The 144,179-nt window shown below is 40.0% G+C and overlaps 4 protein-coding genes across 12 annotated transcripts; 3 read left to right on the plus strand and 1 right to left on the minus strand.

Moving 5' to 3' along the window:
- Window positions 1-8,227: 8,227 nt before the first annotated feature.
- Window positions 8,228-24,798, plus strand: rufy3 (RUN and FYVE domain containing 3). Of its 6 annotated transcripts, none has more exons than XM_077600128.1 (17): window positions 8,228-8,733; window positions 14,258-14,431; window positions 14,574-14,691; window positions 15,949-16,050; window positions 16,126-16,314; window positions 16,385-16,450; window positions 17,567-17,636; window positions 18,509-18,601; window positions 18,672-18,752; window positions 18,820-18,987; window positions 21,153-21,250; window positions 22,611-22,730; window positions 22,797-22,869; window positions 22,950-23,026; window positions 23,102-23,129; window positions 23,827-23,904; window positions 23,988-24,798. In XM_077600128.1, exons 1-17 carry the CDS (start codon window positions 8,481-8,483, stop codon window positions 24,156-24,158), a joined length of 1,959 nt encoding a protein of 652 aa, XP_077456254.1. In that variant the 5' UTR covers window positions 8,228-8,480; the 3' UTR covers window positions 24,159-24,798. The 6 variants fall into 6 exon arrangements, with proteins under 6 accessions (XP_077456254.1, XP_077456255.1, XP_077456258.1 ...); XM_077600129.1 differs by having other exon boundaries at window positions 8,229-8,733; window positions 24,007-24,798; XM_077600131.1 differs by lacking the exon at window positions 8,228-8,733 and adding an exon at window positions 11,156-11,651.
- Window positions 24,799-24,895: 97 nt separating this feature from the next.
- On the minus strand, window positions 24,896-34,255 carry grsf1 (G-rich RNA sequence binding factor 1). The gene is made up of 10 exons (XM_077600135.1): window positions 33,845-34,255; window positions 30,915-31,053; window positions 30,555-30,710; window positions 30,334-30,468; window positions 27,682-27,820; window positions 27,508-27,611; window positions 25,400-25,485; window positions 25,198-25,333; window positions 25,040-25,109; window positions 24,896-24,953 (listed from the first exon to the last, which is right to left on the minus strand). Exons 1-9 carry the CDS (start codon window positions 34,055-34,057, stop codon window positions 25,057-25,059), a joined length of 1,161 nt encoding a protein of 386 aa, XP_077456261.1. The 5' UTR covers window positions 34,058-34,255; the 3' UTR covers window positions 24,896-24,953; window positions 25,040-25,056.
- Window positions 34,256-34,986: 731 nt separating this feature from the next.
- Window positions 34,987-48,411, plus strand: ckap2l (cytoskeleton associated protein 2-like). Of its 2 annotated transcripts, none has more exons than XM_077601636.1 (10): window positions 34,987-35,366; window positions 35,876-35,933; window positions 36,503-36,563; window positions 38,498-39,312; window positions 39,454-39,649; window positions 41,603-41,773; window positions 41,858-41,915; window positions 45,276-45,423; window positions 45,502-45,782; window positions 48,097-48,411. In XM_077601636.1, exons 1-9 carry the CDS (start codon window positions 35,327-35,329, stop codon window positions 45,773-45,775), a joined length of 1,821 nt encoding a protein of 606 aa, XP_077457762.1. In that variant the 5' UTR covers window positions 34,987-35,326; the 3' UTR covers window positions 45,776-45,782; window positions 48,097-48,411. The 2 variants fall into 2 exon arrangements, with proteins under 2 accessions (XP_077457762.1, XP_077457761.1); XM_077601635.1 differs by having other exon boundaries at window positions 35,003-35,366; window positions 45,499-45,782.
- Window positions 48,412-50,070: 1,659 nt separating this feature from the next.
- On the plus strand, window positions 50,071-104,575 carry pdlim5a (PDZ and LIM domain 5a). Of its 3 annotated transcripts, XM_077601669.1 has the most exons (15): window positions 50,071-50,159; window positions 50,949-51,073; window positions 57,627-57,778; window positions 70,719-70,758; window positions 73,817-74,091; window positions 81,244-81,264; window positions 81,349-81,366; window positions 83,743-83,915; window positions 84,930-84,966; window positions 92,899-92,975; window positions 98,508-98,703; window positions 98,789-98,969; window positions 103,386-103,506; window positions 103,672-103,787; window positions 103,861-104,575. In XM_077601669.1, exons 2-15 carry the CDS (start codon window positions 50,975-50,977, stop codon window positions 103,948-103,950), a joined length of 1,596 nt encoding a protein of 531 aa, XP_077457795.1. In that variant the 5' UTR covers window positions 50,071-50,159; window positions 50,949-50,974; the 3' UTR covers window positions 103,951-104,575. The 3 variants fall into 3 exon arrangements, with proteins under 3 accessions (XP_077457795.1, XP_077457796.1, XP_077457797.1); XM_077601670.1 differs by lacking the exon at window positions 81,349-81,366; XM_077601671.1 differs by lacking the exons at window positions 81,244-81,264; window positions 81,349-81,366.
- Window positions 104,576-144,179: the final 39,604 nt, after the last annotated feature.

The following is a 144,179-nucleotide window of genomic DNA, read 5'->3' on the forward strand; positions in this document are numbered from 1 at the left end:
ATTTGTTGGCAGTTCCATGAATGAGTGGTTAGAGCGTAGGCCTCACAATTCTGGAGTTGAGTGTTCAACCCCAGGTTCGGACCTTCCTGTGTGGAGTTTGCATGTTCCCCTGTGCTTGCCTGGGTTTTCTCTGGGTACTCCTGTTGCCTCCCTCATCCCCAAAACATGCATGGTAGACTTGCTGATGTTAGGGTTAGTTGGGGTTTTGGTTGGTTTGTATGCTTTTTGCCTATTGTGTCCCTCATGGTTTCCCTTCCCTTATGTGATCAGGTGTGTGTACTTTGTAATCAACCCTTGTCTGTCTATTTAAACCCTGTGTGGTTTTTAGTCTTGGTGGGATCGTCTGCCTTGTTTGTTTCATGCCAAGTTTCCATGCCAGGTTCCAAGTTCCTCGTTCCCCCACGTCTTTCCACGTCAGGTTTGATTTTGTTTTTTATTTCTACATCCTTGATATTTTCTTGATTCCCTTCATCCTCATCCCTTAAATGCTTCCCTGCATTTGGGTCCGACTCCACGTTCCAAAATTGCCCTTTGGTATGAGTGTGCATGAATGGTTGTCCATCTCCTTGAGCCCAGTGATTGGCTTCAGTGTCCCCCACCTGGTGCCCATAGTTGGGTGGAATAGACTCCAGCACCCCCATAACCCTTGTGTGGATAAGCAGTCCAGAAAACTAGAGAATGAATGAATGTTGATTTGTTGAATGCAAAGAGAAATCAGACCAATACCACTCCAAAATTGATTTTTTTTATTTGTACACGCACACACACACAGGAGGACAAGAAGCGATGTTCATTTTCTGCAAACCTTCCCTATTCAAATAGATTGAATGTATACGAGAGACAAATTCATTTAGAGTCTTGAATTATTATTATTTTGAGTCACATGACTGCTCTCTTTTATGGCATTGAAAGAGCTCGAACTTTTCAGCTATCCCACCCAGAATGCAAAATTCAAATCTCACTGACAACCATCTACTGTATGTATTTGTAAATTACAGCACCATCAGGTGGTCGAACGTGCTGTGGTGCACAAAGTAGTACTCAGCAAACCACACAGACTACTCACCAAGAAAAAAAATAATAGAAAAATAGAATAATTACTTTTTCCTTCATTAAACTAAACATGTTGTGTAAATTTATTAAGAAAATATTCATGGGTTTTGTGATTTTTAGGAAGATCTTGTAAAGACAAGTAAAAAAATGTTTCACTATGAATTCTTAGCAACTGTAGAGGAATGAGGCCACCTGATGGTGTAGTGCAGGGGTAGGGAACCTATGGCTCGGGAGCCACATATGGCTCTTTTGATGGGTGCATATGGCTCTCCACTAACCTGTGAGGTAAACTATGGAAACTGCTGGTGAGAAAGCGCAGGAATAGGAGCGGTACGTTGGTATTATGGCATTGACACTACCCCAGCGCCTTATAATCATTTTTTTTCCATTACACTCTTTTGCATGGATTTTCTCATTGATACTCATTGATTAGCAACAACATAACAATGTTGTCAAAAGAATTCAGAGACTTTTTGTACTTTAAAAGTGGTGAAGTGACTAAAAAGGCACGCATTTTCATGTATGTTGACTTTTAAATTCGGAGCATGGCTCTCAAGGATTAACATTTAAAAAATATAAATTGTGTATGGCCCTTTCCATCAAAAAGGTTCCCGACCCCTGGTGTAGTGGTTCACTCGCCTGTCTTTGGTGTGGGCAAGGGTGGCATCAATTCCAGCTTGGTGATGGCTGACTGGTGACCAGTCTAGGGTCTACTATCCCTTTCACCCCAAATCTGCTGGGATAGGCTTCCGCAACCGCCGCAACTCGCCAAGGATGTGCGGGACGGATGACGGACAAATGATGAGGAATGTCTACATTCATTAGTCAGTGTTCAGCAAGTCTAGTTACTTTTAAAACAACGGACCGTGGATCACCATTGCAATCAGTTCAAACTGATGGTTTTGAATAAAAAGGGATGAATTCTTGTTTCTTCTCATTTTGAGACAGGGATTTTTGCATACGGGTGTACTGGACTGCCTTTAACCTTAAATACTACTTGGCTGACAGTGAACCAAGCAAAAGTGTTTCTGATCATTCTTCACTGGCGCAAATGTGATATTTTGATTCACAACACATAATATTGTACTTTATAACATCGGGATGGCATATACGTGAGACAAATTAGCGTTGGCGGGGATCGTCCCACATCCAGAAATGTGTAAGGCAAAACAGACGGAGCGCCGGTCAATGCAGGAGAAGAAAAGTGCGCAATAAAGTTCAGGGATGAGCTGCAGCGCAGTGGCTTTATTTCCAATACCTCTTCAAAGGTCTGCAAAACCGCAGCCACCTCCATGCTTTTCCTGTTTCCCGTCTCTATTTACGCAACATTTGGAGTCTGGCTGGCTTTCGCCACGCTCTGGGGAAAGAAATGATTCCTGGAAACAGCATTCCATTTTCCCCGAAGTTGTTCATATTGACATACGACACCTGAAAAGCGGCTCCCTTTATTACTCCTAGAAAGATTTTCTACTTTGCCCCCAAACTATTTTAGGATATTGAGTGAACTGGACTGCATTGGAATGTACTTCACTGGAATCGACTTCACTTGATTTGACGGCACTGGATTGCGCTGAACTCCGCTAGAGTGCATTCACATGGACCGCAGTGCACTGGACTTATATGGAATTGAACTGTGCTGTACTGGATTACTCTGGACTTCACTTGAATGGACTAGACCAGGGGTGGACAAACTATTGCAGAAAGGGCCGCAGTAGGTGCGGGTTTTCATTCCAACCTATAAGAGGAAACTTTTCCACCAATCTGGTTTCTTAGAAGTGCAATCAGTGGATTGCAGTCAGGTGCTTCTTGTTTCAGCCGGAACTTTATTGGTTGGATGATCGGTTGGAACAAAAACCTGAACCCACAGCGGCCCTTGAGGACCGGTTTGGACAAGACCAAGGGTGGACATTTTTTTTATTCGGGAGCCACATGGGGTTTTAATATTTGAATGACGGCACCGTTTGTAAAACACCATAGTTGATGATAACAGCAATAGTTCGTCACATTTAGCACCAAACAATCTTTAACATGTTGTGAAAGAATTTTTTTTTTTCACATTTACAACAATATTTAGAAACTTAAATATTTATTTCTAAATCAGTGTTTAATCCAGAACTAAATATGATTTCATTTGAATCTCATATCAAAATATTAACTCTAAGTCAGAAACAGTAAATGTAAATAAGATTTTTGTAAATAAAGTATTATCAAAATCATCATTACATTTCTATATCTGAATTTTGAATTACTAGGTCATCTATACATATTACTTACTGAGAATGTATGTGTGTGTGCGCATTAGTGTCTTTGCCCATTAACATCGAACGAAATGGAGACAACACCGTACATCCGATTTGAATGCGATTTTGAACAAAAAATTACAAATGTATGGTTCTAGGATGTTACCGCGCTCGATTTTTGACTTTGGGCCCCAGTTTTTCAAAAAATCAATTTTTCTAACTGGAGTCGCATTTTTACGGTCAAAAAGTGCAACTTTTGGCTCATTTTTTTGGTACATGCAAAACTTTAGACAAAAATTACTTTGTAAATTTAAAGCACCACGAAGACGCAAACATTTTAAGGCTAAATAAATGCAAATGGAATCAGCCATTCAATGGTGCAGTGGTTCTTTCGCCTGACTACGGTGCAGGCAGTGTGGGATGGATTCCAACTCGGTGGCAGTGTGACTGTGGGTGCAAATGGTTATCGGTCTCTAGCTGTGCCCTATGTATGACTAGCGACGAGTATATGATGTATACTAATGTATGTCAGCCAGAGAGGTTTTTGTTCCAATTGATCCAGCACGGACTGTTTAACAAATGAGACTTCTGAAACAAGGAGAACCTGATATTGGTTGGAATGAAAACGTGCACCCATGCCCTCGCTCTGAATTGACCCTGTGCGTGAGTGTGAGCGTGAATGGTTGTTCGTTTCCTTGTGCCCTGTGATTGGCTACCCACCAATTTAGGGTGCCCCTGGCCTGCTGCCCATAGTTGTCTGGGACAGGCATCAGCCCCCTCCGTGACACTTGTGAGGATGAACAGTACAGAAAATGAATGAATGAAACATAAAAATTATTATTGTCATAATTATTTCAAGTGTATTTTGTGTTTTTCTCGTCACTTCAACTTATGGAGAAGAAACGTCCAAATGAGCCCCATCAAGGCTTGTCATTATACGTAATTTACAGGCCATAACTTTTGTGTTCGCAGGCCGTAGTTTGCCATGTCTGGACTAGTATTCACTGTACTCGAATTCCCTGGACCAGACTGTGTTTGAGAGGAATTGACTGCAATGCAATGGACTGGACTGCGTTGTACAGAACTAGACTAGACCGCATTTGCCTGCATTGGAATGGGCTGAACTGCACTAGAATAAAACTATGTACACATTACCATTCTCTATTTCCCCAGAAACACCTCTCCACTCTGTTCTTTCCCAACAAGCAGTTGGTCATGCCAGTGAAATCCCTGCCACTCTTACGCGTCTCTCATTTCACAGACCGGGTTCTCGTCAGGAGTAGGTGACTTTTCTTAAACAACGGAGTCATCTTGATGTGCCAAGACGAGGTTACCTTGACACCACCCCTCTCACATAGTCCTTTATATAGATATACAAGCATGGGGGCCCGGCTTCGCCAGTCCCAACTGCTTGTTTAGAAGCAAAAGACAATTGTTGCGCTATTAAAAAAAATCTCTTTTGAAAAATGGGTGTTTAACAAATAAAAGATTGAGTTTACACACTTAGAGAAGGTGAAGAAATGCAATCACTTGTCCATTAGGATCCGACAGCCGTTTCTGGCAACCATAAAAAAAATTCAACTCTCTACGTTGCACGGTTTGGACAAATGTAGCGAGAGAATCTCAGCATACACACACACACACACACACACACATCCATAAATCATGCTTTATAAGGATTATAGATGACCACTGAGGTCGAAGCCTCGCCACCACTTTGGAAGGCAGAAGATTGTGCTGCTATCTTGGTGCGCTTCAATTATTTACTCGATATTTTTTGGCATAATTGGGCGGCCCAGTGCCGCGAGTGGTTAGCGCGTCAGCCTCACAGCTCTGGGGTCATGGGTTAAAATCCAGGTCACGTCCACCTGTGTGGAGTTTGCATGTTCTCCCCGGGCCTGCCTGGGTTTCCTCCGGGTACTCCGGTTCCCTCCCACATTCCAAAAAACATGCGTGGTAGCGTTTAGGGCACATCATGTAAAAACAACGATTCATACATCAACTCCGCTTTCAGCTTTAACAATTAAAAGTTGAGTTTACACACTAGGAGATGGTGAAGAAAATCAATCACTCGTCTATTAGGATCCGACAGCCGTTTCTGGGCACCATAAAAAAATTTCAACTCTACATTGCACGGTTTGGACAAACGTAGCGAGAGAATCTTAACATACACACACTCTCACACACCCATAAGTCATGCTTTATAAGGATCATCGATTACAGCAAAATGTTAGTCCTCACTGTGTGGAGTTTGCATGTTCTCCCGGGCTTGCATGGGTTTTCTCCAGGTACTCCGGTTTCCTCCCACGTCCCAAAAACACGCATAACCTACCATGCGTGTTTTTGAGTTGAACACTCTAAATTGCCCCTAGGTGTGAGTGTGACTGCGAAGGGTTGTCCGTCTCCTTGTGCCCTCCGATTGGCTGGCCGCCAATTCAGAAGGGCCCCCGCCTGGTGCCCATAGTTAGCTAGGAGAGACTCCAGCACCCCCACCGACCCTTGTGAGGTTCAGAAAATGAATGAATGTTACATAAAATTATTTTGGTAGGGAATCACAAAACTGGTTTGCTCACTGATTTGGTCCAGGATGTGAACTCAGTTGTGAAAGATCAATATACGATCTCTGCCAGTAACTTATGATGTCAGCCAAGTGATTGAATTTTTTACCTTCTCTACGTGTGTAAACTCAAGCTTTGGGCATTTGCCAGGATTATCGATGAGTATGCCTGACCACCTCTTGTGGTAGTTTTAAGCATTGCACTCTGCAGATTCGAAAAACCATACCTTCTTCAGTGCACACTGCAGTGCTTCCGCTTAGTCCATTTCCGCTTGAAGTTAGTTGCATGAACTACGCAACAGCACCGTTATTTTGTGAGTTATTATTTTTGTCATATTTTCACTTTGGTTTACAATGTTTTAACAAAAATAACACCCAAACATTGCTTAAATAGTTAAAATTCCTCATCCTTTCTTTTGAAATTGACCGTCAGTTTTCCTTACTTTTCCGAAAAGGCATACTACTCCTGCTTTTGTATACCTGTAGGTAATTGTATACACGTTTGCTGTGCTATGCGTGTAACTGACTTTCCTTTCTCATCTAACCCCTTTTTCAAAAGAGATTTTTTTTTATAGTGCAACAACTGTATTTTGGTTCTAAACAAGCAAGCCCTGCTTGTTATGAATAAAACTATGACTAAAACTGTGTCCAGCCAATGAAATGATGCGGTTCACGCCACCTGTGTTTACCTCTGCGGCATGGGTAAATGTTAAGGACATTGATTGGCTGCGTTAGTTACGCGTTATGCCTGTGTTTTGCAGGTTAGCATATAGCTAGCGGTTCGATAGAGCTTCTGCCAATCCTTTATCTGAGTAAAAAAGCGGTTCTTATAAGATGGAATGGCTGTCGGAGTATGTGCAAAGAAAAGAACAAGCGGTGAAATTGGGTGAGAAAGTTCTCTGCAAAACATGCAGCGAAAGCTAAAGTTGTAAGCAAGTTTTCCGATGAAAAAATATTGCATATAAACGGAAGCCTAGCTATTTCAAGTGACATATTCAGCAGAAAAGTCATTTGAATGAGAAGTGAGAAGGACAGACGTGAGAAATAAGGTAAAAAAAAAGTCAGATTTGTGCATATTCTGGAAGCGTTTATTAAGATGTTTTATTCATAGATATTAATCATTGAATTTAGTTTGACTAGAACATTTATGGGCAGTAGACCAGTGTAGTCTGCCTTTCGCCCGAAGACAGTTGGCTCCACGAACCCCCGCAACCCTTTCGAGCATGAGCGGTATGGAAGATGGATGGATGGACACATACCCGTCAACCTCGGCCAATTGCTCCCTTTATTAATGATTGCAATTCCCCTTATTAAGCGATAAAACAAACCATACAAATGCAACGCGGCACATATTTACTCACATATGGCGCACTTCAAAGTCCCAAATTTTCTCCAAAGTGGACCGGGTGCCTAATCAGTATGCACTAAATTCAAGATTCTGTAGATGTCGCTGTATGACGCTGACATTTTGACTGTCTAGGTACATTGGTTGTTGACGTGCTACATTTATACAGTGAAAAGGGTGGAAGTGTGAAATGGGAATGCACGTGCACATATCATGCTTAAAGCATCACAATATTAGCAGTCGATGATGACGATTTCATCTGCTACCAGTGACCAAGACGATCCGGAATAGAGCCAAAATGGGTAAGATCGGTTCTACAAAAAACATACTTAAAAAATCCTGTACAAAAGTTGTGATACGGTGTACACAATTTGAAATGATCAAAAAATGTATGAAATACAAGAAAAACATATAAGTTGACAGGTATGCAGACATGCTTATGACAGGTGTGTGCCCGTAGCAAGCAATTATGATATTACTCACACTGGTCCTCAGTGTGCTCAGGGAGGTTGTCTGTATGCCCAGACATATAAAAAATTAGAGGGAACATTGTTTAACACCTGCCCTTAATAGTCCATATATGACACGCAATGTGTTTGGACGGAGTGTGTGTGTGACGTGCACTTGTGCAGCTGCAGCACCAACGTCACATGTGTAAAGTGCATTATTGGACACAGGAGAGCGGACAGAGTTTGAGTTTGATTTATTTAATAAAAAGGACAATACATATTAATGAACATATACATGTTCATGTAAATTAACATATATATGTAAATATGTAAGATTATAGCCAAAGGCTAATTTCCATCTTTAGTCCCTTGTCCAGGTTGAAGATAAAATCAATTAGGCAATACAAGACAAAACATCGTGTGTGTACGTACGTCCATGGAGACAATGCAGGGTTGGCCTGATTAAATGTCTGGCCTGAAAAGGTCTTCCAGCACCGCCCTGGTTTAGTGCAAAATCAACCGCCAATGCGTCACACACACACAAAAAACATAAATAAATAAAAATCCCCCGACGCAAGATGGCCGCACGTTCTTTACGTCGACGTCTACTTTACGCATCTAGCATTATATGTGTACCGTCTACACGCGGCTCCAACGAAAAGGAGTGTAGATGATTGAATATCGGTGACCGGATTTTGTTTGACATCGGCTTTGTATTGGACTGCCATCGATGGCCACCGTTATGCAGGACCGAAGCTAGCCACGACCTTGCTGGATCATATCGCAGCGTCACATGTAGTGAGTCGGACCTGAGAAGATCGCTTCTATTAACGAGGATGGCGGACAAGAATTTACCCCGTCCTCGGTCAGCCTTGTCCGAGAGCCACGGCGATTCCTCGGACGAGAACGGCCACCGACAACGCGACGACAGCCCGGATGAGACGCTGTCGCCCACATCGGTGATTTACTTTAAAGAAGCGTTGAGTACCGCTAACGTGAGGTTCGGGAAGCATACGAACTCGTCGCTGTCCCCCACGCCGACGCGCAAATATGACTTCCACATAGAGAGGGTCGACTCCAAACGGAAAAGTGAGTACTTTGTCGGTGTTTTTCCAAAAAATGCACTTTTTTTAAATTGCACGTCGGCTTCACTTGCGGTCACCTGATTGGGAGTGGCTAAAATATTAAGTAGCTAAACCACCAAACATTTGATATGCTTGTCAATTTAAAACAAAATAAAAAGTCTGCTTTTATTTGCGTGTGCGTTTCACTTAAATTATTGTTATTATTCATAATTTGGAGAAAACGATACTGCTAATACCGCTACAAGCTAATGTCAACAAGTTTGGTGTATCACGTGAGCGTGTCCTGTGGTTGACTTCCTGTTTTTTTTTAACATTTGCCTAATTAAACCGTGATAATCTACGTCAGGATTATAAAACAAACAAAAAATGTTTTATATCTTTCCACTTTTCGAAATTGTACAATTTGATCTGATTCTAATTTGGAAAACATTTTGCTTGTTTATCATAGGGGTTCAAAAGTATCAATGCTGATATTTTGTGTCTGGATACGGTATTGGAGTTACCTGATTGCACTACCACATGCCGCAGATTTTTTTTATTGTCATGGAGTAAATTTGATTTTGCACTACTCTTAATAATATTGGTAATAGAGAATGTTTTTGCATTTTCCTTTTCTATATCAATACTCCGAAGAATACTTGCTACCATCTTAGATAGTACATAAACAGAAATGTTAAAAAAGAAACATACACAGTCAGTGTTTTTCCATGGGTGGCCATGTTTTTTTACTAAAACATAAATATGCCAAATCCTTGAATTGTGACAAAATTAACAGCAAATGACTTAGGAATGCCCCCATGATGAGAACGTGTCCCATAATAAACAGGAGATACCCTAAAATCAATAGCAAATGTTAAAAAATGTAAAGTACCGTATTTTCCGCACTATAAGGGGCACCCAAAAGCCTCCAATTTTTTCAATAGCTGACTATGTGCTTTATATATGGAATTTTTTTTTAAATAAACCATTCATTGAGGATGCGCCTTATAATGCGGTGCGCCTTATAGTGCGAAAAATACGGTAAGTGAACTAGGAAAGCCCAGAATGTACCAGAAGTGACCTAAAGGCAACAGGAACTTAGCTGTATGTAGCCAAAACTAACAAGGTGGTGGTGGACTTTGGGCTTATTCCCTTGGGTCGCCACGGTGAGCGTAGAATCGGCCGTTACATTTGACCAAAGTTTTACGTCGCATGCCCTTTCTGATGTAACCTACACATGCAGGAATTGAACCAGGCCACAACGGCAGCAGCGTGCATAGACCACTTTGTCACCATTGGGTTCGCCAAAACTAACGAGGTAGTGACCGAAAACCCAGAAATGGCCCAGAATCATCAATGAACAGAAATGACCCAGAAATTCCCTAAATTCAATAATGAAAGATCTAAAATATACAAGTAGCGACTGCAATTCCCCAAAATGAACAAGAAATTGGTGAAAATCAACAAGTGAACTGTAAGTACTCAGAATTAACTAGGAAGTAACCCAAAATTGGGCTCGGCGGCTGAGTGGTTAGCGCATCAACCTCACGTTGGGAGACCTCGGTTCAAATCCAGGTCGGTCCACCTGTGTAGAATTTGCATGTTCTCCCCAGGCCTGCGAGGGTTTTCTCCGGGTACTCCGGTTTCCTCCCACATTCCAAAGATGTGCATGGTTGGCTGTTTGGACACTCTAAATTGCCCCTAGGTATGGGTGTGAGCGTGAATGGTTGTTTGTCTCCTTGTGCCCTGCGATTGGCTGGTCACCAATTCAAGGTGTCCCCCGCCTCTGGCCTGAAGTCAACTGGGATAGGCTCCAGCACCCACCGCAACCCTAGTGAGGATAAAGCGGTTCAGAAAATGAGATGAGTAACCCAAAATTAACTAATAATTTGCCATAAACAACGATGTTATTTCAATTAGGAGGACTGACTTTCAATGCTCCTCCTTCAGTGCCATTGGTGGAAATAGATGTCATTCGCCCTCTATAAACATCAAGCTGTTGGAACGCATCAGTCTGACATCACATCCACTACCGCTTGATCGGCCTATCATTTCGTCCTTTTTGGGATTTTCCCACGTCTCCATTAGACATGGGGTGAGAAGCTCAGTCATCCGGGAGGGGGCACTGTGTAGAGCTGCTGTTCCTTCATATCAAGACTAGCCAGATGAGGTGGCTCGGGCATTTGATTAGGATATCTCCTGGATGTGTCCTTTGTGGGGTGTTCCAGGCAGGTCCACCTGGGAGGATCCACTTGAAAGAGCTGGGTGAAGTGGCTGCGGAGAGCATGGGGAGCTGGGGAGCATTTCCGCTGAAGCTGCTGCCCTCATGACCTGACCTCGGGATAGAAAGAAACAGTACTTTGGTAATGAGTGGGAAGAACCATTCTCCCTTACCCCTCCCTTCTTCCCTCTCCCTCTCTCTCTCGCTCTCTCACACCATCTGGTCACGTGACGCCGCGCTGTCTGCTACGACTGCTACAACGGTCGGCCATCTTGGTCAACACCCAGTGTGCATCCAGGCACCAACAGTTTGAGAATAGGGTGCAGGGAAATGCTTTTTTATTCTTCTCTGCCTTAAAATCCCTCCACTGCACAAAAGGGAAGACGAGGGTGGGAAAGGTGGTGGAGGAGCGAGCAAGCACATTGCAGCGTGACGGGGAGGAGGACAGACACCTGCTCCAGGCATCCTTTTTGTCCCCTGCTCGGGAATTTCGGGGTAGGAACCCTTTGCTGGTTTTTCTTTTTGCCAAGTCATCTTAGTCATCATGTCGGATTTGACGCCCCAGAGTGAGACACCAACACCCACCACCGACAAGATCACGCAGGCTGCCCGGGAAACCATCTATCTGTGTAACTTCCGTGTGTCAGTGGATGGCGAGTGGCTGTGCCTACGCGAGCTCAATGACATCTCCCTCACGCCGGATCCCGAACCGGCCCACGAAGGTAGGACAGTGAGCGGCCTCTGGATGCCGTTGTCAAAAACGGCCATGAGTCTGCAGTTGAGGATGCGCTGCTTGTTGACGCTGGCCACGCCTTCCCAATAATCACCTAAATTAAAGTGTTTTTTAACCACTTTGCCATGGCACACTGTCGTAATGCAGTAGTGTCTGCAAATGTCACAATCCACCAGAAACAGGATTTCGCTTTAGAAAATTCATTTACGATGGCAAAAATACAAATTTGCAAATTTTCTAAATGCTACTCATCCTACAGTTTTTGTCCCATTCACATAATGCACACATTATAGAATACAGGCGTACAAAGGTTATCAGCCAGTTTTTGGCAAAAAAATGTACAAACTCACCAAAATTTGACAAATATTTCTCAATAAATTTTTAATGGCACCATCAACACCAATGAAAAAAAAAAAGTATTTACTCCTTTTGATTGTCAACTTGGACAAAATAATCTCCATGGGTGATGAGAAAATGCCCTCAAATCATCAGTGAGTGACTCAAAATAAACAGGAAGTTAGTCGGAGTGGCCCCAAAATCAATAGAAAGCAGCGGTGGTCCGTGAATTTTCTAGCGACGCCTTCAGCTGTCAGAATCAATCCAACCCTCAAAAACTATTTTATGGCTATAAAACCTCTACTGCAGCTACAGCTTGCAACACATAAAAAATCATGAATAATAACCTCATACAATTGAAATATTTAGGAATATAGCCATATTTTACTCACCAAAAATCCTTTTTACCCCATCCTCCTTTTCTATAGCCATCGAAGCTAATGCTGAGAGTCGAGCCTATCCTGTCCTATCCTGGCAAATGTATTTATTTGTTTTAGCGCTGAAAATGTTCGTTCCCGGTTGTAACAGGCTTGCTTGCTTTGGAGTTGTCCGACCTTTCTTAATGATGTCCAGCTTTTTTTCTTGAAAAGTCCGTCTTGAAAATGGCTTTGACAGTAAATGTGCAAAAAAATCTATTTCTTCTCCTCCTTCAGCCATTGCGGGTTGACAAAACCGCTATTAAATCAACACAACAATATATTTGCTTGTGCAGCTCGCTCCAGATACAGTTTGGTAGCTCTGGCTAGTCCACTCTATCACTAGCCAATCATAGTTGGTGAAAGCGATGACGTATCCCTACGCCTGTGAGAAGGCAATGACGTATCCCTACGCCTGCGAGAAGGCCTTGGTGTCACCAAATCGAATTCTGATTGGTTCAAGCCACAGTCTTATCGATGCTTGTTTAATACAGAAAAGCCTGCAGATCTGATTGTGAAGGCCTTGAGGCAGATTTCTGACCCTGGCAACAAATAATGGCTGAAATGTGATTCCTTAAATGCTTCAATATGAAAACACACATCTGGAAGCAGTGCAACCAGGGGGAAAAGCAATGAAAGGAAGCTAACAGACAATTTGGAATTATTTAATAAGTATTCATGGATATAATCATCTATATAATTAACATCAGTCTGTGATTCAGATATTTCTTAGGACAGCAGAGAAAGCCTTGAAGGCCCTGATGGGACACCACTGATAGAAAGTGACCACAGAATCCCCTAAAATATGGCTGAAGGAAAACAATATTTACATGGAAGTGACCCTAAAGTTACCAGATAGTGATCTATAGCAAGTGACCTTGGAATGCTCCAAAATCATCAGAAAGTTACCCAAAATCAACAGGAAGTCTACCAGAAATGTCCCCAAATCATTCGTATTTATATCGTAATTATCCATCTAATTTTTTGGGGGGACCGCTTTATCCTCATTAGGATCGCGGGGCGTGCTGGAGCCTATTCCAGCTGGAAATAAGTGTTTGGGTCCTTCTACGTCAGTTTTACAGTCAGTTTCTATGTGCATTTTACAGTCAGTAATTCCACCATGTGCCATGCTGAAGTCGCACATGCATTATGTGCAAATGTCGGTCCTTTTGGAGACCGCTTCAACATGGGATATTTCGTTGAATACAAACAAATAAACTTCTGCGAGTGTTGGTTATCTTATTAGAAGTTTCATCCAAATTTTTGCGCTTAACCCTAACAGGCATATTGATAAGACTTACCAGTGCTGTGTACGCCTAATTCCTTTAGAACAACCCCGGGAATGATCGAATTTGTTTCAAAACAAAAGACTGGTGGATTATTCAGCCTTAATTATACTCACTTCCCTTATGAAAAAAACAAAATGAACGTCGCACAAGACGAGTCACTTGTCAGAACTTGTAACTCGGCTGATTCACAATGTACTCGTGTTACCGAATTCATCCGGTTTACAGTGCAGTTGAATCAAACGCGGAAGTAAGATGCGGAAGCCGAAGCGATGGTGTGAATTTCGAGGCATTTAAATTGGAAATGTAGGACTTTTCCGAAATGGTTGCTTCAAAAAAATTCAAATGCCAATTTTTTTTCCCGGAGTTTAGGGAAGTTGTCCGGAGTCCCTGATTTTGCGTTGCTTTTCCGGGTAAACTCCGGAAATTCCGGAGTAGTTGGCAGCTCTGTGTTAATGATGGACATGGTGAAGGTCAATAGAAAGTTTTATATTGATTTGCCAATGTATACCCTCATTGTACCGCACTAATCAGCAGATTTGCATTGTCCTGTATAGATCCCAAGGACCCCATCACCATTGAGAGGCTGAACCTAATGAACATGGCGAAGCTGAGCATCAAGGGCCTTATCGAGTCAGCGCTCAATCTGGGTCGCACGCTAGACTCAGACTACGCCCCTCTACAGCAGTTTTTCGTGGTCATGGAGCACTGCCTCAAGCATGGCTTGAAAGGTAACACGACTACGTTTGTCATTTTTTCCCATCCATTTGGACCGGGAAGGGCCGGCAGGCATCGAACAATCCAAATGGAGGGGATGTCTATCGCATGTATGGAAGATGCTTTTGAGAGAAAATTATTCTTATCCTTTTTCAGCGAAGAAGACCTTCCTGGGGCAGAACAAGTCATTCTGGGGAGCCTTGGAGCTGGTGGAGAAATTGACGCCCGAAGCCGGCGAGATCACAGCCAGCGTCAAAGACCTGCCTGGTCTCAAGTCAGTCCAAATTCCACTATTCCCAAATATTGCAGTTTGCAAGTTCTATATTTTTTAATCATCTTTGATTTAAAAATAAAAATTATAATAACCCGACGTGATTTAACGTGTAAATGCATCTATCGCCTAGGCCTACTGTACGTTTGACAATAATCCCTTTGTTCGTTTGAGTTATCTTGAGCGCAAACAAGTGAATTCAATTTTTGGCCATGTAACCTCCTGGCACCAAAATTTAATCACCTCCTGTGTTTTTTATTACAACCATATTAATCTGCTTTTTCATTCTTGAGTTTTTTTTAAAACATATAGACAAATAAAATAACACATTTGCAGACTGTGTTAAGACATTCAATGTCATTGGCAATGAGGGACATCCAATCATTAAATTAGCTTTTATTTTTAATAATTTGCGATTTAAAAAATTGTGAATTTGAATATAAAAGTAAAAAATAAATAAATACTAAATCATTTTATTGGATAGACCTTCTGCACATTTGATAATAATCTGGTTATTTGCTCTTGAACTATCAAGAATGCAAACACAAATTTTGGCCCAGTGACCTTTGACCTCATGGCGAACAAATTTAATTACCGCTTCCATTTCATATTAAAACACTTTACTCGTTATCTTAAACATACCAACAGGTTAGAGCAGGGATCGGGAACCATTTTGATGGAAAGAGCCATAAACAATTCATATTTTTTTAAATGTTAATCCTTGAGAGCCATGTCAACATACATGAAAATGTGTGCCTTTTTTAGTGTGCCCCTTTTAAGTATAAAAAGTCCCTGAATTATTTTGACAACATTTTTACGTTGTTGCGAATCAATGAGTATCAATTAGAATATCCATGCAGAAGAGTGTAATGAAAAAAAATTATGATCATAAGGCGCTGGAGGTAGTGTCAATGCCAATCATACCAACGTAACGCTCATATTCCTGCGCTTTCTCACCAACAGTTTCCATAGTTTACCTCACAGGTTAGCGAAGAGCCATATGCACCCTTCAAAAGAGCCATATGTGGCTCCCGAGCCATAGGTTCCCTACCCCTTGGTTAGAGGATTGTTAACTCAGCGCCCTGACGACACTAGATGTACAATCATGTAATTTATGAATTTGAAAAAAAATGTTTTTTTTTATTCGGAATGAAGAATACTCAAATGAATACATAAACTCCATATAACACCTAGACCTATGATGAATATTTCCATTTTCTTGTTTGACTTCACTGAATAATCTTGAATTCTGAACGGCAGGACGCCTTTAGGACGAGGCCGTGCTTGGTTACGTCTGGCTTTGATGCAAAAGAAGTTGTCCGACTACATGAAAACCATAATCAACAGGAAAGACCTTCTGAGGTTCGGACCATGCAACCGAGTCACCTTCTTCTCACCAAAACACGGCACATAAGTCACTTTTGTACATTTTTGCAGTGAATTCTATGAGCCCAACGCGCTAATGATGGAGGAGGAGGGCGCTGTCATCGCCGGCCTGCTGGTGGGGCTCAACGTCATCGACGCCAACCTATGCATGAAAGGAGAAGACCTGGACTCGCAGGTCGGCGTCATCGATTTCTCAATGTACCTCAAAGATGGCGGCCCCAGTAGCAAGAGTGCGGAAGGGTGAGCTCGCGCGTCAACCCATCAAAAATGTAAAACTCCGAAAGCGTCACATTACTTCTTCATCCGTCAGCGACGGTCAGATCACCGCCATACTTGATCAGAAGAATTACGTAGAGGAGCTCAACAGACATTTGAGGTTTGTCACACTGTGTTAACTCGCTCACTGCTAGTCCAGATTGTATTTTTGTACTTAGTGAAAGAACACATTCATTAAAAACAGATAATGACAGTTACAGTTATACCTTGAGATACGAGCTTAATGCGTTCCGGGACTGAGCTCGTACGTCAATTTACTCGTATCTCAAATCAAGGTTTCCCATAGAAATGAACTAAATACAAATTAATTCGTTCCCACCCTCTGAAAAAACACACCAAAAAACAGGATATTACAATGGAAAAACATATTTTAATTGGTTGTAATTCACCACCTACTAACAGAGTAACAAATAACTAGTGGTTATGATGTTTAATAATAAAATGCTACAATACAACGCTGAATTTGCGGATGAGAGAGAGAGAGACTTGACGGATGCGCTCGTAACGTAACATAAACTTTAAATTTAACTTAAATGAACTTAGATTCCTATACACACACACTTAAAAAAAGTTTTAATCTTACGTTACACTAAATATAAACCTTCTTGTGCAATAACCAAGGCAAAGAGGCTTTTGAGGCGAACTTCCTGCTTCTTCAGCCGTATTGGCGAGCCAGCTCAGTCACGCGTAACTTACTCATGATTTTCGATTATTTCGTGCTTAATATCGATTGTCATCATACACCTTTTCTTCGCACTACCCTTCATTGCAGCGGCTTGCTTTGGACCCCTTGTGTTCCCCTTAATTTTGCACTTCACACAAAAAAAACACGGAAAAAATGCAACGTTCCGCCCAGGGCTCATAGAGATCTTCACACGAGGGAGATGGGGCGAAAAAGACAGTGGGCTGAAATCACAAGTAGCCTCTCGCTGTCTCGTATGCTTGTATCTCAAAAAATTTTCTTATCTCAAGGTAAATATTTGATCGGAATTTTACCCGTATCTCAAATTCTTCGTATGTCGGGGAACTCGTATGTCAAGGTATTACTGTATTAATAAATGTTTTATTTCACTAACAACTCTCGACTCCAATCAATTTGGACAGGGAGTCCTGACGGAGTCCCAGTCCAAACAGATTGGACGTTTGTCACCATCAATGGCAGCCAAAGAGTTGCATCAAAAGGGGTACAAATAATGAAGTGTGTTTCCCCGTGTAGCGCTTCAGTAAATAATCTCCAGGCCAAAGTGGACGCGTTGGAGAAGTCCAACACGAAGCTCACGGAAGAGGTGAGAATGGAAAAAATGCTTCAGTCTAATAATGGAGCGAGTGTCACATCCTGTTTATTTTTTGGTAATTTTCCATGGGTTTTGGTTGAAATCCATGTCACTTCCTGTTATTTAATTTTGGATTATTTCTGGGTTGTTTGCTCTTTATTTTGGTTTGGTTCCTTGTCAATTCTTGAGTTTAGGTCACTTTCAATTGACTTTGTTCAGTTCCATTTCACTTCCTTTCTTTATAGTCATTTCCAGGTCACTTCCCATTGAGGTCACCTTCTCTTGGTTTTTTGGCATTTTGTGGTCACTTTCTGCTTATTTTGGTTAAATTCCATGTGATTGCTTATTGATTTTGTGTCTCTTCCGGATCCCTTCCCCATGTGATTTTGGGGGATTTTAAGAAAATTTAATTCTTGTTCTGGCTCCTAACAATTTGATTTTTTGGGGGAAATTACTGGTATTGAATTGAGTGCCCTATCAAAGTATAACTGTAATATTCAATAAGGTGCTCAAGGCACACATTCATCAAACCAATAAGTAAAATAATATATAAAAGTCTCATCTCTTCTCAATTTCGGAACCGCTTTATCCTCGCTAGGATCGCGGGTGGTGCTGGAGCCTATCCCAACTGACTTCGGGCCAGAGGAGGAGGGCACCCTGAATTGGTGGCCAGCCAATCGCAGGGCACAAGGAGACAAACAACCATTCATGCTCACACTCATACCTAGGGCCAATTAGCCTGGATTTATAAATAAAATCTATGATGAACAAATATCTGGTGCTCGCCTATTGAAGGCGTGCCTTCTCATTCGTAAAATGTTACTGTGACATCATCATACAAGGACCAAATACATGGCAATTGTGCTATTTCTTTATTTGCTCAGCTGGCGGTGGCCAACAACCGGATCATCACCCTCCAAGAAGATGTGGAGCGGGTGAAAGAGGAGAGTTCCTATCAGCTGGAGTCCAACAGGAAGGTGAATAAAAGTCTGGTACTCTGTGATCATCCTGCTGCACTGCATTCATTGCCCTTTTCCAACCTCTAAGGCTCTCAGAAGCGAATCAGGGGAAGGGCCGGCGCTGGGCGAAACGCGCAAGCAGCTCAAGGAGGAGACGCTGCTCCGACTGGTGATCTGCTCGCTGTAAGCCAAGGCGGGGAGAAAAAAGTAAAGGATATCATTTTTTCCTCTTTTAGGACGTGGAGAAGGAGTTGGAGGTACAGATTGGCATGAAGCAGGAGATGGAGCTGTCCATGAAGATGCTAGAGAAGGATGTGTGCGAGAAGCAGGACGCGCTGGCCGAATTGCGGCAGCAGCTGGACGACCTGCGTCTCATCAACCAGCAGCTCAGCCACAAGTCGCAGGTAACACAAAATACGCAAATTGTCAAATTAAATATATACAATTTTTTTCTTATTAATTAAAAAAAAATACATTTTCAGGTTTCCCCCAGTGCTTTGTAAATCTAGCAGACTGAATTACTAGATAAACCCGTGTTAGAAAGGAATCATATCAAAAGTATACCAAAACAAATCTCCATTTGGAAAAGAATAGAGGACAATGATTTTTTTTCCACTGGACCATCGAGAATATATTGAGAAATGTTTGTCAGAGTTTGGCTCGATAGTGCTCTTTGACATTTAATGGCCACTGTGTTTTCATGTGCGTGCCTATGCCACTAGGGGGAGGTAAAATGCATAATATTGACAGTTGTTAAAGATGTACAGTGGTACCTCGACATACGAGTGGCCTGACATACGAGCAATTCGAGTAAAATTTCGGGCAAATATTTATCTTGAGATACAAGACAAATTTTGATATACGAGCAGACAGTGGACGCGAGATGCTGCTCATAAGAACATCATGGGCACTGTCTCTCTCCCCGCAACTCCCTTGTGTAATGTCTCTGTGGTCGCAACTCCCTCTTTGTAATGTCTCTGTGGTCGCAACTCCCTCTTTGTAATGTCTCTGTGGTCGCAACTCCCTCTTTGTAATGTCTCTGTGAGCACTGGGCGGAGCATTGCATTTTTTCTGTGTTTTTTGCGTTAGTCATTGCGAGGCGATCGCTAATACGAGAGTTATATATGCTACTTCTCGTTGGCAAGTGGTCGTGCGTTATCCTATTGTGAGGACATTTGTGTGCATCATTTTGGGAATATTTTGAAGGGAATACAAACTCAAACAACCCTCGATATTGACTGAAAGTCAGTGTGGAGGCGGGGCAAAAAGAGCCAACCCGGGAGAAGAAAGGTATCAAAATGCCAAACAAAATTAGAATTAAGTTTAGTGTTAGATTTGATTAAACTCATTTTTGAGTGTCTGCATCGTAATCCAAGTTCATTTAAATTGGTTTGTTATTTTACCAGTGCGTTGCCGTGCAAAAATTACCCTATCGAGGGTTGTTTGCTTTTGTTTTCCCTTCAAAATATTCCAAAAATGATGCAAACAAATGTCCTCACAAAAGGATAACGCACAACCACTTCTCGTATTAGCGAACAAGCTGCGTCATTCGCACTGACTGACAGGATCTTTTTCGTAACTCAAGTCACCCATTTGCACCTGAACCTGAAACGTTCATACCTAGATGCATTCGTAAGTAGAGGTATGACTGTATTATTTGTTGTGTTTCACACAAAGAATATTGCAGTAGAGGATTTGGGCCACTGAAGAAAAAAAGCCGGTGCAATGAAGGGATAAAGGGTAGTGCAAAGAAAAGGCGTATGATGACAATCGATATTAAGCACGAAATAATTGAAAAACATGAGTAATGTACGCGTGACTGAACTAACTCGCCAATACGTATGGAGAAGCAGGAAGTTCGCCTCAAAAGCCGCGGTGGAATATCTTAACCTCCTTGGCTTGGTTATTACACAAGAAGGTTTAAATTTAGTGTATCGTAAGATTAAAACTTTTTTTAAGTGTGTGTATAGGAATACGTTGTTTTAAGTTCAATTTAAAGTTTATGTTATGCTATGAGTGCATCCGTCAAATCTCTCTCTTTCTCTCCCTCCCATCCGCGAACTCCGCGTTGTATTTAATAATTCCTCATTTTATTATTGAACATCATAACCACTAGTTATTTGTTACCCTGTTAGTGGATGGTGAATTACAAACAAAAAAAATGTTTTTCCATTGTAATATCCTGTTTTTGGTGTTTTTTTCACAAATTAATTTGTATTTAGTTCATTTCTATGGGAAACGTTGATTTGAGATACAATTAAATCGACATACGAGCTCAGTCCCGGAACGCATTAAGCTCGTATCTCAAGGTATGACTGTACCAATTTTTAGTCACAAATTATGCGTGCGCATTATACATGGGTGCACGTTATACTCTAATAAATATGGTATATGTCAGGGTTTTATTTCTGGCTGCTGCCATCTTAACTAATTGCCTGCCATTGACAAGTATAGGTGGAAAGAGTGGCTGTGAAGCTGTATTTTTCAGTGCCATTGACGCCACTGGACCAATCCATTTTGTACGCAGGAACACTGCAAAGTGTTAACAAGTGTGTCTCTTTTTTGTCAGAGCGCTGACAGCAGCTCCAAGCAGAAGAGCGAGGCCGTGGCTCGCCTGGAGGACAAAATCAGCCAAATGTCCAGTACCATCAGACAGCTGGAGAACAGGTGAGCCCCTATCAACCATACCTTTGCAATGCCAGTGTAATATCTTTTCATTCAAAAATCTGATTGTTTTTTTCTCCGACATCTCTTTTTCTTCATCAACTTTAATTTTTTGGGGGGTTTGGGGGACTTGCATTTTTGACCGATGCGTTTAGCGAGAAACATTTGGCGAAGCAGGCTAGAAACCTCAACTCGGCTGCGGGGAAACTCCTCCAGCTGCAGCAGTAACGCGCTAATTTAACCCCCCCACCCTTTCCCCTGCCTTCGAGTAGAGCTGACTCACTGCGGGAAATACTTCGTGCTTCTGGTCATCATTGCCCCCCCTATGTCGGAGAGGCACTCCGAATTTGGGGATTTAAAGCTGTATGTCAACATTCGTCCTTGTAAGTGTTAGGCTAATAAAAACAGCGACTGAAAACGGCTTTTGGTGAGTTTTGACAATCTGATTTAAAAAAAAAAACAAACACCCGAAAAAAATTAACTCATTCAGTGCCATTGACAATGATTGACGTCCATTCATGTAGTTTCAAATTCTTTGAATGAGTTTATTACAAGGGGGCGTCCAATATTTTCAAAGCGGGAGGTTGGCAGCAAATAAATGTTAAACCCTCCCTCTTCAGTGCTGTCAATGGCAGGCAATCAGTTAACCTTTTTTTTTTGCAACTCATTGAAATATTCGGAAATTTCTAAATAAAACTACTTTAGATAGTCTTCAATTCAACAAATCTATAGGATGTGGCCCAAAATCAACAGGAATGACAATGTCAACAGAATGTGATGTAGAAATGACAAAATGAATAGGATGTTTCAAAATATCAATTGGAAGTGGCTAATGTCAACAGGAAGTGATGAAGAAATGCCTTCAAAAATCAATAGTGACTAGAAAGCAACAGGTAGTGAATAATAAATGTTCAGATATTAATAGCCAATGTGAACAGGAACTAACCGAAAAATTCCTCAAAACCATCAAGTGACCAGATATCAATACAAAGTGACCTAAAATGCTCCCAAAACGATAGGTCACCCACAAATGCCCCATAATTTAGTGTCCCAGACTCTACTGGAAATGGCCCATAAATGCCCCAAAATTATTAGGAAGTGACCTGTTAATTCCCTGCCAGATCATCGCATTTCACATCGATTATTACATTTAATGCCGTCAGTGGCAGCCAATGAGAGCCTCATAAACGAAAGAATACTTTTTTTAAGTTCCCAAACACGTGTCCACACTACATATCCATTTCAATTTTCTGTTTCTTCACTTCAGTCCGCATTCGTTTTCATTTATTTATTTATTTTTTATTTCAAAGTTGTTTTTGCATCCTTCCATTGCAATTTTCCACCCCTACCACAAAAAACTCAGATGTAAGCAGGCTGAACGGGAAAAAGAGGTGGCGTTGGAGGCCAACCGCCTCTTTAAGCGTGAATTTGGGGACAAGATTGAGAGTCTGGAGGTCGAGCTGGAGCGACTGAGGAAACCCAGGTGAGCACCCATAGTTTAAAATGAGAACATTAAAAAACAAGTTAATGCTACCTCAACCACAACCAGGACCGAGGCTGTGGCAGAGCAGCGAATGGATCGCCACCTTGCCGCCGTTGAGCCACAGCAAGACCTCCCCCAAGTACAGCGAGGGCTTGCACTCAAATAGGCTGGACGGTGATCCGTCCGGCGCGGGTTGTTAATGAGGCTTTCGTGTCGTAGCCTCGCCCGGGATCACCGGTGACCACCCGAGAGCGGCAAGCAATGGCGGAGGACCAAAGTGGCCTCGATTCCAGCTTGTATGTACTTTGAATAGTGTGGTAGACATTTGGAACTATTCTAAATCGAGGAATTCTTGTTTGTCTCCTTTTAAGGTCCCTTGGCAACTCTGACGATGGAGAGGTAAGAAACCTTTGGTTTTCTGTATAAAATTTATATATTTCAGTCCAGTTTTTACAGAAATCAAGGCGCACAAAAGAAATGTACTCCACTAAAATTTGACAAAACCACATTTTCAATGGCCCCATTATTTTCTAACTCCCATAAAACAACGTCCATTCACTCTGATTGACTTTTCCTCCTCGACCTGCATTGGCGGTCAATTGTTAATAAATATATAAAAAGTGACCTGTGAATTCCCCAAAATCATCACCAAGTGACCCCTTTAAGTGCCTTAAAATCAACAGGAAGTGGCCTGTAAATTCCCCATAATCAACTGGAAAAGATACAAAATGTGATTCTGTAATACCACACAATCATCAGAAAGTGAACTGTCAGTGCCCCAAAACCAAAAGAAAGTGACCCAAAATCAAACAGGAAGTGACAATTGAACAGAAAGTAACCCTGACCTGTCTTTAAATCAAAAGGATGTGATCCAAAATGTAGAAGTGACCCGTGAGTATACTAAACGTTTCAAGGAAGTCACACAAAATTAACTCATTGCAACGATAGACGTCCAATTTATTTAAACCGTTAATCATCATGTTTCAGCGCCCATGGATGCTTGTTCATTAGACGCCCTCTTAGTCAAAATAGATTGAACATCCAGCAGCATCAATGAGTTGGTATAAAATGGCATGTAAACTTTGTTTATGCCCAGGACGAGTCTCTTGAGAACATCAGTGAAGCTTCCCTATGCAGCATGTGCGAGCAGGAAGCCTCTCTCGTCAAGATAAAGGTACCACTTGGATTAAAGCAAAAAATGTCCAATCCACCCATCTAAACCAGCGAGGTCATCGGAGCATATTGGAAAAAGCGTAGCCTTTTGTTCCTTTTTCAGAGACAGTGCAAGAAGTGCAGCGGTGTCTTCTGCGAGGCCTGCGTCGCCAACGAGCTGCCGCTGCCGTCGTCCATCTTGCCGGCAGCTGTCTGTGCTGCCTGTTACACGCTCCTGCTACAGCAATATGCATCCACGTCACCGGTGTAGACTGAAGCAAGTGACGAAATGTTTTCCTGACACAACTGGAACTCGAGCGGGACTTTTTTTGACGGATCTTCGTGTCACGATACGGAAAATGTAGTATAAACAACAGAAGAATCGAAGTGACCGGCTTCTAATTAACTAGCCCAACTTGACAAAACCTTTTGTCAAAAAATACATTCATTTTCAACACCCACAAAAGTTTCCATTCACTCCTTTTGATTTTCAACATACACCCGCAAAACAAAAACTGTTGGAATTATTGTAAATAAGTTATCCTGATTTTAGTTTAGACTGTCGAAATGTTAGTTAATAGAATTGGAGTGTCTTGAGCCCTGGGGGAGTTTCACCTTATTCAACAAAGAGGAACTACCCCAGGGGGCTGGAGCCTGTTTGAACCATTGTGTGAAGATTGCGGGAGGTAGGGAAAGATACTGTAAAGGTGTTACCTTGAAGGAGCATATGGTCATGATCAAAGAACCTTTTGTAACTGAGAGATATCCCTCTCTTTCCTTTGATCAGCTTGAAACTTCCTGTAACTTGGACAATAAGAGACTTGGCGAGAGGAGACATCTTCAGAGTGTGTCGGAGGATTGAGACGCGAACAGTCCCGAGACCCTCTCATTTTTAAATAAAATAACCTCAATTCTTTGTGTTCTTACTTCTTTCAGATTGGTGATACAAATGTCTGGTGTTTAAACCTAACAAAAACCTTGATTAGTTGTTAAGAATTCACTCCTTGGGCAGATTCAAACCAGGATTGCTTTATTTTGGGATGCAGTACTTGGGGTAGACAAAACTGCATTCTGTGTCAGCCAACATGTAGAAAAAAATATTTTGGTATTAGGACGGAAGTGCAACATTGGGGTGTGAGGGGCCGGGGCAGTCTTACCGCGTTTGGAATCTCTTTCACCTTTGGTTTTCAGGCACTGAATTCAGGAAGAGCTCAAGATATCTTTCACCTAAAATGGGAACATCCATGCATTAAGTTGCTTTCAATATACCAGGTAGAAATCCAAAAAGCGCTTGATTGACTGTACAAAGACTCACCTATGAACATTCGGTCTTTGGACATGGCTGCTACGGCATCCTGATGGTTGGCAAAGTAGATGTCAGCCTCGCCGCTAGGCCGGCCGTCAGGTCCCAGCTCCAGGTGGATCTTGGACACTGCCAGCGGGTTGAAAAACTGCCACCCCAATGAAACTGTTTTCCACAAAACGGGAGAAAGCAATAGGCTGCATAAATCGATTACCTTGATGATGTCCTCTCCAGAGACGTGGAAAGGAAGTCCTCTCACATGGACGTGGTGGGAAACGTCGCAGAGTTTGGGGTTTGAAACTGAACCACCAGCAAAAATACATGGAGCACAACATTCTTATGTCAATGGGAGTTTGTTGAACCTTTCATTAAGCATTTCAAACCTTTCAATTGGTGCCACCCTCCCATGTCATTGGGCTGGCAATTAACTCATTTAAATTCACATTAGAATCCAAAATAAGATCCTATTAACCATTTGAGTACTGAAGTGGCAAAAAAGCAAGTCAGAATTTACAACATGGTGCATTATGTACAGTAATCCCTCCCTTATCGCGACTTTACTTATCGTGAATTCACCATTTCGCGATTTTTTTCTGCTAGGATTAAAAATATATATATTATTTTACTGCAGTGCTGAGTCTTAGTAGCAAGGGTGACTTCCGCTTACGAGTTTCAGCGTAGATTCTCACATTTCTATGAACTTAAAAAAAAATCCCTTAGAGGCATTTTGTAACCTGAATATAGTATAGTAGTCTTCCCTCGATTATCGCAACTTCACTTTACTTATTTACAAAATTTGCAGATTTTGTTCTGCTAATAATTGTTAAAAAAATGTATATTTATTTATTTTATGTTCATAAAAATAAATCCACGCTGAAACTTGTAAGCGGAAGCTACTCTTGCTACTAGGACTCCGTACTGAATATTTTTATATATATATATATATTTTTTTAGGTTCATAAAAATGTGAAAATCCACATTGAAACTCATAAGCGGAAGCCACTCTTGCTACTAGGACTCAGGACTAAAGTAAAAAAATATATATACATATATTTTTTAATAGGGGTGACCCTACTTTGCGATTATCGTGGCCATATCGTCTTCATTAACTGCGATATTCGAGTGATTACTGTAGTTGCTACTTATAAGTGAAAGCCATCTGTCCGCATTGTTGCTTTCTTGCTTTTGGTATTTTGGTGCTTAATGGGTTAACTCATTTGCTCATGGCGCTAGATGTCCAATCCATTTGAAAATTGAATTTTTTTTTAATGAACACTTTCAGCGTCATTGATGATGGACATCCCGTGTCCTTAAAAGCTACTAAATCTAAGTGAATTCATTACTATAGAAGACATCTCATGCATGCCAACCCTCCCGCTTCAAATGAATGGATTGAATTGAACGCCAACTCGTGATAAACCAATTTAAAGAATTTATTTTTCCAATGCCACGTGATTAACATCAACATCCTAATTGACTTTTTGTTATGACCTGTTATGAACAGTCATTCGCTGCCACCATCCCACAGTTCAAATGAATTGGACGTCCACTACTACTAATAATAAACTAATTTAAGTTCACACCAGAAAGAAGAAATAGCTGATAATAACCCATTGATGGTGCTAGAAATCCAATTCATTTTAACTGTGGTTGGCCTCTATCAGCATGCAAATTTTTGGTTAAAACCTGTAAATACAATACACAAACGTCTAAAATGTAGTACAAAGTCGACGGCTTTCGGCTCTGGTAGAACGGACTCTTGCCGCCATCCGGCGGACAAACACGGGCATTACGTCGTTCATAATGACGGCCCTGGAGGGAACTATTTCAGCGGTGCAGGGCACATTTTCGTATGCTTTATTTATTTAAAGACATTAATAAATCATTTCCTTATACGTTTCTCTCATTTTTGTGTGTTTCCTCACATCTTTCATACAAAATTGGGACACTGACCACCTTTAAAGGGTTTAGTTGGTAGTTGTGTGAGGACCGTGGAACGAATTAGAGAATTTACCTATAGAGTACACCCCTACTTACAAAATTTTCAAGTTACAAAAAAATTTCTGGAACCAATTAATTTTGTAAGTAGAGGTACAACTGTACATAACTGCTGAGCTTTGTCAGGGGCCCGGAAAAAATGGTAGATCGCGCGCGCAAAGTTGGTACCTTGAAAAGTACATCCTTGAGCAAAAAAGTTTGAGCACCCCAAGATCTAGTGCTTTCAATGGCAGGTTTGTCATCGTGGAAATCTCATTCACTTGAAGCCAGTACAATGACCATGAAAAAAAGAAAAAGTTCCCCCTCAAAGAATTAAAGTCTCACCAGGGCTGCTTCTCTTCACGCTTGTTGAGTCGTTTTCGCGTTGGGAAGAATTCCTCCAGTTGGAATCAATCTCTCGACTGCTGCTGGGAAATACTTCAATGTATCTGGCACGGTAGAAAAAAATTGACGTTAAATCAATGTTTATGTTGCAGGTGTATAAAAATGATGTCTGACCTGTTTCCTATGAGATCTCTGTCTCGGCGCAAAGCTTCATCAGCTGCTTCCTGTGAGGAAAACCACACAAAACCCTCCCCGGTTCTTCTCCCTCTGTTATTGAGCACGATGGTGATGCCTTTCTCCACAATCTCCAGACCTGATAAACATACACAAATAGTTACTGGCAATGTTCACTCTAAGACGCACGCGTGTGCGATTGCGCACTACTCCCGTGTTCTCCGCGCACAAAATAAAATCCAACCTGAATTGTAAAAAAAGAAATAAACATTACAATTTTCTTCCGTGCCATTTTGCAACGCAACTCAGAGTGGCAGCCTGTCACTGATAAACGACAAGAAACGGTAATTACAGTGTGACAAACACTATGTCCAGCCAATGATATGATGCGGTTCACGTCACAAGTGCAAAATATCGATGTAGAATACATTTTTTAAATATTTTTCTTGCGTCTATCACGCCGTTCCGTTTTTTGGGTGGCTTATTGTCCTTGTAGTTCGGTTAGCGGAAATCACTGTTAGCGGAAAGCACAATAAAACTACAGACGTGAAGCGGAAGTGTGTAGCACGTCACGGGATAATGGCGCGAGGCGCAAATGGTCGTCGAGTAATGCAAGACGAATGGCAGTTGGACAAAATATAAGCAATGGGTAAATGCAGATTTAATGATTGCTGGTTCAAACGACAGGATTTTGCGAGCAAGTGGTTAGTGCGTCGGCCTCACAGCTCTGGGGTCCTGGGTTCAAATCCAGGTTACGTGGAGTTTGCATGTTCTCCCTGGGCCTACGTGGGTTTCCTCCGGGTACTCCAGTTTCCTCCCACATTCCAAAAACATGCATGGTAGGCTGATTGGACACTCTTAATTACCCCTAGGTTTGTCTGTCTCCTTGTGCCCTGCGATTGGCTGGCCACCGATTCAGGGTGTCGCCTGCCTCTGGCCCGGATTCAGCTGGGATAGGCTCCAGCACCCCCCACGACCCTAATGAGGATAAAGCGGTTCAGAAAATGAGATGAGATATTTTCTTCTTTCTTTTTAGTTATCTTATTTGATTTTTGTCACTCTCATTTATGTTTTATATATTTCTCCCAAATATTTTCTACCCTAATAAATGACTTTAATTTTAAATATTTTCTATAGGTATAGTCGTACCTCTACTAAGAATGCCTCTCGGTACGGAATGTTCAGGTTACAACGCCCTTTGATATCCACCTGAACATAAATGCATTTCCTGTATCGTTTATTTTATTTCAAAATTGTTCTGGTAACATTGTTGCGGCTAGGTTCACTTCCGGTTTGAGCGTCTCAGAACAACAACTCTCTTTTGACTGCCGTTTGTCGTCACGGAGTTCTTTATTTAAAATTATTGGTGCGAATGAAATGAATAAGCGGGCCCCATTATTCATCAAGAAAACGGAAGAGAAGAAAGTGGCATGTGGTTGACGGATATTGAAAGGCAATATGACTGGCCGTAACCTACCAAGCATCAATCGTTACGTTATTGAAGCAGAAGGTCGCATTAAAAGCGACGAATCCTTGGCATGGTCTTTCTGTATTGAACGGCGAGATGGAGACTTTTATGCCTTTGGAGTTGTATTTAATGCTAAGTTGTTTTGAATTCATAATTTTTTTAGGTGTGTTTATGTGCATGTGTTGGTGTGCTAACGTTAGCTTCTTCCTTACTGTGCTGTACTACTGCACGAAGATAATAGTTTTTTGGATGCTTGTTATTCATTTAATTACTTTAATAAATCATATTCTTTCATTTCTGTCTGTTTCTCACATATTTCATACAAAAGTGGAACATTGATCATTTAGTTGGTATTTTTTGAGGACTGTGAAACGAATTAAATAATTTACATTTAAAGTACTGCTCTACTTACGAAATATTCAAGTTACAAAAAAGTTATGGAACCAATTCCTTTTGTAAGAAGAGGTACGACTGTATTTATTTTTTTAAAATGTTTTTTCCTATGAACTCACGGTGGACGAGTAGGTAGTACGCACACCTCACAGTTCAGAGTTCGAGGGCACCTGGTGGGTTAGGACTTTACTGTGTGGAGTTTGCATGTTCTACCCAGGCCTGCGTGGGTTTTCTCTGTGAACTCTGGTTTCCTCCCACATCCCAAAACCACGCAGGGTAGGGTGGTTGAACTCGCTACATTGTCCCTAGTTATTTGTATGAGCATGACTGGTTGTCCGTCTCCTTGTGCCCTGCGATTGGCTGGCCACCAAGTCAGGTTGTACCCTGCCTGCTGCCCATAGTTGGCTGGGATAGTGTCCAGCACCCCTGCAACCCTTGTGAGGATAAGCGGAATAGAAAATGAGTGAATAGTTTGGTAGAATGTTTTTTGGGGGGGGTTTAGGACTTTTCAGTTTTTAATTGCATTTTTTCAATTTAATTCCTATGTCTCTTAATTAAAATTGTTTTCATATACTTATATGGTCCTTCAATGGTTCTTTATGTATATATTTTTTAAAAGTAAATTCATGTTATGTTTTTGTAGGACAGGTCTCTATCTTTGATCATTGGAAAAAAAAAACACCCTTTCATAAACCTGGCATCTGAATTGACCACAATAAAATAAAATGCAAAATTACAAAACTTGTTACCATTTCTTGCATTGGCCTTCAATTGGACAACAATATCATTACCAGAAAAGAAGCGCACAATGTCGTCCTCGGTGCATGTGAAGGGGAGACCGCGGATTCGGACCACCCTGGTGTCGGCGGGGTACAATGCCGCTTTCTTCAGGATGCCCTCAGCGTCGCTGTTTGTCACCTCATACACTGAAATGGAAGAAGAGAAGAAGCGTGAGGCAAAAAGCCTTTAAAAAAAATTAAAATTATTTTTAAAAAAACCACTTTCTCCAAACCTTCCACGTAGCGAGGTCCGAGGTACTGCCGATGCTTCTCCAGCGCTTTGCCGACATCCTCCTCGTGCTCCATTTCCATAAAAGCGCGTCCGGACGGCCTTCCCTGGTGGTCGGTCGTCAGATGCACGCCTGACACGCCGTCGCGGATGCGACAATCTAGAGACACGGGGGTTAAGCGGCTGAACGAATGTATGCTCCGCTAGGTGTTAATAAAGCTGTTTTTAAAAATGTATTTAGCGATATATTGCGATATTACATTGCACGTTGCTCACACTGGTCCTCTGTGTGTATCGAATCATGACCTGTTAATCTTGATACGAATTGTATCGCCAGATATGAAGCAATGCATGTTACTCTCACCTGAGAAGAAGTGCAGCAGGTCCTGAGCCGTGCACGACCACGGGAGGCCTTTCACCTGTACAATGTACACCTCCTTCTTTTGGGCAGTCGGTGTCTCAGGTTGGTAGGCTGGGAGAGGAGGATATTCCTCACATGACGCCTTCAAGACAATGAGTAACAGAATGAAAAATAAATCCAGCAACACATTTCAAACTAAAATTTGATTTGGAATAATAAAACAAAAACAGAGCTTTCATGTTCGTGAGCAAAATGACATGAACTAAGCAAAAACCTTAAAATAGAGCTTAGAGACCTTAAAAAGTAATTAAAGTTCCTTTGATTTTCCCATTGTAGTGTTTGCATCCAATGAGCCCTATATAAGTGGTGTTATCCTATTGTGAGGACATTTGTGTGCATCATTTTCGGAATATTTTGAAGGGAATACAACAGCAAACAGCCCATCGATAGCGACCGTGAGGGTGGAGGCGTGGCAAACAGCTAACCCGGCCAGAACGAAGGTAAAAAAATAAATAAATTCAGTTTTGTGTAAATTTACATTAATCATATGTTTGAGTGTGTCTGTATATATTAATCTAAGTTAATTTAAATGTGTTTGTTCGGTTACAAGTGCGTTGCCGTGGATAAAGTACCCCCGAACCGCCCCTCCTCCCACACCCCCCGCCTGCTTCTATGTCCCCCTGTGTATCCTCCGCGAAATGCGTCTAATTTTAGTTATATTAAAAACATTTTATCATTATTAAACCACTAGTTATTTGTTACTTTGTTGATAGATGGCGAATTAGAAGAAATTAACAAAAATTCCAATCCAATATCCGGTTTTTGGTGTTTTTTCAGAGGGTTGGAACGAATTAATTAGTTTTTAGTTCATTTCAATGGGAAACGTTCGCTCGAGTTACGAGAAGATCGACATAAGAGCTCAGTCTCGGAACGAATTAAGATCGTATGTAGAGGTACCACTGTATATACATACATAAATATACATATATACAGAAATACATACACATACATATATATATACATATACACATAAATATATATATATATATATATATATATATACATACATATATATATATATATATATATATATATACACACATACATATATATACATACATACATACATACATACATACATACATACATACATACATACATACATACATACATACATACATACATACATACATACATACATACATACATACATACATACATACATACATACATACATACATACATACATACATACATACATACATACATACATACATACATACATACATACATACATACATACATACATACATACATACATACATACATACATACATACATACATACATACATACATACATACATACATACATACATACATACATACATACATACATACATACATACATACATACATACATACATATATACAAATATATATTTAAATTGCCCATAGGAATATACATTCCACACCATTATACTTTGATGTTAAAAAGGTCCCACAAAATATTTTTTTGATTGATTGAAGACCCACAAATACATGTACACCACACTTTTTTTTTAAATTATACAAAGATATTTATCAGGGGAGGCCCAGCTGGCTGAGTGCTCGGCGCGTCGGCCTCTGTGGAGTTTGCATCTTCTCTCCGGGGCTGCGTGGGTTTTCTCCCACATTCCAAAGACATACATGGTAGGCTGATTGGACACTAATTTGCCCCGAGGTATGAGTGTGAGCATGAATGGTTGTTTCTTTCCTTGTGCCCTGTGATTGGCTGGCCACCAATTCAGGGTGTCCCCCACTGTTAGGTTTATCATTATTATAGATGTGTATCAATATTATTATATTATATGTGCTTGCAACGAAGAGTTATTGACATTAATACAAAGGGCATTTTAATACATCTCTTGCAAAAGTAATAACTGTGGTTCGCATCAAGAGGACTGTGAATTGCTTTGGACATCAAGATGGTTCACATCGAAATGTGGATTATTTTGGAAAACATGAAGATGGTACACAACAAGCGCTCTTGGGAACGGTGGATTGCTTTGGGAAGCATCATCTTCTCAGGATGGTTCACATCAAAACTCTCTTGGGAAGATTCGACAGACCTACAATTGTTTTGAGAACTGAGATAAATTGTTATGAGACTCTAAAAATGTTTAGACTTCTGTGGGGCATGGTGTGAAAATCTTATGAATAAGTTAGCGAGAGAGACATTGAGTTATTAGAATGATCTTGACCGGAGACGCAGGTGGATGTATTCTCTTCTTGCAAGAATTAAAAGATATGACTTCAGATGCCTCTTTTATCGAAAGGTGAATTTGGAAATACCTAAGGATAAACCTATCACCCACCACTGGCCCAAAGTCAGCTGGGATGAGCTCCAGCACCCCCCACAACCCTGGTGAGGATAAAGTGGTTCAGAAAATGAGATGAGATATTTATTAGATACTTTTTGGAAGACACTAGTTAAAAATAATAAAAAATGACCGATTTAAATATTAAAAACGACTTACTCTGAAATGAACTTAAGCAAGAATGCAGTGGCGGTCCGTGAATTTCCTAGCGGCGCCTTCAGCTGATGGAATCAATCCAACCCTCAAAAACTATTTTATGGCTATAAAACCTCTACTGCAGCTACAGCTGCGACACATAAAAAATCATCAATAATAAACTCATACAATTGAAATATTATTTAAGAATATAGCCATATTTTACTCACCAAAAATCCCTTTTAGCTTAGGTGGTCCAAAAAAATTATAATGCCGTTAAGCAGCCCCTCAGTCTAAATGGATTTTATGTCTATCACCATCAATGGCACTAAGACAAGATGTTCTAAAAATCGATCCATCTAACGTCTACAGTTGTCTATTTCAGTAAATAAATTAACTACTGACTGAAAACAGGTGATGCTTACGCTGTAGTAACTCACCTTACTGCACAGGCTACGCTCGCTAGTTGTAGAAAGGGCAGAGTACCGTAGACGACAGAATGCCTGAGGAACTTGACCGACAGTTGTCCCGGTCGCAGTGAAGATCCACGAGGGTCGTGATAAGAGAACACACTTGGTGCTCATGCGGGTTTGGTGACTAAGCGCCAGGCATCGTTGGAAGAACGCCATCACTGACCTACTGCTAGCACACATTCTAGCTATGCTCGACTCAACAAAGCTCGTTTCGGGATTTGAAATCGACTCGGGTGTCAAAATTAAACCCGAGTTTTTGACGTCCTACGCAACAAGGACTCAAAAAATAGGAAACCGAAACTCTTCGTGTGGGTCAAACAATCAAGGACGATATGCGCACGCGACGATTCTCGGGTGGGTAGTTGATAAATACTTTGATTTCCGGTTTAGGATTCAAAATAAGACACATTTTATCCTAATGTTAAAATTTATGTAGGTTTTATTACTCATATTCCATTGCTTAAATATGTTTTTATATTTATGCTATTTGCATTGTTTTATGTCCTGTATACTCTTTTCAAAAGATAAGATTAATAATAGACTTTGCTTTTATTGTGTACTTGAACCACACAGAGAAGTGATGAACTACTCAAACTCAAATGTTTGATAATGTCTCGGGTATAAATATCATATTATGTAGCTAGATGTCTTATTCTTGCTATTAGTCAGCAAAGGACAATAATTGAAATTTAGTAGCCATTTTACGCCAAAGACATTCGACAATGATCAAATTCTAATCAACTGAACGTGCACTTTGACATAACTTTAGATTTCCAAGTGTTTTTTTTGTTTTTCATGTATTTTAGAGAAAAAAACATTAATTTCACAACCATCTCACTTTTATGATAAACCAGAATTTGTGATGCCTTCACCTGTGCATAGTAAAAATAAAAATATATTTCAATATATAATGGCAATGTGCCAAAATTCATAAACCCAAATGTGTATGGAAGAAGCCATAATAAAATACTGTTTAGATAGCAAAGCCCCGGAATGCACTTTGAATATTGGCAGTTATTTCTCTACAGTAACTTCTATTAACAAAAATGCATTTCGATGTTAAAATGTTAACAATTGCGCGAATCGAAACGAGAATATTAAAGTAGTTTCAAGAGGAACTTCAACTCCCATGTTGCTTATCGGCGAAACCGCAATGATTCCATTAAAATTGTTGATTTGCTTTTTTCACCTTGGTTGTTATATCTAAATATAGATTGAGTGCTATAAGGCAAGCATATTAGATCAAACGTTAGGTTGAAATTGGGGTGTGTTTTTACTGAACTTGTTGGAGTTTGAGTTACGTTAGGGCTGGACACTTTCTCATCTGGCAACCCGAGGAGCGACACAAGGCGGGACATTCAAAACTCCTGCGACTGACGCCTCGATTTTATTGTTTTCCTCTTTCCATGTTAACGTAATAGAAGTGTACGTTCTCTCAATTTAAGAAATATGGGCGACGGGGACCCTGCCACCGTAAAAATCAGAAAAGGTCAGAAACTTGCTTTAATTTTAAGAAAACATCATTTTGAGGATTTATTAAGATTGTATGCTAAGTATGCTAACCCGGAACACGGTAGTACTGAACGATACAACTTCGAAGAAAAGTCTCATATCCATGGATTATACTATTCACTCTGATAAAATTAACCACCAATTTTAGTAAAAAAAAGAAACACTCATGCTTAAAATTGATCATTTATATCTGTTAAAACTGACTTAGTAGTAGCACTAACTACATAATGGGTGTGTATATGTACGTATGTCAAATTGACAATGTATGAGGTAGTTGATAAATACTACCTTATGTCCGTTTTAACAGATAGAAATGATCAATTTTAAGCGCGATTGTTTCGTACCTACAGACATTCTTAAGTAGAGGTACGACTGCAAATGTTGCTATTTTCATTTATCTAGCACGCATTCCGCAGTACGAATGGTAGAGGAAACGTATTAAACAATGTGATGAAAGACTAAAATGCCATTGACATTTTTACACAGAGCTACGCAAGGAGAAGTTGATGGAATACTTGACAAATAAAGCCAAAAACGTCTCCAAGTACGATGCTACATAATTTTGTGGTTGGAAGGTACCGTGTTGATTCGAATATAAGACGATGTTTTTTGCTTTGAAATTAGAATGAAAAAGTGTTGGTCGCCTTGAAAGCGGGGTCTAGAAATTGCACCTATTCACAACACTAGATGACGCCAGATACTTTTAAAGGTCTTGAACACTTTGATGGTTAATTGAATTGAATGCCTTCATTGTCATTATACAAGTATAATTAGATCTAAATCTTCATTAAGTGCACACATAAATAATCAATAAGTAAGTAATAAATAAATAGCCATTCATTTACAAATGTGATTGCACTTTAGTTTGCAATAAAATGCTCTTTCTGTCGAATTTATTGTTATAATCATTTGTTTCAAATATACTTTCATTATTTTGTGTATAAAAATAGAATTTGGTGTTTGAAAAGTCTTTTTTCAAACTTGAGTCTTGAAAAAGAGGCGGTCGTCTTATATTCTGACCAATACGGTATTTTTGTTGGAAAATGAAATATTACTCCACAGGGGCTGCTCTCTGGCTACTCTTGTTGAAATTAAGACATTTTTACTCCACAGGCCAAATGTCAGCGAGCATCCAAGGAGGAAACCAGAAACTACAAGGCCTTCTGCACTCCAGGTGTGTCTTACAAATGAAAAAAAAAATCTTATTTGGATTATTTCATTCACATTTGGAAGTGGTCAGACTCTTATCTGTGGAAATAAGATTCCATGTAGTATTTAAAAACAATCGTCCTGTTATGTTGTTGGATAATTTCCGTATTTTACTCACTTTAAGACGCACCTTAAATAGTTGGCCTATTTTAAAATTGTTTCCATATACAGTAAGTTCAATAAGTATTTGCACACCCTGCTATATTGCAAGTTCTCTCACGAAGAAATCATGGAGGGGTCTGAAATTTTCATCATAGGTTCATGTCTGCTGTGAGAGAGATAATCCCCCCCCAAAATCCAGAAATCACAATGTATGATCTATCAACTATGTTTTTGTGTGAAACAGTTGCAAATAAGTAGTATTTGAATACCCGTCTATCAGATAGAATTCTGACCCTCAAAGACCTGATTGCAATCAACTGATTACATAGTAAAAGGTATCCTCTTTTTCGTTTTGAATGAAAACCTTTAGCCCCGCGGTTCTTAACCCTTTTGGATCTGCCGAACCCCACCAGTTTCAAATGTGCATTACCTGAACTCCACCAGTTTTATATGCGCATTCACCGAACCCTACTTTAGTCTCATGTCATTTTCTGAACCGCTTTATCCTCATTAGGGTTGCGGGGGGTGCTGGAGCCTATCCCAGTTGAATCCGAGCCAGTGGCGGGGGACACCCTGAATCGGCTGCCAACCGATCGCAGGGCACAAGGGAGACGAACAATCATGCACACTCACACCCATACCTAGGGGCAATTTAGAGTGTCCATTCAGCCTACCATGGATGTTTTTGGAATGTGGGAAGAAACCAGAGTACCCGAAGGAAAGCCACACAGGCCTGGAAAGAACATGCAAACTCCACACAGGTGGACGGACCCTGGATTTGAACCCAGGACCCCAGAGCTGTGAGGCTAACTCCACCAAACCCGTGAGACTGACTCAACGAACCCCTCGGGTTCGATCGATTTGATTTCTAAGTGGGGCAACTTGCAGTATAGCAGGGTGTTCAAATACTTATTAAATGGACTGTATAAGATGCTCCACATTATAAGGTGCAGGAGATGTAGTAGTAGTGGTTGGAGTGGGGGGTTGTTTGGGTTATCCATCCACTATGTGTCAAACTCATTCCAGAAAAGGCCGAGTGGGTGCAGGTTTTCGTTCCAACACACCAATATGACACCTTTTCACCAATCTCTTCTCTTACAACTGTAACAAGCAGGTGGGCCCGGCAAACCAAAAGACAGTTGTTGTGCTATAAAAATGTCTTTTGAAAAATGGGTTAGATTAGATTACGTTGCACGGTTTGGACAAATGTAGCGAGAGAATCTTAACATACACACATCCATCCATAAATCACGCTTTTTAAGGATTATAGATCAGTTGATTGCAGTCAGCTGCTGCTTCGTTCAGCAGACTTCCTCATTGGCCTAACAGTCTGCACTGTTTCAGTAGAGAGGAAAACCTGCACCCTCTTGGCCATTTCTGGAATCAGTTTGACACCTGTGCACTAGATGGAGCTGCGCTAAAGGGAATGTTATACCATTATTAATCGATATTGATCCATATAGAAGTCTTTCGCGTGCGCCTTATAGTGTGGAAAATACGGTGTTTAAAAAAAATATATCTTGAGCAATGCTTACTGGGCTACATCTGCTGGCCAAAATTTACATTGCAGGAACTGGTCTATTTATGGCAATGATAATAGACTTATAAAATGTTTCCTATTGTTTTGGCCATATATATGTTACAGCACTAGCCCAAAAATGTTTTGTCATATTTCAGCGTCATATATGGCGCTGGACGTCTAATCCACTTCAACATACAAAGAATGATCGCAATCACAGTCAACAAGTAAAATAGGTGCCCTATAAAGATTTACTTAAATAACTTGTTTTCTTGCAGACTGTCAAAGGCAAAGAAAATATAGCTCCTGTCATCAGGTTTCGTCAGGAAACTAAAAAAGTCAAACCCTTGGATCCTCTCAACAACAAAAATCCCTACCGAAAGGTGCTTTCTGTTGCGAACAAAGAGAAGTTACAATCGGACTGTTGTCGGCCCGCGCAGGTGAAAAAGTCAACTTTGACCGCAACTTACACAGTTTCTTCTTTGAAGGCGACCAGTCTTTTGAAAAAGCCGCCAAATGTCTCTACCCAACCTGTTGGAAAAACGGTTTCTGTTGCAAAGTCCTCAAAGGTCACATTTAATCCACCGCAGGTTAAGACATATTCAGCCAGGCTGAGTCTAGGTCCTGTGGTCACCACTAGGACTGGGCTCATTCCTGCCATGATCCGACCGAGGGTCACCAGACCTCTCCCGGCAGCAGATGCCAGAGTCGCTCCTTCGAGAGCTACCGTCCTGTCTTCCAATGCCACATTGAAGAAAATTCCACCACAGAGACCGCCTGTAGCGCGAGTGCCGCAACCTGTCCTTGTTAAACAGCCACTTCGTAAAGGCCGTTCCGAATCAACTGTGACTGCCACGTCGCTTCCCGACAAAGCGGACAACCGGCCGTTGAAGCCAACTGTACAGAACTCTCGAGTTGTTATGAGTAGGATGCAAAAAACAGCCAGGCCTAAGATTGTTGATACTCTTACAAAAAAAACCAGCGTCCCCATAGGGAAGCAGGCGCCATCAAGGACTGCGGTCACTGTCAAAGGTCAAGCTAGGTTAAAGACCAACCTGCCAACAGCGAGGACTGCTGAGCAAGAAGAGCGAATGTAAGCTTTGATCATTGAACTTATTTTTTTGCTCTTGATGCCTCTATCAATTGAAACATAATGGACGTCTAGCCTGTTAATGGCAACCAATAAATTCTGTTATATATAAGCGCATCAATTTTGGTTCAAATTTATCCTTAGGAAAAAACTGCAGGAATGGCGGGAAGCTAAGGGCATTTCCTACAAACGTCCTTCCACGCTGGTGAAACCTACAGGCCGACACACAGCCCCTGAACCGGAACCATCCTGTGCGACCCTGAGGTCCAAGAATGACTCTCGGTCGTTCATCTGTGATGTGGACAGCTGTCTGGCTGACTGCATCAAGCTGCTCACTAAGGTATAATACATGTACAGTCTTTCCTCGATTATCGCGACTTCCCTTATTGCGAATTCACCTCTTGGCGATTTTTTTCTTCTATCAATTATTTAATAATAATTATATATATATATATATACAGTGGTACCTCGTCATAAGACCGCTCGTCATACAAAATTCTCGTCTTACGGCGGAAATTCCGATCGAATAATTCGCCCGTCATGCGATCAAAATTTCGTGATGCGACCAAGCCAGGGGGCCATGGCACTGTCTTTTTGCATATCTTTCGTGTATAACAATATCTACGAGCACGGAACGATTAATTCAGACGAGTTTCTCCGACCAGGAAACGCACAACGCGCATGCGCGGGCAAAAAGAGGGCTTTCTGGGTAATGAAGTATACTCGTGCACACAACACCCATAGGCAATGGCAACCTTTCTCAGAATAAAACTTCATTACCCACAATCAATACGTGGGTAAGCTCAACTATTGTATTTCCTGTTATTCTTTCTAAGGAAAGAAGCTCCTGCGATCGTTCTTTAAAGACTATTTCTCGTTGGCAAGTGGTCGTGCGTTATCCTATTGTGAGGACAATTGTGTGCATCATTTTGGGAATATTTTGAAGGCAACACAACAGCAAAGAGTCCATCGATAGCGAACGTGAGGGTGGAGGCGTGGCAAACCGCCAACCCGGAAAACGAAGGTAACAAAAGATTACAACAAAATTAGAATTCAGTTTTGTGTAAAGTTACATTAAACGTATGTTTGCGTGTCTGTATATATTAATCCAAGTTAATTTACATTTGTTTGTCCCGTTTACGAGTGCGTTGTCGTGTTGTGTGCACGATTGTACTTCATTACCCAGAAAGCCCTCTTTTTGCATGCGCGTTTCCTTGTCTTAGGAGAAACTCGTCTGAATTAATCGTTCCGTGCTCGTAAATATTGTTATACACGAAAAATATGCAAAAAAGACCTGGCTTGGTCGCATCACGAAATTTTGATCGCATGCCGGGCGAATTATTCGATCGAAATTTCCGCCGTAAGACGAGAATTTTGTATGACGAGCAGTCGTATGACGAGGTACCACTGTATGTATGTATGTATATATATATATATATATATATATATATATATATATATATATATATATATATATATATCTATATCTATATCTATATCTATATCTATATCTATATCTATATCTATATATCTATATATATATATATATATATATATATATATATCTATCTATATATCTATATATCTATATATCTATATATCTATATATCTATATATCTATATATCTATATATCTATATATCTATATATCTATATATCTATATATCTATATATCTATATATCTATATATCTATATATCTATATATCTATATATCTATATATCTATATATATATATATATATATATATATATATATATATATATATATATATATATATATATATATATATATATATATATATATATATATATATATATATATATATATATATATATATATATATATATATATATATATATATATATATATATATATATATATATGTAGCTATAATGCTCAAAGTAGAGTTTTTTGTAGGCGACTATTCATATTGTATTTTTTTACCAATTTCCATTTTCTCCAAATAAATGTTATTTTGCATTCTCTATCGGCATATCATACAGCACTACCTTGCAGTACACTAAAGAACAAGTCCGTCCGTGCCTTTTAATTTGAATGAGCCATTTTAACTCATTGGCTGCCATTAACGGCAATAGATGTCCGATCCATTTGAGCTGGTATGGCAGTGAATAAACGAGCGGTCTTTCGCTGCCAGTACTTACAGTTCAAATGGGTCTATGCGTGATGAACAAATTTGAAGTTTTAATTTGGTTTTCTGAAACCACATTATTTGATGTCTATTAGCCTCAATGGCACTGAAAGAATTAAGGACTAATCTGAAAAAATGTCAAAGGCACATCATCAGGGTTGTCAAGCAGCGGAGGTGAGGACCATCCTATCTCGTTTGCCGCCCATCTCCCAGAAATTTGCCAAATTCTGGGTTTGTCAGCTTCGCCTGATGGAGCTTGAGGGCAACCTGGATGTTCTGCCCATCTTTGAGAAGGCTGTGCGTGTCACGGTGGAGGTCAGTGTTAATCATTAGTGAAAGTGAGAAGTGTATATTTGTTTGTACTTTGCTAAAAAAAAGTGCTTCTGCTTACTTATGCAGCCAGTGGATGAGATTCGTGCGTTGGTCTTTGAAATCCTGAAGAAAAAAGACACACAAGGTAGCCTATATGTTCAAATTTATGAACTAAACATTCTTTTCTTTAATTTGAGTTTAATGTATGATAAGGGACAGCACATATTAATGAACATTTTTACAGTCATGCCTCTACTTACGAATGCCTCTAGGTAAGAAATTTTCAGGTTACGAGTTTTTTTATATGCAAATGAGTGACTCGAGATACGAAAAATACCCAAGTTTCAAAATCCCCCCAAAAGTAAATGCATTTCCTTCTTTGTTATTTTATTTTGAAAATATTGTCGCGGATGCATTGTTGCTTTAGAGACCTGCTACCCTCTAGTGCAGGGGTCTCGAACTCAATTTACCTGGGGGCCGCTAGAGGCCGAGTCTGGGTGAGACTGGGCCGCATCAGGATTTCCACAAGAAAAGCACTGATAAAACTTTCCAACGTTATCAAATATCTTTATTTTTTAACAAAAAATAATGAATTAAATAAATTAACTTAAAGATGAATAAAAAATAAATCAATCAGTAATATAAAACCAAATAATACTAATGAGCATACAGTAGATATACACTGGCTGGCTAAGTAGAGAAAATGAATTATTTTTATTCCGTTTCAAATGTCTGTATTAACAGCTCTTTAACCTTTAACTTTCTGAACTTGAATGGAACATTGAACATGAAATATTCTGAACACGGCTTCTTTTGCCTACTCCTTGCTGCTAGAGACCTGGCAGCGCTTCTTCTCACATAGTCACATTTGGCTTGAGGGAGGAAGCAGTGGAGACCCTCAGTAGAGCTTGAAGATGCTCATCAGTAAGTCTGGACCTGTACTTGGACTTATTGAAGTTCAAGGTGGAGAAGAGCTTCTCACACAAGTATGTGCTCCCAAAAAGGCACATGGTCCGCTTGAACCTTCGGGAAAGTTCAGGGAAGCTGGGGGTCAACTCTCTCAAAAATTGCCCAAGCTTGTCTGCTTCTCCACTCACCTCCCTGAACTTGGCTTTGAGTGCAGAGTTGCACTGCAGGTCAATGAGCTCCATTTGAAGCTCAGGAGGGGCATCTTGCACATCAAAGGAGAAGGGGTCCGCAAAAATTTGAAATGTGGCTTTGTGTGTCTTGAAGTCTGCAAATCTGTGATCAAATTCCTTCTGTAGCTTCGAAATGGCCTCAACATACTTCTCACCACTGAATGGTGTGCCTGCATCCACGAGAGCCTTGCATGCTGGGAAATGGCAAAGGTTTGTCTGAGAGAGCTGGGCTTTCCATAACACAAGTTTAGTGCAGAATGCTCTCACGTTGTCATAGGCAGCACTGACAAGTTGCCCCTGGCCTTGTAGCTTCTTGTTCAGTACATTAAGCTCATGTGTGATATCAACAAGAAAAGCCAAGTCCATGAGCCATTTGGGATCACTTAGCACAGGATCAATCAACTCACAAACGGCGTAGCTAGCTTTGACTGCTGCATTACTGTCTTTGGTAGCCTTCTTGAAGAGATCCTGTTGCCTCAGAAGACGTGTTTTAAGACTGGCAACCTGGTTGGCTCTCTAATCTCCCTGGTATTTTTCGTACTCCTCAGCATGTCTCATAGTACAATTACGTTTCAAATTGTATTCCTTGTGCACCGCAACTTTTTCAGTGTAAATGAGACACGTCGGGGTGCCCCTGTGTTCAACAAAGAAATATTGCACTCCCCACTTTTCTTGAAACTGTCTGTGCTCATCACCGACCTTTCTCTTCACTGCAGGCTTTGAAAGAGACATCTCTGGGGCTCTGTAATATGTTTTTCCACTTGGAATGAGTCTCGGGTTGATCTTTCACATTCAGTCGCGCGGGTTTGTGGCGCATGTGCACTTTCGCTCTCCGTTTCAATCGCGGAGATGGCTACAGACACTGACACAGGCTGGATCACGGATCATAGCGCCTCATTCAGTTCTATGCTGAGAGCAGCGGAGGAGTGTGCGCGCCGAGCGGAGTGATCGGCCTCACGGCTTCCCCTCCGCCCAGCTGATTGGAGGAATGAATGAGTGAGTGAGCGAGGCACTGGACAGCCCGGCCGATGTCCCGCCCTCCAGAGCCGTATACCTCACCGTGATTGGTTCATTCAGCTCCGAACCAAAGTTCCCTCTAATTTTTTGTTGGTCTGAGCAGAAAGACAACCTCCCTGAGCGCACTGAGTACCAGTGTGAGCGACATCATCGGTACTCGGATGATTCGCCTAAAGACGTTTCGCCGACGGACGTTTGACAGACGGGCAGTTCGCCGAATGGACGTTCCACCGAACGTTCATTCGGCCGAACGGAGGTTTCGCCGAAACGGGATTCGAACGCTCGCCCCGCCGGATCGTGTGTGTACAAGTTTTTCAACCTCGGCCCGCGGGCCATATACGGCCCGTTAGGATTTTTAATCCGGCCCGCCGCCGGTGTTGTCCAAATTATAGTAAAAATCAATGTTCGTCTACCATCAATGGCAGTCCGGGAATAAGCACTCTTGGGCAGGCAGATGTAGCAGAACCGAGCCGTAAAATGACAGCAATCGGGTCAAATCCATCCTAAAACAGCATTTAATGATTAAATACAAATACTGGATGATATCGCGATGGAGGCAAAAAAACGTCTATAGACGTCCATTCGCCAAACGGCTCAAAATGCTCTCAAATTCGGTCAAATCCAGCTGAAAACAGCGTTTAATGATTAAATACAAATACTAGTATTTGTATTTAATCATTAAACTAACAAATACTAGTACGACCTGTCCGTCTGTCAAACGTCCGTCGGCGAAACGTCTTTAGGCGAATCATCCGGTCACGACATCATCATTGCTCGCTATCGGCACACCAGTATCACACCTGCCACAAGCAGGTGCATGTCAATGTTCCCTCTAATTTTTCATGTAAAACATGCTGTAAAACAAGAAAAACATGAGTGGACAGAGCTACTGCCACTGGCTGCCACTTAAACGGCGCCATCATGGGAAAAGGGGTAAAAAAAAAAATAAAAAAAAAAAAAAAAAAAAAAAAAAATATCGATCTTTCATATTAAGACGGGGGCCGCAAATTATCGTCCCGCGGGCCGCAGTTGGCCCGCGGGCCGCAAGTTTGAGACCCCTGCTCTAGTGCGATCCCATTTCATCGCTCTCACTCTATCTCATATAATGACAATAAAAGCATTCAATTCAATTCAGTTGGCTGTCTCACAACAATCACTATCCATCTTTCAAGATGCTTTCTTACATACCTGTCCACCTCGGCTAAATTCTTCCCTTATTAATGATTGCAATTTCCCTTTAAGCGATTAAAAACCGCACAAATGCAACATGACACGTATTTTCGCGCACACATACTAATTTATAGAGTTTTAATGATCGTTTTTCATCATGTTTGGTCACTTTTTTGCAGCTTACGTGGAAGATGTAACGGAAATAGAGACCCTTGGCTCAGGAGGACAAACAGAGGTTGGTGAGGACAAGTCCGAGACGACGTTCCTCATCACCGGGGAGACTGGAACCTCGTCCAATGTCAAGTACAAGATCACAGCCACTCCAGGGTGGGTACTCGATCTAATCTGCCAGTAGAAACAATTTGATGAAATTGTAATAGCACCATGCTTCTGTTCCCGTAGAAGGCCCTCGACCCAGCAGCGTGAGCCAATGCTCGTTGACGGCCACGAGGTGCGCTTCTTCACACCAGTGCGGCGCTCAGTGCGCATCGAGAGCACCTCACGCCGCTACCCAGCCGGTCTGAGAGAGCACGACCCGTGTGTGGCAAGCTTTGCTGAGCTGCTGGACAATGAAGAAGAAGAGGAGGCGGCGGGACGCGACACCATGTATGTCTACAGGGAGAATGAAGCGCTCAAAGACAAGGTTGTCGTCCGGGTGGTGACGGAGGAGGATGCCTAGCAATTAGGTATGTGTGTCAGGACGTGTGTTGTGGTAGATGGTAAACAAGAGAAATTGATTAAAAAAAAAAACTAAAAAAATGAAAAACACTGGTTGAAGGCAATAGACATCAGTACAGCAATAAAATGCCGTCATTAGTATAGGCAAGTAAGATGGCAATGCTGTGCAATCGTAACTTTTCAAGATCAAATTTCCAACTGTTTGTTGCACAACTCTAGATGGCTGCCATAATAAACAACCCTTGTCACCCTTCCCAAGATGATAATAAACGTTCAGCACAAACGTTCCTTTTGGGCCATCCTCCAAGCTCAAATTACTATTTGGACGTCTGACTATATACCGTATTTTCACACCTATAAGACGCACCGCCTGCAAGGGCGCCGTCTCAATTGTGGGTGTATTTTCGTTTTTTTTTTTGTCAATGGAAAATGCGGTCGTTTCAAAGGACGGGCCGCAATGGTTGTGCTAACATGACACACACATTAGCATGCATGCATGCTAGCGTGTGTTTTTAAAAAAGGCAACAGGAGCAAAACTGAGTCTGATTTTGTTTTATTGACGTAATGTGTATTCGCGAAAATATAAGTTTAAGTATTCAAACATCTACAAATCAATCAAAGTCTTCATCTTCTGTGTCCAACATAGAGTTCAGCCAAGTGGGCGAGTTCGCCAACAATGTTGGGTGTCATCTCATTGTTAGGGTCAGAGTTGTCGTCGTGGGGTTTCGTAATAGTGATTCCAGCTTTGACGAAAGCTCAAACTAAAGTGCTCGCCGGCACTTTGTCTCAGGCATCGACAATCCACTCCAAATTGTCTCGCGTAACTCGTGCAACGCGGCTTGCCCGTCTTTGTATGGAGGGTTTAAAGCGCTACGAGCACACGGAAGTCAACTGCCTTGCCACTCGTCTGGGATGTTTTGAATGGATTTACCGTAATACTTGGAATACGCGAGGAGGCTATTTTTAGGGTGAACGTCCGCTGGGTTAATTGCAATAAGTAGCATGTCGGCAAGAAATAAAACCAGTCAGTCAAGCTGTCAGGGTCATACAAAATTTTTAAGTCAGTGCATAAACAAGGCGCACTGACTGATTGGACGCCCCGTCCTTTTTAGAGAAAATTTTAGACTTTTAAGTGCGCCTTCTAGGTGCATTTCAATTCAGAAAGAACCATGAAAATACATTTTATTGCATCTACCAAAATAGCCTTGGAGCGACCATATTGATAGGGGCAACGTTCCCAGCAAAGGTGATGCTACAAAATTAAAATTCATTCATCACAATCTCATTTCTCATCTGATTTTAAAAAGATTTATTTAATGTCAGTGTCTTCTATTTACTCAGTTGCCAGCATTGATGGTGCCAGAGGTCCAATCTATTTGAAGTGAATCGGTTGGTATTGAATAAACTAGTGATAAACTGATTGAAATTCATAGCAGCAGGTAGATTAAACACAACATTCTTGGAAAAGACGACAGGTGCTTCTTTCTTGCGTCTGCACGCGTAGCTGGCGGCCATCTTCGATAGGGCGACCTACAGTTAGAAACAATTTCAAAAAGTACAAATTGTGCAGCATAGGTGTTAGGGTTATTAGTCTTACATTATTATATATTTGCTTGCAATGAAGAACGCTTTGTTTTATTTAGCTTATTAACATTAGAAAAGTATAGTTCATCTGCTTGCAACCATGTACGTAAATGCTTTGCTCTTTAGTTAAACTAAACAACAGGAAGGTCAATCCTCTTGGACAGCTGGAATATGGAGAAGATCCTTTGGCACTACATGACCTTCATCTGTTTTGAGAACTAAACTTTCTATTGTAACTCGGGTCCTTGACTATCGACTTCTCACGCCTGTTTTCCCACCCCTCCCTTGAGAGCTGAGATGTCCATTGTAACTAGGGTCCTTGAAGCTAATAAACAGGAAAAAGATGCGTGTAACGCCAGAATGAACCTAACGAAGGCGAGTCGGTTCGATTCTCTCTTGCAAAAAATCACAGATGATTGTCCTGTCTCTTTTATTTGTGCGTGCATTTGGGAATGCCTATTGGTGAACCTAACCTCATTTGTACTGCCTGATACCAAAGATGTAATTTCAGTGCCGTAGCGATCACATAAAGGCCAGAGATAGTCAGTTTATTGTATATTTAAGAATATAACTTTCTTTTAAATCATAGCTACCATAATATGGTTTGTTCTAAACTGAACCATTTGTAAATTCTATAAGAATTCAATGAGCTTTAAGTATTTTTGTTGCGAAAGTAACTCCTTTTTAATTTGTACATTTCAATGTCATATTTATTTATTTTTTATTTTTTTCCCCCAGATATTTCCGCCTCACATGCTGTCCAGTAGATGTTGACACACACTGGATGGTGTTGTCGAGAAGACTAGAAATGTGTCGGTAATCACAAAATACATAGGGACTGGAAACAAGAGGCGGCTACAATTTTTAGTGTGTCTATGACAAAAAATAAATTGATTGACGCAAAATGATGTGGGCCAGGTCTGGTCCAACGTCCTTGAGTTTGAAGCCTGTGCCTTAAAACTTTCTGTAGGATTTTATTTATGGAAATGGATGAATTAATTTGTATTCCTTTTTTTAGGTTTCTTTCTAATAATAAAAGAGGAAAAACTGAAATTGTCTTTAATTTTTTGTTTTTGTTTGATCGCTGTCAATTTTTCCAGTTCCTGTGGATTGGTCGGATACTGATTCATCATTCTAACACCTTTTTGAGTTTAAGACAATATAGAAATGTTCCCATCCAATTATGCTTTATCCGCTATAAAGAATGTCTAATATTAGTGTGCAGTATATCAAAAACATAAAATTTAACTATCATTGCTGTTTCTTGTTTACACATTATTAATTTTTTTTTTCAACATGCTAGAGCAGGTGGCCTTTTAATTCACATGGGTGATCCTCTAAATGTCATTTACATGGTCAGATTAACAAATAGCAAACCACCAAGGGGGAGGGGAGGCTTCACTGGAGTGGGAGTGTACGTATGAGGGGGGCACGTGGATGGTGGAGAGGTGAGCATATGGGACTAGAATACGTAGATTGTTGGACAGAACAAAGAGAGCCCAAGGGTTGGCTATTGTCTGGTTTTCACCTCATGAATAATCCTGGTTTTTTTTGCCTTTGTCGCCCCACTTCCAATCTGAATAATCTATCAAATATTGCTATGCAATATGAACGGTTTAATATCATGTTTTAGATATGCCACGAAGTAATACATGTTTAATTTGGTGAAAAATTACACTATCATAACTCCTACTGAATTTTTTTAAAATTGACATTAAATTGACTACCTTCTCACATAGTCCAGGACTCCTGAGTGGGGAGTGTGGGATCCCGCTCGGTGACGGTTTAAATGGTTGGTGAAACAAAAATTGCAGTTTTATTTTCTGCTAAATTATTGTGTTTAAAATAATTTTGGCCAGCTAGCTTCGCCAAAAAAGGTAAACTGCAGGAACAGGTCTATTTATGCCGATAGTTATGATAGGCATGTAAAATGTCAAAAGTTTGATATTGTTCTGGCGATATATATCTTCATATCGTATACCGTAATTTCTCGCATATAAGCCATATTTGTAACTAACAAAATGATGACTGAATCAAGAGTACGGCTTATATGCACACAAGACTAACAGCGTTGCTATACTCTTTTTCAGCAGTAGATGTCGGCAAATTAACTACTATTTGTTGGTTATTTTCTGTTTTGCAGTAAGAAAACAACCATTATTGGATGAATTACTAACTTATGATATTGACCCTAGTAATGTGCTTTTTCATTCATACAGTATCAGAAATACTTTGTGTGATGGTTTATCTTAAGATTTTCCCTTCAAAGTAACACAATTGTTCTCCCTATTAAAATCAATAATATGGAGGTGAAAATTGTGAATCGGGGGGAGGCTTATACGTGATAAATTGTAAAATTCTACGTTTTTGAGGCAATTTTAAGGGTGCGGTTTATACGTGGGGTGGCCTATATGGGAGAAAATACGGTAATGAAATATGAGGGGAAAAATGAGCACCCCTTCCTTCAATGAGTTAGCCCAGGTCAAAAAAATCTTCAGTGGAGATAACGTGTCCTGTCATTGTTATGCGGGACTCCTAAGAGCTTTTCCGTGGTGTTGTCTTCACCCCTCCCAAACCTCTCATGTCATGTCAACACCCCCCTTTGCTCTCTCCTCCTCTTTCCCCTCCTCCACCTTTCTTTCCCCTCCCCTATCCCTTGGTGGGATATAAAGGCATTTGCTCCCTATTCCTCTTTCACGCACTATCTGTGTTTTCTGAGACGGGGACACTCCAGGGGATTATTAGACTCCTCACCTGCCTGCAAAGGAGCTCTTTTTCTCTCTAGGTTTTTTATTTATACGGTAAATATAAGGCCCATTGACTTATTAATCATGTTTTCTGAGTTGTTTTATGTTAGGAAAGTCAAAATGATTTGCATTTTAGAAATATTTTTCCTGTCTTTTGTGTAATTGACTTTTATACAGCAATCTGTAGCTATAATACTCAAAGTAGAGTTGTTTGTAGGCGACTGTATTCATATTGTATTTTTTTTACCAATTTGCATTTTCTCCAAATAAATGTTATTTTGCATTTTTTTCCTCTGTTTTTTCCATGTTAAAGGATTTTTTAAATTGTGATTTTAAAGATGTTAGAGGGTGAATTATTTTCTTATGACTCTACCTTCTAATATTTTACTAATAACATTTAATTAGATATTTTGTTTTTTTAAATGATTATTTTAAATGTTTCCCAATCTGAAATGAATATATTATATTACATTTTTACTGTAATTTATCATTATAATTCATTTATTCATTAATTTTCTGAACTGCTTTATCCTCATCAGGGTCGCAGGTTACGATTAAAATGTGATTATAATTTAAATGTAGTACTAAACTGTGCTGTACAAATGTTTGGGATTTTAAATTTGGCACTCAATCAGAACAAATTATTGTTAATTTTCAAGAAATTTGATCTCTAGATGCTCACACTCATATCTAGGGGCAATTTAGCGGGTTCAACCAGCCTTCCCTGCGTGGTTTTGGGATGTGGGAGGAAACCAGAGAACACACAATCTCACACAGTGACATGCAAAGCTACATTTTCTTTGTTTTGCCTTGATGAGTAAAGCAAACTTTCCTTTTCCTTAGCACTTCTCCTCAACCTAAGGAAAACCATGAGCACCAACTACAATGTCACTCTGTCTGGCCCCGCCCCCTGGGGCTTCAGACTACAAGGTGGGAAAGACTTCAACTTGCCCCTGACCATCTCTAGGGTAAGGAAGAAATCTGCTTCCTCTTGATTCAAGCCAATGAGTTAGAAGTACATACCGTTCATGCAGAATGGGCCAAACCATAAACGGAGTTTGCCTGTTTATTTTTATCAAAGTGGATGCAATTCAAAACAACTCCCAAACTACAGACGCTCCATCAAATGACTAAAATTGGCAGCACGCAGGCCAATGGCAACGCGAGACCGATGATGAACAAGCCACTCTTACTCAAGTGCCCCGCGGGGCCCTCTTTGGGTCGCTGCGTTGTGTTGTTATTACTTTGGATGTGTTACTTTTCCCACTAACTCAAGCCATGTGACTTTAGAGGGCTTTCGACCACATTTATGTGTTTGCGTTTTTGGAGGTGTGTGTGTGTGTGCGCTGCTTGTGTTGGTTTTTCGTTCCCAGGCAAGTTGGCTTGAAAGCAGGAGAACATTATGGCAGTTATGATTAATTGACAACTGACTTGGCAAATAAATCGGCAATTCTTTTCATAGGCTGCTGGTTCCCAATTACGGTGAAAGATGGCCAGTCCAGTGGAATTGGATTGGGCTGCTGACGTCAATGGCAATGAAACATTGATCGTTCAAAAACAGCCAATTTAACCCTCTCAGGAACAGTGGTCACTACATTGGACAAATATTTAAAAGTTGACACCTAAGACTTCTTAATCCTTTATATTTCCACTGACAATTTTTGCTCTCTTTTTTTTAAATATGATAAATAATGATTATATGTGTATTTTTATTATTAATTAAGGTCCGAGCACCCTTCAGTGCGAATGGTTCATTTGAACGAACTCGCCCTGGGGACTTTTACTGATGGGCCTCAAAATTGGTGTGTATATTTGTGAGATTTGGTAGATAAAACGTTATCAAAACAGTGAGTTTTCACTAATGGGTGTGGGCGTTAGGAGGGTGTGGGGTCAAAGTTAAATGTAGGTTTGGCAACGTGCCAAACTCACTAAATAGTTGAGAACTCCCAGGGTCAACTTTCAATTCATTTCGATTCGTTGTTGAAAATGCCTCCTAAGCGCCAATGAGCCCAAGAAAGAAGGCGACATGATCACAGTGACCGAAAAAGTGACGTTCCTATGCTAAAGGTTTAGCATGCCATTCCAGCATAAATGAATCTTCCGTGCGTTTTACCAAGAAAGAAGAAGCGAACATTGGGAAGATGGCCACAATATCCTTCTCCAAGGACCCTAAGGGAGTGGTAACCACTATGAATAAAAAATGAACCAGCATTATGAGGGATTTACGCCATAGATACGGCCGTGAAGCTTACATGACGAGACATCTGCAGGTTATTTTCGATATGGCACACAGTTTGCAACAAAGGCTCCAGGAGATTGATGACAACATGGATAAAGGCATTGTACAAGAAAAGAAACGGCGGTCGCCATGTTCCTTGTGCACTGAAAACCTCTTGTAGAAAGAAGCTGCTCCTGTTGCCCCCATACCGTCTCCTGAAGATTTAATCGACGGCCCAATGACTCTCGAATCTGACGAAGAGGACTTGGACTAAAGCTCACAATAACCTGTTTTTTTTTCAGAGGAACTATTTTCACTGTGAGTATTTAAATTGTTTTTGTATTTATAGATTATTTTAGATATTGATACATTTCAGTCTTTTCATATGCCTACAACTCTAATATTTAATAAATACTTCTTCATAGTTGCACTCGTGTACTTGTATTTTTGTATAGGCGCGAAAAGGTGTAGTATGGTATGTGATAATAATAGGGCTGATCCTACTTTGCGGTTGTTCGATTATCGCAGCCATGTCTGGTCTACATTATCCACGATGTTCGAGGGATTACTGTAGTCAATGTAGACAATGTTGCTTTTGCCGCAACTACACTTTGTTAGCCAAAAACAGGAAGTACTTTGGTCTGACTCTTAGGAAATACATATGGCCATGAATTTTGGCATATATGTTCCCATTTGTGCATCAAATCTTTGCTGTGCGTTACGTACAATTTGTACAAAAAACAGTTCCCCAACAGCCCCTCTAAAGTATAAAAATGGCCTCCCCTTTACTGATTTTTCAACACAGAGCTATGAAAAAGGAATTTATGCTGCGCCTCAAACTCCACAAAAATGTCACTGGTACAAGTCCCAAACCAGACTGAAAGTCAGCCATCTTGGACTGAAGTTGGAAAAATTAGCGATTTTTGGCCATTTCTGCACATTTGAAAAAATTAGTTCGAGACTTTTACCGATTGGACCGGGACGACCATTCACACTCATACTCATACCTACCCTGCATCTTTGGGAGGAAAACCACACAAGCCCAGGGGGAACATGCAAACGCTACACATTAAGGATCGACCTGGGATCGAGACCATGACCCCAGAACTGTGAGGCCGACGAGCTAACCACTCGTTCACCGGACCTCTATATGTTTAGGTTGTGCAGTGAGATTCTTTGAATAGTTTCATCATTTCACAGTTCAGTTTCTGCAGCCACACCCACCCATTACTGAAAGGGGTGCCCAATTTCGGTCCTCAAGGCCCCCTATCCAGTCTGTTTTCCATGTCTCCCTCCACTAACACATCTGAGTAAAAATGATCAACTCATCAGCAAACTGTCTAGAAATTATAACGATGCTGGTTATTTGATTCAGATGTGTTAGTGGAGTCAGACATAGAATACAGACTAGATAGGGGCCCTCAAGGGCCGGAGTTTGGCACCCCTGCATTAGAGTCTAGGCCAGAGATGCCCATCCTTCCACTAATTCGTCACAAGGCAATGACCAAAAATATTCTTAAGTTCCATGAGCCGTATGTGTGCCAAAATAAAGGATATTTTTGCATCGATAAGAAAACAGTATGTTGTGTTAGTATTAATACATGATATATTCATTCATGGCTCCCCGATAGTGCAGTGCTTCTTCCACCTGACTTCGGTGCGGGCAGTACGGGTTTGATTCCCACTCGGTGGCAGTGTGATAGTGAGTGGTGGTCCGTTTCATTGTCCCCTGCGATTGGCTGACAACCAATTCGGAGTGTCCCCCACTTGCTCCCCTTGGTTGGCTGGGATAGGCTCTGCTATCTCCAGCAAACCTTCTGAGTATAACCGCTACAAAAGATGAATGAATGAATCTAAAGTCTTATTCTCTGTATTCTAAGCTTGTGAGCCAAAAGGTGTGGGCACCCCATGGAATGTAGACATGTATTTTTGAGTTTTTGTTCTACGTACAAGATCATAACTCAATTTCCTCGTATAGAAAATCTGTTTAAAGTTAATTGAAAATATTGATGTACGATATAAACTAGTGATCTCCCGATACCATACTCAGTATCGGTGGCCGATACAAATATTTTTGGAGTATCGGACAGTCGCAGAATTGGTCTAAAGATCGCATTCAATCCAGTAGTCTCGTATGTTTTCATTACGACGGTGCTTTCCGGATGCTGTACATCAAACCACTGAGTCGAGCTACTACATCTCTTTAGAAACTAATGACAGTAACAGATCATTGTGTGCAAAGCCTTTTTTAAATTTACTACAAACAGTGATTTCTCTTTTACCGGTTAAATTCTATTTTGTATTGTATTTGCTACTCTAAAAATATGAGCATCGGTTTGGTATCAGCAAATTGTAATTTGAGAAAAATCATATTGGATCAGAAGTAAAAAAGTCAGTTGTGGGGCATCCCTATATACAATAATATATTCTCGATAATATATTCTTTCATTTTCTGAACCGCTAATACGTATCACTAAAATATTGTAAAACTTTCTATTGACATTTTACATGTCTGTCATCACTCCTCACTACAGTACACATAATAGAGACTCAGTAGCATACATTTGAAGCATTTTGTGATGTTTTTTCCTCTGTCTAGAACCAAGACACAAGCTAATAGGTTATGTAAGCACATTGTAATATAAACCAGAGCACTTCTTATCGGCAGACTGAGGGCGGACAGCAACGAGCGTAGGATGTTACACCCTGCATTGCCAAATAACTGAGCTCCTAAACGCAAATAGAAGTCATCAGGATTTCATTGCTTCGCGAGGGTGGCTTTACTGTACCTTAGCTTTGCAAACCGTTCAAAATTAATATAATTTCTTTTGACATAACGGATCCCACACACATTAGTGATTCTCCTTTTCTCCTTTAATTAATAAAGCATATATGAAATTGTCTCGCGATCCTAGTGAGGATCAGCGGAAAGGGAAAATATCTGAATGAATGAAGTTCTGCTTTTCTGCAATATCAATCCAGGTTTTAATTATGTTTACTGTATATTTAAAGAAAAGAAAAAAACAGGGGCTAAGACAAGACACTAAGCACACCGGGATTAGTGTTAATGCTCAATGGCCCCTGACCATTTAGTGTCACATTTGCCAAATACACACACACAACACTGAAAGCAGGAATTGGATTAACTCCTTTATTGCCATTGACGGTGATAGACCTAGTGACAATCTAATTCAAATTCACAGTAGAAAGATGAAAATAAGTCACATAATTGGACGTCTATCATCATCAAACACACTGAAAGAGTAAAAGATTGGCCGTTGCTTTGAACAAAGCAGCATCTCAAGATGATGACGTCAAGGAAGGGAGTAAAAAAGAGGGTGCCCTACGTATATACTAACACTGTGTATATTTTACTATTCATGCTGTCCAGCTTGTATATTGTATTATATTAGCTTGAGCCCTTTGCGAGGAGATACACCTGATAACTGGAAAGAAAGATTTAATGATAAGCGGTACAGATAATGAATGAATGAATATTGAAATTCTATATACTACTTTTGAATATGTTATTGCTTTGTGTGGATGCAGTGTTGTAAACTCTAATTTGTGCATTTATTGTGAAATCATAGTAATGTAAATGCACAAGTAATTACTGCTTTCCTGGGTTGTTCACCTGTTCTATTTCTGTGTATTTTAATATGCTGTAATTTGGAGCCCAGGAAGATTACTGTATTTATTCGAGTATAACGCGCACAATTTTGTACCAAAAAAACTGAAGTAAAGTTTGGGTGCGCGTTATACACGAATCCCGGTGAAACACTGCCCTCCGCCGTACAAACTGTCTTTTGTCCGCCCGATGGGGCGCGAAAGCCTGTTCTATTGGCCAGTGCTCACACTTTAAAAAAAAAAAGAACTCAAGAAGAATCGAATCAATTGTTTGTTGAGTCTGATGATGATGAATCAGACTTTGAAAATTTTTAAATATTATGATGATGAATTAGACTTTAAGGATTTAAAATTATAAATTCCATTTGAGAATTGTGCTCATAATGGTAGTTTGTTTTACCAGGTTTCCATACCATATGTTGTGATTATATATTTTGTCATAGCGATGTGTGTTCAGCATTTGCCAGTTACCAGCACCCGTGCAATCCTTGCTGTGACCTGAGAAAAAGTGGGAAAAAACAAACAATTTTCAGTCCCAAATTATGGGTGCCCATTATACATGTGTACGTGTTATACTCGAAGAAATACGGCAGTATTCGGTAGTTAATACTAATAGCTATTCCAATAAATGAGACTAACATGACCAAGCTTGTACTCAAACAATTAAAACTCAGTTTAAATTAGTTTTAAAGGAGTTCATTTTCCTTCCCATGTATGCATAAAGAGTGTAAGGCAACCATTGAAAATAGTAATGAGTCAGTCAGTCATTGCAAAGCAAGACTTACATGGTATGTGTTTAAACACTATAAACCAGTTTGTTTCTGTATCCCACCCCATAAATCGCCCGTCACCATTTTACAGTCAGTTTTAATGTTTGTGCCCTTTAGAAAAACTATGCCCCCTTAGGTGGGGATGGAAAACATGTCAATTGGGTGGTATTGGAAGGAGCATTGACCTTTGATAAATTCAGATTTAGTTAACCCTTTTTAGAGCAATTGACTATTTTTATCATAAAAATATTATTGATTAATGTGAAAATGTGGGGACTCTTTGTTCTGCTGGGTGGTAAACTCCCACAACTCACTTCATGTTGATTTCGGGCTTTTCTTAAATATCGTCCTGTTGATTTTAATGCCTTTCTGGGGGGCCACTTTCTGTAGATTTTGATTCATTTTCAAATTGCACAAGCAACCTCCGCCTGTAATTTTTTTTTTTTTTTTTTTTTTGGGGGGGGGGGGGGGTCATTTCTGGCTCACTCTTTGGTTTTGGGGTATTTCCATGACAAATAAACTAAATCAGCATGTGTGTGGGTTTCCTCCAGGTACTCCGGTTTCCTCCCACATTCCAAAAACATGCATGGTAGGCTGATTGGACACTCTAAATTGCCCCTAGAGATGAGTGTGAGAGTGAATGGTTGTCCGTCTCCTTGTGCCCTGCGATTGGCAGGCCACCAGTTCAGGGTGTCCCCTGCCTCTGGCCCAGAGTCAGCTGGGATAGGCTCCGGCACCACCTGTGACCCTAATGATGATAAAGCGGTTCAGAAAATGAGATGAGATAAACTAAATCAACATTGTAAACATGTTTTTGTTTGATTAATTTTATTTCAATGAGGACATTACATACATTTTTTGCTCTTCATCACATTCTTCCAATTTGTGCTCACTTTATCCCTGCAGCTTAGCGATGGCGGGAAAGCAGCCAAAGGTGGCATCGCTATCGGAGACATGGTTCTGTCCATTGACGGCGTTGCCACCGAGGGAATGAACCACCTTGAAGCCCAGAACAAGATCAAGAATTGCACAGGCAACCTCCGCCTCGTCCTGCAGAAGTACGTCGCCAATCTAGTTTTTATAAATCATCTCAAAAACTAAATTAGCTGATATTGTTCAATTCATGTCACCCTTCCCATTTCATATGGATTGGACATATCGTAGACAATGGCACTGGAAGAGTTAAATCTTTCACAATGCCTGACAGCAGGTGCCTGAACAAAGTACTACTGCTAATACAGTAAAAAAACACACATGGAGCGCATATGTGGAGTTAATGGTACACAATGATTGTCTTATAACCACTGCTCAACAACTTTAACGTTTCAATAATAAAATACACAGTTTGGCGGCTATTCATACTGAAGAAAATGCAGTGTTTTAAAGGCTAATAGGATGTACCTTCTTTGTATTAATGGCAATCGTTCTTTTTTAGTTTCCATTTGAGTTTAATTACCTCTGACTCACACTAGAAACATTTCCATGAAATACATTCCGAATGGCAATTAAACTTGATAATTAAATCTAATACTCATGACAAAAATTGTCATGGTTCCACATTTTCATTGGGCTACTTAGCAAGCAGCATTTTAAAACATTGATTTATAGATATTACTTCCAAGGAAATGAACGCTGATTTTTATTTAACATACCATGTAAAGAACAAAGATTTGCAAATCGCTTTTGTACTGCATTTTCTTTTCTTTTTTCTTAGTTCTTTTTTGTAGAAAGGTGTATCAATCACATCATCACTGTGCGATGAGGATTCTTTGTGGCTCAGCGCTACAATTGGTAGATCTGTCACATACGTCTCATGAGGTGGCTTGGGGTTGATAGTGCGCTTATACTGCAACGACAGGCCCTGATAATGACGGACAAAGACAAACAGAAACACGTCGACATATATTTGATCTTCAAGGGCAAGCACTAAATTTGGGGTCAGCAACTCCGGTCCTCAAGGGCACCGATCCAGTCTGTGTTCTATGAATCAAAAAATCATGATCATTATTAGACTTCTGGACAGCTTGCTGATGAGTTGATCATTTGATTCAAGAGTAGTAGAGGAGGGAGATATAGAAAACAGACTGGATTGGGGCCCTCGAAGACCAGAGTTGGTGACCCGTGCACTAAATGATCATGCTTCAGTGCAATAAATAATTACTGCAAACCAATACGACAAAATGGAAATATAAGGTTGGGGAGAGATCTACACCGCCACTTTATTTTGGTTGAAAATATAAAACAATTGTCAGTGATTTAAGATTAAAGTGTTTTAAAGGGAAAATATTTAAATTTAAAACCAAAAAGTTACAGGAACATTAAAAGGCAGCCCGGTGGGGCGAGTGGTTTGCGCGTTGGCCTCACAGCTCTGGGTTCAAATCCAGATCATGCCCACCTGTGGGAGTTTGCATGTTCTCCCCTGGCCTGCGTGGGTTTCTTCCGGGTACTCCGGTTTCCTCCCACATTCCCAAACCATGCATGGTAGGCTGATTGGACACTCTAAATTGCCCCTAGGTATGGGTGTGTGCATGGTTGTCCGTCTCCTTGTGCCTTGGACCTCAGAAGGCTCAGAGCTAGTTGGACGACTTGTGGTTGTCAAACTTGCATGATGAATCAGGCTGGGTTGTTTTGCTATGCAATGTATTCTGTCAGCCCCTTCCAGTTCAAATGAATTAGACGTTTAGCTCCATCAATGGCGGCCAGTTACTTAATCAGACATTCACAGTATTTGTAATCACGTACTTCGCCCAGTTTTCACGATTTGATATTTTTATAAATATTTTTATAAATATTTTGTTGTCTAAACACAATGAAGTTATCTGTGACTGTTAATGGCTTATGCAGACAAGCTGGCATAACATGAATGCATGGCTCCAGCTTTCAAACTAACAGCTGCCGATCTTATTTTAGTGCAAAAAGTTGGCATGGAGGCTTCCCGAGTGAGGGGTTCTGTTTGGGAAGATGATGCAGGCTGGAGGTGTACGCTTTCATTTTGTTGACATTGTGTTCTTGGAATAGAGACGTCGAGATCCCCGGGTTTGCGTTTGAAGCTCATTTTCCAAGCCAATCGTGTTGCCATTTGTGGCAGTCATGTGCGTCATGCACGTGGAATGAAGATGCTGCCTAAAAACGCCTAACCTCATAGAAATTGAAATCCGTGACCAAAAATTGTACAGAATTAGTTTAAAAAAAACCTCAAGCAACATTAAATGGAAAAGAAAAATTAATTATGAATCAGTTTGTTGTCAATTACCTTATTTTCTCGCATATTAGCCACCTCCGTGTTTAAGCAGTACACTGAAAATTACCTTAAAAACGGTGAATTTGACATTTTCTCTCGTATAAGACGCCCCCTGATTCACAATTTTCACCTCCAGATTCATGGTTTTAATAGGGAGTACAATTGTTTTACTTTGAAGGGAAAATCTGAAGAAAAATCCTTGCACGTGGTATTTCTGAGATACTGTATGAATTGAAAGGATCGCCTGCTGGATTGCACATAACCGTATTTTCACGACCATATGGCGCACCACATTTAATGGTGCAGTGTCAGTAACGAGTGCTATTTCTGTATTTGACACACACAAGACGCACCGCATTTAAAGGCGCAGCCAGGCATGGCAAAACATACACCAGCTTAAACATACACCAGCTTAAACATACGGACACATGCTAAAAACACGTTTTAAAAAAGGCAACAGAAGCAAAACTGAGTTCGATTGTACTTTATTTAGCCATTTTACAATGTACTCACATTTTTTGATCAATCATCACCCACAAATCCATCAAAGTCCTCATTTTCTGTGTCCGAATTGAACAATTGTCCAAATGATTCATCAAAAACGCTGGGTTACCTCTCTTCGTTGTCAGAGTCACTGTCATTGCCATGTTGCTCCATAGAAATGATGCCGGCTTTGGCAAAAGCTCAAACAACTAGCCCGGCGCTGCCTGCCACCCTTCGTAAAGCTGTGTTGATTCCGATGTCCAGCGGTTTTCAAGCATCTGTTGTTAGTGCCTTTAACAACAGTGCAAGCAGACACGTTCGTCCAAGCCGCCACAATCCATTTGCAAATAATGGCGTAACTAGCCCGGCGCTGCCTGCCACCCTTCGTAAAGCTGTGTTGATGCCGATGTCTAGCGGTTTTCAAGCATCTGTTGTCAGTGCCTTTAAAAACAGTGCAAGCAGACACGTTCGTCCAAGCCGCCACAATCCATTCCCAAATAGTGGCGTAACTAGCCCGGCGCTTCCTGCCACCCTTCGTAAAGCTGTGTTGATGCCGATGTCCAGTGGTTTTCAAGCATCTGTTGTTAGTGCATTTAACAACAGTGCAAGCGGACACGTTCGTCCAAGCGGCCACAATCCATTCGCAAATAGTGGCGTAACTAGCCTGGCCTGCGCTTGAGTTAAGCCTCTGGAAATGATGGCAAGCTCAGAGCTCATTTTCATGACTAGGTTTTTCACAGCTGCCGCCAGATAGGCATGCACAAATCAACTCAGCTTCTTCTTGACTTGGCGAAGCTCGTTCTCCTGCTTCCTCCATCTGCTCTATTCCCATGTTTCCTTGCATAGTTGATGGCTTGAAGTTTGAACTGAGCTTCGTAAGCGTGTCTATTTGTATTATATTCATTTTTGGGGGCCTTAGAAACCAAACCGAAATTGTTTTGCAATAAACACATGCCCACAATAAATACAGGTACCTTGTAGGGGCGTGCCTTTAGCGTCCTACCCCACCCTCGTCTGCCTACTCTCCATATAAAGTTATCCAATCCAATATAAGAAGCGTGTCGGCAAGAAGTGCTCAGTCAGGCTTTAGAGCTTACACACGGCGCTCCGCATTATAAGGCGCCCTGTCTATTTTGGAGAAAATGTAAGACTTTTTAGTGCGCCTTATAGTCGTGAAAATATGGTATTTGGGTCAATATAATAAGGAAGTTAATATGCCTGTCTTTCTAAATGCAAAATATCAAATTATTCAATTTGAAAAAAGAAATAAGTCTATCTTGACGAGAACTGATGCTTTTAAATGACAGAAATTACAATTTTCTTACCAGAAGTTTAAGATGTTGTGGTGGCCATATTGTTTCTAATGTCAAAATATCTCGATTCTTTCGATGGTTTGTTCATATTACTGCAATAGTTGTCACTTTCTAACAAGAAATAAAAAGAAAAAAAATCAAAGCAGAAAAAGGAAGTCAAGTGAGCACTGCTGACATGGTAAACACTACAAACATGTATCAAGGTAACTCGCGTCTGGCCAATCAGAGCATGTTTGATTACCTGTAAAAGGTAAGCTGGGGGGCACCCTGCGTGAGCAATGGCAGGCACAAGTGAGTTTTTTCACGTTTTATGCAAGATACGTTTTTTTTCTTGAATTTCATTCATAGACGTCAAAATAAATTTTGTTTAGCGTTTTATGTGTTCATCTTTGCTTTATTTTGAAATAAATGACCATATCAGGCGCATTGTCCTGCGTTATGCCGTTTCGTCTTTGTCACCAGTTTCGTGCATGTCAAGTCTAATTTGTATGCATATAAGCCGTACCCTTATTCAGTCAATTTTTTTGATGCTACAAATACGGCCTATATGTGAGAAAATATGGTAGTCAATTATTGGCAGTTGGCTAGTCCAATTGTACAAGAGTACAAATATTAAGGCAATCGCTCAGCCTGTGAGCCTTTTTTCTGACTGCAATTGCCTACGCAGCTGCCGTGGTCACTTAGCCTCGGCACTGGCTTGTCACTGATGTTCCACAGCCAAAGCTCCTCACCTGTTCGTGTCTTTCATGAAGCCATAGTATTTGCCAAAGATCATTTAAAACTCCCATCGCCGGCGTATTGGTCGGTACTATCCTAATACCGGGAGAATGTCGCCATATTTAGACACACCTGCTGCCGCCTGTCTTTGGACATAGCTCCATTTTGCTGAGTACTAGTGGCATGGTAAATTGTGTATCGTCATTACCGTATTTTTGGACGATAAGGCACTACGTTTTTTCCTCTGCTTTGAACTCTGCATCTTATAATCCATTGTCGTTTATATATGGATTTTTACAGGCCAATGAGATCTATGTTTTTGGTAGGGATTTTAAAAGTATCCAAGTATCAAGCGATACTGAAATGTTGAATCTGTATACCATAGTTAATTGCAAAAGTACACGACAACAGCTCACCAGAAATTTGGTGTCAATGACTATTCTTGATATTAATGCAGGATATTTTTGCAATTTCCCTGTTACCATATTGTCTGCTCTTGCCGTGCTAGACATCTAATTCATCTGAAGTGGGAGGGCTGGCAATGAATAACAAATGTTTCATTCACTGTCACCTTAGCAATTCAAAGGGGTCTTCTCCTGATAAACTAATTCAAAGAATTTCAATTTAGTTGTTGAGAGCCACACATTCTAATGGACTGGATGTGACCTAATGATGAACTTATTCAGTGGAAGGGTGCATCTTGTCCAGAGGAAGAATAAATTTGAATTTTTTTATACCTCATTGGCTGCCATTGATGGAGCTAGACGTCCAAGCCATTTGAAGTTGGAGGGCTAGCAGCGAATGAACATTCATGTGTTGCCACCCTCCCTCTTGAAATGAATTGGACGCCTAGTCGTGATAAACTAATTGGTGGCAGGTTACATCTCATCCAAAGGAGGAACAAATAAAAAAGATTTTACCCCAATGAGAGCGCTAGATGTTAAATCGTTAATTATTGACTCTGACCTGAAGTTTTACACCCATCTTAAGTTTATTGGAAAATTTGGCTATTGCACTCCATCAATTTATTCATCCACTGGCAACCCCTTCCACTTCATTCTTCAATAGTTTTTTTTTTTTAATCAACACTTCTACGTATACTTAACCTATTTTTTTAGTAGATACTGAAAGTGAAAGATGTAAGTCTCCTTTAAGTGAATAAACACATTTAAAAAAAATCACGTACCTGTTAATGCTAAGAAATTACTTAAATCATTGCATCCTGGGTTAATAACAACTGAATAAAAAGCTTGACAAGGTTTTGACCTGTTTTTCAGGTCATCAAAATGAATGATTGCATTACCTAATAATAAGAAATGCCCTTAAGCCTGTAAAATATTTGATTAATAGCATGGGTTAGCGCTTGTCATCCAGTTTGGCATGCTCCACAAACATATTAAAATATTTTAGATTTCATTCGCACCAATGTTCCTGCGGCGAGCCATTTCTTTCTTTTTTTTGCTGACACCAACATATGCCTTGTATGGATTATGCACTGATAATGACAAAGACGTAGTGTAGTGGTATTTTAACTCATTCACTAACAATGACAGCAGTAGACATTCAATTTATTCATTCATCATCCATACAATCTTCTATGACAATCTTCAGGGGTGTTTACAAAGTCCCTCTTCTCTTTTCTGGAGATATTTAAACTCTGGCTCCTTAAAAATATGATAAGGGGGATATAATAATTTATTGTTTCCACTTTGTAATTTTTCACCATGATTTATTCCATGGTTCAGCAACACTAAACTGGATATCTGCTCTTGTGCCGGAGTATGGAAACGTGTTGCTAGATTGAACAAATTAATCAATACATTTATCGAACTTTTTACTGTATGATTGAGCTGGACACCATCTTCCCAGTATCACAACCTCAGAGACAAAACTGTTCCTTGATTTCAATTGTTTAGATTCCAACAACAGAATAAAGAATAGCCCCGCGACCCTAGTGAGGATAAGAGGATAAAGCGGTTCATTAAATTAATGAAAATAGAGGCGGGGGACACCCTGAATTGGTGGCCAGCCGATCGCAGGGCACAAGGACAACCATGCACACTCACACCCATACCTAAGGGCAATTTAGAGTGTCCAATCACCCTACCATGCATGTTTTTGGAATGTTGGAGTAAACCAGAGTACCCAGAGGAAACCCATGCAGGCCCGGGGAGAACATGCAAACTCCACACAGATGGACATGACCTGGATTTGAACCCAGGACCCCAGAGCTGTAAGGCAGACGCGCTAACCACTCGCTCCACCGAACCGCCCTATGCTAATTTATTTAAAGTAAATTCAATGGGGTTGAGCCTGATTTTCTCTGTTAAATCTATAAAAAAAATTCATTCTGATTCCAATACTTTGATGATAGCACATTTTTGAAAACATTTGCTAAATATGTTTTTCTTTTAGTACGAAGTTAAAGCGTACTCACTTGAATGATAATTACATTAAAAAGTAATAAAATAATTACTATCATAGCTTCTTCAGACATTGCCCAACAAGTTACTACGTGTTATGGGTGACAAAAACCTCTGTAAAACTTTAAATGCTCTAAAAGGATACATTTTTTTTCAAACCTCATAAAACTCGTCCAAATCAGTGTTGGTTTACCATATTAGTCCTTTTGCTTAGCGCATGGGCTAACATATCCTAGCAGAGGACACAGGTTTGCTAGCCGACTTTTGCCAGTCTCATCCCTCCCTAACAAAGCAGTATACAGTGGTACCTCGAGATACGATCTTAACTCGTTCCGGAACTGAGCTCGTATGTCGATTTTCTCGTAACTCAAACGAACGTTTCCCATTGAAATTAACTAAAAACAAATACATTTGTTCAAACCCGCTGAAAAAACACCAAAAACAGGATATTGGATTGGAAAAAATGTTTTATTTGTTCTAATTCGCCATCTATTAACAAAGTAAAACATAACTTGTGGTTTAATATTACTAAAATGTGTTTAATGGTACTAAAATTAAAAGTGGACGGCTTTCGGGCATGGTAGAACGGGATATTGCCGCCATCTGCCGGACAAACACGGGTATCACATCTCCCATTATAACGGCCGCGGAGGGAACTATTTCAGCGGCGCAGGGCACATTTTCATATGCTTTATTTATTTTAAGACATTAATAAATAATTTCCTTATAATTTTCTCTCATTTTGTGTGTTTCCTCATCTTTCATACAAAATTGGGACACTGACCACTTTTAAAGGGTTTAGTTGGTAGTTGAGTGAGGACCGTGGAACAAATTAGAGAATTTACATATAAAGTACACCTCTACTTACAAAATGTTCAAGTTACGAAAAAAGTTCTGGAACCAATTAATTTCATAAATAGAGGTACAACTGTACTCCTATACTACCATCTTCTACCTATAGATATTTATTATAGATCTTGTCTTTTCCTTCAAAATTATTTGATAATTTGAGTTAATTAGGTAATATTTTCCCTCCTGAAGCAATATGCTCCAGCTGCGGCCCGCAGTATTCGCCTTGCACACACTTCTTGTGCCTTCCCTGCCCCCGCTTTGAAGGACCAAGAGGCATGGACTTGGGTTTGGGGTTAGGGCAAGAGGGGTTTGGTTGAGTTTAGGGAAGGAATGGTTCGGTTTAGGGTTGGGGTTAAGAAAAACAAGTTTGGAAAGAGAGATAGTTGAGTTTAGGATTGGGGCTAGGATAAAGATTAGGGCACAGAAGGCCCCAAAGCATCGCAGGGATTTTCCTCTTAAGGCAGTGATTTTAAACTTCACCAGAACCTTACATGCAAAAAAGTGTTAATCGAGCATGATAGCTGCATTTTTGTTAAATGCTTAGGAACTCTCACCCTCTTCCTCACGTTTAGCGGTCTACACACCCTCTTTTGACTGATGGATCTACCCCATGGAGATTTTAACCCTCCTTTTTCTTCACACACAAAATAAATTACACTTAGTGGTGAAGCACACGTGGCAATGATTGGTCCTCTGGCATCCTTTCCACGTCACGTTGGTCTTTCTGCTTTAAATTAACTTTAAGGTACAGCTAAACAAATTCTTTCGAGTTCAAAAAGGAGAAAACATTACTCAATCTATAGTGAACTATTGTAAAATCTTCTTAATGAGAAGTGTTGAAAAGTATAGAGCTATCGACTTTTAAATCAATAATGCAAAAGTATTTATCCTCCCTTTTATTTTTTTACAGAACCACAGGACATTTTATTTTGCAGCAGTCTAGATAGTAATGGAGAATATATTTTTGCATTTTCCTTGTTAACTCATTGGCTGTCAAGTTAACAGTGCATTCATTTTAGGACAAATCAACGCAGTGATTTTAGAGAAAGACTGAAAGACTTGAGGCAAAAATAATATTCAAGCTTGTTTTATTTTATATACAGTGGTACCTCGAGATACGAGCTTAATCCGTTCCGGGACTGAGCTCGTATGTCGATATTCTCGTAACTCGAACGAACGTTTCCCATTGAAATGAACTAAAAACAAATTATTTGTTCCAACCCTCTGAAAAAACACCAAAAACAGGATATTGGATTGGAAATAAATGTTTTATTCCTTCTAATTCTATTGTCATCATCTTTTTGCACCGGTGAATCGTAATATAACAAATTTAAATGAACTTGGATTACGATGCAGACACACTCAAAAATAAGTTTAATCTAACCTTACACTAAACTTAATTCTAATTTTGTTTTACATTTTTATACCATTCTTCCGGCCGGGTTGGCTCTGTTTGTCCCGCCTCCAACCTGACTTTTAGTATCGATGGGCTGTTTGCTGTTGTACTCCCTTCAAAATATTCCGAAAATGATGCACACAAATGTCCTCACAATAGGATAATGCACGACCACTTGCCAACGAGAAGTAGTCTAGAATTAGCGATCGCTCCGCCAACAGGAGCTAACAGGGTAAGGGGGGGAAAAACACTGAAAAAAATGCAACGCTCTGCCCAGTGTTCGCAGAGACATTACAAAGAGGGAGTTGCGACCAGAAATATTACACGAGGAGTTGCGGAGCCAGTGCCCCTGATGTTCTTATGAGCAGCCAACGAGAAGTAATATATACCTCGTATTAGTGAACGCTCCGGCATTCGCGCTGAGTGACGGAAAAAACACTGAAAAAAATGCAACGCTCCGCCCAATGCTCGTAGATATCTGTTATACACGAAAGCGATGCGACAAAAAGACAGTGCGCTACAATGATAAACAGCCTCTCATGTCTTGGCCACCTGGCTTTCTCGCATCTTGAAATTTTTCTCGTATCTAGAGATAATTATTTGCTCGAAATTTTACTCGTATCTCGAAATGCTCGTATGTAGGGGTGCTGGTACGTTGAGGTACCACTGTATTTAGTTTAAAAAAAAACTAGCATTATTCAGTAGGAAAAAAATGTTGGTATTATGACAACAGCAATGAGAAGTTGCTTCTGAAACATGACTACTGTTAGATTGTCCTTTCACAAACCTGTGACATTCCACCACTTCATTAGACATTTCCTGAACTCAGTCACCCACGATTTTATGATAGGAACATGTTTGGGTGTGACCATGTTTTAATTTTTTTAATTCCATACTGTTTCAATTGACTACACAAAAAAATGAAGTTCTTTCCAAAATAGGCAATTTTTGTAAACTTTTTACACCCACCCAAGGTTTGTTTACACGATAATGATAACAAGGGGAAACATTATCATTTTGTTATTTATATATGTATATTTATTAATCAAAATACATAAAAATACAATAATTAAACTTAAAAATGAAAATATAATGATGATATAATAATGATGTTTTTTTTAACTCATTGCTGTTTAAAATAAATAAATAAAAAACAATGGGAAGTTCATAAGATAGTTTACACCCTAGAACTTTAGTCCAAAGCTGCTATGTGTAAGGGTGAAAAAGTGGACGCGATAGCAAAGGTGACAAGGCGATACAGACAGGCGTGACATTCATAGCTCTTGAACCCCCAATGGAAATATGTACCGAGGTCTTCTGCTATGCGCCACACTGAGGAGGGCTTTACCGAATGCTTGGAGATATTTCTGCGTCAACTGTCGAGTAACTGTTAATTTGATCCTCGGGAAATGCACGGGTTTTTATGTCTACGTTGTGTACTAGTTTTAGCATCGCAGATTGACTGTACTTGACAACTCACTGGGAAAAAAAATAAGAAGGGACACCTCATCAGTAGTGCTCGCCTTCCCGATAACTGTAACCCTTTAATTCTTTTGTTTTGTAAGTAAGATTATTATTATTAAGATTTAAAGAATATAAAGAAAACAGCTGTCCTGCTTAATTTATATTTAACCCTTACGGTCCTGAGCCTTGTGTGTGTGTCCTCAACGTTATGTGCAATAAGAAAAAGTGCAACATACACTTTGAGGAAAAATTCTATTAAAAACAAACCTTGTTTGCTGCATTTTTTTGTTTGGTCATCCATAGTGGCATGTGTTCATCCGTTATCTCCATGACAACCGACAGTAGCTCGACCATTAAAATGTGCAGGATTTTGTATGTCATCGTCATACTACTATGCTTGTTGGTCACAAAGCAGTATTGGCAGGGTAACTATCTGCGTCTGCATATTCTTAAAAAGAACTCTACCAAAAGACCTTTCCCTTAGCGGATCGAGCTTACAGTCCTGGGTTTGAATTCAGGTCGGTCCTCCTGTGTGGAGTTTGCATGTTCTGCCCGGGCCTGTGTGGGTTTTCTCCAGGTACTCTGTTTTTCTCCCACATTCCAAAAACATGGTAGGATGGTTGAACACTCTAAATTGCCCCCTATGTATGAGTTTGAGGGTAAATGGTTGTCCTTCGCGTGCCCTCCGATTGGCTTGCAAACAATTCGGGGTGTCCCCCATCACGTGTCCGAAGTTGGCTGGGATAGGCTCCATCACCCCCCATGACCCTTGTGAGGATAAGCGGTCCAGAAAATGGATGAATGAATTATAAAATAGGAAATAGCGCATCCCTTGTAACCTCAATATGTGATGCGTACTTTTGTTGTTTCGGAATACTGGACAATTCTGTTTTTCAAGGAATAGTTGGCAGCCTGAACTAGACACATGCTTCATCGTCTGTCCTGATCACATTACCTTTAAGGAGCTTTAACAGATGGAAAAAATAACTTGCCTGCATTCAAAATGGGTCGTGTTATGGCTGTAATGTACGGAATGACTAATATTATGTTGGCCATTCGATATACTGTAATGTGTTTAGGGCAGTAAAACGTGGCATGTAGGAAACGGAACGATCTTGTAACTATATTTATATATATATATATATATATATATATATATATATATATATATATATATATATATATATATATATATACACATATATACATATATACATACATATATACATATATACATACATATATATACATACACATATATATATATATACACATATATACATATATACATATATATATATACATACACATATATATATATATATATATATATATATATATATATATATATATATATATATACACACACACAGATATATATACACATATAGATATATGCCTCTAGGTACGAACGTTTCAGGTTACGAATTTTTTTATATGCAAATGATTGACTGGAGATACAAAAAAGATCCATGTTATGAAATTCCTCAAAAAGTAAATGCCATCTGGCGGACAAACACGGGTATTACATCTATAACGGCCACGGAGGGAGATATGCTTTATTTATTTTAAGACATTAATCAATCATTTCCTTATAATTGTATCTAATTTTTGTGTGTTTCCTCACATATTTCATACAAAATTGGGACGCCTTGACCAATTTTAAAGGTTTTAGTTGGTAGTTGTGTTAGGACCGTAGAACGAATTAGAGAATTTCCATATAAAGTACACCTCTACTTACGAAATTTTCAAGTCACGAGAAAAGTCTTGGAACCAATTAATTTCGTAAGTAGAGGTACGACTGTATGTATGTGTGTGTATATATATATATATATATATATATATATATATATATGTATATATGTCGATATCGATGCGTATATGTGCGTAGATGTAGATGTATAAATGTATAGTATATGTTTTGGTTGAGCATTTGGCCTTAAGTGGCATCGACCATATTCCAGAGTAAAGAGTATCACATTGACATGCTAAAATTAGATGCTTTCAGAAGGAGTATGTTGGGAGGACACTTTAGAATTGGCTCCTCATGTTTTTATAGTCTGTCACTTAGCGAGCTCAGCTTGAAATTATGGCATTTTTCCTTCACAGGGTCACCAGTGCTTCCAAGGCTCCGCCAGTGGCACCGAAGGTAGGATCGTGAGATGATCTTTTACTAAGTAAGACTAAGGCATGCCAGGTGATTTTCAGACTTTTCAAATGTTAGATCATAAGTCTGGAAATCATTCACCTGGACTCTTGGCGATTGCCGCTCATAATTTTGGATGGAGTGCATTATAAAATGTGTTTTAAGTTATTTGAATCAATACCACTTGCATGGTGCGGAATGCAGATAGTTTTGTGTCCATTTGCAGTGAAGCCTCATTCATCATGTAATAATTCTGGACAAGGGCTGCCAGGATGACTTGTTGATTAGCAAATTAATCAACAACTAATTTGAAAATTGATTAATTTTTTAGGAGATATTGTTGGCCCAATAATGGCCGAAACCCTCACCCTCTTAACTCATTGGCTGCCATTAATGGGGATAGACCTCCAATCTTAATGGGTTAGATGTCAACCTCGTGACATAGCATTTTAAACACATCTATCATCATGTTTGCTACTGAAAGACTGAATTATTCTTTTTTTAAAAATGAATAATTGTTTATGTTATTTAAAAAACACAAAAAGAAGAAACATCTTATCTTTTATAATGTATTTTTAAATTATTAAACGAAGGCTAAAAATTGTAAAATTCTTTTTTCAAAGGTATCATTCATTGATTAAAAATCTAACAATTGCTACAGCACAATTATCAGTAATTATTATTTTTTTAAATTTATTGAAAGAAAACAAAACAACTGTAATTATTCTGTTATTTTAGAAAGGTAAATAGCTTTAATGTCACTCCTCTATAAAGGGGAATATAACAAGCATTATTTCATTTACTTCTTATCTCAATTGTTAATTATTAATTTAAAATAACAAAAAAGGAAAAAGAGCAAATACTAAAAAAAGTATAATAATAATATAATAAAAAAGTGAAATTACTTAAATATTCTGATTTATTGATGAAAGCAGATGATTATCTTTCCAATGAATCAAAATTAGGTATTTGTAAACAACTGTGTTTGCTTTGGAAACGGAGTACGTACATACATACATACTACATACATACTACATACATACGTTTCTCATCACATACAGTCGTGGCCAAAAGTTTTGAGAATGACACGAATGTTACATTTTCACAAAGTCTGTTCCTTCAGGGTTTTTAGGTGTTTGCCAGCTTTTTCTATGGTTTGATGACATACAATTATAAGCATTTCACTAGTATAAAAAGCTTGTACAGTGGTACCTCGAGATACGAGCTTAATCCGTTCCGGGACTGAGCTCGTATGACAAGATTCTCGTAACTCGAGCGGAAGTTTCCCATTGAAATGAATGGGAAACAAATTAATTCGTTCTAACTCTCTGAAAAAAACACCAAAAACAGGATATTGGATTGAAAAAAATGTTTTATTTCTTATAATTCGCCATATATTGACAAAGTAATAAATAACGAGTGGTTTAATAGAAATAAAGTGTTTAATCTAACTAAAATTGGGCGGATTTCGCCAAGGGGAGAGGGGCACAAAAGGGGCGGGGGGCTTCGGTTTTTTTTTCTTCCACACAACGCACTCGTAAACGGAACAAACACTCTACCCTCACGTTCGCCATCGATGGGCTGTTTGCTGTCGTACTATTCCCTTCAAAATATTCCGAAAATGATGCACACAAATGTCCTCACAATCGGATAACGCACGACCACTTGCCAACGAGCAGCAGTCTTTTATCTGCGATCGCGCTGCTGCTCATGGGAGCTTCGGGGGCGCTGGCTAGCGGCTCCTTTTAGCTTGTAGCATCTGTGTTCGCATCCCCTCGAACGGCGCCTATGATAGAGTTGCTACCGGGGATGCTGTTGCGAGCCAGTGCCCCTAATTTTCTTATGAGCAGCCAACGAGAAGTAATATAATACTCCTCGTATTAGATAAAAATAACAGGAAATGCAGCAGCTGAGCTTACCCACGTATTGATTGTGGGTAAAGTATTATTCTGAGTGCCATTGCCTGTCGGCGTTGTGTGCACGAGTATACTTCATTACCCAGAAAGCCCTCTTTTCCCTGCGCATGCGCGTTGTGCGTTTCCTGGTCTGAATAACTCATCCGGTGCTCGTAAATATTGTTATACACGAAAGATATGCAAAAAAAAAATGCCATGGCCACCTGGCTTGGTCGCATCACGAAATTTTGACCGCATCACAGGGGAATTATTCAATCGAAATTTCCCCCGTAAGACGAGCATTTTGTATGATGAGCGGTCGTATGACGAGGTACCACTGTATTGAGAATTACATGCAATAGGTCAATATTTGCAGTGTTTACTCTGCTTTTTCAAGAACTCTGCAATTCTCCTTGGCATGCTGTCGATCAACTTCTGAACCAAATCCTGACTGATGGCCGTCCATTCTTGCATAATCAATTCTTGGAGTTTGTCAGAATTTGTGATTAAGAATGCCTTTTCCAGCATGATGGAGCACCTTGTCATAAAGCAAAGGTCATAACAAAATGGTTTAGGGAACAAAACATTATGATTTTGGGCCCTTGGCCAGGAAACTTTCCAGATTATTCCCATTGGGAACTTGTGGTCAATCCCCAAGAGGCCGGTGGACAATCAGAAATCCACAAATTCTGACAAACTCCAAGCAATGATTATGCAAGAATGGATGGTCATCAGTCAGGATTTGGTTCAGAAGTTCAACAACAGCATGCATAATTGCAGAGGTTTTGATAAAGAAGGGTCAACCTTGCAAATATTGACCTATTGCATGTAATTCTCAATAAAAGCTTTTGATACTTGTGAAATGCGTCTAATTGCATTTTATCATGCTTTAGAAACATCTGGCAAACACCTAAAAACCCTGAAGGAACAGACTTTGTGAAAATGTAATATTTGTGTCATTCTCAAAACTTTTGGCCATGACTGTAGTTTTGGCAGACAAAAGTTCATCCATGAGAACCATAACCATAATTAATATGTCAATAATATACAAACCTATTATTTGGCTAATCACAAAAGCAATCAGTGATGAATCGATTATCAAAGTCAGTGGCATCCCTATACTAGCAAGTGTTATGCGTGTGCTGTGCTGTGTATGTGCATGCCAGGTGAACCAATGTGACATCATAAAACCTGTGGCCGTCACGTACACCCCACCACTACCCGAGAACCCTCCCGGACCTTATGGAAGCGGCAGCTCCAAGGCCTCCGCCTTCATCTCGTCCCCAATGTCCGCCTTCACCCCCCCTGGCGCCCTTTCCCCACCCTGCCCGTCCGTGTACAATACAGCCATCCGCCTCTACTCGGCGGAGAATGCCTGTGAGGTGGCAGAGGGCCAACGGCGAAGCTTAGTTGACGGTCAGGGTGGACACGCTTTCAATGGGTGAGTGCTGGACAAAGACACTTCAATCAATCATGAGGCAGGTATTGAGGGCAGGGGACGTGCATGGAAAATGCATGGTGGTGTTTTTCAATTAAACATCTTGTATTAGGGCCACAAAAAGAAAAAAAATAGGCCTGTGGCAAATATAGTATTATAAGAATAAAGGTTGTCTGAAATAGGGACCTTGTCAAAAATTGAAAAGGAATGCACAAGTGAAATAATGTAGAAAAGAAGAATGGCATTGAAATGTTGCTGTCTTTTATAATTTAATTGTTATTACATTCCCAACCAATCTGGGAACACATTTTGACATCACAACCAGAATTGGTGATCATATATAGCCTTCTAGCACATGTCGACAGAATGCTCAAACAGCAACCAGAGAATAGTACACTTGTAGATCGTGTGCGGTCGATTGGTAGCCGGTCTTTTGGTCGCCGGTCTTTTGGTCGTCGGTCTTTTGGGGGCGGTCTTTTGGTCGCCCGGACCGCGACAACGGGCGACCAAAAGACCGGCGACAAAACAAGGTAAAACAACACGGTCTACGCATCAATAAAAGCCAACAATGGCCATGAGCAGTTTCACTGAGCCGACGTGTGAGTGTATGAGTTTGTATGTACATGCGTTGTCCCTTTAAGAAGCTACGTCAGTCAGGGTCTTAACAAGTTCTCCAACAAAAAACAATAAATGTCTGGGAAATTTGGAGCTTTTCTTTAGCCTAATAATTAATAGGGCATTAAGTATGACTAAATAGTAATTCGCAGTTTGAATTTAGGGAATTTGAGCAACGATTTAAATGGTAATTATCAATAACCTCCCGGGCGACCAAAAGACCGGCGACCAAAAGACCGGCGACCAAAAGACCGGCGACCAATCGACCGTGTACCCTTGTAGATGGAACTACAAAAATCTGCAGCTCATTCTGGGTGGGACATCATGGTAGCTGAGAAAGAGGGGATACTTAGGATCTAATTTCATTATTTAGCTTTTCACTCACACTACAAATTGCCCCTAGGTATGAGTGTGATTGAATAAAGTCAGACTTTTACCAAATTGAAGTCAAACTAAAATAAAGTTGCAGTATTATGAGATAAAACATCATAAAAAATGTATAAAAATAGTAGTAGTAATAGAAAACAATGAAAGCTTTATGAGAATAAAATCATAATATTGGAGTAATAAAATTACAAAGAGAAAAAATCCATGAGAATAGTGGTAATATTGAGATTTCAGTGGTAATATAATAATTAAGTAATACTTCTTAATGTTATGAGATAAAATTTTGTTACTTTACATGTTTTGGATAGATTCCATGGTTAAATCATATTATTACGATATTAACTTTGCAAACATAATTTATACTACCACTATTCCTACATTATTATGACTTTAATATCACAACACAATTATTTTCTCATAATATTATGACATAATTATTCTAATATTACAAATTTAAAATTGTAGTTTAAAGGAGTAAAACTCTAAACTATAAATATCAGGATTATAATTGTGTAATATCACCATTTCATAGCTTTATTTTTTTCCCTTTGTGTCCATATTATTACTCCCTTTCTGGCCTGGTAAGCGCCGAGAGCTCTTCCATCTTATCGGGGAGGGATTTCACTTTCCCCATAATAATAGATGGAATGATTGGTCTGAAGCGTCACTTCTTCTCCCACTTTTGTCCATCTCCGGATTTCCAGCGACATCGAGGTGTTGCTCTTTCTGCTGCGTATTGCTCACAACTGATCCCATGTGTATGACAGCGGCTGCATGGCTGAATGGTTCCAAAAAAGAACTAGCAGAAAGAAACTAAGCTAATAGAACAAAGAAAGTTGTAAAAACATTAAAGTAAAAAGTATAAAGTACAAAGGAAGATATTAAGAAATATTAAAATGTAATAAAAAAAGATAGAAAGGCTGTAAAACACAGAAAACGAGTAAGAGCGGACGGAGCTACTGCCGCCCGACGACGCCATCTTGAAAAAAAATTCTCTCGTAACATGATGACTTTATTCGTTCGAGTTTGAGTTTTGATGTATTTAATAAGGGACAGCACATATTAATGAACATATCTATATTCATGTTGATGAACATATGTAAATATGTAAGATTGTATCCGAGGGTTAATTTCCATCTTTTGTCCCTTGTGTAGGTTGAAGATAAACAATGACACATACCAGACACACATACACAAACACGCACGCACATACACACACACACATACACACACACACACATACACACACACACACACACGTAGCACAGTATTAGACAGGGTTGTGATTTCAATTTTGTTTGTCTAACAGCCAGGCTTTAAGATGATTAGCGAAGTGATTCAGAGACGGGAGTTCACGTAGGTTAATTGGTATTGAGCTCCAGGTATCTTAGGCATGGACAGAAAAGGTGTTTTGGCTGATTGTACTCTTTTTGAAGGGAGCTACACAGTCACCTCTAGAGCCAGCCCTTGTTGATGTATTGGAATGTTTTTGTACAAAATCTTGTAGTGGAGGAGGAGCTTTGTGTTGGAAGATTTTGTAAACTATGGTCGCATTTGCTTATTCAACAGTATTGTCCCAGTTCAGGCGTTTGTATTTTTTTTAATATCTGACAGGGGTGGTGCGTTTTTGGCTTTCTGTCCAATACTTTCAGAGATGCTTATAAATGGTTTCAATTGGTTTAAATGTTGTTTTGCAGGCCGATGACCAACTTGTTAGGCAGTAAGTCATGTGTGACATGATCATTGTGTCAAAATATAGTTTGGCAGACTCAGGCGTTAGATTGTTTCTAATGAACCTAAAAATTGGACAGATTGAATTTAATTTTATTCACTGTGTTAGAGAGTGTTTTTTATTTGTTGTTTAAAGACAAGTTGAGAGTCAAGAGTGATTCCTAGGTAGTATTTAAATTATTGGACTACATTGATTGTTTTTCCTTGGACAAAAATGTTGGGGTCACTGTTATTTGTCACTCTTTTTGTGAGAAGTACATACGGACAGTCTTGAATATGTTTAAGTGTAGTTGGGATTTTTCAAGCCAGTTACTCACGCTCGTCATTGCATCTGTGAGTTCCTGTGCAGCATGTTTTTTGTACATATAGAACAGCATCATCGGTATACATTTGGCAGGTAAAAATTGAAGGACAACAGCTTTGCAGATCATTTATGTAAAGACTGAAGAGCAGTGGACCTAGGACTGACCCGACTTTATTTTTGTATATTGCTACCACTCTTGTAGGACGGTTCTGTTTTCTTTGTCACTTTTTTGTTCTCGCAATATTATGAATTTGTTCTTGAACAATATACTATATAACATATAGCATATGTTTTATTATTCATACTATTCTGCCTGTATTCTTTCAGGCCTTTTTTTCTTTTTGTGGACCTAAAGCACCATCATAATCTTGACTGTGACCATCTGAATTTGATGGATAAATGCCAATGTTTGCATGGTGTTTGCGAGATTCCTTTTTTTCAAACTGTTTTGACCATTTTACTCGATCTCCTTTTCAATCTTCTTCCCACCTCTCTCCAGATGACAGGAGCTCCTCTGCTCACAAAGTTAGTTCCAAAATGCATGTCCAGTACATGGTTGTCGTTAAAAGCTTCTTTTTTTGACTGTGTATTTAATTAAAAATACTGTATTTCCTCTAAATGGGGGCCATCCCGCTATCGATGCTTCGCACTTAGGCACTGACTCTTGGGTCAGTGGTTTGAATGCCAATCTTAGGCAAGCTATTCAACCGAATACACAACACGAGTCACGGTATATCGATAATGTGATCTTTCACCACTTTGCGACTTCTACATTCGCAGCTTCAGTACATTGCAGATTTTATATTAAGTATAAAAAAAATTCATAAAATTGTCAAAATTCACACTGAAATTGCAACGCAAAGACGGGAGATGAAAAATGGCGAAGATCAGGGCTTTGCTTCTTCTTCGGCGCTGAATTGAGTGGCACTCAGCTCCAAAGAAGAACTTCACAGTATAAGAATGACGCGCCAAAGAAGAAGAATTTCACCACATAAGAAGAATGACGTGATGAATATTATAAAAGGGCAAGTAATAGAATATCTTGCCTTCTCCTGTTTTGTTGCGAGTGAATTTCCCATTGCGCACATTATCTGGATAAAGCCAACACTGAGCCTTTCCAGCTTTGTTTGGATTTCAAATTGCCATCTAAAATGCCTCCTAAGCGTCCTGTGGAAGAATCATTACTGGAGCCACCACCGCCTCCCCGTTGCAGACCGGGGACTTAGGGTGAAAAGCGCAGACACAGCAAGCCGAGGGCGGCGCAGGCGTGCCGGCGGCGAACGAGGTCTGCCCCGTGACCCGCATTCACAAACTGTTTTAACCCGAACGGGAAGCTGTACTTTGCTGAAAGGGGGCTGCCCTTCAAGGTCAGGACTGTGGAAGAGGACTTGGACTAAAACTCCCACATTTTTAAAAAACATTTATCAAGTGGAGAGGAACTATTTTCACTAAGTACAGTATTTAAACTATTTAGAATTATTTATATATAATGTATTTAGATATTATTACATTAGCCTTGAATGTGATTATAACTGTAATATATAAAATAATAAATAATAATAAATACACTTGACAATTGTACTTGTGGTTTACTCCAAAATTCCAAAAACATGCATGGTAGGGTGATTGGACACTCTAAATTGCCCATAGGTATGGGTGTGAGTGTGCATGGTTGTCCTTGTGCCCTGCGATCGGCTGGCCCCCAAATCAGGGTGTCCCCCGCCTCTACTTTCATTAATTTAATGAACTGCTTTATCCTCTTATCCTCACTAGGGTTGTGGGGCTATTCTTTATTCTGTTGTTGGAATCTAAACAATTGAAATCAAGGAACAGTTTTGGTGGCATCTGTCTCTGAGGTTGTGATATTGGGAAGATGGTGTCCAGCTCAATCATACAGTAAAACCTGCCTAGTTCGATAAATGTATTGATTAATTTGTTCAATCTAGCAACACTTTTTCATACTCCGGCACAAGAGCAGATATCCAGTTTATTGTTGCTGAACCATGGAATAAATCACGGTGAAAAATTACAAAGTGGAAACAATACATTCTTAAATCCCCCTTATCATATTTTTAAGGAGCCAGAGTTTAAATAGCTACAGAAAAGAGAAGAGGGACTTTGTAAACACCCCTGAAGATTATCATAGAAGAACAATTAATAAATATATATATAATTTTATGAAAACATTCCTCGTAAGCTAACGATACGTTTCATTTTCCATTACTCTGTTTAGAATTCATGGCACACCTTGTGGTGATTATTTGCTAGAATACGGCATTTAATATAACTGGGTGCACTTTTTTCTTAAATCAATTTAAATGAAACACATATAGTGTGCAGTACAGTAAGACTATTGACATAATGAAAGTCTCAGTCACATGGTTGCCTACCCCTCTCATACTACATACTGTGGTAAGCATATCTGTCAGTCCACCCTAATAATGAGAATGTGTTAAGATGGCCTCTTAAATCAATTCAACAGACTTCGAGTGAGTGCACTTCTTGATTATTTATGATCCTTGTCAATGACTTTTATTGATTATACCCAGGCCCAGCAATGTTAGAAGGACCAAGTGGGCCAGAATTAAATAAATAAATATTGAAATAAATATATAAATGCATCATTATTTAATTAAATACCAGCCCAGTAAATGTAAAAACAAATATAACTATTCACTTTCACTATTTAATTCATTATTTCATTGACACATGTTGCAGCCCACCCTGCGATTGATTGGCCACCGATTAAGGGTGTCCCCTGCCTCTGTCCCCATAGTTGGCTGGGATAGGCTTCAGCACCCCCACGACCCTTGTGAGGATAAGCGGAACAGAAAATGAGTGACTAATTTGGTATAAAAAAAAAATTCGAATTTATTTTTGAATCAATGAATGAATGTTGGAGAACTTCATGAATTTATTTCAACTGTCAAATTCACCCATCAAATTCAGTTTGTGGGACTAACACTTGATTGGTTACCCAGCACATGAAGCCAAGATGGAGAGGCGAAATGAATTCACGCCAAAAACGTCAATAAACTCCTCTGCTTTGCATTCTATGTTTTACATGGAATTAGTCCCGCCCACTGACTTTGACAGATAAAATAAATGAATGAAGTGCTGCAAATTAATTCATTTTCAACACCGCTTATCCTTGTCAGGGTCATTGGGTGCTGGAGTTTATCCCAGCTGACTGCGGGCAAAATCCTAACTGCACCTTAGACTGGTCGCCAATCAGTCACCGGGCACATATAGAGAATGACAACCATTTGTACTCACAATCACACTGCCACTGAGTGAAAATTAAACCGACCCTGCCTGCATCAAAGTCAGGCGAAATAAATAATTTATGTCTCATTTATAAGTATTTATTTAAAGATGTATTTACATATTTCATTCTGTCCCATTTAATCCTCCATGATATTAAGACTGAAAATTCACTCGTGTTCATTTGATTATTTCTTTTTTAAAATTAATTTTATCTGCCATCCTTTCATGTATTCGTTCATTTTCATGCAGAGGGCATTTTTGGTATTTTTATATTAGAGGTGTTTGCTTGATTCTTTAGATTTATTTATTTATTTATTTAACAAATACCTGTTTAACCTTTCAGTCCTTTAGATAGTTCTGTACATTTTATTAAATGGGTGTCAAAATTAGCTTAATTGTTGGCTGATTTTACACACTGGAACTCTTTGGCAACAATTACGTGGTCTAAAATATGGCACAACAGCTATTATTTTTCTCTGTGTTGTTACTTTCACTGCAAAATATATACCCACTTTGTTGAAAATATCAATTTCCAATCATTTGGCATGGATAAAATGCTTAGTTATCCTGGTAATATTTTTTTGTGCACCACTCTAAATTACAACTTACAAGAATTAACATGAAAGTGTTTAAAAAAACAACCATAGATTTCAAAATATTTTTTTTAACGTGCGGTAGTTTTTGTTGTTTGCTTGTTTGTTTTCAGATGACTACTAAACAAAGCAGGTTTACCTAATTTAAAGTCCCAAATGTAATTTCTGTGCTTTTGGCTCCCTCTACTGGCAATTCATCTCTACTTTTACCTCTTTAAAAACTTCACTGTCTTTTCTTCTTTTGTTCTCCCTCTCAAGTGGACCCCACAGTATTTTGAAGTAAGTTAGCTTTCTATACATCTACATGTTTATTGTTTGTCAGCAGGGTATTTAGTCTGTCTTCTTTCTCCTTTTCCTTCAAAGAAAACCCCAACCACCCAGGTAGTTAAAATGACCTTCATCATGACATTTTCATTGTAGTTCATCATTGTCATACAATAGTACTTCTCATTAATTTTTGAAGCATTTCATTCCCATTTTCCATCTGTAACAGTGTGTGATGAGAAATCAATGAACATGTTAACTGATTGTAAACCATTCATACCATTGGATGTCCAAACCATTTGAGCTTACCGTATTTACAGCAAATGAACGTCTCAGTTCAAATGGATAAGACCTCAACTACTGATAAACTCTTTTATAGGAGCAATATGTAAAATTGGTGATCAGAAATGGTACTACAACCATTATCGGAATATTGAAACACACAACTTCCCCTCATAACAATGTTGCATTTCAATCAGAAACTTCAAAATGCAGTTTCTAGAGAAATTGTACAATTAGCTTTCTGTTTCTAGTACATGCACTTGTAGTACAAGTGCGCATACTTGTCATACAAATACTAGTAGAAGACTTTTAGTCCTAGTAAGGTGTTTTTAGTACAAGTACACACAGGTACACTTGCTTGTAGAGTCGCTATGAGTCTGCATGTTCTCCCCGGGCCTGCATGGGTTTCCTCTGGGTACTCCGGTTTCATCCCACATTCCAAAGACATGGATTGTAGCCTTATTGGACACTCTAAATTGCCCCTAGGTATGAGTGTGAGCGTGAATGGTTGTTTGTCTCCTTGTGCCCTGCAATGGCTGGCTACCAATTCAGGCTGTCCCCTGCCTCTGGCCCGAAGTCAGCTGGGTTAGGCTCCAGTACCAATGTGACCCTAGTGAAGATAAAGTGGTTCCGAAAATAAATGAGAGAGGAACCAAACTTGTTCCTCAACTTGAACTAGTAAAAATATATTTGTACTATAAGTACAAGGGAGAACAAGTACTTGCAGTCTTGCAGTACTGTTACGAGTGGGGGTAAGGAGCGTAATAGGACCAAAGAGCAGGGAAGCAGGAAGTGACGGTGCACAAACGTAATATTAATAACTTGGGAGGCGCTCAAAATAACAAGGACTTAACCAAGAAAACAAAACCAAACCATGATGGGGAAGACCCAGAGAGACGAGGAGAACTGGACAAGGGGGGAGAACACCTAAACACAAGCGACACAAGTGCGACGATCCGACAAGGACTGACAAATACACAGAGATTAAATAGACAGACATGGGTTGAGGAGACAATCAGAAACACTTGAGTCACATAAGAGGTAGCAAGCACGGAGATACACCAGTGGCGGGGAAATGACAGGTGAACTGAATGGGCATTCACAGGGACAGGTCAAACAGGGGGGAAAAATCCAACAAAACCTGATCAATCCAATGTGTAAGAAGTACAACTAGCCATAATTAAGTTCAATACAGTACACAAAAAACGTACGTGAAGTACCAGTGCATATCCGTGTCTTATTTAGGCCACTTTAATTTATGTACCGTATTTATTCGAGTATAACGTGCAAAATGTTGGACCAAAACACTGAAGCAAAGTTCAGGTGCGTGTTGCACATGAGGTGTTCGCTTTTATGACCAAATCCCAGTGAAAAACTGCCCTCCTCCGGTGAAAAAGTCCCCTCCGCAGCCGTTATAATGGGTGACGTAAAACCTGTCTTTATCCGCCAGATGGCGCGCGGCAGCCCGTTCTACCAGGGCCCAAAGAAGTTAAATTTATCTCAGGGGATATAATTTACCTTCTTTTACAAAAGCCAGCCCTCTCCAAATAGCCTTCGGCAAGTGTATAGGAGAGGGTAAAATAAAAAAAGTTGCTCTGGAGAAACGTTAGTGGGGCAGCCACTCACTCGTTGCTCAAGAAGAATGGAATCAATTGTTTGGTGAATCTGATGAATTAGACAGTATTTATAATTGTAAATTCCATTTGAGAATTGTGTTCATACTGGTAGTTTGTTTTCCCAGGTTTCCGTACCATATGTTGTGAATAAATGTTTTGTCATGGCGACATGTGTTCAACATTTGCCAGTTACCAGTACCGGTGCAATCCTTAGCTGAGAAAAAGTGAAGAAAGAAAAATTATACCAATTTTGAGTCACAAATTATGGGTGCACGTTCGTTATACACGGGTGCGTGTTATACACGGGTGCACGTTATACACGGGTGCGCGTTATACACGGGTGCGCGTTATACTCGAATAAATACGGTAGCCTAAAGAGCTCTGACATCATATTTGACTGTTAAAATGAGAATATCATAATTTAAACAATTAGAAGTGTTAGAAGGATTTTCCAAAAATAGGTTTCTTTAATGTCTAAAAACATTTTTCATTCAGTAAATAATTGGTGTGCAAATCTTACATGTTGCTCCATCTAATTTACAACAAAAGTAGTCGTAATATAGGTGCTTGAGCTCAACCTCTGCTCTTCTCTCAGGCCTCCCCGTAGACACGTCGTAGATACTGACATCCACTTCTACCACGTGCCCACGCACGCTGACGCCAGCCGTAAGCGCATCATGGAAGACACGGAGGATTGGCGCCCACGCACCGGGACCACCCAGTCCAGATCCTTCAGGATTCTGGCTCAGATTACGGGCACTGAGAATGGTACGTCGCTTTACAAAATACTCAATTCTTTTTTGCCTGTAAAGTTTGAACTCACACAGTTCAAATGAGTTGGACCTCACTAATGGTGTCAATTATTTAATTCAGTAAAAAAAGTACTAGTGCTAAGGGCTGCCACAAACATATTGATAGCCGATTGATCTAAAATATTTTTTGCGCTGAGTTGACTTAACAGAGTATATAAATCACATGACTCTATTTACTGTTATCATCAAAATATATGGACTATAAGTTGTACCACTAATACTTATTTTGATTAATGTATTTTCCGCATTATATGGCGCAACTAAAGGACTGAAATTTTCTCAAAGCGATGGATGGATTTGACTTATATATGGATCAAAATTGGTTAATCATTGTATGAAATTCCTTTTAGCACAGATCCATCTAGTTGATGTAGAATACAATCCCCTAATACTACTATGAACTCTACCACTACTGCATTTTATAATCCGGTGCACCTTTAAGTATATGACGCAAATTTTAAGATAGGTAATTTATTGAAGGTACGCCTTATATTGTGGAAAATACTGTAAATACAAAGATAATCAGTTTGCTTTTATATAGGGCGATGACAATCATGTAATGTTTACTGGTAAGAGGTTCAAAGAAGAGAATATGCACCATTTTCAGTTGTGTCAATTTGTCGATGAATTGTGGCAGCATTACTACTATTAATATTACTGGAAAGCCTACTTTTTCATTTTAAACTTAGATTTTTATTACTTTTTATTATTATTATTTCATTTTGAAATTAATTTGTTTTTAGTTCAGTTTCAATTAGAATATTTAATATTGTAATATAATACATAAGATACATTAATATTTAAATTAAAATTGAATAAGATACATATTATTGCTTAATTTAAAATTTTTAATATATATATATATATATATATATATATATATATATATATGTATATATAGTTTTTAAATAAACTAATCCTACTACCAGAAATAATAAAAGTCAGATGTATTTTTTTAATCCATTTTTAGCTCAAGAAGAAGAAGCAGACACAGCCACGAAAACAAAGTAAGTACTTGCCATTCATTCAATACAGACAAAGTGTTTGCTTGTTGTGTTTGTGTTTTCTATTTTTTATTTTAAATAGATATATTGGTTTAAAATAGAAATTCACAGAAAATGTGCAAATATAACAATCCTTTTGTCAACACTGAATTGTGTAGCCTAATTTTCCACATGCTATGGTGTTAAAAATAGAAGTTTGGTGTGGTTTGTCATCGGTCTTTGACTCAGATGGTTGTTTTTTGGGCAGCAAAGGCCTCGCTGTGAGTTGCATGGCATTTAACCTGGGATTGCTTTTTCCATGTTTAACACAGTCACACTTTGCTAAAAATTTAAGGAGGCATAGATCACTTTTTTTTAAATACAAATAATAATTATTAATCGATATTGTTTTCACAATACTACGCTTAAATGATTTTATGCCAAATTAATTTGAATTGGGAGGGTGGCAGTAAATGAACACCCTCCCACTTCAAAAGAATTGGACAATAGGGACCATCAGTGGCAGATGGTGAGTTATATGCAAAAATATCCTCCATTTCTATCAAGAGTTGTGAGAAATAAATAACTGAAAATTGATACTTTTGCAATTAATATTGTGTTTAGAAATAGGATTTTAGCCTTGATACTTTGATTTTTTTAATATACTTTTAGATACATTTCATATGCCTATTAGACGATAATTGCTTTATAAAAGTGTAGACCAAGGCTAATGTTTACCTTCGTCAATGTTGTCTGTCCTTCGTTACCATTACTCAATTGAACTCCAATGAAATGAATTAAAATACTAAAATACCAATTTAAAAAACCTACAAAAAGTCATGTCAGTTATTTTCATCTATATATAGTCATATGTATCATATTTAATACATGAATTTTGAGCAATGCAATATTTTTTACCTGAAAAAAAAGGTATTTATTATGAATCTGATTATTATATTATATTATGTTATGTTACGTTACGTGAGGTTGGATTAGATTACATCGTATCATATTATATTATATCGTATCGTATCATATCATATCGTATCGTATCGTATCGTATCATATCGTATTATACAGTGGTACCTCGAGATGCGAGCTTAATTCGTTCCGGGACTGAGCTCGTATGTCGATTTTCTCGTAACTCAAACGAATGTTTCCCATAGAAATGAACTAAAAACAAATTAATTCGTTCCAACCCTCTGAAAAAACACCAAAAACAGGATATTGGATTGGAAAAAATGATTTATTTGTTCTAATTCGCCATCTATTAACAAAGTAACAAATAACTAGTGGTTTAATAGTATACTAAAATGTGTTTAATAGAACTAAAATTAGACAGATTTCGTAGATGGAAGAAAGGGACCGAGAGAGGGGGGAGAGAGGGGTGGGGACTTTTTGCACGGCAACGCGCTCGTAACATAACATAAACAAATTTAAATGAACTTGGATTACAATGCAGACACTCAAAAATACGTTTAATATAACCTTACACTAAACTTAATTCTAATTTTGTTTTACATTTTGATACCTTTCTTCTGGTATCAGGTTGGCTCTATTTGCCCCGCCTCCACCCTGACTTTCAGATGCAAGAAAGCCTGTTTGCTTTTGTATTCCCTTCAAAATATTCCGAAAATGATGCACACAAATGTACTCACAATAGGATAACACACGACCACTTGCCAACGAGAAATAGTACAGACGCTCCCTTAAGAACGAGTTACGTTCCGAGCGATTGTTCGTAAGGTTAATTTGTTTGTCAGTTGCTTCAGTGCTATATTTTGTATTATAATTTATATATTGAAGGTTTATATAAGTGCATTTGTATGTTTAAGGCTTGTATAAGTAACCTGCATTGGTTTGCACTGAAAAAAACATTTAATAAAATGGAGAGAATAGGTACAGTACTGTATACATACTACGTTTGTTAGAGAGAGAGAGATTTACTAGAAACTGGCCGAAAGAAGCGATCTAATGACGATTGCACAGTTTTCTTGTTTTTTTCATCATAAATGATGCGGTAGCACTGTATGGCATCATTCAATTGATTTGCAACCTTTGTGCAACGTTCAATACACCGACGGTCGAACGATTCAAGTTGTATGCCCGTGCAAAGCTCACCATTTTCTCACCCGCATCAAGCTTCTTTATTATTGCCACTTTCGTTTCAAATGAAATGGCTTGCCTCTTCCTTGCACTACCACCCTCACTAGTAGCCTTTCGCTTTTCACCAACCATATTGAATAATGGATGCACGAGATATTTAATGATAAAAATGAAAAAAGTTCTTTGCGCACTGGAGGTACGTTCACGCACTTGCGCACTGGAGATACGTTCACGCACTTGCGCACTGGAGATACGTTCACGCACTTACGCACTGCAACAAACTGGGCAGAGGAAGGTGGATGCTGGGTAAGCTCTCACAGCGCCAGGTGTCGGTATTAGCGGCGGAAAGAAGCACTACTCGGAAAAAGGCGCGCAATACAAAATCTAACTTACAGGATCTCTTTCCGAACATTTTTCCGTTGTACCGTTGTTCGTAACTCGAATGTTCGTAAGTAGGGGAGCATCTGTATATATAATTCTCGTAGTAGCGATCGCCTCGCCATTCGCAATGACTGATGGGAAAAAAACACTGAAAAAAACACTCCGCCAAGTGCTCGCAGAGGCATTACACGGGGGAGTTGCGACCAGAGAGACATTACACGAGGGAGTTGGGGGGAAAGAAACAGTGCCCATGATGTTCTTATGAGCAGCCTCTCGCGTCCGCTGTCTGCTCGTATATCAAAATTTGTCTCGTATCTCAAGATAAATATTTGCCCGAAATTTTACTGGTATCTCAAATTGCTCGTATGTCGGGGCACTCGTATGTCGAGGTACCACTGTATTATATTATATTGTATCGTATCATATTGTATTATATTATTAATTTATTATATTTACTCCCAGTTTGATGAAGTTTAAAAGAAAAATAGCCATGTATTCTCTAAAAACAAAATGAAAATTTGTAACATTCAACAATGAGGCGAATCAATAGCTAAATAGAAAAAAAACAGTTTGGCGGCGGTGAGGTCATTTTACTACCATATTACCATACTTTTACTCCTGTGCCTGTAATAACACGAGCATCTTCCCTGCATCTGAGTGGTTCTTGTGTTGTTGGTTAATTGGACCTTGTGATGCTGAATCCATGTTCTCTTGCGTCCCGGTTGTTAGAGTGAACAAGACCACCACGCGGTTGGTGATTGGCCCAAAGTACGGCGAGCTGAGGGACTGGCACCACGGTGTGTCCGCCCGCACCCTTAATGTCCAGTAGACCTGTCTGTGTGTATTTTTATGGATATATTTGATGTATGTGTCAGTATGATTGACTGCTGAAGTGGCTTGATGGCATGACAGAAAATTATGGTGCAGACATGTGGAACGAGAGCTAATACTACTCATCCACGTTAAATGCTCGTAGTCGACTGGTGGCTAATCGTGTGTTTTCCTGCCTCATCTTCCAAATAGTCAAGTCATGTCCTGTTTTACAACTACCAATCTTTGTTCGCGATAAAGAAAGAAAAGGCAAGGAATAAACATGTCCAACAATTTAGTGGAACCTCCAAAGTGGACCACAGTGATACTGGTTGACTTGCAAGTTCAATGAAAAACTAGAGGAGCACTGTAAGAGAGCAGACTCCTGCCAACACATCGCCATATTTGGTAGAGTGGGCACTCCCTTTAAGTATGAAACAAGTTATTGCCGAATTCCTTTTCTGACCTGTGTGACCTATGATCTCAGTAACCTCAAATTTTGAGTTATCTCGAACACTAAAGTATTTATGTCTTCTTTGACCTTTAATCTTGGACCCAGTGACCCCAAAAATATCCCTCAAGTTTGGATACTCATCCCTTTGTTCGTTTTTGAGTTATCTTGAACTCAAACAGGCATACGCACCAAACCAAATACGTAGAGTAGGTTTTGCCAACTGGGGAAGATAAAAACCTAGAAAGATTTTGGAGGATGTCAATGCTTGATGCAAGTTGACTTTATATAGTCTGTTAGGATGTGTATATATATATATATGTGCATGTGCTTGGATGCAGGAGTCCATAATGGGACATAAGTATATGCCACAATAGTGCTTTAGGACACTTGGAGCGACTGAGGAAAAAAAGGTGACAATGAAAAAGAAATTAGATGTGGAGGTGATTTTAGGCGAGACGATCAAGTGGAGTGATTGTTTGAAGGACAACCCCTTTAAAAAGGCCCTGGCTATGTAAAATATTCCTCCTGTTCATGTTTACTTGGTGTCGGCTTCTCATATTTGAAGTGGTGTTTAAAAATGATTTGATTATCTCTTATAGCCAATAAAGTTGCTGCATATATTCCTTGTTCTTGTTCTGTCTTCTCTCTTTTTTCCCTCTTTGTATTATATTTTTCTTTTCCTTAATATTGGAATCAATGTATTATAGACAACATGAATGATAACAAAAATTAACAAGATTTCCAATTTCAAAAGACCATTTTTCCTTGATGAAATATACAAAAATAAAAATCAAATGTTCAAAATGAACTATTATAAAAAGTATTATTATTAAATAGTATTAATATTAAAATGTAAAAATACTGTTCTCAAGGGTGGCCCGGTGATGGGGTGGTTAGCGCTTTGGCCTCACAGCTCTAGGGTCTTAGGTTCAAGTCAAGATTGGTCCACCTGTGTGGAGTTTGCATGTTCTCCCCAGGCCTGTGTGGGTTTTCGCCGGGTACTACGGTTTCCTCCCACATGCCAAACATGAATGGTAGGCTGGGTGGACAATCTAAATTACCCTTAAGTATGAGTGTGAGCGTGAATGGTTGTTTGTCTCCTCGTGCCCTGCGATTGGCTGGCAGGGTGTCACCCGCCTGGTGCCCAAGGTTAAAGAGATAGGCTCCAGCACCCCCTGCGACCCTAGTGAGGATAAAGCAGTTCAGAAAATGAATGAATGAGTAGTGTTTATTCATATGATAAAAACTGAAAACATAAACGCTAACTCCATTTTATTAACAATTAAATAACTGCGCAATTGAATAAATAATAATAAAAAAAATGAAATGTGACTTTCAATATTCTTTCTATTTTTGAATATTTGTTTATTTATTTTATTTAATTGTTATTTCTTTATTTCAAGGTTGTTTCATGCGTACATTCAGTAATACCTTAAGATACGAGCTTAATCCGTTCGGTGACCGAGCTCGTATGTCAATTTTCCCGTATCTCAAATCAAATTTTCCCATGGAAAATAACTAAATACAAATTAATTCATTCCAATCCTCTGAAAAACCCCCACCAAAACAGGATATGACAACGGTAAAACATCTTTTTATTTGTTCTAATTCACGACCTACTCACAAATATCCTACCACCTATCTAGTGGTCCTACCTGTCAACCTCGGCAAATCGCTCCCCTTATTAATGCTTACAATTCCCCTTATTAAGTGATAATAAACCGCAAAAATACAACGCGGCACATGCTGTGATCTTTCTTCACTTCGTAGCTTCAACTATCGCGGCTTCACTACATCGCATATTTCTTTTCTGAAAAAAAAGTAATACATTAAAAGAAATAAATCAAATCAAATAATTGCTAAATTTAAAAAATAAAAATGGAAATAAAAACAGGTCTAGCATTCTATTGCCAGCCGTCAGTTACACTGAAGGATAATCCTTAAATGCCACCTCAGTTCAATTGGACTTGATGTCTATGCTGTCAATGGCTATGAATGAGTTAAAAATAGTGCAATGGTTTAGTACAGTCTCAAATGGAATTGGGTACGTATTTTATTTTTCGTCAGAGACATTTTAATCACAGCTGTAATATAAGATAAACAAGTTTAACAACTGCGAGGTTCTGGCAACAAATGGCAGCCAATGTGTTGATTGGTGGTGCTGCACTTCAAACAACGTCTGGCTTTTATTTGACCATCCAGCAAATGGTCCATTAACGTTACTGCCCCTCACTTGTCCCCACAGCAGATGGTCTTTCATTGAACATTGTCACACGCTCTTCATTCTTTAGTGGTGTACAGTTGTGTCTAGGAGCCGGCGAGTGGTCTCTGTAAGACCCTGCCAAAAGCTGCGTGGAGTGTGAAAATTTGTCTCCAGGGACATATGGACTGTCTTCTGCTGAAAAGTCAGTGGAAACGCATTTGCTGCTCTGACATCAAAAGACTTGAAACGATTGAAGCAGCAATTTCTGTCTTACTTCAAGCAATATTAAGATACTGATTCTTTATTTCATTGTGACTTTTTTGAAGGAGTTTTTGGGCCAAATAAAGAGAAAACATAGGCCGGTGAGAGTAAAGTAAATGAATTTTAATTTGAGATTAAAATTGTAATATTATCAGAAAAAAAGTTGTAATATTGCGATAATAAAGTCGTCACAATCCGAGAAAAAGTCATATTCCAAGTCATGTTCTTTTCTAATTTAAATACTATGAATTACTATGACATTTAAAAAAGCAAAATAACCATACTGTTTTTTACCCATAATTAGATAACCAACATTCATTTAAGTTTTTATATATTTTTTAGTTTATTTGTATTGATTTAATTTCATTATTATTTTTACAAATGTGTTTATTTTAAAAATAATATGAATGACAATAATAATTTTCTCTGTGATTGACTGGCAACCAATGCAGGGTGTCCCTTGCCGACTGCCCATATTTGGCTGGGATAGGCTCCAGTGCCCCCACGATCATAGTGACGATAAGCAGAATGGAAAATGAATGAATAACAGAATGAACAAAAATAATTAAAATATTCAATAAAATTTAAGTTGTTAAATTACCCCAAAAAGTCACATGTCTCGAAAGTCTTAAAAATGTACCTAGATGATAGTGATGCTAGTATGGTCTTCTTAAATGGCAACAATTGCCAGACATGAACTAACACATTTTAAATTGTGTCAACTCAGACATGAGATCATTCACATGGAAAATCATCTTTCCAAAAAAGGCTGTTAATGTTGTTCAGTTATTCTATAATATTACATTTTAATGGTTCTGTGCTTGTTAGAGCAAAAATAATGAAATAAGTTAGTTAAAATCAGAAATACTAACTTTATTTAAGAAGTAAAATAGATCTGGGTACAGATATAGAAGCATTCTTTAAAACAAATAGTGGCAACACATCTTGTTTGTGAGTTGGTTAGTTAACAGGATAAAGACACCCCCAAAAATAATGCATTACTCCCTGAGTAATTGAATACAGTAGCTAACGGTGATAGCATTACGCTGACCAGTGTTGATAAAATCACACACTTCATCCTTCCTCTTGCACAATATTCTAGCTTGAGTCAACAAACTCATTCTGTGTCCAGATGGGCTGCTAATGAACGCAAACAGCAGAGCTCTCTTTGTTAATCAACCAATCAGTCCGACGCAATGGGACAAACCTCCCTCCTAATTGTACGGGATGGCGTAGAAACGAGCGGTAGTGTAATTGCGCTTGATGAATGAAGGGTCAGTGAGCCTCATGAGATTCTGACGGCAAAAGATGGTGAATTTACTTGAACTGAAGTTGATCATGTTTTGGTGGCATATTCAACTCCCACAAAAACATCTTCATTCACTTTAATTAATTTCCAACTCAGACCTGCAAACTAATCGCCACTGGTGGTCATAGTTTTTCATAAAAGACTGACTTTTCGCCACAGCAAAACAGTCATTCTGGTTGCAAAACACTCATTAGGGTATGTGTCGCAAGTTTAAACCCGTTGTTCTAAGAAATCTGAGATCACATTCTGTTTTAAATTGCTGACCTGGCAGTAGAGATGCAATATAATAAGGAAAAGCAATATTGCATGAGATGCCATTTAGTCTAGCTTCGAACAAAATACTCTAGAAACACCCCTAAAACTAAAATGCATCACATATGAATATCGGCTCCAATCCAATTGCATGTCAATGATTTACTTTCCTTTTCACAGTGAAGAAGAGCCAGAGCCTACCAGCCACAATTCAGCTACTCTCAAGACCATGATGAAATCACCCCCAACAACCCACGGTAATTCTCTTTTTATGTGTGTACAGATTACTGCTGTAAGACATAATTACTTTTGTTGTCAATGACATTTTCTATCGACATACGAGTGTCCCAACATACGAGAAATTTGAGATACGAGGAAAATTCCGAGCAATTTTTTTGCCTTGACATGCGAGGCAAATTTGAGATACGAGCAGCAGAGACGGTTCCCGATGGGGCCATCAAGTATGCGAGAGACTGCTTATGAGAACAGCATCGCTCTCTCTTTCTCGCGTAAAGATGTCTACGAGCACCGGCCATACAGGTTGCCTTTTCTACATTAATCAGTGCAAAATTAAGGGAAAAACAATAGTCCAAAGCCACTGCAATGAAGGGCTATGCATCATTTCCAAGCTGCGCAGTGACATTTATGAGGAGATGGAGATCCTTTGTTTAATATGGTTAAAAGATAAACAGTTAGCGGGAGATAGGGTGAGCGAGTCGATAATTGCGAAAAAGCCAGCAGAATCTACATGGACTTGAAAGCAAAGCAAGCATCTGAAACGTGGAAGACTTCCTGTGTGTGGTTCCAGTTTTTGTCCAACTTTACAACATCTTTTTGAGTCTGTATCCGTCTTTGCTACCGCAACCAAGATGGCGCCGTTCAAGTGGCAGCCGGTGGCGGTAGCTCAGTCCACTCTTGCTCGTTTTGTGTTTTTGCTGCTTTTCTGTCTTAATGATTTGATTTGGTGATTCTTAATGATCCCATTGACTTTGATTTGCTTTGTACTTTGTCCCTTTGCCTTGTTGTTCTGTGGCCTTTGCGACTGTACTGTCTAACTTATAACTATGCCTTTTCTTGCTACAGTCACAATGAAATTTCCCGAATACGGGATGAATAAAATTATCCAATCCAATCCAAAACGACACCAGCTGAACCCTTCAAAGCGAGTTGTGGCTGGTTTGATAGTTTCAAAAAACAAACTGGGATTCAGTTCTGAGGCATGGAGAAGCACCAAGTTCCGACTCGAAAGCCGCGGTGGAATACATTAACACTTTTGCCTCGGTTATAGCACAACAAAGCTACACCCATTTAAGTGTGTGTATCGTAATCTAAGTTCATTTAAGTTAAATTTAAAATGTGTTATTGTTATGAGTGTGTTGCCCTCTGTCTGTACTGAATAATTTCAGATTTTAGTATTGAACATCATAACCACTAGATAGGTATTTGTTACCTCATGAGTAGGTGGTGAATTAGAACAAAAAAAAAAAAAAATCCATCGTCACATTTGTATTTAGTTCATTTCTTTTGGAAAATTTGATTTGAGATCCGAGTAAATTGACATAAGAGCTTGGTCCCGGAATGCAATAACCTCATATCTCCAGGTGTTATTGTATAAAGACCTGCTACTGCAATGTACATGTTGGACATCAAATGGTGTCCATTTTGCACTGACTTGGTACATTTTGGGTTTTCATATGCCATAGTGAACGGAAGAGTGGTTAGCACATCCGCTTCACAATTGTGAGATCGAAGGTTCCATCCCCAGTGGGTTCCAACTTTCCTGTGTGGAGTTTGCATATTCTCCCTGGTTCTGTGTGGGTTTCCTCCTACATCCCAAAAACATGCATGGTAGGCAGGGTTGAACAATCTACATTGCCCCTAGCCATGAGTCCATCTCCCTATGTCCCGTAATTGGCCCTCAACCAAGTCAGGGTGTCATGACGATAAGCGGTACAGAAAATTAATGTGTCAAAGTAGTACCAGCAATTGGCCTCCTGATGTCCCTATAATCACAGAAAGTTAGCAATTTGACTCCCTCCTGCCATCCCTGCGTGAGTAATGTACACAATGAACACAATTCTTTCCAGTATCAATAATAATTCATTCAATCATTCATTTTCTGAACCACTTATCCTTAGGTGGGAGACATCCTCAATATCAGGGCACAAGGAGATGGACCACCATTTATGCTCACACTCATATCTAGGGGTAATTTAGAGTGTTCCATCAATTTTGTTACTTGACTGTGTGGTATCGGCGTAAACCACTTTTTAAAAATCATAATAAATACATACCTGTCAACTTATAAATTTTTCCAGTATTTTATGTTTTTTATCAAATGGATTGGACATTTTCTGTGTGTAATGGTTGCATATTCGTCGTCGTGTTAAGTTTGTATTTTCCTAATTTTGTCCTAGTTTTTATTATTTGTATGATTATTTTTCATCAAAATCCTAATTTGTGCACCAGCACTTGCCTCTCGTTCTGCTGGGTTCTACTCCAGTCCGCAGCCATAGGCAACTCATGACAGATTGAAGCTGGAGGGTTTATTCGTTCATTCACTACCTTCGCGCTTCAAATGGATTGGACATTTACGAGTGAAAAACTCAACTAATTTCAATCATTAAAAGCCCTTTCATCACCCTTACCACTATGGCATCAGTGCACCCATGTTTCTTTCAACCGATCATTCCGATCAAAGATAATGCATTGATACTAAAATGAAGTCAACACTATCTTATTTCGCAGCCAATTTTTTTAAAGATAATTTATCACTGTTAAAGCATCTACTAAATACTCTTTGGCTGTCAAGGACAGCACTCTATGGCTAATATGTTTGAGTTGGGACGGGCACAATGAGACGAACAACGAGTCACGCTCACATCTAGGGACAATTTAGTGCATGGGTCCCCAAATCGGTCCTCAAGGGCCGCTGTGTGTCCTTGTTTTTGTTCCAATCGATCCAGAATAGACAGTTTAACCAATAGTGTTTCTGCTAAAACAAGTACCACCAGACTTCGATCAACTGAATATATTTGCAAAATTGGTCAAAAGTTGTCGTCTTGTTTGGTTAGAATGAAATCGTTGTGGAAGTTTGGAGACCCCTGATTTAGAGTGTGCAAGCAGCCTACCATGCATGTTTTTTGTATGTGGGGGATAAAATTGTGTAACCGGAGAAAAGCCACACATCCATGGCAAAAACATGCAAACTCCCCACAGCAAGGTCGGAACCCCGATCCCTGAACTGTGGGGCGGACAGCTCCCCAAATCATCCACCGTGCCGCTCATATCTTTACAACTAATCCAACATTTGTATGCTACTCTGTTGCTGCTGTCGACAGTGGATTGTTTTAGACTACAGCACTATTTGAGAAATAACATTTTTTATGGCTTGGTTTAATGGGAATTTAAAAAAGAAGTTTTGAAGTTTTACTCCATATCGCACAACACACATCCAACACATAAGTGTGTCCATCCGCCATTTTGTGCCTCCATGTATAACCAAGTGTCTACTCTCAGTGAGTTTGAGCAACTGGAGTTTGTTTATGTGGTTTGGCATATGTGTGGAATGTTTCTTTTTACGACTCGTGTGGAATTTCTTAGTTTGGAGTTAGCTGGCTGGCCTTGCTGACACCTGCTGGGTGTGCAACGCAAAAGGGCAAAAGTTAAACAACTCGCGCACCTGGAAGGAAACTATCACACCAAAACACAAAATGCATCATTTCCTCCCTCAGGAAATTGGTATTCTGGAATCCTCAGTTTGAAAACCACTGCTTTAAAGGGATATAAAACACATTATCATGAACAAATTGTGTTTAATAAAAAAATATATAAACACACACACACACACTGATGTTCATTTTTCAGTTTGTAATTGTAGAAAAAAGACCAGTATTTTTAGGAAGTATTTCCATTTAAAGTCACTCATGGTATGGGGAGCGTGAGATTGATTCCCATTCAGCGGGATTATGATTGTAATTGTGAATGGTTGTCCATCTCTACATGTGCCCTACAACTGACTGGCAAACAGTTTAGAGAGTAGTCCACCTTTAGCCCAAAGTCAGGAATGATAGGCTCCACCAACCCGTGACTTTGAAAAGGATAAACAGTGTTGGGAATGATGAAATGGATCAATTTCAATTTTATCAATGCTGGTAGTATTTCAGCCAGTCAAATCTGAGTACCCCATATTTCTTATTTTCTGTGTGTGTGTCTAACACAGTAAATTGAGGGAAATATATAGGCTATTCGAGTGTACATGTTTCAAACTCGAGGTCCAAGGGCCACATTTGGCCACCACGTCATTTTTCTTGCCAGTGAAGCTAAATCATGTGCATCTTCCATACCACACATCCTTGTAAGTTTGCTGAAGCCTATCCCAGCTGACTTTGGGCGAAAGGGAGAGTAAAACACCCTAGACTGGTCACCAGTCAGTCACAGGCACCACCGGGAGACAAACGACCATTCGCACTCACAGTCATACTGCCACCAGCGGGAATCGAACCCACGCCAGCCCGCACCTAAGTCAGCCGAGTGAACCTCTACACCACGAGGCTGCACCATATATATATATATATATATATATATATATATATATATATATATATATATATATATATATATATATATATATATATATATATATATATATATATATATATATATATATATATATATATATATATATATATATATATATATATATATATATATATATATGTATACGTATTTTCACACCTATAAGACGCAGTTGCGGGTGTATTTTCTGTTTTTTGTCAATAAAAAGGCGCTTTGTTTGAAAGGGCGCGCTGCAATGGTTCTGCTAGTACAACGCACGCGTTAGCATGCATGCTAGCTTATGTTTTAAAAAAGGCAACACAAGCAAAACTGAGTTTGATTTTGTTTTATTGACCTAATGTGTATTCGCGAAAATATAAGTCAAAGTATTCAAACATCTACAAATCTTTCAAAGTCCTCATCTTCTGTATCCAACATAGAGATTTCGCCAACAATTCTGGGTTCCATCTCATTGTCAGGGTCAGAGTTGTCGCCGTTGGGCTTCGTAATAGTGATTCCAGCTTTGACGAAAGCTCAAACTACAGTGCTCACCGGCACTTTGGCCCATGCATAGACAATCCATTCCAAATCGTCATGTAACTTCTGCTACGCTGCCTGCCTGCCTTTGTATGGGAGGTTAAAAGGGCTACAGGCACACGGAAGTCAATTGCCTTGTCACTCGTCTGGGATGTTTTGAATGGATTTACCGTAATGCTTGAAATACGCGGGAAGGCTATTTTTAGAATGAACATCCGCTGGGTTGATCGCAATAAGTTTCATGTTGGCAAGAAATGAAACCACTCAGTCAAGCAGTCAGGGTCATACAAAATTTTGAATTTAGTACATATAGGCGCACCGACTGATTGGGCGCCCCATCCATTTTAGCGAAAATGTTAGACTTTTAAGTGCGTCCTATAGGTGTGAAAACTTGCCTGACTTTGGTGCGCGCATGTGCGGACTCGATTCCCGCTGGTGGCGGTATGATTGTGAGTGCGTATGGTCGTTTGTCTATGTGCCCTATGGCTGACTGGCGACCAGTCTTGGGTGTTTTGCTCTGCCCGAAGTCAGCTGGAATAGGCTCTGGCAAACCCCCAACCCTTACGAGGATGCATGGTATTGAAGATGAATATTTGTCTAGCATCGTTAATGGTACAAATGAAATGTTTTAATAGGTTTTGGTATGTTGTTTGAAGTCTTACACCCTCACTGAATTCCCGCCATCTTCCCCTCAGGAATCATCTCACAGTGTGGTTTAATCACCCCATCGTTTGGCGTGAAGTCCAACGGTGGCACGGCTGTGTGCCCCACCCCTGTCCGCCCCGAGCCTGTTGCCCACCCTAATGACAAGGACTCACTGGTTCAAATGGCAGAGCACTACCCTGCCGGGACTCGCACACCCATGTGCGCCCACTGCAATAAGGTCATCAGGTAAAGAGAGAAAAAGAAATTTCCTGTCCCATTGAAGTCGTACATTCTATAATTACCACAGAGCTTTCTAATTATTGTTGTTTAGGGGCCCATTTTTGGTTGCGATGGGGAAATCGTGGCATAAGGAAGAATTCAATTGCATCCACTGCCGCACCTCCGTCGCTGACATTGGCTTCGTGGAAGAGCAAGGCAGTGTTTACTGCGAACACTGCTACGAAGAATTACTTGCCCCCACATGTAGCCGCTGCCAGGCCAAGATACTCGGCGTGAGTATTGCTAATTCATTGGCTGCCATTGATGGCGATAGATTGAATTTGATTGACTTGTTCAAATTCACCCCAGCGGATGAGTGGTTAGCGCGTCAGCCTCATAGTTCTGTGGTCCTGGATTCAAATCCAGGTCAGTCCACCTGTGTGGAGTTTGCATGTTCTCCCCAGGCCTACGTGGGTTTCCTCCGGGTACTCTGGTTTCCTCCCACCTTCCAAAGACATGCATGGTAGGCTGGTTGGACACTAAAATGTGGGCGTCAATGGTTGTCTGTCTCCTCGTGGATGAGCTAGGTCACGGGGGGTGCTGGAGCCTATCCCAGCTGACTTCCGGTACCAGGCGGGGACACCCTGAATTGGTGGCCAGCCAATTGCAGGGCACAAAGAGACAGACAACCATTCACGCTCAGACTCATACCTAGGAGCAATTTAGAGTGTTCAACCAACCTACCCTGCATGTTTTTTGGATGTGGGAGAAAACCAGAGTACCCGGAGAAAACCCATGCGAGCCCGAGGAGAACATGCAAACTTCACACAGGAAGGTCCAGATTTGGGATCGAACCCTCGATTTCAGAACTTTAAGGCCGACACACTAACCTCTCGATCCCAGGACCTCCGTATTTGTATGCTATATTACTCAAATTAATGACAGTGGCTAGTGCTGTATGATACGACAATATATACAGCCAAAATGATATGAAACATTCTATTGACATATAACTATATATTTATATCGTCATTATCCTTACCCCATAAAAAAAAAACTAGAATTTTTATTTAACAGAGTGTGCCAAATGTATAAGAAGTGACCCACAAAATTTTCCGAACAGAAACAGAAACTGACCTGAAACTGGCACAAAATTATTGATTCATCGGTGGTTAAGCAAGGTCATTTGGTCAATCAAATGAATGTAACCTGAGAACATGAATCAACATTGCTGTTTTTGAGGCTACATTAGCACTCGTGGTTTAACAACATATTGATAAGGTGTTATATCACGATACTTTGTTTTTCAATAGGTTATCAATATGCTTGCGGCAAGAATCGATATATTGCTTTAATCAGAAGTCACTGTTAATAAAGGAACCAACACTGTACTGTGATCCTTTACCACTTTGCGGCTTCAACATTCGTGGCTTCAGTACATTGCGTAAGACAGGAGATGAAAATTGGCGGAAGTTGGCTTCTTTGGCGCAGATGAACTGTAATTTCACCGTAGAAGAAGAATGACGCGCCAAATAACACAAACAGTCGTGAAGGACATAGTGCCTTTTCTTCGGATTACATTTTTTATATACAGATTATTTAAATATTAATACATTGGTTTTTCATATGCTTATAACTGTAGTATTTGATAAATACACTTCATGATAATTGTACTTGTGTACTTGTATTTTTGTATAGGCGCGAAAACGTAGTATGGTAATAATAATAGGGGTGATTCGGTTTTTTGATTATCGTGGGCATCTCGGTCTACATTATCCGCAATATTTGAGGGATTACTGTATGACCATAATTTTCCAATAAACCACGAATTTCCACTAGAATAGTCTATATTAACTCATTGCCTACTTTTGATTACAATAGACATCCAACTCATTTAAACTGGGAGGATTGACTTTGAATGAATGTTTGAGTATAATTGATGGTGCTAGATAGATTTCCAATTCATTTTGAATGGTAGGAGAGAATGAAGGAATGGAAGTAATCAGTTCACTGACACTATTCGAAGCTTTTGTCACGTAGAAAAGGTTGATTCCTTTATTAAGCGGTGACATCGTTTCTTGACGGGAGCTATTCGATAACCTATTGCAGAGCTGCCAACTACTCCGGAATTTTACCCGGAAAATCAACGCAAACTCCGGGACTCCGGACAACCTCCCTAAACTCCGGAAATCCCCCAAAAATTATCACCTACATTTTTTTGAAGCAACCATTTCAGAAAAGTACCACATTTCCCATTTAAATGCCTTAAAATTCCCACCATCGCTACGGCTTCCGCCATCTTGATTCAACTGCACTGTAAACTGGAAGAGTTCGGTAACAAGAGGTCATTGTGAATCATCCGAGTTACAAGTTCTGATGAATTATTTGTCTTGTGCAACTTCAGTGCATATCAATTTTGCGTGAATTGCATTCACTCCGGATAAACTTCGGAAATGAGACAAGGATACTCCTGAAATGGGGTCGACGGAGGTTGGCAGCTCTGCTATTGGGATACAAAATATCACGTTAAATCACAGTTTTACATTCTGTCACGCGTGTGATCCGTGTTTTGTGTTTCGATTGATTTGGTTGTCTTTCTGCTGCTTTTATAACAATGAATCGATTCGAGGTATTGTTACTCTCCTCGTAATCACTAGTTGTAGTTGGGCCCCCTTGTCTGTTCAGCTGTAAAATCCATTAGGCCGCAGGTGTAGGTTTGAAGCTAAGAAGCTCAGATATGTGAGTTCTACTGAGAGTTCACAAATGTTCACCGTTCACGTGTTCTAAAGCTCTTGAGGGCCTCCCAAAGCCTCCATTTCTCACACATCTCCGAGCGGCTTAGGACATCTTATTAACCTGTTTTCTCACCCTTTCGCTCCTAAGCCCCTCCATTTTAGTGTGACCCTGCAGCTTTTTCATTGATTCCTGATCCCAGTGGTGTTCTCACACTTTTCAGAGTAGGGAATGTCTATTTTTAAGACGAGTCATGAGCCCGTAGAAGAAGCAGGAAAAAGTCGGGGAGTTATGTTAGTTTTAATTGTACACGTGTGATGTAATTCATCGGGGGGGGGGCCGTGCGATTAACATTACCTTCACTTAATAAAAATAGTCATACGGTGGATTACGAGTGGAGTTTTCAATAGTAGGTTTTCACCCATTGGTTGTGGGAATGTATTGTATCCCCTATCGGTTTAACATAATCTGTGTGCAAGGGTGGATTTTGTCCGGTTCTTTTTTCATGATTTAACTCTTTCGGTGTCAACGAGTTAGTCACTTCAAAACTATATATATATATATATTTATATATATATATATATATATATATATATATATATATATATATATATATATATATATATATATATAGAACATAATGTCATGGCTCTCTTGATTGTGCAATTTGATTCGAACAGATACTTATTTGTCAAAAAAAAAAATTGCGTTACAATGATAAACAGCCTCTCATGTCTTGGCCACCTGGCTTTCTCGTATATAGAGATAATTATTTGCTCGAAATTTTACCCGTATCTCTCGAAATGCTCGTATGTCTATCTATATATATATATATATATATATATATATATATATATATATATATATATATGTATATATATATGTATATGTATGTGTATATATATATATATATATATATATATATATATATATAACAGCGAAAGAACAAACTCGAGAAGGTTTTTATTTTGCCCCTTCTTAAACTTTAGGCATACCAACTGTTCTGATGTCAAAGGGGGTCACCCCCCTCCCATCTGACTAAAGCTGTCTCTGGTGCGAGTGAGCTCTTTACGACGGATAGTTTTTATAAACTTCAAGCAGAAGCATTAGTGTGTGTTATTTTACACCGCTTAATGGTACAGTATCCTCTGTCTCTCTCGTCACAATGTCTCCTCCGATGAGAATTAGATGCACCTTCTCATATTGGCGCCCGGTCAGCCCAGACTGGCCAGGGTGACAGGTGACATCTCTACTACACTGGCGCTAGTTGACATATGCTCATTAATGTACATCGATTCATTGTTCTTTTTATGTGTTGATTTCATTCACCGTTTTATATATTACATTATAAAGATGGGAATTTGTAGTTTGCCCGTCTGTCAAACGTCCGTCGGCGAAACGTCTTTAGGCGAATCATCCAAGTACCGATGATGTCACTCACACTGGTACTCAGTGCGCTCAGGGAGGTTGTCACTGTGCCACCGGGTCGCCCTTCAAGTCTCTCTCCTGATGAAAAAAAATTATTTAGATCTTGGAAAAAAAAACTGATATTTCATTATTAGGTCTTATCTCCTAAAAGGGCGGCCCGGAGGAGTGAGTGGTTAGCGCGTCGGCCTCACAGCTCTGGGGTCCTGGGTTCAAATCCAGGTCATGTCCATCTGTGTGGAGTTTGCATGTTCTCCCCTGGCCTGCGTGGGTTTCCTCTGGGTACTCCGGTTTCCCCCCACATTCCAAAAACATGCATGGTAGGCTGATTGGACACGCTAAAGTACCCCTAGGTATGGGTGTGAGTGTGCATGGTTATCTGTCTCCTTGTCCCCTGCGATCGACTGGCCACTGATTTAGGGTGTCCCCTGGCTCTGGCCCGGAGTCAGCTGGGATAGGCTCCTGCACCCCCTGTGGCCCTAATGAGGATAAAGCAGTTCAGAAAATGAGATGAGATGAGATCACCTAAACGGGCCATTGTAATTTTTCAGGAAGTGATCAATGCCCTGAAGCAGACTTGGCACGTCTACTGTTTCCTGTGCGCCTCCTGTCATCAGCCCATCCGAAATAACACTTTCCACCTGGAGGATGGAGAACCTTATTGTGAACGAGGTAAGCCAGAAACCAACAGAAGTGAAGTCAAACGAGTCAACACAGTCAGCTCTGCCGTTGACAGAGAGAGATCGTTTGATCACTGCCAACCCTTCCCTGTCCAAACGGACTGGACATCCATCTTGATCAATGGAAGGAATTACTTCAATTTATTGTCTTTTCCAGACTTCTACAGTTTGTTTGGCACCAGTTGCCATGGTTGCGAGTTTCCCATTGAAGCGGGAGACAAGTTTCTGGAAGCCTTGGGATACACGTGGCATGACAACTGCTTTGTCTGCGGTGTAAGTCTCCAATCATCAGCTATATTTGATCTGAAAAAGTCTTTATTTTTATTCCTTTTTTTTGTATCCCTAGGTGTGCTCCACCAGTTTGGAGGGCCAGACCTTCTTTGCCAAGAAAGACAAACCTCTCTGCAAGAAACATTCACAAACTTTTAAAATATAACTTTTTTTTGGGAAGTAAAGATTTCTTTAAAATGTTTTTTTGGGGGGGAGAGTGAAAAGCTTAATATTGTTGGTCATTTTTTTACTAGAAACACAAATCATTGTAATAGTTAGGCAGACATTTTTAATAAATATAGTAGTATTACAATTTACAAATCTGCACACATATATTTTATGTATTATTTCCATTCTGCTGTTTCATTATAAAAATGTCCAAAAATGCATTTAAAAAAAGGATTTGTGGAGATAACGAACTATTGCAAATATGCATGCATGTAATACTATATTAAAGTCTACATCAGGGGTGGCCAACACGTGGCTCTCGAGCTGCATGCGGCTCCTGGCCAAAATGAATGTGGCTCTTTGCTTAATAGAATATTTTGTAAATACTATGGCTTTTTGCCTCGTTTCATGTTTCTCTTATTTTGATTCCCTCTTAAAGCACACTCAAATTTATCGAAGCCCATTAAAAATAAATAATAGATTATATTTAAAAAATAACTTGGCAGATTGGATTTTTTTATGCTGCTTCTGACGTAAGGGACTGCCAATCATCTCCGCGGGTGTGGCTCTTTTAATCTCACAGTTTAAAAATTTTGCTCTTTTGTCTAAATTGTTCGCCACCCCTGTTCTAAATATTACCCTTATAATTGAATAATTGTTTTTATTTTTTATTTTACACTTCATTACAAAAATAGAAAAATATTGCTTTTATTTACTATGACTATTACTTGTAAAGTATGTATTGTAAAATAAACTGGGGATTTTTTTACAATATTAAAGTCACTTTACTTCAACAAAAAATGTTTGAAAAAATGACCACCCATAAAGGAACTACTGTATACTGCTGTTGAAAAGCTATTTAGCCGTCTATTTCAACATATGTATGTTGTCACAGAAATCATTTTTTATGTATGTGTACAATGTGAAGGTGGTAGAATAGATTGAAATTAAATCTGACAATGAAGTTAACCTCGGCCTCTTGGTGTAGCGGTTCACTCGCCTCACTTTGCTGCGGGCAGGCGCGGGCTCGATTCCTGCTGGTGGCTGTATGATTGTGAGCGTGTATGGTCGTTTATCTCTCTGTTCGCCCTATGGGTGACTGGCCACCAGTCTAGGGTGTAGTCCAGGGGTCTCGAACTCAATTTACCTGGGGGCCGCTAGAGGCCGAGTCTGGGTGAGACTGGGCCGCATCAGGATTTCCACAAGAAAAGCACTGATAAAACATTCCAACGTTATCAAATATCTTTATTTTTTAACAAAAAATAATGAATTAAATAAATTAACTTAAAGATGAATAAAAAATAAATCAATCAGTAATACAAAACCAAATAATACTAATGAGCATACAATAGATATACACTGGCTGGCTAAGTAGAGAAAATGAATTATTTTTATTCCGTTTCAAATGTCTGTATTAACAGCTCTTTAACCTTTAACTTTCTGAACTTGAATGGATCATTGAACATGAAATATTCTGAACACGGCTTCTCTTGCCTACTCCTTGCTGCTAGAGACCTGGCAGCGCTTCTTCTCACATAGTCACATTTGCCTTGAGGGAGGAAGCAGTGGAGACCCTCAGTATTGCTTGAAGATGCTCATCAGTAAGTCTGGACCTGTACTTGGACTTAATGAAGTTCAGGGTGGAGAAGAGCTTCTCACACAAGTATGTGCTCCCAAAAAGGCACATGGTCTGCTTGAACATTCGGGAAAGTTCAGGGAAGCTGGGGGTCAACTCTCTCAAAAATTGCCCAAGCTTGTCTGCTTCTCCACTCACCTCCCTGAACTTGGCTTTGAGTGCAGAGTTGCACTGCAGGTCAATGAGCTCCATTTGAAGCTCAGGAGGGGCATCTTGCACATCAAAGGAGAAGGGGTCCGCAAAAATTTGAAATGTGGCTGTGTGTCTTGAAGTCTGCAAATCTGTGATCAAATTCCTCCTGTAGCTTCGAAATGGCCTCAACATACTTCTCACCACTGAATGGTGTGCCTGCATCCACGAGAGCCTTGCATGCTGGGAAATGGCAAAGGTTTGTCTGAGAGAGCTGGGCTTTCCATAAAACAAGTTTAGTCCAGAATGCTCTCACGTTGTCATAGGCAGCACTGACAATTTGCCCCTGGCCTTGTAGCTTCTTGTTCAGTACATTAAGCTCATGTGTGATAATAAACAAGAAAAGCCAAGTCCATGAGCCATTTGGGATCACTTAGCACAGGATCAATCAACTCACAAACGGCGTAGCTAGCTTTGACTGCTGCATTACTGTCTTTGGTAGCCTTCTTGAAGAAATCCTGTTGCCTCAGAAGACGTGTTTTAAGACTGGCAACCTGGTTGGCTCTCTCATCTCCCTGGTATTTTTCGTACTCCTCAGCATGTCTCGTAGTACAATTACGTTTCAAATTGTATTCCTTGTGCACCGCAACTTTTTCAGTGTAAATGGGACACGTCGGGGTGCCCCTGTGTTCAACAAAGAAATATTGCACTCCCCACTTTTCTTGAAACTGTGCTCATCACCGACCTTTCTCTTCACGGCAGGCTTTGAAAGAGACATCTCTGGGGCTCTGTAATATGTTTTTCCATTTGGAATGAGTCTCGGGTTGATCTTTCACATTCAGTCGCGCGGGTTTGTGGTGCATGTGCACTTTCGCTCTCCGTTTCAATTGCGGAGATGGCTACAGACACTGACACAGGCTGGATCACGGATCATAGCGCCTCATTCAGTTCTATGCTGAGAGCAGCGGAGGAGTGTGCGCGCCGAGCGGAGTGATCGGCCTCACGGCTTCTCCTCCGCCCAGCTGATTGGAGGAATGAATGATTGAGTGAGCGAGGCACTGGACAGCCCGGCCGATGTCCCGCCCTCCAGAGCCGTATACCTCACCGTGATTGGTTCATTCAGCTCCGAACCAAAGTTCCCTCTAATTTTTGGTTGGTCTGAGCAGAAAGACAACCTCCCTGAGCGCACTGAGTACCAGTGTGAGCGACATCATCGGTACTCATATGATTCGCCTAAAGACGTTTCGCCGACGGACGTTTGACAGACGGGCAGCTCGCCGAATGGACCTTCCACCGAACGTTCATTCGGCCGAACGGAGGTTTCGCCGAAACGGGATTCGAACGCTCGCCCCGCCGGATCGTGTGTGTACAAGTTTTTCAACCTCGGCCCGCGGGCCATATACGGCCCGTTAGGATTTTTAATCCGGCCCGCCGCCGGTGTTGTCCAAATTATAGTAAAAATCAATGTTCGTCTACCATCAATGGCAGCCCGGGAATAAGCACTCTTGGGCGGGCATGGCAGTCCGGGAATAAGCACTCTTGGGCAGGCAGATGTAGCAGAACCGAGCCGTAAAATGACAGCAATCGGGTCAAATCCATCCTAAAACAGCATTTAATGATTAAATACAAATACTGGATGATATCACGATGGAGGCAAAAAAACGTCTATAGACGTCCATTCGCCAAACGGCTCAAAATGCTCTCAAATTCGGTCAAATCCAGCTGAAAACAGCGTTTAATGATTAAATACAAATACTAGTATTTGTATTTAATCATTAAACTAACAAATACTAGTACGACCTGTCCGTCTGTCAAACGTCCGTCGGCGAAACGTCTTTAGGCGAATCATCCAGTCACGACATCATCATTGCTTGCTATGGGCACACCAGTATCACACCTGCCACAAGCAGGTGCATGTCAATGTTCCCTCTAATTTTTCATGTAAAACGTGCTGTAAAACACGAAAAACATGAGTGGACAGAGCTACTGCCACTGGCTGCCACTTAAACGGCGCCATCATGGGGAAAGGGGTAAAAAAATAAAAATAAAAAAAAAAAAAATAAATAAAAAAAAAAAAATAAATAAAAAAATAAAAAAAAAAAAAAATTCGATTTTTTTTTTTTACTGCGCGCCATATGATTGTTACTGCGCAGAGAAGACGAGAGTAGTGCGCAATTGCGCATGCGCGCAGCTTAGAGGGAACATTGCTCCGAACACAAGTGTCATTCATATCAATTTTGCGGGCCCACGAACATTAATCTTTCATATTAAGACGGGGGCCGCAAATTATCGTCCCGAGGGCCGCAGTTGGCCCGCGGGCCGCAAGTTTGAGACCCCTGGTGTAGTCTGTCTTTTTCCCAAAGTCAACTGGGTTGATCTCCAGGAACCCTCACAACCCTTTTGAGGATGTGTGGTATGGAAGATGAAAGAATGAAAAAAGTTAACCTCAGGCATATTTTATGTTCATGAATCAGTGGGCAGCCAATCGCAAGGCACGAGGAGAGAGACAACCATTCATGAATAGTGTTCAATCACCCTACCCTGCATATTTTTGGGATGTGAGACAAAAACGGTGTACATGGAGAAGACCCATGCAAGCCTTGTGGAGAACATGCAAACTCCACACAGTGAGGACCCACGTGGGATAAAATCCTCGACCCCAGAACTGTGAGGCAGACGCCCTAACGACTTGTACACGGGGTTTGCAATTTTTTAAAATCTCTTCAAAATGGCGTGGACGTCTCGTGCCGTTAATGGCAGTCAATGAGTAAAGAATTCTTTTGTTCACATGCTGCCAAAATGAAAAGCCAAAGACAGTTGTTAATGCTTTGCGTTTTCCTGATAGATTGTGACAAATTTCCACGCACGTGTATGCCAACAGTTCTTTGGATTTAAACAAGCAGCAATCTTATTTGGGTTAGAACACATGATGCAAGTCTGACATGCGGCCACATTGGCTCAATTGGACGCCTAATTGAGTTTCACGTCACAGCTGTAAACACGACGCTTGCCTCGCTTAAACTTTAGTGTTTGTGTGTGCATGTGGCTAATGGTATCAGCTTCCCCGTGATGCGAGATGAGGTGTCTGATTCTGACATTAAGCCTTGCGTGGCCTTCTCAGACACGGCAAGAAAGCAGAATGTAAATAGTACCGAAACGCCTTATAAAAAGAACACTTCTTTTTTTTTGAACACTTCATGTTTGATATGGTCAAAGAATATGGAGTCAAAAAAATAATTGTCAAAAAATACTGGTGAACTTGTTGGCTCCAATTGACTCTCGTAGATCACTTTCTGTTGAATTCCAGGCAATTTCAAATTTGGCGTCACCCGATAGTGCAGTGGTTCTTCCGCCTGACTTTGGTGTGGACAGTCTGGGTTTTATTCCCACTCGGTGGCAGTGTGAATGGTTGCTTGTCTCTGTGTGCCCTATGACAGAAGGCGGAAGGACCACTGCACCAAGTTAAAATCAAGTTTTTTTTCCTTATGCATTTAATTCAAACGAGATGTTGACAATGATTCCCATTTTTCTCAATGATGTCGTCTTGATTTCTAATGGCCTTTCCAATTTCCCTTGAATCGCAAATTCATATTGTGCCCAGCCAAGTATTTTATGAAGTCATTCATGCGTGTTGATTTAATCTGATGAATTTAAATTCAATTTTACCCATGCAATATTGATTTTCAACCATAGAAAATCTAATCTCAAAGGGTGCTTTTTCTTCATTGTTGTGCACAGGAGATTGATTTATTTCTCTTTTGCACAATTAGTGTGCCACCGCTTAATGCTTTTCGGATCACCTTATTGACTATTGTCCAAAAGTCTTCTGTGTAGCTTCTTACTTGTCGATTGTATCATGCCAGGTTGCCTCGTTCATCTAATTAGGCAATATTGTGTTTATGGAAGTAGCTAGGACCAGATGCCTGATACTAAATTAGCTTTGCCAGATCCCAAATGATGATGAAGGAGTAAGAACACAGCCTGATTCATGAAAAGCAGAGTCACCACTGCAACTAACTTAGTGTACTAGATTTTCACTATTGGCATGAAAAAAACAAAAAACAAATTACTAAACTAGAAAGATTTCAGTGTAAACTTGATTTTGATCGATTCATGTATAGTCATATCTTGACATACGAGCTTAATGCATTCCGGGACTGAGCTTGTATGTATATCATATCTCAAATCAATGTTTCCCATAGAAATGAACTAAAAACAAATTGATTCGTGCCCACCCTCTGAAAACAACACCAAAAAACAGGATATTACAATGGAAAACATATTTTTATTGGTTCTAATTCACCATCTACTAACAGAGTAACAAATAACTAGTGGTTCTGATGTTTAATAATAAAATGAGTCATTATTCAATACAATGGGGAATTCGCGGATGGGAGAGAGAGAGAGACTTGATGGATGCACTCATGACGTAACATAAACTTTAAATTTAACTTAAATGAACTTAGTTTCTTATACACACACACACTTAAAAAAACTTTTAGTCTTATGTTTCACTAAATTTAAACCTTGTGCAATAACCAAGGCAAAGAGGGTCATGTATTCCTTCTGTACTTCCTGCTTCTTCATACGTATTGGCGAGCCAGCTCAGTCACGCGTACACTACTCATGATTTTTGATTATTTCATGCGTAATATCGATTGTCATCATACGCCTTTTCTTCGCACTACCCTTCATTGCACCGGCTTGCTTTGGATCCATTATGTTTCCCTTAATTCTGCACTGACTGATGCTATGTATGTGTATGTGTATATATATATATATATATATATATATATATATATATATATAGATATATATATATATATATATATAGATATAGATATAGATATAGATATATATATATATATATATATATATATATATATATATATATAGATAGATATATATATATATATATATATATATATATATATATATATATATATATATATATATATATCAGTGGCGGTGCGTGCATTTTCTGGTAGCGCCTTCAACGTATCAATCCAACCCTCAAAAACTATTTTATGGCGATAAAACCTCTAAGGCAGCTACAGCTGCGACACATAGACAACAATCAATAAATCAATGCACAAAAATGGGGTAAAATCCATTTCCTATCAGCATTTCCTGATTAAATACAAATACTGGAGCTTTTCAGACAGCGATGGACGTCAATGGCGTACGGGAAAACATTGCCCGACAATGGGGTAAAATCCAGCCGAAAACAGCATTTATTGATTAAATACAAATACTGAAGCTTTTTAGACATCAGAACTGGGCCCGTAGTATCATTTCCCCGGTAAAAAGACAGCGATGAACGTCGATACATCCATATACGTCCATACGTGAAACAGAAAAAAAATGCACTAAAATGAGGTAAAATCCACTGCCTAGCAGCATTTATTGATTGAATACAAATACTGGAGCTTTTGAGACATTACAACCATGCCAGGGGGTGATTTTTCCCGGGAAAAGACAGCGATGGACGTCAATGGCAAAACGGCAAAAATTAAACTGGGGTAAAATGGGGTAAAATCCACTTCCTAGCAACATTTAGTGATTAAATACAAACACTGGAGCTTTTCAGATATCAGAACTGGGCCCACAATTGAAATATTATTTAGGAATATCGCTATATTTTACTCACCAAATGCTTTCAGGAAAAGTCTGTCCGGAAAATAGCTTTGTGAGCAAATCTGCAACAAAATCCATTTCCTTTGCTCTATCGGCCATTGTGGGTGGAGTTTGCGATCTCTGGCTGCGTCACTATGGCTTTGGCCCGCCTAATCTCTATAGCAAGCCAATAATAGTTGGTGAAAGCAATGACGTATCCCAGCCAGCAAAATGCCAATGCATATGAAAAAGCATTGTGGGGTTGCCAACTCGAAATCTGATTGGTTAAAAGCAACAGTCTAGTTTAATGCAGCAGAGCCCGCAGAACTGATTGTGAAGGCTTTGAGGCAGAGTTCTGATCCTGGCAACAAATAATGGCTGAAATGTGATTGGTTAAATGCTTCAATATGAAAACACACATCTGGAAGCAGTGCAACCAGGGGGGAAAGCAATGAAAGGAGACTTACAGACCATTTGGAATAATAAGTATTGATGGACAAAATATAATATGATTCAGATATTTCTTAAGCCAGCAGAGAAGGCCTTGAAGTACCCTGATGACCCGCCACTGCCATTAGAACAAGGGAATCCCCACAGGAGCACTCTCCAGGAATCGCCCATCACCCAAGGACCCCCAAAAAGGTGTGTACCTCTGAGCCGCTGTTTGGTGCATAAGCACAAACATCGTGTTCCACCTCTAGCAATAATAACCAAACATAATTTCAAGCTTGTACAAACTATCAAAACTATAAAATTGACGCTAAAATCTACTTAAGTCAAACTGAATTAGGGGGAAAAAACTAAATTATGATGTAAAAGCACTAGAGCAGGGGTCTCAAACTTGCGGCCCGCGGGCCAACTGCGGCCCTCGGGACGATAATTTGCGGCCCCCGTCTTAATATGAAAGATTAATGTTCGTGGGCCCGCAAAATTGATATGAATGACACTTGTGTTCGGAGCAATGTTCCCTCTAAGCTGCGCGCATGCGCAATTGCGCACTACTCTCGTCTTCTCTGCGCAGTAACAATCATATGGCGCGCAGTAAAAAAAAAAAATCGAATTTTTTTTTTTTTTATTTTTTTATTTATTTTTTTTTTTTTATTTATTTATTTTTTTTTTTTTTTTTTTTTTTACCCCTTTCCCCATGATGGCGCCGTTTAAGTGGCAGCCAGTGGCAGTAGCTCTGTCCACTCATGTTTTTCGTGTTTTACAGCACGTTTTACATGAAAAATTAGAGGGAACATTGACATGCACCTGCTTGTGGCAGGTGTGATACTGGTGTGCCCATAGCAAGCAATGATGATGTCGTGACTGGATGATTCGCCTAAAGACGTTTCGCCGACGGACGTTTGACAGACGGACAGGTCGTACTAGTATTTGTTAGTTTAATGATTAAATACAAATACTAGTATTTGTATTTAATCATTAAACGCTGTTTTCAGCTGGATTTGACCGAATTTGAGAGCATTTTGAGCCGTTTGGCGAATGGACGTCTATAGACGTTTTTTTGCCTCCATCGTGATATCATCCAGTATTTGTATTTAATCATTAAATGCTGTTTTAGGATGGATTTGACCCGATTGCTGTCATTTTACGGCTCGGTTCTGCTACATCTGCCTGCCCAAGAGTGCTTATTCCCGGACTGCCATGCCCGCCCAAGAGTGCTTATTCCCGGGCTGCCATTGATGGTAGACGAACATTGATTTTTACTATAATTTGGACAACACCGGCGGCGGGCCGGATTAAAAATCCTAACGGGCCGTATATGGCCCGCGGGCCGAGGTTGAAAAACTTGTACACACACGATCCGGCGGGGCGAGCGTTCGAATCCCGTTTCGGCGAAACCTCCGTTCGGCCGAATGAACGTTCGGTGGAAGGTCCATTCGGCGAGCTGCCCGTCTGTCAAACGTCCGTCGGCGAAACGTCTTTAGGCGAATCATATGAGTACCGATGATGTCGCTCACACTGGTACTCAGTGCGCTCAGGGAGGTTGTCTTTCTGCTCAGACCAACCAAAAATTAGAGGGAACTTTGGTTCGGAGCTGAATGAACCAATCACGGTGAGGTATACGGCTCTGGAGGGCGGGACATCGGCCGGGCTGTCCAGTGCCTCGCTCACTCAATCATTCATTCCTCCAATCAGCTGGGCGGAGGAGAAGCCGTGAGGCCGATCACTCCGCTCGGCGCGCACACTCCTCCGCTGCTCTCAGCATAGAACTGAATGAGGCGCTATGATCCGTGATCCAGCCTGTGTCAGTGTCTGTAGCCATCTCCGCAATTGAAACGGAGAGCGAAAGTGCACATGCGCCACAAACCCGCGCGACTGAATGTGAAAGATCAACCCGAGACTCATTCCAAATGGAAAAACATATTACAGAGCCCCAGAGATGTCTCTTTCAAAGCCTGCCGTGAAGAGAAAGGTCGGTGATGAGCACAGTTTCAAGAAAAGTGGGGAGTGCAATATTTCTTTGTTGAACACAGGGGCACCCCGACGTGTCCCATTTACACTGAAAAAGTTGCGGTGCACAAGGAATACAATTTGAAACGTAATTGTACTACGAGACATGCTGAGGAGTACGAAAAATACCAGGGAGATGAGAGAGCCAACCAGGTTGCCAGTCTTAAAACACGTCTTCTGAGGCAACAGGATTTCTTCAAGAAGGCTACCAAAGACAGTAATGCAGCAGTCAAAGCTAGCTACGCCGTTTGTGAGTTGATTGATCCTGTGCTAAGTGATCCCAAATGGCTCATGGACTTGGCTTTTCTTGTTTATTATCACACATGAGCTTAATGTACTGAACAAGAAGCTACAAGGCCAGGGGCAAATTGTCAGTGCTGCCTATGACAACGTGAGAGCATTCTGGACTAAACTTGTTTTATGGAAAGCCCAGCTCTCTCAGACAAACCTTTGCCATTTCCCAGCATGCAAGGCTCTCGTGGATGCAGGCACACCATTCAGTGGTGAGAAGTATGTTGAGGCCATTTCGAAGCTACAGGAGGAATTTGATCACAGATTTGCAGACTTCAAGACACACAGCCACATTTCAAATTTTTGCGGACCCCTTCTCCTTTGATGTGCAAGATGCCCCTCCTGAGCTTCAAATGGAGCTCATTGACCTGCAGTGCAACTCTGCACTCAAAGCCAAGTTCAGGGAGGTGAGTGGAGAAGCAGACAAGCTTGGGCAATTTTTGAGAGAGTTGACCCCCAGCTTCCCTGAACTTTCCCGAATGTTCAAGCAGACCATGTGCCTTTTTGGGAGCACATACTTGTGTGAGAAGCTCTTCTCCACCCTGAACTTCAATAAGTCCAAGTACAGGTCCAGACTTACTGATGAGCATCTTCAAGCAATACTGAGGGTCTCCACTGCTTCCTCCCTCAAGGCAAATGTGACTATGTGAGAAGAAGCGCTGCCAGGTCTCTAGCAGCAAGGAGTAGGCAAGAGAAGCCGTGTTCAGAATATTTCATGTTCAATGATCCATTCAAGTTCAGAAAGTTAAAGGTTAAAGAGCTGTTAATACAGACATTTGAAACGGAATAAAAATAATTCATTTTCTCTACTTAGCCAGCCAGTGTATATCTATTGTATGCTCATTAGTATTATTTGGTTTTGTATTACTGATTGATTTATTTTTTATTCATCTTTAAGTTAATTTATTTAATTCATTATTTTTTGTTAAAAAATAAAGATATTTGATAACGTTGGAATGTTTTATCAGTGCTTTTCTTGTGGAAATCCTGATGCGGCCCAGTCTCACCCAGACTCGGCCTCTAGCGGCCCCCAGGTAAATTGAGTTCGAGACCCCTGCACTAGAGTAAGTTCACCTCATGCAAAACAAAAATTATATTGAAATTAAATAATTAAATGTTTGGTGTGCTTAATTAATGTCATAATAAAGTTCTTATTGGGTTTTATTTTCACATTTTATTTTTCATCTTCCCAAATTACAGCAATTAGCTCTGGGAACAGTACATTCTGACTTAAATACATATCTGAAATCACATTGCAATTCAAAAACTAAATGTAATAAACTAAGAATTTTGCATGAGTTCAGTTTCTAAAAAGGTTTCTTCCAACAGAGTGGCTTTAGGAACTTGTTCATCATTGTGGAACTCATGTCGTCTTCTAGTTTGTTAATTGTCAAGCATTGGTTACACCTACAGGACAGTCACACCCTTGGATCCCATTGACGGCCATAGACGTCCAGTAAATCTCTTAATTTTATGACAATTAAACTCAATGTCCACACACCTATTTTGACGAAGCTAAGCAGGTACAATGTGCTAAAAAGTTATATATAATATATCTAATGAGAGGCCAGGAGCTCAGCTTTTACGAGTTGTAACCCTTGAAATGTGCATTTGGCTTCCTGTCCACATAAAACAAAAGAATCACAGTAAAATGTGGCTCCATGCTAGCTCGCAAGATGTTTCTATTAAATGGTTATAGCCAAAATGTACTGACTGTTGTAGCTTATTCATTTTAGCATCGTATGGCAAATAGAGTGCATTTGTTGGCTACATTCAACAGTCAGTCTTGCTGTCGAAAGAAGGAAGAAATTATATGAGATATCTTGACTTACGTGAGGTTACGTATAATTGATGTTTCTGAAATGTGATGTTATTGATCAATCAATAATATGCCAATGGATTTCAAAGAAAGACCTTAATTTATATTTGCATTGCTAAATTTCAGGTTATGAAAAGCCTTGATGTGAAACATTTTGTATCACCATGCAAAAACAATGAAACAACATTACGAAATGTGAAATGAAATCAAACGTCCTCTCAAACATAAATACACTTCCCGTATTTATTTATTTTTTAGTTGTTGTAGTAGAGCCACCCGATGGTGCAGTGGTTCTTCTCCGTGACTTGGGTTTGGGCTGTCTCTGTTCGATTCCCAGTCAGCAGCTGTGTGTTTGTGAATGTGAGTGGTTGTCTGTTTCCTTGTGCCCTGCGATTGGCTGGCAACTAATTCAGGGTGTCCCCCGCCATGACCCTTGTGAGGATAAGCGGTTTGGAAGATGGTGATGTTTTGGGAGAGTTGCTTTCTCATCGGCTCCCCACATCTCCCAAGACTTCGGTGGCTTCCCTTTTGTGAGGACAAAGTTGTGTTTGCATGAACCCAGATTAGCGCGCTGAAGATGGACGCCAGAGGCATCCCAGGCCACCGGCAGAGTAAGATTGCGACAACCCGACCAAAAGCCCCCTTGTGGGTGTGACATGCTAAAGTGTTTAATTTACACCCCATTAAGGATCGCATGTTGGGGATGTGCAACTAGTTTGGATTGAGTGTATATCGGTATTCGATTATTGTTGCCTTGATGTACATAGCAAGTGTGACATGTGAAATTGTATATTGGTATTCGATTATTGATGCCTTGATGCACATAGCAAGTGTGCCATGTGAAAGTGTATATTGGTATTCGATTATTGATGCCTTGATGCACATAGCAAGTGTGACATGTGAAAGTGTATATCAGTATTTGATTATTGATGCCCTGACCATCACAGGAGATTTTCTTCATATCAGTAAAGCTGGATTGAGGAAGTAACAACGAATCACTATTGTGATTATTTCTACCTGTGTTTCAAGGTATGCTGGTTGTTGTAGAGGCCGGTTGAGTTTGTGGTTTGCAATATACACTGTTTAGCGTGTGAGAGAGGGGACAATGTTTAGTAATATTTGTTTACTTTTGAAGTGCGAGCGTGAATGTGCGAGTCCCGGGTCATGCACATGTATGTAACATTCAGTACGTAACGCTATCTTCGGCCGCCATTACCCTTTAGATATGACGGTCATAGCAAGGAATTTATGTTATTGATATTTCATTGTTTACCCTGTTGAATAGTTGAGAAGGACTTCTCGAAGTTGTAAAAAGAAAAGATAAAACAAGTTATGACCGTATATTGAATCAATATATATTAGCAACACGTTAGAACCCAAAACATAATGTACAATTTCACCCGTTCAATATACGGTCATATAACGTGTTGCTAATATTTATATATATATATATATATATATATACATGGCAGACATTCGCACATATGAGGATTTATATATATACATATATTATATATTTATATATATTATATTATATATATATATATATATATATATATATATATATATATATATATATATATATATCACATATAACGAATCACTATTGTGATTATTTCTCCCTGTGTTTCAAGAATAAATACAGGGTACAACATGGGCACTTTTTAATCTTCTCGGGGAACATGGATGATCACCTCCTACCTTATTCATGTGCCTTAGACCCTCTTGCGTCACTGAGTTGTTTCTTGAGTTTTTTTCTGAGTGTGCATAACATAATTTGAAGTTGTTGAGTTGAGTGTGTGAACATATATTTCCTTAGCTGCCACTTGCAATTCCACCCCATCAGACAGTCTTTGCATTTCTTCTTCATTTTAATGGTTTAATAAATGATTTTCTGGTGTTTTTTTGCTTTAATCATACCAAATTGGTAGACTTTTATAATGTTTATTCCCTTTTGAGTTATCTTGAACACAAAAATATAGGTGGAGGTGCACATCTAATTCCTTTTGCCTTTTTACAGATTTTTATTGTAAATAACATATCCCTATAACTCTGCACACTGATTCATTGTTACACCCCTAGAGTTGATTTAGATGTACAAATTATTTCACCGATAAGTACGTGATGAAATTAGCTTTCGCTGCACTGGCTAATGCTAATACTGTTTAAAAATGTGACTGGCATCTTAGTTAAAGATAAAAAGGACAAGCCAGGTTGTCAGAGTGCGCACACAAAGAAAAATCAGCTCTCTAGAGTTGCCCCAGAGTTCAAGTTCTAGCTCATCAGATGTGCACAAGGCCGTGACTGTTCAGTTCCACAGCAATGGAGAGGAGAAAAACGGCTTTCGGAAATCCAGTTCAGCCAATCATGGTGATATACGTCCTATCCATTTGCACTCGGAGGGGCTGTCAGCGAATGTCTGCCAGTGATCAGACGTCTATTGTCGTCAGTGGTACAAAATAAGTGAAAGTTTTACTTTCCTTTTTGTCAGACAACAAAGGAGCCTCATTGGGGGAATCGTTTTTGAAGGTCTTTTTCCCTTCAGGCGGTGAGCGGCCGGCCTCATAAACGTCTCCAGACACAAGGGCACTGGTCGCCATCTGACAATGATTAAGACGCAGCCTCACTCAATACATGTCATACAGTACAAGCCTGCATACCCAATGGCACTGCAGCACACCTTTAAAACACACTTTTTTTTTTTTTGGTAGCAGGAAATACAAATCAGCGGTGAAGTTGTAGTCTTCAGAGCTGACTATTAATCCCATTTGCGTTCGTTTACCTCAGCACTCTCTAATCTGACTTGAGTTATCCAATCTCATGACCGGACGAATCGCCGAAAGACGTTTCGCCGACGGACGTTTGGCCGACGGACAGTACGCTGAATGGACGTTTCGCCGAAACGCTCACCCCGCCCCCAGATCGTGTGTGTACATGTTTTTCAACCTCGGCCCACGACCATATATGGCCCGTTACAGATAACATTCATTTAGGAATAACAAGGGCATGTACTGCCCCCGCTGGACATATTTCTAAGTAGAAGTATGTACTACACTACAATGTGCTGCCAATTTTTTTATATTTTTTATTTTATCCTTGCGTTTAAAGTAGTAGCCATTTGGACACGCCATGTAATTTATCAAAGCTGGGGATTGATGTCTGACACTGAGAAAAAACAATACTTGAAGACTTATGTGAACTGTCCGTCGGCCAAACGTCCGTCGGCGAAACGTCTTTCGGCGAATCTTCCGAGTACCATCAAATCTAGAATGACTAAATAAACCAATATCAAAAAGTGCTGAAAAAGAGGTATCATGATTTGGTCTCTTTTTTACTACATCATCTATATGCCAAGGTCCAGTATATTGCATTTTTAATTATTTGGTGATAAATTATACAATTTTTTTACAAAAATTTTACATTTTTTTGCCCCACTCCCTTTTCTTTTTTAATTGACATTAAACTGACCCGCCACAAATGTTAAATGCCTCAAGTAGGGCTGCAACCTAAAAGTGTAAATAGAATCAATACTGTTGCTTATCTATTTTTGATCACATAAAAATCGAATTCTACATATAATTATACTTAGGAGTGGTTTTGGATGAACATTCATCCGTCACTCCCAGTCAAAGGATTAGACGTCAAGCGCTCTCAATGGCAATCCTTGAGTTAAATGAGTGCCCTATCTTAAATTATAAAAAAAAGTAATAATTGGTGTGTGAAAGGGTTAAAATTATATTTCTATTCAGTGTGTGGCGAGTGCTAAGTGACCATCCAACTAGTGGCCGTGATGAAAACTACCAGTAAAATGTAATATTCTGCACCTCGCCCTCTACTCTGCGATCACAAAATCATCAATTCCTGGTGGTACTAACATTTACCCAAAATGAGATGTCCACGTATCTGGACATCAGGTCTTTTTTAATGACTAAAATAGTTACTTGTTCTATAAAGGGTTAAATGTACACCAGACAATTGAACAGTTAGAAATCAGTGTCTCCTTCGGCCTCATCATGATGTATTTGTTGATTCCACGGAATTTGTGATGTTGAAATGTCGGAATCCAGAGAAAGCCCTCTGGAAATCCCTCAACATTTAATTACATTTTCAGTTGGAAAACGTTTTGCCCTCTTACTGTTTCGGGACACGGGAGTGCAATTTTGCTGAGCAGCATGTGATTTTTGCTTTTGACACCATTTCAGTTACCCTCGGAGGCTAATTTTTGGAATGGAAGTATACTAAAGTCTAATTATTTTGGGCGAGAAATGTCAAACCACGGCAGCTTTGATTGGCAAAACCTTTAAGCGATTTTTGGGTAGTAGTAAAAGTATAAAAATCTTTATACAAAGTAGATCACACTTAGTGACAAGGGTGCCAAACTTATTTTTGGTAGTAGTTGTTTTTTCTCAGAGAGCTTTTCAGTCTGCCACCTTGGGCTTCCAAAATAATTCGACTAATTATTTATTTATTTTTAATCATGGTGTATCTTTTTGATTGAACGTGGTCCTAGAGATTAGTATAAAACAAAAAGTTTCATAAGACAAGTGACTATTTTGAGAAATTTAATAATCTTACACTTAATACGATACGTTTTTATATCATCATAATGTGATTTTATTTGATTATTTATAATATATACATTTAAACAGTAATAAAATGCTAATAGAAATTCAATTGAACTAAATTCAATGCAAAATGCTAGAGAAATTGCGGGGGAATGCTGGACCACTGTTATTGTTGGGTTAGAGTTGGGGCATTAATGAAAAAAACAATTGGAAGAGTGTTCATTTAAAGGAAGTTAGAGAACTTTCTGGAGGATGGCGTTGAACGATGTCGTAAGAGTCCACATATTTGTCCAGGCGTTCCTCCACCTTGTCGTTGAGGAAGCCGACCTTGAGGATGTTCTCCACGTTGGGCACGCAGTCGGCCATGCTCAGGTCGCCCAGCGAGTCACCCGTCAGGACGATGTTGCAATTGTCCTTCTGCTGCTTGAAGTAGTCGGTGTTGCGCATAACTATAATTTGAATCAGATTTTTTTATATTTTTGGGGTGATGTTTTAAAATCGATGTCTAGTTTTTCTAATTGCTGTTTTGTGCTCTGCATTTTCAGAAGAAAAAAAGAATATTGAATATGTCTCTTAGTATTACTTGATTGCAAATGTTTAATAGTTTTAATTGTATGCTGGGAAGGTTATATTTATTAACATTTTTTTTACTTAATATAATTTGGATTTTTACTAAGTAATTTCACATTCATAATTTGGATTTTTATTAAGTAATTTCACATTTATACGCAAGTTCAATTGGTCATTTCTGGATGCCTTCCTGTTGATTTTATAGTAATTTCTTGTTCATTTTCTGTTGATTTTTTGATCATTTTGTGTTGATTTTTAAGCAGTTTGAGAAGTTTCTGCTTAGTCACTTCCTGTCATATTTGTGGCATCTTTTTCATTTGACTTTCTGTTTCAGGTCATTTATTGGTGAGTTCCTTTGATTTTCATTCAATCTGGGGCTTTACCATGAGAAACGAACTTATATTAATTATATAACATTTTAATTTCATAGTCTTTAAATGAGTGCCTTATGAAAGGTTAAATTACTGGCGGTTGGTAGTACCTGTGTGGCACAGAGAAGTTGACCACATCACTCACGGTTGACATGAATTAACATTCTGTTTGCACCATCAGCTGTTAACAAACTCCATGAATTGGTTCGTCAATGTTTTTTTTCAATTTCCCCAAAACTGTCTATGAAGTGTCTGTATTACTTAAAGAGTGGAGAGTGCAAGATGGGTGGTATTTGGCGTCGTGGGGTGTTTTGTGGTAAAACTAGCGGCTCCCAGTATTTGAGCAGTACTTTAGAAGCCAAGGTAAAAACTGGAGGAAGCACCCTGAGAGAACAGACAGTCAAATATAAAGTATTAACCCATTTTTGAGTTAGATAACCTGGATGACCTTTATGACTTTTAATCTTATGCTACCCTACTGTCTTGGTACATTTAAGACCTTTCATTAGACTTTTGCACTGACGCCCTGAAAAGTCACCACTCTTTGACCGTGCTACTCTGCTATTTATCTATCTGCTATCAAATTATCACAACATTTCTTCTTCCTCTTTTATGTGACCATTGACCTCAATTCCCCAAAATGTCATCACATCTTTCTTTATATATTACAGAGAGAAACAAATGCTGCAAGTTTAATAATATTACTACTAATAATAATTCCTCTATAGATTTTCTTCGTTATTGTTGGCTGCCCACGGATTCAGGGTGTCCCTTCCTGGTGCCCTCCAACACCCGCCGTGACCCTTGTGAGGATAAGCGGTTCAGAGATTGAATAAATGAATCTAAAATTCCAGTGCTCTCAGTGACCTTTGACCTTTGTCCCCCAAAATGTGTCACCTCTTCAGTTTAATATTTGGATCATCCTCCAAGTTGGATAGACAGAAGCATAAATTGCATAAAGCATACATTTTGATGCATGGGGAAAAAGTGGAAGGTGTTAAATTTAAGGTCCGTTGGCCAACTATGGCCCGTCAAATCATTTTCTGGAGCCTGTAAAAATAATTTGTGTGCCTCGACATCATGTTTCTTGCTTTCAAAAACAACCCTTTTGAGGCCCTCATTAAAAGGTCAGATTAAAAAAAAAAAACTATTTATTTTTTAATTTAAATTTAGAAAATTTGATATTGTTCTGGGCGGCCCAGTGCGGTGAGTGGTTAGCGTGTCAGCCTCACAGCTCTGGGATCCTGGGTTCAAGTCCAGGTCGGTCCACCTGTGTGGAGTTTGCATTATCTTCCTGGGCCTGTGTGGGTTTCCTGCGGGTACTTCGGTTTCCTCCCACATTCCAAAAACATGCATGGTAGGCTGATTGGACACTCTAAATTGCCCCTAGGTATGAGTGTGAGTGTGAATGGCTGTCCTTCTCCTTGTGCCCTGCTATCGGCTGGCTACCGATTCAGCGTATCCCCGCTTCTGGCCTGGAGTCAGCTGAGATAGGCTCCACCACCCCCCGTGACCCTAATGAGGATGAAGCGGTTCAGAAAATGAGATGAGATGAGAGATATTGTTGTTTCATTATAAAACAAAACAGTTAAAAAATACATTAACAAAATAATTAACAAAGAGAATGTTTTTGTTTGTGTAAAAACAAATAATTATCTTTTTACATGATGTAGTTTCTGAGAAAAATGATGTACACATAAGTTGACGACAGCCCATTGTAGTCCAATATTTAACATTGTAGTCTTTGAAAACCAAAAATGTGATGTCCACACCTGGGCGCCAGGACATCGGAGGTTAAAATGATTGCTATAAATTGAAAAAGATTATTCATGGTTCTTCCCATTATTAACTGTAAATAAATAAAAACAAAAAAAATGTAAAATATTTAACAATAACTCCTTGATAGAGTTTTAATTTAGTTTTGAAGAACCACATGATTGGATGGCTACGATACTCAATGGCACTGAAAGGCTCTTCCTTGTTTTATTGACAAGTGCCTCCAGTTCAAAAGGATTAGACATCTACTAGTGACAAAATAATTTCAGTTTACAGCAGGATGAATAGAGCCACATGACTGGATGTCTGTCATTGTCAATGTCACTAAAACAGTTCTTGACGAAGATGACGATTCTTTCTGACGTTTGATCCATTTTTCAACGTATCCCCAAGGGGGTGCTATACTAACAGCTGTCCATCAAAGCAACCTTCCTACATCTCCTGTTGTCTTGCGAGTCCAACATGGCTATCTGTTGACTTGAGGGCTCCTGGCAGCCATCAACAACAGCAGCAAAAAGTACTTACCGCTCTAAAAGTGGGAGCAGCAGATTTTCTCCTAATCCCCCTTTGCGCCATGACACGGGCCTAAATAAACCACTGTAACGGGACACCTGTTTACCAACAAAATGCGGGCAAATACACAGAAAATACATTTTCCCGGAACGTCTATGGACATCAGTGGTACTGAAACTAGTCTGATCACTGCCACACTTTGTGTTTACTTTTCAAGTCTGTCAATCACTGTGCCATCAACATGTGTGGGCTTTGTGTTTTCTTTGTTTATTTTTCTTTAATATTTTCTGCCTTTTGGGACTTCAACCCAGAAAACATCCAATAATTGACCCTGATACTTAAGGTTATGTATTTGTTTCCTCATGTTTGTTTTTCTGCAGGATAACTAAAAAAAGTTAGGGGTTATGTTTGTAATATGTAACGTCAAGGTGATTGAATTTTGGGGTCATGAGGTAAAATGGTCAAAGTGCCAAATTAAATTTGCATGTTTGTGTTCAGGATAGCGGCCCGGCAGCTTGAGTGGTTAGCGCACCGGCCTCACAGCTCTGGGGTCCTGGGTTCAAATCCAGGTCGGTCCTCCCGTATGGAGTTTGCATGTTCTTCCAGGCCTGCGTGGGTTTCCTCTGGGAACTCCAACATTCCACAAACATGCATGGTAGGTTGATTGGACTCTCTAAATTGCCCATAGGTATGTTCACCCCCTACGACCCTAATGACGATAAAACGGTTCAGAAAATGAATGAATGGATGAATTGAATGTTCAGGATAACTCAAGAATGAAGAAAGGGATTATCAAACTTTCTGGACATGTTTGTAATGTGAAAACGAAAGAGGATAAAATTGGAGAGTAGTGATTTTCGCAATAACTTCATTTTGTCATTCATTCATTGGTCGACAAATGTGCTGTACGCCACAGCACATAAACACTCATTCACTCAAAACAGGTAAAAGTATGTAAAAAAAGAAATGTAAACGTGGCAAACCGTCCTTTCAGTTTCCAGGCATTTCTATCTTTCTGTTTATGGAACATTACTGAAGAAATGGCATTCATTAGGCACTGCGAAAGCTTGAGTAACAGTATAAAATGTTCCAGATAAGCCTTGGTTTGGTATGATATCATTATTATTCTGCTTGTTTGCCACTTGCTCCTGAAGGTGGAGCCCCCTTTCCCCACCCACACATAGATAGTGTAGACAGGGTGACCTTGAGGGTGTTAGGAGTGTTGACGTTTGTTTGGACGTTGCGTCGATTCCTCGGGCTTCCGTGGGGGTTGAATGGCACTCACATCAAAGGGAAGAATTTCTTCCTGGGCGGCAACCGGAATCCCAAATATGCTTCTGTCTCTCCAACTTTAACTCCTATTTCTCTCTGACTGGTTTTGTGTCTGCACGATCGTGATTGACAGAGATAAGCGACTAATCCATTTGGACGGAGAAGGGATGGCAAAAATTGAGTTGGTCATTTGTAGATCCCAAGGCCATTTGAACTCATCAGACGTCTACCGCCGTCAATGGCAGGCAATGAGTTAAACGTTTTACTCCCGGCACAGGCTAAGCTGTGCTGTGAGCTTTTTGTTCTTTTCCTCCCGACCGCCCCCACCTCCTAGTTGTTTAATTTTGATGTCTTCCATCACAACCAAAATGATGCCCATCATGGACAACACCTCCCACCCCCTGCATGAGATTGTGGAGTCCCTCCACAACTCCTTCAGCAATAGACCGCTGCACCCTCAATGCAAGAAGGAGCGCCTCCGCAGATCCTTCCTCCCATCGGATGTCAGGCTCTTCAACAAAAAATGTCTGAATGTCAACACCACCTGTGTATATATTCATTCATTCATTTTCTGAACCGCCTTATCCTCACTAGGGTTGCGGGAGGTGCCAGCTGACTTCGGGCCAGAGGCGGGAGACCCCCTAAATCGGTGGCCAGCCGATCGCAGGGCACGAGGAGACGGACAACCATTCCCTTTCACACTCATACCTTGGGGCAATTTAGAGTGCCCAATCAGCCTACCATGCATGTTTTTGGAATGTGGGAGGAAACCGGAGTACCTGGACAAAAACCCACACAGGCCCGGGAGAAACTTGCAAACTCCACACAGGTGGACCGACCTGGATTTGAACCCAGGACCGACATGCTAATCACTCAAGCCAACGGGCCGCTGTTTATATATAATTTAACCCGCTTTTTTATTCACTTATTTATTTTCTATTTTATTTAGGTCTACAATATCTTTTCCTGTGTCTCTGTTTTCACCTTCTTGCTACTGCACCAAAGTGAATTTCCCGAGTACGGGATGAATAAAGTTTAATCTAATCTAAACAGATAAATGGCCACATGGAGAGCCCCAGGGTAGGGGAGTCGGCATGGTGAGGAGGTGCTTTAGACATGTTAAAGGACACCTGCGGGGTTTTAGTGGGGCCTCTTCATGATGGACAGAGTTCCGCTTCAGGTGGCAGTAATTATTCTTACGCTTGGGGGAGGGACACCGTGGGTATCTTTGTGCATATGCCTGTAGGGAATAACTATATATCCTGACTATTAGGAGACACAACTTCATTATTCAAGGGGACAACTGGTTTAAAGGGATACACCTGATAACACAGAGGAATGACAGGAAAGACTAGTGTATGATGGGCCACAGGTGTGTGCACAATGCACAATGAAGGTGTTTTTTTTCAGTGTCTACATTACGCAGTGTATGAACTCTGTGCAAGAAAAATGGGAGGGAACAAACACTGTGACACTCATTCATTCATCTTCTGATCTGTTTATCCTTACAAGGGTTGCATGAGGTGCTAGAGCCTATCCCAGCTATCTACGGGCAATACGTGGGGTAAAACCTGAATCGGTTGCCTGCGGGGCACAAGGATGGACAAACATTTGTGCACCCACTCATATCTACGGACAACTTTGGGTGGTCACTCAGCCTACATCGCATAATTTTGGAATCTGTGAGGAAGTTGGAACACCCTGAGAAAAAGATGTTTAGGGAGAACATGCAAACTCTACATAGAAAGGTCAGAACCCCTCCGGAGATTGAACACTCGACCTCCACCATGTCGCCAAAAACTCTAACAATACATATAAAATTATATTTTCATCGAACAAATATTTCACAAAAAGTAAACAGAATTCCCGAAAGTCGTGGTAATTTAACATTTTGTGTGACGAAAGTTTTCTTCAGTAACTTGTTATTTTTAGTGTTAATATTTCACCAAGCTAAGATTGTTAAACCTGACTAATCTGGTTTCTGAGGTAACATAAATTTAAATATAAATTGTGGTAATTTGAAATGCAAGTTGTGCTGACTTGAAATTTTGTGGGAACCCACGCATAATGCCTTTAAAACAGTGTACTGCCCTAGCTCAGGAAGCTAGGCTATGTTGCTCACTTGACTATACGTTGGGCTGTCATTGAGGAGACCCAGATTCAAAGATCTGCTACATACTGTAAGTTCTTTTTTCATTTTCTGAACCGCTTTATCCTCACTAGGGTCGTGGGGGGTGCTGGAGCCTATCCCAGCTGACTTCGGGTCAGAGGTGGGGACACCCTGTACCGGTGGCCACCCGATCGCAGGGCACGAGCAGACGGACAACCATTCACACGCACACCCATAACTAGGGTACCTGGAGAAATCCCACACAGGCCCAGAGAGAAAATGCAAATTCCACACAGGTGGACCAACCTGGATTTGAACCCAGGACCCCATAGCTGTGAGGCTGGCATGCTAGCCACTCAAGCCGCCGGGCCGTCTGCATTACAGGTATATTACCATAAATTTAAAAAAAGTTCGAATAAAACAAAACATGAATTCTAAAGGAATAACACCTTATTTCATTTAAAATACTTTTTTGAAATAATGTGCATTCACCTCATTTTCATTTTTTTGATGGCGGAAGATGTCCAATCCATTTAAAGTCGGAGGGATTACAGCCAATGAACAAACACGAATTTGTTGCCACCCTCACAGTTCAAACGTCTTGAACCCTTACCAATTCACAGCACAAGGATAATTGGACACCACATGATTGGATGTCGGTCATCAACAATAGCTCTGAAAGAGTTAAGAGGTTAGGCTTAATAATATGTGACATCATTGACTATGCATTTTTTTCCACCTTTACTTGTGATTAATGCTGGTATGTATTTGATGTAATCTAAACACATACATACACAGAGTATTCCCTTGCTCACATGCCATTGCTCGTCAGGGAGTAATGACAAGATTGGGTTACACTGAATAAGTACGTGCGCGCTGTCATTGATACTTTAACCAACTTAACTGTTGTTACCCTCACTGTTCCCCTGACCTTAATTACCTCAACCTCCCTCTTATAACAAGAAGCTTATGAGGTAGTTGCTACCACTGCGCTGAAAGCATTGTAAGTGCACAAAACTAATGTATGTGATTAAACTAGTAATGCACGATATGAAAAAACATCCATCACAAAATGGACCATTTCATATCACAATATCCCAGTTCAAATAGATTGCATGTGTAGCACTATAAATGGCAGTCATGGAGTTAAAAATAAAGTTTGTTCTTCATCTTAACAAGATGCACCTTCCCCTGCACCAATTAGATTATCACTAGTAGAGCCCCAAACCAAAGGGGGAGGGTGGTAAGGGATAAATGAATGTTGCTTTATTCAGTGCGAGCTCTCCCGCTTTGAATGAATTTGACGTCTAGCACTGTCAATGGCAGACAATGAATTAAGCAGTGTCTGATCAAGCCATGGTAGTAATTACATTAAAATCAAGTGTGTATGCAAGAAATTACCATGGAGTGTACAATCGGTATTTGGAGCCCAGAAATAGTATTGAAGCAACACTACATTTGACAATACTATAGCTCTTATTCTTTTCTGATCTTGATTTTTGGGGTTATTGTGCAGCCAATAAAAAATATCAAGAGTTTTAAACCCGATCATTTTTGCCCAATTTTCATCCTCTTAAGATGGCTTGTTTGAACACGATTTCTGATCAGGTGATCGGATGTAGAATTGGTCAGATGCGTTCGCAACATTGACACATATGTATAGTGGCATGCTTGTGTGAGACGTGTTACCTGGAGGTCCACAGGTCATCCTTTGGGAAAAGGAGGGTCAAAATGTCACAGTGTTATATTTCATCTACAGAAGGCTCCTCTGTTCCATACTGAATGGATTCTGTCACTAGTATCTCCTCATAAAGGAAAGCCAGAGAAGCGGAAATCAGATGTAATGCTTACAGATTATGTTATGATAGAGATCTGAATGATACGCTAGGCTAGGTTACCCTCAAGGTGCCAATGTTTTAATTATACAGCTAATCGTTTACAAGTAGTATACACTCCTGTTTCTACGAGTGTTTGTGTATGCCTTCGGTCATTGGAGACAATTTTCCAGCATCCTAACACAGTGTCCACTCTATATTTGGGAGCTGGAGCGAAGCTTGCGACCCCGGCGCTCACCCCACACCTGCCCCGTGTGTATGTGCATGCCTGTATGGAGACACACACACTCAGCAGCTTGTAAGCTTTTGTGTAGACTACCGAGCTGCTTTTAAAGCTGCCGTGTCCTGTTACGTATCTGTTGGCACTCGGCAACGCGAAAAGAAGTATGATGAGGGAAGCATTTGAAGGGCCCTTTTACAAAGTTGCAAATGTTATCTCTTAATTTGTTAACTAAAAAAACGGTTCTGTGTTCTAAATCACTATTTGCTGATTCCAGTTAGAGTGGAATGCACTTGAATTAATTTACATTATGTCATTGGAGTATGCAGTAAAAGATCAACTATTAATGCTCGGGTCATCAATCTGCGATATTCTACAGTATGACTATTAAAGAGAAAACCTATTTTTTCTAAATAAATAAATCCTCATGTATGAGTGGCATTGACAGCACTAGACAACTAACCCTCTCCCAGTTGAAAAGGATTGGACATCTAGTGAAATCATTGGCAGCTAATGCCTTAACATGGACAGTATTCTGGTTAAAACTTTTGATCTAGTGGAAAATGTTGATAGAATTCCTAGTTCTAGAACTGTGACATCTTTTTAAAGAGATATATCGATTCTAGGTAGGAGTGTATTGATAACCTAATTGGATACAAAGTAAAGCAATACACAGTCGCACCTCTACTTATGAAATTATTTTGTTCCAGAACTTATGTCATAACTTGAAAATTTTGTAAGTAGAGCAGCACTTTATATGTAATATATGTGTACATTTTAGACTTTTACGTGTGCCTTGTGTGTGTTTGAAAATATGTGCCGAGTTGCATTTGTAGGGTTTTTATCTCTTATTAAGGGGAGTAGCAATCAATAACAAGGGCATGATATGCGCATGCGCATTCCCCTTTGACCCGTCTGAGTCAGAAACCCCTCCAATTTTTAGTACATTTTAGACTTTTATAGAGAGGATAAAGCGGTTCAGAAAATGAATGAATGAACGTGTGCCCTATGTGTGTACGTAAGTGTAAATATGTACCGTGTTGCAATTGTACTTTTTTTGTCGCTTAATAGGGGGAATTGCAATCATTAATAAGCAGAACATTTTAGGTATGGAAGAGAGAATCTTGAAACATGGATAGTGGTTTTTGTGAGACAGCCAATGAGAGCCCAGTAGAGTGCAGTGAGGTTCTAAAGTGAGAATCAATGTATCCGCAACAATATTTTCAAAATAAAATAACGGATAAGAAAATTCATTTACTTTTGGGGGGATTTCGTAGCCTGGATCTTTTTCGTGTCTCGAGACACTCATTTGGATATAACGAGCTTTCATAACCTGAAAATTTCGTACCTAGAGGCATTCATAAGTAGAGGTATGACGGTATTGCCATAGCCATATATTGTCACGCTTATGAAGGCTAATGTATCGATACCACACATCCCGGTTGTTCAATTTGGCAACAGTGTTGTCAGTGTACTGCACATTACCAAATGAAAATAAAGCATCAGCAAAATTCAAGTTACGGGTACAACAAATAATCTAATAACTGAAGTAGGAAAATTACTGAATATTAATGATTAAACCCAACTCTTAAGCAAAATCTTTTGCATTTATCAGGCTGGCTATCAGCCAGTTATCAGCCTAATGTCTCAACCTGGCAAAGGCTTGCCTCTAGAGTCTAGAAGCTGTACATCCTCAAAGTCACAGATATTACAGTAGAAGATGGAGACGGCAAAAATAATATATGCCATTGTTCACCTCAGTGACAGGTTGGAATGTGAAAAATTAGTTAGTTGAGATAGACAAAGAAGTCAAGGTACTGTTGTATGCAACAAATAGGCACTTGTATCATGACTACATGATGGCATGTTCAGACCACCCTATGTCATGTGTGTTAGCAATAAATGTCAGCAAGTGCGTGACCCATCTCCCATTTTGTTGTGCCATATTTAGGCCTAAGGGCTGTGGGAGTCGAGAGGCCACCCAGTTAACAAGTGGCATTTTTTTCCTGTCCACAAAGAAATTCATTTTTATTGATTTTCTTGAATGGAGGAATAAGAACTACAAAAAATAAGACAAGATTTAAAAAAAACTGCAAAATCAATCTGTATATGAAATTAGAAAACAATCTTCCCCTATTTGTGCTGTCAGTCCCAAAACATAAAGCACATTAAAAAAAAGTGTTTGCATGGAATCTATTGGAGAACTTGGTAAATTTTCATTATGGGAAAAACAAGGAAATGAATTACACACCAAAGTCAGGCGGAATAACAACTTCCACCATCGACCTACTGAATCATTAAACTGATTTAGAACAGTGGCCTTTTAATTTTTTTCAGGGACAATTTATTAACCCATTGATTGTCAATGACAAAATTGGACTTCATTTAGTTCGTTCAAGGACAGAGGTCACTACAGTGGTCAGGTATTCAAAAGTTGCTTTCTCATTTATAAATGTCATGTCTTTGTTTAAAGGTTCAATATTGTATCCTCATGAAATTGGTGATTCCACTACTTCTACTCCATACGTATACTTTCATTGAACAGCACAACGACTATTATGTCTCTCCATACATATTATAAGAGTGCGGTCACCAGGGCAACCGTAAAGATGCTTTTCTCGACACTTCAAACCGATATCGCGACAGGGGGAGGCGATAGAAGTAAAATGGGGGGTCGGAAGGGCAACGGGTGAGGTCGGGGGGCCCACATTAAGGGGTGAGTGGCACAGTGGGAGAAGAGCGTGGGGAGTTCACGGCCCTTTTCGCACTGCACAAACAAAGAGATTACAGTGAGAAAGGGCTGTGGACCCCTAACGAGCAGTGACCACTACGCACGCACACACGGGACCTACGTGTACATAGAAACGAGGGCATGCGCACGTCCACGCGCGCACACAAACACTAACAAGAAGCATCATAACATTGTGGCGCCACCTGTCTCCTCTTCACCAATTAATGAGCTCCCGGGATTCTCCCAACAAGTGGCAATTAGCAGAGTGATCGAGGGGGAATGCAGGGAGCAATGGAATAAGGGAAGAGCACTGCAGAAAAGATGAGTGTATCTCTGATAGCGTAACACAGTTTTATAGGGGGCACTATACCCCCCCCCAAATTAAATTTCACTCTGCGATTTTAGCTTCAAAATTAAACCGATAAATGAGAACTAATAAATGAAGACCAGCTTCATCTTAAAAGGACAGCAAATATAGATGTCTTCTCTTAGTGGCCCGGTGAAAAAGTGGATAGCGCTTCAGCCTCACAATTCTGGGGTCAAGGATTTGATCCCAGGTCCTCACTGTGTGGAATTTGCATGTTCTCTCTGGGCTTGTGTGGGTTTTCTCAGGGTGCCCCAGTTTTCTAAAACACATTCTCACAAGGGGTGCTATGGGCACCAGGTAGGGCCTACCCTGATTTGGTGGCCACCCAATCGCAGGGCAGAAGGAGACGGACAACCATACACAAACTTACACCAAGAGGCAATTTAGGGTGTTCAACCAGTCTTCCATGCATGTCTTTGGGATTCGGAGGAAACCCGAGTACCCGGGAGAGAACCCATGCAAACCATCAGAGAACATGCAAACTTCACATAGTGAGGACAAACCTGGGATCGAACCCTCAACCCCAGAACTGCGAGGTCGACACGCTAACCACTCCACTACCGGGCTGCCTACTATCCATACATATAAACTTTAAGTATTCTAAATCTTTGAGTTTTCATCGAGGGTCAAGTACTATGTCTTTTTTTTGTCCTCTTTTTGGGGGGAAATTATAACATGGTCACCATAGATATACTAACAATGACCCAGTATTTGCAATCATTTATTTTTATGCTTCTGCAAATGCAGGTCAGTGTGTCCAGCGCATTATGGACAACTCTAGGAACTAATACACATAGAAAACGGCAGTCTGAGTGGTCACTTAAAAGTCCAGGTATGCCAAAAATTCAAGAGCTTTAATCAAATTTTCAGCAGCAAATGTTCGCTCCCAGCCCATCCCAGTCTAAATGGTTTAGATGTCTATTGCTGTCAATGGCAGCAAAAAGCCTCTGCCCTGTCATCATGTGATGACAACTGATGCATTTTTCTTCTATCTTATATAAAGTCTCAATGAATTCCTAATTTTAATGCCGCCATTTTTGTCATGATCAACATTTGCTGAGCTTTGACAAACCTTAAATTGGAATGTGGGTGACCACAGCTTGCGCTTGCCTCCATTCTTTGTGGAGCCGAATGAATCAGAGAAGTTGTTGTTCACAAAGCTCCCACTCACTTCTGTCCACTGTTGCTGTTTCAAATTGCTAACATTCCAGCCTTTTGGCCCCCCAAAACATCACGCTTCCTCACGTGAGGGGCCTCCATTCATTTGACATCAACTTTGTAAGGCTGGGGGCATGAAATACAATCTCCATAGTCGCCTCTAAATGCATTTGTGGTGTGCAAGGCCATTTAAAAAAAAGACAAAGTACATAATCATTGCCTAATCATTGGCTGCCTCTGATAGTATAACTATAATTCACACAACTGAAATTAAGGAAACACAACATTTAAGCCTTAATTTTAGTTCAAATACTAGATTTAACACTGGCTACCATTGGCGGTGCTAGACATCCCTCCATTTTGACAGGGCATTCATTCAACCCCCCAGTCAAAATGGATTGGTCATCAATCACCGTCAATGGCACTGGAATTTGACCATTCAATTCGAGCCATTCCAGTTAAAATGCATTTGATGTCTTTAGTTGTTAATGCGTTGAATGAATTAACAAATATACATCGAAAGTTCCTCTGCAGGGTCTTAGATAAGGTGAGAAGCTCGGTCATCCTGCTCTTCCAGATTGAGAGGAGTCAGATGAGTTGGCTCAGGCATCTGATTGGTATGCCCCCTGAGCGCCTCCCTGGTAAGGGGTTCATGGCACGTCCCACTGGGAGGAGGCCACGGGGCCAATCTAGGACGCGTGGGGGGAGTATTCCTTGGGATCCTCCTGAAAGAGCTGGATGAAGTAGCTGGGGAGAGGAAAGTCTGGCCTTCCTTGCTGAAGCTGCTGGCAACCGCGACCCACTCTTGAATAAGCGGAAGTGTTAGGATCTGGTTTTGATATGCTTTTTTCCCTCTGACCTGTCTATGTGATTCCCAATTGTGCTCACCTGTCGTTTCTCCGCCCCTTGTGTATCCACTGCTTGCTCCCTCTTGTGTTATGTGTCCATTTAAACCCTGTGTGTTTGTCAGTCCTTGGCGCATCGTCTGCGTTACACTGTGTTGCTATGCTTGTGATCCTGGTTTATCCATGTCAGGTTTGGTTTGCTTATTTGATTCTAAGTCCTTGTTATTTTCTGAATATCCTACCTTAGTTATAAAAGTTTTTGTTAGAGCACTCCATGCTCTGTCCCTATTTGCTTCCCCGCGTTTGGGTCCTTCTGCGCTCCCTGAAATGAGACATCAAAGTGTTGAGCACGTCAGCCTCACAGTTCTCGGGTCGAGAGTTGAATCCCATGTCGGTCCTCACTGTGTGGAGTTTGCATGTTCTCCCTCGGCTTGCTTGGGGTTTCTCCTGGTACTCCGCTTTCCTCCCACATTCCAAATACATACATGGTAGGCTGATTGGACACTCTAAATCAGGGGTCCCCAAACTTTTGAGGGCCACATAACTTTTCCCTTCTCTGATGGGGGGCCGGTGTCAGTTTGTAACAGAAAAAGTGTGACGATCATAGGGGAGCTTAAAATTTGTATTGTTTTCCAGAAAGCCACCCATAACCAAATAACCCTTTCCAGGTTCTTTACAGAAAAAAAGTCAGGAAACAAATAATAACACTATTAATGAAATAAATAATAACTAAATAACCCTCTCTGAGTTCTTCACAGAAAAAAACAGGAAATAAATAACACTAATTATGAAATAAATAATAACTAAATAACTCTCGCTGGGTTTTTCATAGAAAAAAAGCCATGGAACATTAACTTTCTGTTGTGCCATCCACAATCTTCTCCCTTTGCTCTGAAGTTTATGCACGACACCACAACCTTCATTACAGAATCCCACATCAACACTTTGCAGCACAGTGCTTGCTGGTGAATTAGGCAGTGGACTCGTAGCGGGGCAGTGAGACCCCTTTTTTCCAACTCCCGGTTCATGCGTCCTATTAGACCGCGAGTTTTGCCCACCATGCTAGGAGCCCCGTCAGTCGTGACGCTATCTAGCTTTGACCAGTCCAGGTCCAACTTCTCCATGGTTTGGCGCACTTTGTCAAAAATATCCTCTCCCGTTGTAGTCCCTTTGAGACTTTGGAGGGCTGCCAGATCCTTGCATATCTCAAAGTTTGCGCTAACTCCACGAATACAAATGAGCAGTTGCGCTGTGTCTTGCACGTCCGTGCTTTCATCCAGTGCTAATGAAAAAAAGTCAAATCCTTTCGTCTTCTGCTACAGCTGGGCATATACATTACTCCCGATTTCTTCAACGCGTCTGGTGATTGTACTCGCCGACAGACTTACGGCATTAAATGCATCTTTCTTCTCGGGACACACCTCCTCCGCGACAGCATCCATACATTTCTTAACAAACTCTCCGTCAGTGAAAGGCTTACCGCTGCTTGCTATCAGTTTAGCAACCCGAAATCTGGCCCAAACGGATGCCTGGTTCAGCTGAGCTTGGCGTACAAATGTATTCTGCTGAGATAGTAGTCCACTTTTTAGCTTTGAGAGTTTGTCTGCTCGTATTTGGCCTTGCAAGCTATCGTACTTGTCTTTGTGATGGGATTCATAGTGTCGGCGAAGATTGTATTCTTTGAATACCGCCACCGTCTCTTGACAGATGAGACAAACAGCCTTTTCTTTGCATTGAACAAAAAATAATAATCGTTTGTCCACTCCAGGTTAAATACCCTGCATTCTGAATCAATTTTTCTCTTACCTAACTTTTTCGCCATTATTCCGTTCTCTCTTTGACAGGGCGGGGCCTAGGATTTTTTTTCTGGAGGCCAAATAGGAAAAAAATCCGATAGCATCTCTGGTATTGTTCAGAGGGCCGGGCCAAATGTGCTGACGGCCGTATCCGGCCCGCGGGCCGTAGTTTGGTGACCCCTGCTCTAAATTGTCCCTAGGTATGGGTGTGCGTGTGAACAGTTGTCCATCTGGGTAAACTGGTTGAAAACACAATATTTTTAAATTTGATGTGTGTAGTATGTGTCATCGTTTATCTTAAACTTAGACAAGGGTTAAAGATGATAATTAGCCATCGGCTTTCATCTTACATATTTTCCATATATATGTTCATTAATGGGCGGCTAGGCGGCTTGGGTGATTAGCACGTCGGCCTAACAACTCTGGGGTTCTGGGTTCAAATCCAGGTTGGTCCACCTGTGTGGAGTTTGCATGTTCTCCCTCGGCTTGCTTGGGTTTTCTCCGGGTACTCCGGTTTCCTCCCACATTCCAAAGACATGTATGGTAGGCTGATTGGACACTTGCCTGTAGGTATGAGTTTGAGTGTGAATGGTTGTCCGTCTACCTGTACCCTGCGAGTCGCTTGCCACCGATTCAAGGTGTCCCCCACCTGGGGCTCGTAGTTGGCTGGTATAGGTTCCAAAATGAATGGACATAATTCAGGGGGGAAATACAACTGAATTAATCAAATGTAAAAACATCAAATAAAAAGAAATACATTATTACTGAAATTCACTGTCAATCTCAACTAATTGCAATCAGGGGAGGCTGTTTACCCTGAAATGTTTGCCAGATCAAACTCTTTAAACTCTCTAAATTTCCTACTTTAATTTCTTATTTGAGTTGATAGTTCAATTATGTTTTTGCAAATTTCTCAGTTTTTGCTCTATTTTTCAATTTATTTATTTATAAATTTGGCATTTTTTAATGAAGATTATTTTTATGGAGTCATGTATTCCTCCAGTGCTGTATTTGTATTTGTTCTATTTAATTCAGGCATCAATCTAAAAATATTGTATTTGCCTTAGACCTGCGGCCAGTGAGTTTAGCAATTAAGGAGAAAGACAATATTTATAATATAAGGATCACAGTGGTGAACTTGTATGTGCACCCAGACCTCGATTTTGTCGGGACTAACTGGGCTCCACCAATCAACATCAAAGTTTTTACTACCGGTTGTAAAGTGATCTGGTGAACAGTTTCACAATGAAAAAAAGACGCTTTAAAAACCACTGGCAGTCGATAATTAGGTTCTCATTAACTCGAAATGGACTGACACCCGCTGAGGTGCGAATTTGCGCGAGTTTGTCGCATGGCGCCTTACAATGGCTTTGAATGACAGTTGGGCTTTCAGACACAATCAAGTTTTTTGTGAAATCACAAATATTTGTATAAGTCATGATTGTTTTCACAGGGTTATCCGCAATAAATAAGAAATTAGTCCGATGAAAATGTAATGGACATTGGATAGTCTCTCATCTAATTTTCTGAACCGATTTATCCTCACTAGGGTTGCGGGGGGGCCGGAGCCTATCCCAGCTGACTTTGGGCCAGAGGCAGGGAACACCCTGAATCGGTGGCCAACCAATCGTAGGGCACAAGGAGACAAACAACCATTCATGCTCTCACTCATAGCTAGGGGCATGTCTTTGGAATGTGGGAGGAAACCGGAGTACCTGGAGAAAACCCACGCAGAACATGCAAACTCCACAGAGGTGGACCGACCTGGATTTGAACCAAGGTCTCCCACTGTGAGGCCTACGCACTAACCACTCAAGCCGCCATGCTGCTCATTAGATAGTTCATATATATAATATTCTGGCAAAATCTTAGTCATTCATTAATTTTTCACACTGCTTATTCTCACAGAGGTTACAAGGGGTGCTGGAGCCTATCCCAATCAACAACCGGCACCAGGCGGGGGATACCCTGAATTATTGCCTGGCCAATCGCGGGTGACAAGCAGACAGACAACCATTTATGCTTACACTTATTCCTGGGGGCGATTTAAAGTGTTCAACCAGCCTTCTCTGCATGTTTTTTGGATGTTTCTCTGTATGTTTATTCTTTAATAGTCATATTCAGGTGCTTCTTGTATGCCCACACCTGGTTGGCGCCTCTCACCGTGAGCGACTCCAGAGTAAAAGTGCCCAACCCCCCTTGAGAGGAGTAGTACCCTAGACCGAGCTATGCATACAGGTGAGCCTGACTCCATCCTTCTGGACCTTCTCAACCTCACGCACTAGCTTAGGCTCTTTCCTAACCAGAGAGTTGACATTCCACACCTCAAGAGCCAGATTCTGTAGCTGGAAATCGGACCGTCAAGGATCCCTCCTTTGGATGCCGCCCAACTGTCTTTGCACCGGACCTCTTCGGTCCCTTCCACAGGTGGTCAGCCCATGGGAAGGGCAACCATGTAGCTTCTTCGGGCTTCACCTGGCCAGGCCCCTTAGGTGCAGGCCCGGCCATCAGGTGCTCGCCATCGTGCCCCACCTAAAGGCCTGGCTCTAGAGTAGGGCCCTGGTGACCCACGTCCAGGCAGGGAAAAACCCCAGTTCAATTTAGTTGTTCATCATGAGAGATCTTCTGCGTCAATCTTTGTCTTGTCCCTCATCTCGGACCAGTCTGCCATTGGTGACCCAACCAGTGGCACAAGGGCCCCGACAACACAGCTCCTTGGATCATTGGGACACACAAACCCCACTACCACAGTAAGGTGATGACTCATCGGGGGGTTCATTTTCAGTTTTTGACTTTTATTTTGCTTCTTAGTTATAATTAGTGTTAGGTATTGGCTCTGTCATGTTTTGGATTTGTCAGTCAGAATTAAACACATCACATTTAAATTGTATAATCTCAAAGTGGCTGACCAGGAAAATTTACTTTAAATGTCACATTAATCACAAATTTAAAACTCGCCTGACTTTGGTGCGGGCAGGTGCGGGTTCGATCACCACTGGTGGCAGTATGATTTTGAGCACGGATCGGCATCTGTCTCTCTCTGTGCCCTAAGACTGACTGGCGACCAGTCTAGGGTGTACTAGACTGCCTCTCATCTCAAGTCAGCTGGGATAGGCTCCCGCTACCATTAGGAGTATGCGTGGTAAGGAAGATTAATGAATGAATTAGTTAGATATATGCATTTCTAATACGAATTAGATTCATTAAATATTAGTTGTCAATTGAATACATTTTCACACTTTGCTGAGGCTTAAAATCACAGCGGCTAGGGAATGTTCTTATCCAACCACAATATTACATATAAACGAGTAGCACAGACTTTTAAAACTTGTGAATTCTCGGTGTCTACAAGTGGATTTAATTATCCACAATCGTCCTTAAATTGATTTAGCAACAATAGCATTTAAATTTTTATATCGTGATGTACCTCTTTTAATTTTTGTTTTAACCCATGACAGTAAGCTATTTTTGTCTTTTTGTTTTGAGATTGAAGGAGCGATTTGGAATGTAAACACTATGCTGGCCAGTCATAGCACAACATTCTTCTCCAGCCTTCTATTTTTCTCAATATTATTTTAGTATATACCTTCTATTTCTTTAACTTCAATTTTGATTCACCAGAGGAACCAGTCAATCAGTTAAAGGTTTAAATATAGTTAAATTTAATATGAGAGAGTGATTGTGGGTGCCGTAATTCATGAACATTCCAGAATGAGAAAATTACAACATTGCAGAAAATCATATTTCCATCCGCTTTTAAATTGAGGTAATATATATATATATATATATATATATATATATATATATATATATATATATATATATATATATATATATATATATGTGTATACATACATATTATATATATATATATTTTGCAAAACATTTCGTGATACCTGGTTTGGTCAGCTCCACTCACAGAAACAAACTCACTTTCAACATCCTTGCCAACTCATACTTTCTCTTTAAACAAATAGCAACGCTCTGTCTCTCTGTTACTCACTTACTCTTTGCCTTCAAACAATTAACAACTTTCTCTTTTCTCTCTCACGCGCAGGAAAAAAATAACAATGGAGAAGTACAGAAAACAGAACACCAACCACTAACATACAATTTAGTGCACTTTTAACCAATCAATAAAATTGATTGATTTTACACCTTACTCCCCTGTTTATCTAGTTCATTTATGCATTAATATTCCCATCAATTATTTTGTCCACTTCTCATAAGACTGCATGACAACTTGAACCTCTGTAACCTCAAACAACTTCTCTCTTTTTTTCTGAGTAATGACTCTTAACTTCGTTCAATTAGGCTGGAGTCTCAGCTCTGGAACCGGGTCGTTTTAATAAAACACACAAGAGCGTGTCCCACTCAAAACACTCTAACCTGTGTGAGTGAGCCGACAATTAATCTGCAGTTGTGCCCTTTAAATGCACAAAAGAGGCTCTTTTGGGGATAAATTTAAACATCAACACATGCCACCCCTAGACACACACCGCATGGCCAATCAATAGTTGAACCTTGGTTCACATGGCCATGGATTCAGGATGCAGTGCGGGGCAGGAGCTACTGTCCATGACGCCAAATGCTGAAGAAAGACAACAGGCCAGTCATTACTACTTTATAGAGACACTTCCTGTTATTTTATGTCAAATTCCAGGTCATTTTCTGTTGACTTTGGCACATTTACCCATCATGTTTGGGGCATTTTATGGTGAATTCTTGTTTATCTCGCGTCACTTTCTGTTGATTTTGGCACATTTACCCATCATGTTTGGGGCATTTTATGGCAAATTCTTGTTTATCTCGGGTCACTTTCTGTTGATCTTTGTCTATTTTTAAATCACTTCCTTTTAATTTTGAAACCCATACGTGGGAAATAGAAAAATTGTTGTGGCTCCAATAACTCCTAACCCATTTTTTATCCATTGCATTTAAAATGCATCCTTTATAATGTCTTGAACTAGTTTCTTCATTTGCACCTCTGTGTCAAAAAGGATTGGGTGTCTAGTGACGCCAATGGCAATTAACGAGTTAAATAAGTAAAGGTGCCCACACAGTCATAATTTACTTTTCATCTTTTGTCTCCTCTCCAAGTTGTCTTTCATCCTGAGAAAAAATCCCCCAGTGATGGCTCTGAGTGTTTTTCCTCACTTCCAGGGTTGAAAGGTCAGTCGAGAACAAATCAGTAACGGGTTCAAAGGTCAAACCTGTCGACTTGTTGTTTTTTTCTTCTTCTTCTTTTCTGTCTGTCTCGGATTCGTTGACATTATCCCTCATTTCCTTACCTCTCTCCCCAATTTCCTGTGAGGAAATTTGGAAGCTAGCAAACAACTAACAATAATGCTGTCTTACTCCATCATACGCATGAAACCAAAATTCAAGCATTGCATTTGCATTGCTAGCTCTACATCTCCATTGGTCAGGGAGTGTTTATTTTAAGGTGCTGTAAAGTAATTTTGTTGATTTTCTTTTTAAACATAAAATAAATTTGAAATTAAGTGCTGAAAGTAGAGGTGGTCTATTTGATGAATGGTTAGCGTTTCAACCTGACAGTTCAGAAATTGAGGGTTTGATTCTAAGTGTGGACCTTCCAATGTGGAGTTTACGTTTGATTCTGTATTTCCAACTGATTTACAGCCCTCAGTCCACCTTCATACAATGACAGATCAGTTTTTTGTCTTTGTCTGGGTAGCCACAGCTCTGGAGGCTATGTAAACAAGGTTGCTACCACATTCACAGTCAAAATTGACAGTCTATGCCAATAAATAATAATAATCTCATTCTGTATGTCAAATGAGTCGTGATAAATTCTATAACAAAACAAGGATTTGCCCTGGAGATGACCTCAAAGAAAAAAATCTGACGAGAGACACTTAAATTGCCACAACTTCTCCTTGAAAGGTGATGTACTTTGGAATGTTCCTATCTTACTTTCCTGTATGGTAAATTGACATTTCGAACCTGAAGAAAGTTTGCGTGTTCCGGCTTACGTTGCATAGCATCTGGCTCCAGGGCAAAGATATCGTCTTCATGCATGCACATACATTTTGTCCATAATTGACCTTACAAAACTCCACCCCAAAAGAGACCGTTGACCAATCATACATCCTAGCAACCGTTGTTGAGTAACAACCTCTGACAAGCATTACCTTTGCCCCATTGTCGCAGTGCTTATGTTTATGCAAGTATTACCTGACTGCCAACTGCCATACAACTACATGGTCGCCTAGGGAAACATCACAAGCAGCGGACGTCAAAAATGGCTAATCAGTGTGCCAATAGCTCATGTAAATAGGACACAAAGTAGCACAATTTTTTTTGCGGGTGGGGGAGTGTGGCTTTTCCTTCCCAAAGCCCCCCCCCCAAAAAACTGGATTTCGAATGCACTAAACAGTCTGGAGGTACGGCGTCACTCCCTGCTAAGTGTTTAAAAAATAAACAAGCAGACATATCTCTTAAGGTAAGATTAAGGTAAAACCATAGGCTAACTAGTTTTCTTGCCTAACTTGCACGCTGTCAGACCCAGGGCTAGACAGGTAGGTGGATGCGCCTGTCATGCAATCACAGGTTCAGCAACAGATGGATCAATCAACAACATGAGGATAGACCAGACATGGGCAAACTACGGCCCACGGGCCATATACGGCCCGTTAGGCCTTTTAATCCGGCCCGCCGACGTTGTCCAAATTATTATATATATATATATATATATATATATATATATATATATATATATATATATATATGTATGTATATATATATATATATATATATATATATATATATGTATATATATATATATATATATATATATATATATATATATATATATATATATATATATATTTTAATGTGGTCAAAATACAGGAAATCATTGGATGACCTGCATGAGCAATTCTGCCGTCGGTTTTGTGATTTTGGAAAAATTGACAGCTGGTGTCATGCCCTTTCTCACAAGACCCGGAAACGGTTCCACAGGAGTTGCAGTTGGAACTGATTGATCTCCAATGTGACAAGTTCAACTCCCTGAAAGTCTCTGAGTTTTAGGCTTCATTAAGTGCAGCCAAATTTACAAACATCCAGAAGATGGCACAGAGGATTCTGGTGTTATTTGGCTCTACATGTGTGTGAACAGACCTTTAGTCTGATGAAAACCAAGAAAGCACCCCATAAATCCCACATGAGTGATGAGTAGGTATGTTCATACTTTAGTCCTTTTTCTGTTTATGTTTCATATGTACTGTTAACGGATGCAGTTTTTTATATGTATTGTATCTTGTGCTGACCCGGCCCGCCTGTCAAATTTTTAAAGTCAATGTGGCCTCCGGGCCGAAAAGTTTGCCCAACCCTGGGATAGACTGTTGACTCCGGGAACGCCGACGGCAACAGCTTCATGCTTTTATTGCGGTGAGAAAGATCATCTCGTATAGACGTGTCCCGTTTGGCAGGTAAAAGCAATAGAGAAGGCAGTGTTGGTGAGCCTCGCTACTGGTCAATCCTCCCGTCGTCTTCTGCTGCCGGCCATTCTCTCCTAGGAGGGGTAGACGCACGAGGCCCACACAATGGTCGATTGCGGAGCAGCCGACAGCTCCATTGTCCACTCCGTGGTGTCACAACTGGGCATCAGGACTCGGCTATTGGATTTCCCTTTAAAGACCACTGTGCTCAACTGGCAGCACCTAGGATGAGTAGAATATTATATGTATTATATTTTCATGATATTGTTTTTTATTGTAATGTTTTTTTTCTTCCAGTTCATAAATTCTTTGGTGGGGCTACAGAATTATGGACTAAAATATTAACTTGGCTGCTGTTGACTGTGAGAGACATCTAATCCATTTTGACTAGGAGGATTGGAAGTCTCGCTGCCAATTTGTTAAATTATCAAGTAAAGTGAAAGGGCAAGTGATATTAGGAAGATTGTTTGTCTTTACTTTCAGGATTTTAAATGGTAATCTGACAGTTTTAGTGTAGACAACATGGAAAAACAACAGACTTTTAAAGCAACTTTCTCTATCACCATTAATATTCATTAAAAAGGTCCTGAGCCGATACACAGTGTTGGTGCCTGACACAGCTATTTTTGGAACATCGGACACCATCGGATTTATTCACAAGATGGGGTCCGAATCAGGAAGTGCGTG

This window comes from Stigmatopora argus, chromosome 5 (genome assembly GCF_051989625.1).
Source record: "Stigmatopora argus isolate UIUO_Sarg chromosome 5, RoL_Sarg_1.0, whole genome shotgun sequence".
Lineage (NCBI taxonomy): Eukaryota > Metazoa > Chordata > Actinopteri > Syngnathiformes > Syngnathidae > Stigmatopora > Stigmatopora argus.

Bases quoted from the DNA above. Each gene is read 5' to 3' on its own strand.
- pdlim5a (XM_077601669.1), top strand. From the start codon at position 50,975: ATGAGCACCAACTACAATGTCACTCTGTCTGGCCCCGCCCCCTGGGGC. The intron at 51,074-57,626 runs GTAAGGAAGAAA...TTATCCCTGCAG, and splicing joins TGCCCCTGACCATCTCTAGG to CTTAGCGATGGCGGGAAAGC. The intron at 70,759-73,816 runs GTAGGATCGTGA...TGTGCATGCCAG, and splicing joins CTCCGCCAGTGGCACCGAAG to GTGAACCAATGTGACATCAT.
- rufy3 (XM_077600128.1), top strand. From the start codon at position 8,481: ATGGCGGACAAGAATTTACCCCGTCCTCGGTCAGCCTTGTCCGAGAGC. The intron at 18,753-18,819 runs GTGATCTGCTCG...TTCCTCTTTTAG, and splicing joins AGGAGACGCTGCTCCGACTG to GACGTGGAGAAGGAGTTGGA. The intron at 22,731-22,796 runs GTGAGCACCCAT...AACCACAACCAG, and splicing joins GAGCGACTGAGGAAACCCAG to GACCGAGGCTGTGGCAGAGC.
- ckap2l (XM_077601635.1), top strand. From the start codon at position 35,327: ATGGGCGACGGGGACCCTGCCACCGTAAAAATCAGAAAAG. The intron at 35,934-36,502 runs GTACGATGCTAC...TTTACTCCACAG, and splicing joins AAAGCCAAAAACGTCTCCAA to GCCAAATGTCAGCGAGCATC. The intron at 39,313-39,453 runs GTAAGCTTTGAT...ATTTATCCTTAG, and splicing joins GCTGAGCAAGAAGAGCGAAT to GAAAAAACTGCAGGAATGGC.
- grsf1 (XM_077600135.1), bottom strand. From the start codon at position 34,057: ATGTGTGCTAGCAGTAGGTCAGTGATGGCGTTCTTCCAACGATGCCTG. The intron at 31,054-33,844 runs GTGAGTTACTAC...ATTGTCTTGAAG, and splicing joins AGCGTAGCCTGTGCAGTAAG to GCGTCATGTGAGGAATATCC. The intron at 25,110-25,197 runs GTGAGTCTTTGT...TTCCCATTTTAG, and splicing joins CAAAGACCGAATGTTCATAG to GTGAAAGATATCTTGAGCTC.